At 42.2% G+C, this 140,453-nt stretch overlaps 4 protein-coding genes and 1 long non-coding RNA gene across 9 annotated transcripts; 3 read left to right on the top strand and 2 right to left on the bottom strand.

Moving 5' to 3' along the window:
- The first annotated feature begins 62,451 nt into the window (after positions 1 to 62,451).
- On the top strand, positions 62,452 to 113,102 carry srrm4 (serine/arginine repetitive matrix 4). Of its 4 annotated transcripts, none has more exons than XR_007385442.1 (14): positions 62,452 to 63,017; positions 91,333 to 91,473; positions 96,904 to 96,993; positions 97,093 to 97,167; positions 98,457 to 98,483; positions 98,573 to 98,623; positions 102,382 to 102,471; positions 103,474 to 103,633; positions 106,247 to 106,575; positions 106,734 to 106,931; positions 107,019 to 107,123; positions 107,383 to 107,508; positions 108,837 to 110,487; positions 110,771 to 113,102. XR_007385442.1 is itself a non-coding variant. In XM_048995803.1 (13 exons), exons 1-13 carry the CDS (start codon positions 62,884 to 62,886, stop codon positions 109,060 to 109,062), a joined length of 1,752 nt encoding a protein of 583 aa, XP_048851760.1. In that variant the 5' UTR covers positions 62,452 to 62,883; the 3' UTR covers positions 109,063 to 113,102. The 4 variants fall into 4 exon arrangements, 1 of the variants encoding a protein (XP_048851760.1); XR_007385440.1 differs by having other exon boundaries at positions 108,837 to 110,610; XR_007385439.1 differs by having other exon boundaries at positions 108,837 to 110,770; positions 110,809 to 113,102.
- On the bottom strand, positions 69,719 to 91,997 carry LOC125720521 (uncharacterized). Of its 2 annotated transcripts, none has more exons than XR_007385488.1 (3): positions 91,781 to 91,997; positions 87,520 to 87,657; positions 69,719 to 69,907 (listed from the first exon to the last, which is right to left on the bottom strand). It is a non-coding gene; the product is annotated as an uncharacterized LOC125720521 (long non-coding RNA). The 2 variants fall into 2 exon arrangements; XR_007385487.1 differs by lacking the exon at positions 69,719 to 69,907 and adding an exon at positions 86,771 to 86,992 and having other exon boundaries at positions 91,781 to 91,995.
- LOC125718860 (uncharacterized) lies at positions 109,098 to 113,102 on the top strand. Its single transcript, XM_048993083.1, has 3 exons — positions 109,098 to 109,121; positions 110,297 to 110,764; positions 110,922 to 113,102. The coding sequence occupies exons 1-3, from the start codon at positions 109,098 to 109,100 to the stop codon at positions 111,390 to 111,392; spliced, it is 963 nt and encodes a 320-aa protein (XP_048849040.1). The 3' UTR covers positions 111,393 to 113,102.
- Positions 113,103 to 113,453: 351 nt separating this feature from the next.
- On the top strand, positions 113,454 to 129,085 carry hspb8 (heat shock protein b8). The gene is made up of 3 exons (XM_048995990.1): positions 113,454 to 114,112; positions 122,615 to 122,678; positions 128,229 to 129,085. Exons 1-3 carry the CDS (start codon positions 113,740 to 113,742, stop codon positions 128,395 to 128,397), a joined length of 606 nt encoding a protein of 201 aa, XP_048851947.1. The 5' UTR covers positions 113,454 to 113,739; the 3' UTR covers positions 128,398 to 129,085.
- Positions 129,086 to 129,500: 415 nt separating this feature from the next.
- On the bottom strand, positions 129,501 to 132,124 carry si:dkey-1k23.3 (heat shock protein 67B1). Its single transcript, XM_048995878.1, has 4 exons — positions 131,622 to 132,124; positions 131,156 to 131,219; positions 130,903 to 131,029; positions 129,501 to 130,346 (listed from the first exon to the last, which is right to left on the bottom strand). Exons 1-4 carry the CDS (start codon positions 131,998 to 132,000, stop codon positions 129,750 to 129,752), a joined length of 1,167 nt encoding a protein of 388 aa, XP_048851835.1. The 5' UTR covers positions 132,001 to 132,124; the 3' UTR covers positions 129,501 to 129,749.
- Between the last annotated feature and the right edge of the window lie 8,329 nt (positions 132,125 to 140,453).

The following is a 140,453-nucleotide window of genomic DNA, read 5'->3' as shown; positions in this document are numbered from 1 at the left end:
CTGTCGGAGAGTGAGGGGAGAGCTAAAAATAGCACACCAAGAAACAACAGTCATCAATTCCCTGTTGAGAATAACAGAGCGGTGTTAAGCAGATTACAAGGTGTGCAGCTCCATTTAAGCATTTTGGAGGAGGTGGAGGGGCGGCATGGTGGTGCAGTGGTTAGCACTGTTGCCTCACACCTCTGGGACTCGGGTTCGAGTCTCCGCCTGGGTTACATGTGTGTGGAGTTTGCATGTTCTCCCCATGTCGTCGTGGGGTTTCCTCCAGCTACTCCGGTTTCCCCCCACCACCCAAAAACATGCTGAGGCTAAATTGCCCGTAGGAGTGCATGTGACAGTGAATGGTGTGTGAGTGAATGGTGTGTGAGTGTGCCCTGCGATGGGCTGGCCCCCCATCCTGGGTTGTTCCCTGCCTCGTGCCCATTGCTTCTGGGATATTCTCTGGACCCCCCGCGACCCAGTAGGATAAGCGGTTTGGAAAATGGATGGAGGAGGTGGGTTGGTAACCACTGAGCAGTTGAGTACAGTCAATCAATAAGCTCTTAAAACAGATGCTCAACAGAGGTGAGAAATCACCACAGCTGTTGCTAGACTTAACAAGATTTGTGCTTAACTCAGCTTAACTTAGTTTTTAAGGTTCTGCAGTTGTCAGAAGATGAAATCACCAATAGGCAAACGGGCAGTGGGTTTAACTAACCTGTGGTTGGCAGAGTGTGGTAATTCCACTTACTCTTAGCTGTGAGGCCAATGCTGTCCTTAGCCTTTTTTGTCTGTAGATCTGGCAGGCAGTTGAACTTGAATTGGCTGGACATTAGATGAGAGGCAGGTGTTTGGAGCCAATAGTATCACTTTCAAATCTGATGATTTTGACAGTCTCAAACTTCCTCCATTTGCTTGTCAAGGGCCGTAAAAACCTGCATCTGAGGCCTGTACCAACACTTCATCGTTTGATCTGGGAAACGCATTTGTTTTAAACAAGAGTAAGAAAGGCACTACCACCTCACATTATTCTTCTGGACTTTATCTGTTTTTGTAATGGAGCCTATTTTGGTTCCTACGGAAACAACCATGAACCACTGTCTTTGTGGAGTATAGGGCACATATACTCACATGCTCAAACCCAAGGTCATTTGGTAAGAACAGAGTTCACTGAATTAAACTCCACCTGGGGTGAGGATAAGATGCTATTTTGAACAGAATATGATTTCCTTTTGCTTTATTTAATAACCCAGAACAGGTAACACCTTGTAAATGAAATTGCAATGAAAGTGGGAAATGGAATCATACAGTAATTACATTCAGTTAAAAAGTAACAGGAATCCAGCACTATAATTGTTAATAATTATACAGTATTCTTATATCAAGTATTGTAGGCTAATTTTAGTCAAGTTTTTGAGCAGGGATTGTCTAGTCACTGAACAACTTAAAACAATTGCCGTGTGCATTTAATGATATTTCGTGGTTCCGACAACTCATTTGCATCCTGCATTGCATATTCATCTGAGAGATCTTGTGAAGTTGTTTGTGTTCTACAAGCAAATGTTTTTCCCTGGGGGTAGACCAGGCGGGTGCTGTGATCACAGCCAGCCTCGTATGGTGTGACACGGTGTCACCCAGGTAGGACACGCAGTCCTGGAGCCAATGTGCTTCTTATGTTGTTTTTATAAGTGTGGAGATGATTTGTGCTAATTGTTTTTGCAATACATGTTTAATATGGTAAATGTAATCAATTTCATACTATTTATATTATATACTGCATTTTCTATTTTTATATTTCCTGTCCTTTTCATACTATACATACTTGTCAAGTAAACAGAGATGAAAAACACCAGGGCAGATATTTTGGTGACGTGAAAGTGGATTTATTGAAATCCAAAGAACAATGATTGGAAATAAACAAGATAGCGAGGGATCAAAACAAAAGGAATGAAGCAAGGAAGGGCACATGCAACACGAGGGTTCGACATCATTGACTGGACTGGAGAACAAACAGGTGAGGTAATGAGAGGCAGGACGTGACAATAATATCCAAACCCATTTTGTATTCTGCATGCTATAAAGTCAGCCCTTGACTTGCTTGGGTATTTGGTTCCCGTACCTCCTGTGCTATCCAAAATCTGTGCATTCGCAAGTCCTATCTATAAAATGGTGTTGTATTTGCGTATAACCTATGTCATCCCCGCATATACTTTAAATCATGACTAGATTATGTCAGGGTCAGCTCCTGTTGTCCCACTCTGTGTCCCTTCCTCACTTGGCCAACAGGTGTCGCTGGTCATCCTGTCCCTCCTGTTGTCAGTCTTTGTGTTTCCCCTGCTCCCTCTTGGCCGCATGGCTCAACTAATTGAGCATGTGGTTGTCTGTGAACCTCCTCTCACATGTTTGAATCCTGCCCTCTCTGTTTTTGTATTACTTTTCATTGTATGAGTTTTTCTAGTTTCAGTATTTGGTTTTGGTTTTAGTTTCGTTCTTTGTGCCCGTGCTTGTGTTTCTTCCTGTCTGTTATTCCCTCAGTGTTAGATTGTTTTCCGTTTCTTGGTTAGTTCTTAGTTTTAGTTCCTTGAGTTAATTATTAGTTCCACCTGTGACCTGTTTTCCCAACCTTGTTGATTCTCACCTTGTTAATCTTGTTACCCCTTAGTATTTACGTCCCTGCCTCTGTTTAGTTTGCTAGTGGTTTGCTGATTGTTTGTGAAGTTTGTATGTTGGATATCTCTGCCTGCTTCACGGTGTAATTTATCTTTGTTTATCCCCATATACTTTTGACCCTTTGTGGTCCTTTGTTTTATAGGTGTTTCTTGTGGATTTTTTAGTTCAGTTAATAAACCTTGTTTGTCCTTTGAGTCGCCAGTGAGGAGTCCACCTCCTTCCTACCTGCCTGCACCATGCCTCGCCATCACCCCAAATCCGCCCGGATCCTTAACAGATTATTCATAACCGTAGTAGAATATAAATGCTATGTGAATAGTATTTATTGTTGTGAACACAAGAACGCGACACAAATAGCTAGCACATGATAAGTGATGTATGACCAACCTGAGATGCAGCAAAACTGAGAGACCCTGAGGATGTTTGAGCAGTCATGGTATGGATGCACAGTACATACTCGCATACATTTTGCACTAATTTCAAATTTGGCATTTTTAGAGCTTTCTTAAATTTTTTAAAATATTTTTTATCTGATGATTGAATCTGCACTATTGAAATCCAAGTCAATTGAGAGTTAGTTGTATACTTTTTTAGCATAGTAATGTGCAGTCTACACACACCCTGTCATATACTGAGCTTAGAGCCCTTACATGCAGGAGTCTGCAGATGTGAGACTACTTCCAGCCTGGCTGTGTGTGTGTGTGTGTTTTGTGTGTGTGTGTGTGTGTGTGCTGTGTGTGCATGTTCAAGCGTACTCACCAGGACAGGCTCCAGGCTCGCTGTAACCCAGCACTGCCAAATAAGCACTTCTGGCCAGAGGTCTGAGTTCTGGCCTTATTAAGATTCAGTTTAACCTTCCATACTGCCTTAGACCCCAGCTGTTACACTGTCTCTCTACAGTATTTCTCTCTCTTGCAAATTGATCGACTTTAAGTGAGCATTTTTATACCCCATTCAGGGTAGCTTGAAAGCATGTTTGACAAAGCATTTCTCCACTCCTACACCTCTGACCCAATGTAGGAAGTTGTTGATGCAGATGAAGCGCTGATTTACATGTATTATGGGTTAAAATATGGCCTCAAACCATGTGTTTGGAGTTTGTGCTCTGGGATTGTGTGAGTTCGCTTTGGCCTGTCAGTTTCATCAAACATTTCAAAAGCAGTGACTCTGAATGGCAGGCTGGCATCCCATTCAGACCATCTATTGCCTTAGGCCCTGTGTTTCCTGGGATAGTCCCCAGGATCAGCACTCTGCACCGGGCAGTGCTTATGGATGGATGGATGGATGGATGGATGGAGGGAGGGACAGATGAATGGATGGATTGATTTCTATATCAAGCCCATACCAATGATGACTAATGGAAATAACCATTCAATCATGAACAGAATAATTTAGAGAGTATGTGCTAGATGGGAATTTGGAATTGAAAACAGCTTCCCTCATCTTATAGTTAATCCAGGGAAATAACACTTTTAATAAACACTCATAGGTGTGTAAACCAGGTTATCACTTTAATCACATAGAACTACACTGTTATTTCAGAAAGTATAATGTCAGTACTTGTGTGAGTGTGGTGTAGAGTCCTGTGCGGGACTGTTTATCGAATCCCGCTCTCGTTCTCTGTCCCTGTCACTCCTGCTCGCAGACCCATTAACGGAGATACTGTATGATGTGATAAGTTTATATGCATTAAATGTTTTATTCCAGTAGAACAAGAACTAAATAAATAAAAGAAATTCAACAAAAATCTCTGAACTTTGAATCCCAAATAAATATAAACTGAGCCCAAAAACTAACCAGATGTGCAAATATCTGCACAGTTGTTAAACAAAAGATCCCAATCTATACAACAATTGTTTAAATATCACATTATTATAAACAAACAAGAGCAGCTTAAAAACAGAAGAGAACCCAAAACCCTATTTCGAAGAAATACATTTAAACTAGCTGAACATCATAATTTAATACAATAGCTCAGAACAAACACGAATATACAGGACTGTCGTAAAATCTTAGGTAGGCAAAGAAAATGGTGTTTAGATTATCCTCATGTTGGTGTAAAACTATGATATGATGCCTGTCAAAGTGTGTCAGCTTCGCCGTTTCAGAACCTCAGCTAAAATCATCCTAGTATTTGCAGCGACCGTCCTGTGCAGCCATGTATTTTTTGACTTGGCCACAGGGACGGATTATGGGTTGTGTGGGCCCCTGGGCAAAACGTTCGCGAGGGCCCCCCCCCGCCCCCCCACCACCACCAACACAACCACCACAATTCAAGGGCCCTTGGCAGCCAAACGCCCTCCCTATAGGGTCAGGGGCCCTTGTAGGCAGAGGATCAAAGAATGTAGGCCCTCTAAAATAGACAAACGAAAATACATTGTTGATAAGCGTTGCAAATTGTTTTGGGCTAAGGGCCCCACGGGCCCCCTGCACCCCAAGGGCCCCTGGGCAGCGGCCCCGCTGGCCCGGTCCGTAATCCGTCCCTGCTTGGCCACTAGTACACCTCATACAGCTAGTCAATCTGTCACTGACTTTTTAAACCAATATATTTCATTATTTGATTGAGCTGTTGGTGAAATTTAACAAAATCATGGAACGGCTGAGGTGCCCCTGAGGAGAAGTTTGGGAACTGAAGCCGTGTTCATCTAGCCATACAACTAGATATCAGTAACTTTTTAGAAAACAGAAGAAATTATTACTAGTTTTTATTGTGTTACTCTTAATTTGCACATGTTCTAATGTTAAATTGTGTTTTTTCTTCTAAACCAAAGTACACTTGCTTCCCAGATAAACAGCTTTAAACATTTCTTTGGACTGCCTAAGACTTTTGCACAGTACTGTATAACACAAAATAAATTACATCAGTTACTGTACATTCTCCATTCTGCCAAAAATCTTGGGACCCGCTGTCTATTTTTAGGCTCCTGCTCCCACCCGCGGCAACCTGAAACCCGCCTGCTCCCGCGAGATTTCCGTTGGGGCCCGCGGGATCCCAGTGCCAATGCAGGGCTCTAGTGTAATGAATACCCGGTTATTTCAGTCACTATGCATTTCACCTCCTTGTGATTGGCTGTCATCACATTCATATCCTGTCCTATGACATCCTTCTCTCTACAATTACATGATCCTGATTGGGTGGGTGGCTATTGGCTGAATGGAAGGGATGGAAGAGACATGAGATGAAATAGCACTTTCTTGATCCCTAGAGGTAAGTTAAAAATATGGATGGATGGTCTTTGAGTTTTCTTCTACAGTCATTATTGGTATGACAGTTAGTACTCTTGTCTTCTACGGAGTCCACATGAGACATGACTTTCATTATTGTTAAGTATTACACTAGGCCCGTGGTTTGCATGCCATCGTCTGATGTTTTTCAGATTGATGTTCATTACACCTCTATATTTATGCATGATGTTTTCTGTTACACTCCGGCTACCTTGTCGTTTAGTTTCCACGTGATGCGCGGCGCACTAATCGATATAATTTCTGTTACTTCCAGACCCTTACAAACACAAATATGACACATTCCATTGGCCTGTGAAATTTCCCTTTCAGAGAAAAATGTCCTCTTAATATTTTTGATTTTCTCCTTTCACTTTGCATTAATTTCACCAATTTTACTTTTCCCAGGGGCATATTGCCCGTCTGTCTGAGAACTCATTTTTTATCTCACTGCTCTTACCGGAATGTTCCCTATGGACACTCATTTTAAGCAGTGTGACCAGACAAGCACTGACCACCCCCGACAGACACTGCACAGGGTTGTTTGTTGACTGCTGGACTAAAGTTTTATGATTCCAGATCTTAGCCCACATTCCCTGCTGTCCCAGCCGCAGGCACCTAAGCACTTTGCAATGCCTCCAATGACCTTTCAGTAGTTCTATACATGTATTAAAAATGTTCCACCATATATGACACATGTGTATCTCATGGAATGCAAACTAAAATGTCAGAGGTTATTCGTGGGGGCTGGAGGATGGGGGGGGGAGAGAGGAATCGGCAACGGAATTTTGGAATTTTGCTAATTCGAATATCATTCAGTGCACTGAATCAGGAATAATTAATCATGTTCTGACTTTTATTAAATTACTCTTTAGCCCTTCAGTGTGTTAAAGTATGTTTTAATGTTAGCAAATCAATCAGGCTATACAATTAAAGCACTGAAAAGGCTGGTTACATTGCAAGGGAACCGAACACGTCACTAAAAGCCTATTGATCAAATGATGTTTAAGTTTCTTTGCCCTTTGAAAAGAGAGCTATGTTTGGCTCATGTGATGTATAGCTATAAAGGACTAGCCTATCAACACAGACAATGGCAAAGCATAAATACTCCTGTAAGATGCACAGTCAGTAAACATGTGCAGGGTCAAGAGAAATCATTTAATAAAATCAGTTCAGCATTTCCCCTAACAAATACATTTAAAATATTTTATTAAGTGATACCCCGCGACCCAGTAGGATAAGCTGTTTGGAAAATGGATGGATGGATGGATGGATGGATGGATGGATATTAAGTAATATTTGTAACGATCACATCCAGGGAAGCAGAAGCAGGGAGACGGATAATCAGGAACGGGATTTATTCTGGGGAAAACGGGGAAGCACAGGGCAGCAACGAACGAACATTAATGACGTATCTGGGGAAACTAACTCGGATGCAGACTTAAATACACAGGACAAGCAGACAACAGGTGATCACAATCGGGAATAAGCACAAGGTAACGAGGGGGGCGTGGCACACAGGAGGATCGGACAAGCAGGTCCTGACAGTATTATAGTTACACTGCACAGTGGCATAAATATAAATTGCATGTATGCTTAATGGTCACATACAAAAGTGTATGTGCAGAAGGTGATGTTACTCCGTGTTGCGAAGGAGACATGTCTGTAATACTGGAGTGTTAGAAAATGAGACATCCTCAGACAGTTTGTCATGAAAAAGTCATTGTGCGTGAACTGAGGCATACCTTATTTCTTGCTTATCAAAGGAGTGTCATGAATGAATGAATTTAATAAGGCACAGGATGAAATCATGTTAATATTCAAACAAGCTATGCAAAGCTTTACCTCAGTTTTGTGTTTGTGACGCATACTGTAACCATTTTGTGTTAGTAACAGAAGCATAATTAATAAATTCTACCAGTTTCTATAAACTTATTTAAGTCACTGGCAATTGGGATTGATTGGGTAGCTTCATACCACCCCAATGTTGTAATCTAATCCTTTATCCTGAAGTGAATGTGTCATAGTCAGTAAAGTTAGTTATTTACATACAGTACACTATATGGACAAAATTCACCTGGCCATTACAATTAAAAGAACGTTTATGGCATCCCATTCTAAATCCATAGGCATGCATATGCAGTTGGTCCCCACTTTGTAGCTACTGTATAACAGCTTCCCTTCCCTTCTGGGAAGGCTTTCCACAAGATTCTGGAATGTGTCTCTGTGCCTTTGCCCATTCATCCTGAAGAACATTTGTGAGGTCAGGCACTGATGTTGGATGTGAAGCTCTGGCTTGCAGTATCTATTCTAGTTCATCCCAAAGGTGTTTGATGGGATTCAGGTCAGGGCTCTGTGTGGGCCAGTCAAGTTATTCCACACCAAATTCACCCAACCATAACTTTATGGACCTTGTTTTGTGCAATGGGGCACAGTAATGCTGGAACAGAAAGGGGCTTTCCTCAAACTGTTCTCACAAGTTGGAAGCATGGAATTGTCCAAAATGTCTTGGTATGCAGAACCATTAAGAGTTCCCTTAACTGGAACTAAGGGGCCCCTGAAAAACAACCCCACAGCATAATTCCTCCTACACCAAACTTTATAGATGGCACAATGCAGTCAGGCAGGTAATATTCTCCTGGCATCTGCCAAACCAAGCCTCGTTCATCAGGCTGCCAGATAGACGCCTGATTCATCACACCACAGAACACGTTTCCACTGCTCTAGAGTCCAGTGGCGGCGTGCTTTAGACCACTCCATCTGACACTTTGCACTTGGTGATGTGAAGCTTACATGCAGCTGCTCAGCCAAGGAAGCCCATTCCATGAAGCTCCTGCTGCACAGTTTTTGTGCTGGAATTAATGCCAGAGGAAGTTTGGAACTGTGCAGTGCGTTAGTGACTTTTACACACTATGCACCTCAGCACTCAGTGACTCCACTCTGGTACTTTATATGGCCTGCCACTTCGTGGCTGGGTTTCTGTTGTTCCTAAATGCTTCCACTTTGCAATAATACCACTTACAGTTGACTGTGGAATATCTAGCAAGGTAGAAAATTGTTTTTCTGTCTGTTCTAGGCCACAGCTAACAGCATACTGGATTTACATTAAACCACCAAAACAAGTTCCCCTCTCATTACCTGTGTTATCTAACTAGAATCACAATCCATTCCTTCCCTAGCATGTTTTGGGACAGTGAAGGATAACTGAAGCAGCTGAAGGAAACCCTACAATGACACATGGAGCCAGGCTGGGGACTCAAACCCAGGCCCTAGAAGTGTCCAGCAACAACCCTAACCACTGCACCTCCATTAAATACATAAATAATACAGTTATATTGTTTTATATAAATACATTTAAGTAAGCATTTAATATAGGGAATATATTTAAAATTCTTTAAAATATACTCATTTCAAAAGTTTTTTGCTAAAAGTTCATTTGGCTTGGCAGGAATCCATCTGGCAATATCTGGACATATTAAAACCGGAGAAAAGTGCTCTAAAGTTCAACCCTAGCAGAAAACAGCCAAACAAAATATCTTTTGTTTTATTTCTCCAAAATAGTTGTTAATGGGCCTTTGAAACCGGTGGGGTGGAAGCCAGTATCTCTCTGATTACAGCGTCTGGGTGTTCCTGCGATTTACTGTGTGTTTCTTTTCCTTTTGTTGGCTTCAGCCCCCACCACCATTCTCCGCTCTATGATTGCCAACCTGCCGTGTGCCCCTCTCAGCCACCAAAGGCGACAGAATTATTTCTGAGTATTTCTCAGTAATTTGCCTCAACTCTGGCTTGTACAAATGATAATTTGCTTTCCAAGTTCCCCACAGGGAATTTTCCAGCGAGAAGGTTTGATTTCTCAAGAGGAGCTTCTTAAGCATGAACATACACTCCAATGCAGTCAAGTGCCAGACACCTTATTGGCGTACCTTGGATTTTTAGACAGGCAGTTTCTAAAAACATTCTGAATATGTGTGTGTGCTCATTGTACAGGCGTAATATGGCTCCTTTCCTCTCTCCTGGAGCAATTACAGACTGTTTCATTTCCCATGGTTCTCGTCCCCTCAATATATAACATACAAATGAAAAAATAAAAGCATTGTCTATGAGTCTCAGCCTTGTTGAAAAAGTCACTAATAGGAATGAAATGGCACCTTGTATGTTTACAGTGCACTTTGAAATACTGTGGGGAGCTGAGACTTTTTACACCGTGTAATGCAGCAGAGAGGGGAAAGAGGGTCAGGCAAAGTGACCATTCGTTTTAATTTTCAGATGCCAGCACACAAGGGACAGCCCTAGATGATAGAAATTGATTTATTTTGTCTGGCTCTGGATCTGGAGCTTCAGTCTGAAAAAAGAAACTGTAACAGACCTTTTGAATTTTCAGTTAAAAAACACTCACAGCGCAAGGTAAAAATGGGCACGTCGTTGTCCAGCATTCATTAAAAAGCTTCTGTAGAGGGACTCTATTTTTTGAAAGCCTGCAATGTTGAACCAAACCTTTGTTGAACATTAATGAGAGCATAAACCATAATTATAAATATATATGAGTGTTTCACAGTCATAGAAATGAGGTCTTAGCTCTCAGTCACCTCTTGGTGAGTGTCTTTCCACCATACACAGTACAGTAGCTAGAGAGCTGCATGGGAATGGGGATAGCAGTAATACCACGGATATCTGTGGTAATCCGTAGGAATGGGGATAGCGATAATACTGCAAATATTTGTGGGAATCTGCAGGAATGGGGATAGTGGTAATACCACGGATTTGTCGGGTAATCTGCGGTAATGGGGATAGCGGTAATACCATGGATTTCTGTGGTAATCTGCGGGAATGGGGATAGTGGTAATACCATGGATTTCTGCAGTAATCCGCAGTAATGGGGATAGTGGTAATACCATGGATTTCTGTGGTAATCTGCAGGCATGGGGATAGCGGTAATACCATGGATTTGTCGGTTAATCTGCAGTAATGGGGATAGCGGTAATACCATGGATTTCTGTGGTAATCTGTGGGAATGGGGATAGCGGTAATACCATGGATTTGTCGGTTAATCTGTGGTAATGGGGATAGCGGTAATACCATGGATTTCTGTGGTAATCTGCGGGAATGGGGATAGCGGTAATACCATGGATTTGTCGGTTAATCTGCGGTAATGGGGATAGCGGTAATACCATGGATTTCTGCGGTAATCTGCGGTAATGGGGATAGCGGTAATACCATGGATTTCTGTGGCAATCTGCAGGCATGGGGATAGCGGTAATACCGTGGATTTCTGTGGTAATCTGCCGGAATGGGGAAATATGGGCACGTTTAATTTGACACTGTACTGTTGGTGTGTTAGTGAATGTGGGGACAGGGTAGGGATGGTTTAGACGGTTTGTGAGGATGGATGGGAATGGAGATAGATATCATTTCCAGCTGCTCTCTAATAGTAACCCTAATTTGTAACCCCTAACCATGTATAACTACTGTACCTGACCTGTTGCTCTGTGTCATATTCTGTGTTTGGTGTTTTCCACCATGTTGACCTTGCAATACACTGCTGAGTTCTAACTGCGTTTTGGGATTTGGTTTTTCTTCTGTGTTGACCATGCAATACAGTGACTGTATTCTTGCTACATTTTGGGATTATGCCAAGGATTTGGTGTTTTCCTCTGTGTTCACCCTGCAATAGGGCTGTTTATATTGATATACTTTTATTGTGCATTAAAAAAGCATGAGTGAAAATTTTAATACAGACAGAAAGTATTTCTTGGCTGTAAACAATACGAGAGTTTTTGTAGTGATCTTGCACTGGATCCCAGAATTCACAGCTAAAATCCAAGCAGTCATTTAATGTCTCACGGGGATGCTGTTGGTGGGGGCAGGTAGGGGGTGATTGTTACAGTACTTGGTTCATTTTGTTTTGAACCTATGCAACCTAAAATATCTCTATAATTTTCTTTCTATAAACTTGTACTATCAATTTTCATTTTTACACGAAGCAGTGTAATTTTAATTTACAATAATACTCCTGTAGATGTTGTCAATCAAACATTATAATGAATGGAATCTTGCATGCTTTTAATGCAATCAGCATGTTCCTACCAATAAATAAATAAGATTTAAAAAATAATTATGTTGACTTGATTAAATCCATGTAATAGATGCTCTTGGAACCGTAATCAGTGATTTAATCAGTTCATCAGACGGATCGAGGTGTTGGACAAAGTAAACCCTCATCCAGAAGCTCAGGTAACGCTAATCCAGTGTGGATCTGCTGACATTCCTTTCACATTAAATATGAACTTGCTTTGGCAAAGCCGTCTGAAGTCACTCCTGTTTAGTGTATTTATTTAAATCCTCCTTTGATTGTCTGGTATACTACATACTGGACAGTCAAGTGCAACACATAAAAAAACCAACAGACTATAAATTTAGGCAGCTATCCCCCCATGCCTGACACAATTAGTGGAGATTCCATAGTGAATTAGCATTCTGTAGAATTCAGTACCAAACCACCACAGCACTGACTGTGAAGAGGCACTGAACTTCTGTTAATTTCTTTGTATCACGGTGCAATTTGCATTTGACTCTGTGTTATAACCTCTGTTGGGCAAAGGTTAATAAGGACTCTGAGTGCAATAGATTTGGAGAGAGAGACAATGTCTTATTATTCAGCCAAGCCCCCTTGCTGCTTACAGTGACATATTAAACACTGCAGTCGGTTGCATAACAACCACACTGGCAAATCTAAAACTTAGACAGCTTGGAGTTCTAGCATTAACAAGACATTTTAGACACGTGAATTAATTAAAAATGCAGCCCAGTGGCTCTGTGAGCACTGTTTCCTCACACCTCCAGGGATGAAGGCTGGAATTTTGCCCTGCATGTGGAGTTTGCATCTCCCCTTGTCCTCAGGGTATTTTAGTTTCCTCCTGCAGTCCAAAGACATACGATTAGCTTAATTTGTGTCTCTAAATGGCCGGTTGCATGTGAGAGTGCGAGGCCTCTGTTGGACTGGTAACCCATCCAGAGTGTACACCTCTCTTGCGCCCTGTGGTGCCTGTGATAGGTTCCAGGTTCTCCTGTGACCCTGATAAGTGAAATAAAAACTAAATAAACTGTGATCATCCACATCTGATAATTTCTAATAGATAACCTAAACAAGTCATGAAATATAGGTCATAAATTCTCAGTTTGCATTACGTGTTTACGTTACGTAGTCACGTTTACTTCATTGATATTCCATCCATCTGCAAACATAAAGTGGCACTAGAATATGTACCTCCATGATCATGGTGCGATTTACAAAAAAGGACAGCGGTGATGTATACATGGGACCTGTTACACCCTGCATTCCTTTCCCCTCGTTCTCTCCATTCTGTGGCTCTAATGAGTCAGACCTGTTACTTGTTTATTCCTTCCTCTCATTACAGTCCTCACGTGGATCACCCCAGATGCCTCTCGTCTGCTCCCTCGTCAGTGATGTATATAGCGCCTCCCTGTCTCCAGCTCCCCAGTCCAGTCATTGATGTTGCTGCCTGCATGTGCTCCCCAGTGTGCCTTGTGTCTTGTTCTCTCGCTAATCCTCCCTACCCTGTTTCACCTCCGTCCTTGCCTGTGACGTGACAGGACCACACACGGTAGTCATAACATGACTGTGTCATGAACCGAAAGTACAGATAGTTCGAAGTAAATCACAAGGATACCACACTAAACATCGCCTACAATTGCCTGATGAGCATGCTCTTGAACAGGGTCATGCAGAAACCTGTTTTGTCTTTCCAGTTTCTGAAACAATGTGTCCTAAAGTGATATCTGAAGTAAAACCATGTAAAAGTTTATATTTTCCTTTGTAATTATGCTATAATATGTGATGAGATTAACTGGGGCAGGCAATGAAAGTACAAAAATGAGAAGTAGAAAATACTCTTTGTGAAAAACTAAAGCTTGAAGGTAAACCTTTGACATTCTTGGCCTTAACATGATTTATACCTCTGAGTTAGTATGTTCTCTGCAGGAGTGTCTACAACACTTTCAGGATTCCTCTGCAAACCTGAAGACATGCTGTCCAGTGACTTTGGGCCTCTGATCTGCCTTGTGCTCCTGGGATCTTCTTGCTCGTAATTTGTTTGTCGGCCCTCTTCTCATGCTCTCCATCAAACTCATCTCCACACACATCTACAAATAAAGTCCAAGCTTCTTCTTCCCATCCCTGTATAACATCTTGCCACGAGCAAGTTTTCCATACAACATACTTCAGTTCATTATCTTTTACTTATAATTTGTTACAATTATCTACTCTTACTATATGCATGAACCTCATATAAGCACAAAACAAACTATGCATTTGGTTTGTACTATATAGTATTCTCTATGACTTGTGTGTGTTTGAATATGTGTTTCTAACAGAATGGATATTAAATACCTCTCAAACTAGTGCACAACAGTATTTTGATGCTACCATACTGAACCACTTAAGTTACGGTCATGCAATGGGTTGCATGCAGATGCTGCAGCACTTACTAACAGCCTTCATAAACTGCACCACAATTTCTAGCAGCTGTCCTGCCTGCCAGGATTTTTAAATTAACATGTAAGAAAGCTACTGTATGCATTTAAATGTTTGTTCATTAAGTGCAGGTTTTATATTCGTCAAGTGGGTTTGTTACATGAAACATTGTTTGATTAACCTCGGTGCCCTCGCTCATACCATATTCCCGCAACTAATTATCATAGCAAGATAAAATGAAGAGAGTACCATTAATGAGGAAGGATTGCTCTGTAGTCTGATGTAGACCATCAGCAATCACCAGACCTCACAAGCAAAGGAGGTAATATTATGCTGTTTGACCCGGCTGTGTTGAACTAAAGCCTTTAAAAATGGAACGTCTTTTACCTATAATGCATATATATATATATATATATATATATATATATATATATATATATATATATATGTACTATATATCCCCCTACATATCTGCCTAATCTGTTCCTAATAATTGGGTTGTAAGCTGGAATCACTACATTTTGAAGAGCCAGAATCATTGAGATGACATCACAAGGTCGCATATGAGAACCACCATGCACAACTTAGGAGGAGGATGTGGATATTCCGTCTGTGGACAGGAACCGGTGCAGATTCCACTAGGGAATATGATGTGGCTGCCAACAGGACCTTCTGCATATTTTCTTCAGGAGCACCCATTTTGCTACAGATCAGCACACAACTTAAGTGAGCTGCAAGAAAGTCATCCTGGCAATTCGAGGCAACAGCCTTCATGTTACAAGTTAATGACCCTGAACATGCTTGCTGTTAATCTATCAATCTGTCAGACTGTTTGAGTTTAGTGATTACTTTGCTTAGTTTGTTGACATATACTCTTGGATGTCTGTAGCCTTAAGCTAGTTCCTGGTTCCTCCTAATTAGTGACTTGGACTAGACCTGTCTTTTGGGTTGTTCACTGATTTAGCCCAACGTTCTGGATACTGGATTTGCTACCGTCTTGACCGAGCTCCAAAGTTGCCTATGGCTATTGTTGTTTCGGCTCACTGAGTGGTAGTCAGTAGTCCTACAGTAGGTCTTTCACCACAGTATCCTTGGAGACCAGCCTGTCAAAGAAGGAAAGGTCTGATAGGCTGAAGTCCTGGTATCACGCGTCTGTGCAGTTTGGCGTGTATCTGTCCACCAGTTTTTGTGTTCTTTGTTTGAACTTTATAAAGTTATACAATATTTGTATTTTATGATCCTGACCAGGATAAGGAGATGAAACATGTTCCACTATACATTTTCTTCTTCAAGTAATGATAAACAGTGACCCTCTCTAAGTGGAGAACTTTCACTGTAGCCTGAGGCTTGGCTTTTAGAAAGAGCAGAATAAACTGGATACCAAAGATCAGGCTCATTAATTTCACTCTAGCTGGGTGAGGAGACTCTCTGGGGTGTCCTCATCCAGAATCACCTCCCCTTCTCATTTGCAAAGCCACTGGGAGGGAAAAAAACATTACTTAATGATCAAGCCAATTCTAATGAGGCAAAAATGTTTACGGAGGACAGCACTGGTCTTCAGCTCTCCCATGGGCAAAAACGGATGAAGCGTTGAGAAGTTGAATCATTTTTACCCTCGGAAATGATACCAGCAAAGGCCCAGTCTGAGACGACAGCTTGGTATGTTACATCACACCAGTATGTTATGTGCTGGTCCCCTGAAGCTTAATTAATCCATTTAACTGTTGTTAAATGTTCAAGTCACCATTTGGGCAGAACTTTTGTACATAAGCCTGTCTCCTGCCCAAAGGAACATTCATTCATTCATTCGTTTGTGTGTTTGTTTAAAATCGGGGTGAAGTGGGTAGCATTTGTAGCCTCGAATCTCCAGCATTGTTTGACTTCCTCCTAGTTCTATGTGTATGAGGAGTTCCCACATTGTTAGGAGTTCCCACACTGGCCCAACAACGGAATCCTATGGGACACTGGAAGTCATTGTGTTTCTGGATGCTCAAATTGCAAATTAAACTGAATTAAATCTGACTTCAGATTATTTGAAAAATAATTTTAGAGCACTTTTTTAGAGTCATGATCTCTAATTTATGATCATCTGACTTTTGGTACAGTACATTTGGTACTTTCGCTATGCCATTGACTTACAGTTGAATACCAGTACCAAAAGTTCCAGTACCGAAAGTACCAAACCAGCTGGGGTACTGCTTTGTTACTTCAGTACTTTGGGTGGGACTCTCTTTGTCGATTGGTTACGCAAATAGCCTGCCGCCGAAGACACAATACAACGCCGCCTTAAAAACAGAACAAACTCAGAAAATAACGATAAGCAAAATGTGACTTGGTCGTAAGAACATATACAACAAAAAGATCCAGATGGCAAGACAAGAAATCAAAAAACATTTTGCTGAATATACTAATAGAGCACGCATATAAAATCGGGTCCTAGCGATGTGATTTTGTTATAAATATAGTGATGTGATTTTGTTGTAATAAATTTTGGGGTATTTATAAAGCAAAAAAGGAGTTCATGAATTTCTCACAAACCCGTCTTCAAGTGATTTGAACAGCAAAGATGAAAATGATTATGATTATCTCAGAGATCACATGCAGCACACATGAAAAGCAGCAGCAGTAAAACTTTAAACAGATTTTTAAACATACAAGAATCTATAAAAGGAATAATAATTAAAATTGCAAAGCCCAGTTTTATCAGAGTATAAGAGTAGAAATATTTTAGCAAAACTTTAACCCCCTGCGCTGTAATGTCCATACAGAATTGAAAGTAAGAAAAAGCCTTATTTTAATATAGATGACTAACGATGTAAGAATTGTATGCAATGTTGGAATTGATATTGCACGTCGTCAAGCCGTTTAGTATACTACAACTATTTTTGTAATTCATTACAAAATAACCCGCCTCACACTGTGCTATCATTCAGCACCAGTACGTTTTGACGCCAGTGGAAAACCAGCACATTGAAGTCCCATACTTTAAGTACTTTCTTGAAGTACCAAAAGTACTGCATGTGGTGCAGTGGAAAAACATCCTAATGCAGAAACATCTACAACCACACTAATGACCAAGCTGGGGAATCAAGTGAGGGCAGATACATATAGGCATAGCTAATGAAGACCAAACTAAAGACAGGTGTGGACAGTTAGCACATTAGGCTGAAAACCATGAGGTGATTCTGGGATGGCCAGCGACCTCTGTTGGCCAAACGGGAACATGATGGGCTGACAGGGCAGGTCCTGACACTAAATTTGTTCATCCTGTGTGATATGATGTCACACAGGATTAATAGATATCCATGACTGCAATGCATAACCAGTTTCATCTTGGTTCAGGGACTGCAGGGCAACTACTGGCTGGCACAATGTCAGTGTGTTTGGTCAATTCAGCTCAGGGACTTACACCTGCTCAGTGTGTCTGCTTGATTCAATTTAGAGTCTGCAAGCCAAGAGACAGAATGTTTGATCAATGCAGCTCAGGGACTGATGTAATTGCAGTATGTCTGATAGACTCAGACTGCAAAGCAGTTAATCGCTGTATCATATAATATAGCCACTCACATCCAGCTTACCCAACCCAAGTCAATAGAAAGCTAGAGCCTGTAAACTGATGCACAATTCGCTTACGCTACCATTCAAGTGTGTAATAATCCTGCCCAAAAATTGTGGTAACACCACAATTTAGGAATTTTCAATAGTTAGCAATTTTACACAAACAAGAATTGCTCAAAACATAATTTTCACTGGGTAGGAACAACACACATCAATTGAAATTCCATCAGAAATACAGAGATCAACCTAAGTAGCCACTAAGCTATAACACAACTGCATTTCAAAAGAAAAAAAAAACAATGCAAAGTAATACATACAGTACCTAGTGGAACATACAAAGAGTAAGTGTAAGAGAGACCTGGCTAAGGATGCTAATCACACAGTAGCATGTGGGAGCTCTGGCTACAGAGTGTCTCCTCAGTAAAGGCTACACATGGCGAATGTGCTAATCACACCTACAGTACCATGTGAGAGCAGCTACAAAGTATTTCTCTGCACCCTTCTTTAAATCTCAAACAGAGTGATTGGTATTCCCACTGAATGATGTAATAAACCAATCATTGATCAGATATTACAACTGTTATTCCACATATGACAATGCATCTATGAACAATCAGCGGTGAGTCTCCCGAAACCTTCTATACGCTACATCGTTCGCTTTTTTTCGCACTGGAAATTGGGCATTAAAATTTCATTGTATCTACAATGACAATAAAGATATTATTCTATTCTATTCTATTCTATTCTAAGTCTTATGTTAAAAAATAGAACTTACAAATGACCTTTTCAGAAAACTCACCCCAGAACCCAAGACAGCCAACTGATAGTCACATTGAAACAGTTCACATTAGACCATACTGGACCGTATGACCACTCACATTCACATTAAACAGTGTTTCTCACGTATAAGCAGTCTGTGTGGTCCTTTTGTGACCTAAGTCAGGGGGGAAAGGACGAGGGTGGTGGAGAGGAAAGGATACATTTATCATCAGGAAGTATATGACAGCTTGACTGTGGCCCACCTTTCATTCAGTGGGGTTGAGATGGGTCTGACATGCCACAGTGTGTGTGTGAGTCCCTCCTCATCAGAGAAACTTGACAGTCTCCCCCCCCCCCAGGGTGAAAAATAGCACAGTCCCAAAGGAGTCAACAGTTTCCTGTGGAGCCAACAGCCTTACAATGTTCTGTCCATGTATGTGTTAGTTTCCTTCCATAGTCCAAAGTCATGGGATTTAACAGAAGTAGTCTCTAAATACTGATTATTGTGACTATTTCTGTGTGTCCGTCCTGTGACGGACTGGCATCCCCTCCAGGTCCCCTTTGCCTCGTGCCCTGTGCTTCCTGGGTCGGGCTCCCATCTCACGCTGCATTTGTGTAAGCGGTCATGGAAAATGTATGGGGGCGTAAAGGAGTAATTTTACGTCTTATTCGATTTATAGACTGTAGCTAAAAGCCTTGTTCCTCAGCTCACAAGCAGTGTTGTTAAATCAGGTGCTATGTTCTCAGGATAGATACTTATGGCACACTGACACTTTCCAGATACTGGGATTCAGTCGCTAAATAATTTATTTCGTAGAAACAAAAAAGGTGTGACTTTGCTGTTTTGGGCTGAGGTTGTATTAATAGCTACATAAACACAGAATGAGCCGCCCTGTCACCGCCGCTTTATTTTACGACTTAAAACGGTACTTTGCAGCTTCCTGGCTGGCTTCAGAAGCTGCTGCATCATAAAGAACATTCTACATAACTCGGTCCCTCTCTTAACATTTGCTATGCTCCTGAATTTATTGAGAAATGAGAAATCACTGGCTTCCTTTGCGTTGTGCCTCTTTATTTTTCAAGGTTACTCTGGGTTAGTGTCTCTCTGGGTTGCTGCTTTGTCTCTGTTTATGTGGAATTTGCATGTTTATCCCTTTTGTTCCAGGTTTCCTCTGGGTACATTATGTATGTATTTTTGTCCCTCTGATCTATGATGGACCGCCATCCTTTCCTGAGTGTCCCCTGCTCTTTGATTTCAGGGATAGGGTCCATGCTGTCTGTGCTCTGTGTTGGATGAATAGTTTTTGAGGGCCTTACCATACTAAGTGAGCTTGATAAAACTTGTTTTGCTTACTCCAACATCTCACACAAAATGACCATTGAGTCCACTAGATCAAACGTCGTAGGAAGAAAGTACTGTAACCAACAGTACTTAAATGTTAAATAGACGGTTGACTCCAGACTGATGTGTGTAAGAGGAAGACATACGCACAGAGGGTTGACGAACACAGGACACTGGAACAAAATTTTCAACCAGAATATGGAAATTAACCAGAATAGAAGAACCAGGAATCCAAATAAGGTATAGGAACCATGGAACAAGAACTAGGACATTGGAACTAGTCAGGATATTGGACCCCAGTGAATTAAGGACTGGGAAATATACTCCAGAAGATTTTAAACTGGAAACTAAAAATCTCACTGTCAAGGTGCTGGTAGCTCCTCAGGAGGTAAACAGGGCAGCCTGCTCCATCTTGTCCAGTGAACACCGATTTGGTCACAAAAGTAAGAAATAAACGGAGGCATTTATTTTAATCTCATCAGCATCATGTATCAGTAATTTTCTGATTTAATCTAGACACAGTGAACATTTTCAATAAGAAACAAACCCAGGTCACACTTTGAGGAGAATGTGGACAGCTTGAGCCCAAGCCTAAAAATTAGGTAGCGTCACTTATCATCTTTTATATTTGGGTGGAGATGGAGTATTCTGCTACAAACAGTCTGACTATTAGATATGGGTGAGCAGCTACACTTACAGGATTAACATCAGATAATTGCATACAATTAATCTCACAGAACTTATTATACATGATTAATGTAATACACATAATTCATAGTACATTAGTGTATGCGGAGGACATAAAAACTTCACTGACAGAGTTACCAACTCAAAGAGGTACTCATCCTATCTTTCACATTTTGTTGTGTTGCAACAAATTCATTAAAATGCCAGTTTACTATGCCAATCACCTTCAGAAGGGAAATACAATGCATGTTATATTATCCATCCATTTTCCAAACCACTTATCTTACGGGGTCACGGGGGGTCCGGAGCCTATCCCGGAAGCAATGGGCATGAGGCAGGGAACAAACCAGGATGGGGGGCCAGCCCATCGCAGGGCACACTCACACACCATTCACGCATACACCATTCACGCACTCCTATGGGCAATTTAGCAAGTCCAAATAGCCTCAGCATGTTTTTGGACTGTGGGGGGGAAACCGGAGTACCCAGAGGAAACCCCATGACGAGAACATGCAAACTCCGCACACATGTGACCCAGACGGAGACTCGAACCCGGGTCCCAGAGGTGTGAGGCAACAGTGCTAACCACTGCACCACCATGCCGCCCCGCCCCATGTTATATTACATTGAATTATATTATGTATATTGGATGAAGCAAGATATTTTTTCCTGAAACAAAACATTTACATTGCCTGAATGGTCTTCTGTAACTAATCTCTTAGTTAGAAAAGTCAGCCTCCCCAAAACTCTTCTAAGTACTTGCTAATGACCAGCTTTATTGTTGCCATTAAATACCTTTCTGTTTGCCTTCCACAATCTGTCCTCTTTCCACAGCTTAATGCCAACATTGCTAAATGCACCCGTGGGCCTCACAGTTCTGTCTTTGCTTCGAGTTCAACACCCAGCCGTGAGACTTTTTAGAGACCTTCATTTAACCTGAAGCCATGTGAGAGATATTATGTGGTACATTGGGCGGAGCTTAATTCTCCGCTTCTGACGTCATAAGAGGAAGTGGCTTATCCTTGATTCTGATTGGTCGAGAGTTTATGCCCATATATGGTATCAATACATGCTTATGCCACGTTTTGCCGATAGGGGGCGATATGGTTTTGGGAGATTGCCGTTATGTCCATATATGGTAACAATACATGCTTATGCCACGTGTTGCCGATAGGGGGGTTTGGGAGATTAAACTTTAATAGAATAAAAATACATCACATGTATTTTATTAATGTGCTTTTTTGATTACGTTTTTAAGGTATAATAAAACATAGAGCAGGATAATGGCAAGCTAGCGCATACACGTTCAGCGGGGGCGTCCGTCCGGCCCCGTGTTGTTAGTAAGCGCCGCGGCGTATTTTAAAAGAAAGCACCCAAATGTTTTAAAGAAGAAAGCACCAAAAGAAGAAAACCCTTAGTGTTATTTTAAAAGAAAAGCAGTGTGAATTTAAACAAACATGCCCGAAAGAAGCAGCAGAAGAACAAATTTAAACAAGCGCAAACGATAGCAGCACAACCAAACCAATAAACATACAGCCCGTCGTTTTAAAAGAAGCGATCACTCATTACATTTAACCAACACGAAAGACTTTAGTTATATTTACCAGGTTTGAGAAAGCATGTAAGCGGCAAACTTTTAGAAAAAATAGGACGAAACGATCCCGGAGACCCGCCACATGCGACTACTCTGTTTGAACAACGCGGGTCGGAATGGACTATCGCTAGTCCGGTGTTTGGCGCATGCGCACCCACGCCGACGCCCCTTTAAAAATGGCTACGCCGGCGGAGCGCCTGTTTTAGCAAATAAAACCCCTATAACCGTAATGTTTTTAAGTAATGAAGCACATTTCTGTCAATGTGAATAATAAAGTAAAGCGCTCTGAGCATTTTCGATAGCAATAATCAGGAAATAACGCGGTTAATTCTTGTTTAAACGAATGCATGCTCTCACTCTCGTGTGGCGCACGCGCGTAGATCCACACAGCATTTCCTTTATTGAGCCAGCTCGTTGCGTGAAGCTGCTGTCAAATGGCTACCAGGTGAAATTGTTGTCGTGAGGCGAGCCGTTGGCCTGGATTGTGAGAAGCATGCCGCCATTCTGGCAGAATGCACACCAATTCTATATTTTATATGCTTATTTGTAAATAGTGTAAAATAATCTATTTCTAATTTAAATAAAAGTCGATCTCTAACCCCCCCCCCCCCCCCCCCCCCCCCGGATTGCTTAGCTACAATTAGCTAAATTTATCTACGTATGGTTAATCAAAAGGTATAACCAGAACTTGAAAAGATGTATGACAACACATGCTGATCTTTTATTTCAAATAAGCCTCTTTAACCTCATCGTTTTTAAGCAATGAAACTCTTTTCGGCTAATGTGTTATTTAAAATAAAACATCTTAAGCATCTCCACAACAAGAATCAGGGAATAACGCTGGAGATCCTTGTTAAAATAACTCAATGTCGCGCTTGTGCGTGCAGCCACGATATACACACACCACTGTCTTTTATTGAAAACAGCTGAGGCAAGTCGTTTTCGGAACTTTAAAGTGTGTATACAATAAGTAAACGTGTGTAAAGGAAGTATAAAACGTGTTATAAAGCACATAGCCAACATTAATTAATAAAGAATTTAAGCATAATAGCCCAGACGTACCACGGCCTATAAGCCGGCAGAAAGAGAGCTATCCTACGGCCTACAAGATAAAAGTATATGGCACCAAATTGGAATCAGTAGTCGTTAAAAGAATAAAATACATTATATGAATTTATCAATGCGACATTTTAAATACGTTTTAAGGGGTCATCGGACGCGTCGAGCTTTTCTAGCTAGAAAGGAAAGAGAGTCGGGGCAGTTTTGAATGGTAAAAGCAGTAGTTGTGTATTGTTAACGGTTTATTTTTAACAAAATGTCCTATTTTATAACCGTAAAAACACAGCAATCCTGTTTTTAGGGGGGATTTATGCGTATTGCATGTCTAGACATGTCGATCAGCTAATGTCCGCGGCAGTGGGAAACGGGTCGTAAGCGCGAGAGCTTATGGAGCCGTGAGTGATACGCCTATGAGAAGGAAGCGTCAATTGACAAATTGACAAATTGTTGCAGAGTGCGTGTAACTTCTCGTTTAACCGCTGGTCCTGAGTGTGACAAGCAGACAGACAGCATTCACGCCCCGGCAGAATGCACATTACGTCTATTTGTTAATCTGTTTTATTCGTAAATAGTATAAAATAATATATGTCTAATGGAAATAAAAGTCGATGTCTAACACCACAGCTCTGGGACTCTAGCATAGCCCCGGGCGCCCCGCTGCGGGCCTGTGGGGCTGGATGAAGGATCTAACTTCAATTGCTTAATCAGCAGGGTAAAGTGCCGTAACTTAAACGGGGGTATGACAAATTAGTATAAAGTTTTAAGCCAATAAGATTTAATTAATAAAATAATTTAGTTGTATTTTGTTAGTTTTATTTTCAATAAAACACACCCAGCGCATTATTAATTTAATAGATGCAGGAACTAGTGAGCGGTATTTAGCTACGTACTTCAAAAACATTTTAAAAACTTTGTTAGACTAATACCTTAGTTATTTTAATAATTTAAGGGATAAAAACATTTGTTGTGTTTGTCAATGTGTTATTTTAAGTAAATGCGTTATTTTCCAACGCCAAAAGCCCTGTCATGTTTTAAGTGAGAAATGATATGGACTAGCAACTCTCTCTGGGGGAGCAACCCCGGTTAGGTACTATTAAGCAGCATTTAGTGACATGCATCAAAACACATTTTTAAAAACTTTGAAAGAATAAAGTCTTAGTTATTTTAAGAAATACGTTTTTCAGTAAATGTTTATTCACGCGCATGCACACAAACACACACACACCCCGGAGGTCGGGGGGGGGGCTTTAGAGTTTAACTTTAGGTTGCTGATCGCAATGTGTGACCAAACCCCAAAGCACCCTAACTTAGTCGTTTACTAACTTATCGCGAAAAACAGACAGAAATAGACTTGTAAATTCTAAAGAAAAGACATTAACTGTTTTTTGTTAATGTTTAAAGGTATACAAACTACAGTTGTATCGGACACGCACACAAAAACACTAAAAGAGTTTGCTCAGTCAAAAAAAAACACCAAACATATATTGTTCACGTTTTTTATTAAAATGTATAAGGATTGTTTTGTTATAGGGAAATTTTTAATTAATATGAGTGTGATATAAGTCATTTAGTCAACAAGATTTAAGGCAGAACCTAAATGGCGGCTTGAAATGACCGACCAGGCAGGTAGAAGTGTGCTTTCCTTATCTCACAAGTCATGGAAGGCTGGGATGGGGGACACATAAGTGGGGGGTAGGAACTGTGGAATCAGGCAAGGGGGCAAGAATTTAGGATATAGTCTTGTTATTTTAAAGAAGATGTACATGATTATTTAATTACTTTTAATAGGGACCAGTAAGATGCATTTAGCACCATGTTGCAAATACACATTAAAAACTTTAAAGAATAAGGTCATAGTTATTTTAATAAAGACATCCTACAAGGTGCCCACGGCCCTAACTTATATAATCTACAAGCTTGATCCGAGATGCTTGCTGAAGTACAATGCTAAGTTGACATCGGTAACGGAGCTGCAGCCTGTTTGATAGTTAATGAAACATAGTTCAAATTCAACAGTGTCAGCAGTCATCCACGATGCAGGGAGACTACAGATTGACTATAACGACCCCGTTTATCAGCTGGCATTATTTACATTTTTTTTGACAGAATAAAGCCTTAGTTATTTTAATGAATATGTTTTTCAGTAAATGTATACTCATGCTCATGTGCACAAACACACACACACACACACACACACACCGGTGGTCAGGGGCTTTAGAGTTTAACTTTAGGTCTGTGAAAGTATAGGACTGCAATGTGTATACAGACCCCAAAGCACCCTAACTTAGTCGTTTACTAACTTATCACGAAAAAACAGACAGAAATAGACTTGTAAATTTTAAAGAAAAGACATTAACTGTTTTTTGTTAATGTTTAAAGGTATACAAACTACAGTTGTATCGGACACGCACACAAAAACACTAAAAGAGTTTGCTCAGTCAAAAAAAAACACCAAACATATATTGTTCACGTTTTTTTATTAAAATGTATAAGGATTGTTTTGTTATAGCGAAATTTTAAATTAATATGAGTGTGATATAAGTCATTTAGTCAACAAGATTTGAGGAAGAACCTAAATAGTGGCTGGAAATGACCGACCAGGCAGGCAGAAGTGTCCTTTCCTTATCTCACAAGTCATGGAAGGGTGGGGGGATGTAGGAACTGTGGAATCAGGCAAGAGTGTAAGAATTTAGGATATAGTCTTGTTATTTTAAAGAATGTGTACATGATTATTTAATTGCATTTAATAGGAACCAGTAAGATGCATTTAGCACCATGCTGCAAATACACATTAAAAACTTTAAAGAATAAGGTCTTAGTTTTTTAAATAAAGACATCCTACAAGGTGCCCAAGGCCCCAGCTTATATAATCTACAAGCTTGAGCTGAGATGCTTGCTGGAGTACAATGCTAAGTTGACAACGGTAACGGTGCTGCAGACTGTTTGATAGTTAATGAAACATAGTTCAAATTCAGCAGTGTCAGCAGTCATCCACGATGCAGGGAGACTACAGATTGACTATAACGACCCGTTTATCCGCTGGCATTATTTAAATTTTTTTGACAGAATAAAGCCTTAGTTATTTTAATAAATATGTTTTTTCAGTAAATGTGTATTCATGCTCATGTGCACAAACACACACACACACACCGATGGTCAGGGGCTTTAGAGTTTAACTTTAGGTCTGTGAAAGTATAGGACCGCGATGTGTATACAGGCCCCAAAACATATTAACTTAGTCGTTCATGAGTCTTATTGTGAAAAACCACGCAAAATAGACTTGTAAATTTTAAAGAAAAGACATTAATGGCTTTTGTTAATGTTTAATTGCATAAAAATTTTAGATGTATTTGTTAAACAGTCAAATAAAAATGTGTTATTTTAAAGTAGTATAAAATATAACCTTAACTTTGGACGCAAGATGGACAATCTACACACACAGACACACACACACACACACACACACAGCAAAGCCCCAAGCATGCGCACAAGCGCACAACCAAAGGTGGGCTTTTAGAGTTTGCTCAATCAAAAAAAACATCAGACATATATAGTTTACGTTTTTTATTAAAATGTGTAAGGATCGATCTGTTAGAGCGCAATTTTAAATTAGTATGATTGTGATATAAGTCATTTAGGCAACAAGATTTGAGGAAGAACCTAAGTAGCGGCTAGAAATGATCGACCAGGCAGACAGAAGTCTGCTTTTCTTATCTCACAAGTCATGGAAGTGTAGGGGGATGTAGGAACTGTGGAATCAGGCAAGGGTGTAAGAATTTAGAATACATTTTTGTTATTTTAAAGAAGATGGCCATGATTATTTAATTATATTTAATAGGAACTAGTAAGCTTTAATAGGAACTAGTAAGTATTTAGCATCATGCATCAAATACACATTTAAAACTTTGAAGAATAAGGTCTTAGTTATTTTAATAAAGACATCATACAAGGTACCCCACGGCCCCAGCTTATAGCGTCTACAAGAATGATTTGAGATGCTAGATGGAATACCATGTTAAGTTGACAATGGTAACTGAGATGCAGCCTGCTTGATAGTTAATGAAACATAGTCCAGATTCAACAGGGACAGCGGTCATCCAATATGCCGGGAGACTAGAGAGTGACTATAGTGCCCCATTTAACCGTTGGTCCGTATTTTTTAAGAATTTTGAAAGAATAAAGTCTTAGTTATTTTAATAAATATGTTTTTTTTTCCAGTACATGGTTGTTCATGCTCATGTGCACAAACACACACACATCGGGGGTCAGGGGCTTTAGAGTTTAACTTTAGGTCAGTGAAAGTATAGGATCGTTATGTGTATTCAGACCCCAAAACATATTAACTTAGTCGTTCATGAGTCTTATTGTGAAAAAAACCGACAAAATAGACTTGTAAATTTTAAAGAAAAGACATTAACAGCTTTTGTTAATGTTGAAATGTATAAAAACTTTAGCTGCTTTTCTTAAATGGCCAGAAAAATTGGCTCAACACTATTAGTTTATATGAGGATGGGGTCTGAATACACATAACGATCCTATACTTTCACTGACCTAAAGTTAAACTCTAAAGCCCCTGACCCCCGATGTGTGTGTGTTTGTGCACATGAGCATGAACAACCATGTACTGGAAAAAAAAACATATTTATTAAAATAACTAAGACTTTATTCTTTCAAAATTCTTAAAAAATACGGACCAACGGTTAAATGGGGCACTATAGTCACTCTCTAGTCTCCCGGCATATTGGATGACCGCTGTCCCTGTTGAATCTGGACTATGTTTCATTAACTATCAAGCAGGCTGCATCTCAGTTACCATTGTCAACTTAACATGGTATTCCATCTAGCATCTCAAATCATTCTTGTAGACGCTATAAGCTGGGGCCGTGGGGTACCTTGTAGGATGTCTTTATTAAAATAACTAAGACCTTATTCTTCAAAGTTTTAAATGTGTATTTGATGCATGATGCTAAATACTTACTAGTTCCTATTAAAGCTTACTAGTTCCTATTAAATATAATTAAATAATCATGGCCATCTTCTTTAAAATAACAAAAATGTATTCTAAATTCTTACACCCTTGCCTGATTCCACAGTTCCTACATCCCCCTACACTTCCATGACTTGTGAGATAAGAAAAGCAGACTTCTGTCTGCCTGGTCGATCATTTCTAGCCGCTACTTAGGTTCTTCCTCAAATCTTGTTGCCTAAATGACTTATATCACAATCATACTAATTTAAAATTGCGCTCTAACAGATCGATCCTTACACATTTTAATAAAAAACGTAAACTATATATGTCTGATGTTTTTTTTGATTGAGCAAACTCTAAAAGCCCACCTTTGGTTGTGCGCTTGTGCGCATGCTTGGGGCTTTGCTGTGTGTGTGTGTGTGTGTGTGTGTCTGTGTGTGTAGATTGTCCATCTTGCGTCCAAAGTTAAGGTTATATTTTATACTACTTTAAAATAACACATTTTTATTTGACTGTTTAACAAATACATCTAAAATTTTTATGCAATTAAACATTAACAAAAGCCATTAATGTCTTTTCTTTAAAATTTACAAGTCTATTTTGCGTGGTTTTTCACAATAAGACTCATGAACGACTAAGTTAATATGTTTTGGGGCCTGTATACACATCGCGGTCCTATACTTTCACAGACCTAAAGTTAAACTCTAAAGCCCCTGACCATCGGTGTGTGTGTGTGTGTTTGTGCACATGAGCATGAATACACATTTACTGAAAAAACATATTTATTAAAATAACTAAGGCTTTATTCTGTCAAAAAAATTTAAATAATGCCAGCGGATAAACGGGTCGTTATAGTCAATCTGTAGTCTCCCTGCATCGTGGATGACTGCTGACACTGCTGAATTTGAACTATGTTTCATTAACTATCAAACAGTCTGCAGCACCGTTACCGTTGTCAACTTAGCATTGTACTCCAGCAAGCATCTCAGCTCAAGCTTGTAGATTATATAAGCTGGGGCCTTGGGCACCTTGTAGGATGTCTTTATTTAAAAAACTAAGACCTTATTCTTTAAAGTTTTTAATGTGTATTTGCAGCATGGTGCTAAATGCATCTTACTGGTTCCTATTAAATGCAATTAAATAATCATGTACACATTCTTTAAAATAACAAGACTATATCCTAAATTCTTACACTCTTGCCTGATTCCACAGTTCCTACATCCCCCCACCCTTCCATGACTTGTGAGATAAGGAAAGGACACTTCTGCCTGCCTGGTCGGTCATTTCCAGCCACTATTTAGGTTCTTCCTCAAATCTTGTTGACTAAATGACTTATATCACACTCATATTAATTTAAAATTTCGCTATAACAAAACAATCCTTATACATTTTAATAAAAAAACGTGAACAATATATGTTTGGTGTTTTTTTTTGACTGAGCAAACTCTTTTAGTGTTTTTGTGTGCGTGTCCGATACAACTGTAGTTTGTATACCTTTAAACATTAACAAAAAACAGTTAATGTCTTTTCTTTAAAATTTACAAGTCTATTTCTGTCTGTTTTTTCGTGATAAGTTAGTAAACGACTAAGTTAGGGTGCTTTGGGGTCTGTATACACATTGCAGTCCTATACTTTCACAGACCTAAAGTTAAACTCTAAAGCCCCTGACCACCGGTGTGTGTGTGTGTGTGTGTGTGTGTTTGTGCACATGAGCATGAGTATACATTTACTGAAAAACATATTCATTAAAATAACTAAGGCTTTATTCTGTCAAAAAAAATGTAAATAATGCCAGCTGATAAACGGGGTCGTTATAGTCAATCTGTAGTCTCCCTGCATCGTGGATGACTGCTGACACTGTTGAATTTGAACTATGTTTCATTAACTATCAAACAGGCTGCAGCTCCGTTACCGATGTCAACTTAGCATTGTACTTCAGCAAGCATCTCGGATCAAGCTTGTAGATTATATAAGTTAGGGCCGTGGGCACCTTGTAGGATGTCTTTATTAAAATAACTATGACCTTATTCTTTAAAGTTTTTAATGTGTATTTGCAACATGGTGCTAAATGCATCTTACTGGTCCCTATTAAAAGTAATTAAATAATCATGTACATCTTCTTTAAAATAACAAGACTATATCCTAAATTCTTGCCCCCTTGCCTGATTCCACAGTTCCTACCCCCCACTTATGTGTCCCCCATCCCAGCCTTCCATGACTTGTGAGATAAGGAAAGCACACTTCTACCTGCCTGGTCGGTCATTTCAAGCCGCCATTTAGGTTCTGCCTTAAATCTTGTTGACTAAATGACTTATATCACACTCATATTAATTAAAAATTTCCCTATAACAAAACAATCCTTATACATTTTAATAAAAAACGTGAACAATATATGTTTGGTGTTTTTTTTTTTGACTGAGCAAACTCTTTTAGTGTTTTTGTGTGCGTGTCCGATACAACTGTAGTTTGTATACCTTTAAACATTAACAAAAAACAGTTAATGTCTTTTCTTTAGAATTTACAAGTCTATTTCTGTCTGTTTTTCGCGATAAGTTAGTAAACGACTAAGTTAGGGTGCTTTGGGGTTTGGTCACACATTGCGATCAGCAACCTAAAGTTAAACTCTAAAGCCCCCCCCCCGACCTCCGGGGTGTGTGTGTGTTTGTGTGCATGCGCGTGAATAAACATTTACTGAAAAACGTATTTCTTAAAATAACTAAGACTTTATTCTTTCAAAGTTTTTAAAAATGTGTTTTGATGCATGTCACTAAATGCTGCTTAATAGTACCTAACCGGGGTTGCTCCCCCAGAGAGAGTTGCTAGTCCATATCATTTCTCACTTAAAACATGACAGGGCTTTTGGCGTTGGAAAATAACGCATTTACTTAAAATAACACATTGACAAACACAACAAATGTTTTTATCCCTTAAATTATTAAAATAACTAAGGTATTAGTCTAACAAAGTTTTTAAAATGTTTTTGAAGTACGTAGCTAAATACCGCTCACTAGTTCCTGCATCTATTAAATTAATAATGCGCTGGGTGTGTTTTATTGAAAATAAAACTAACAAAATACAACTAAATTATTTTATTAATTAAATCTTATTGGCTTAAAACTTTATACTAATTTGTCATACCCCCGTTTAAGTTACGGCACTTTACCCTGCTGATTAAGCAATTGAAGTTAGATCCTTCATCCAGCCCCACAGGCCCGCAGCGGGGCGCCCGGGGCTATGCTAGAGTCCCAGAGCTGTGGTGTTAGACATCGACTTTTATTTCCATTAGACATATATTATTTTATACTATTTACGAATAAAACAGATTAACAAATAGACGTAATGTGCATTCTGCCGGGGCGTGAATGCTGTCTGTCTGCTTGTCACACTCAGGACCAGCGGTTAAACGAGAAGTTACACGCACTCTGCAACAATTTGTCAATTTGTCAATTGACGCTTCCTTCTCATAGGCGTATCACTCACGGCTCCATAAGCTCTCGCGCTTACGACCCGTTTCCCACTGCCGCGGACATTAGCTGATCGACATGTCTAGACATGCAATACGCATAAATCCCCCCTAAAAACAGGATTGCTGTGTTTTTACGGTTATAAAATAGGACATTTTGTTAAAAATAAACCGTTAACAATACACAACTACTGCTTTTACCATTCAAAACTGCCCCGACTCTCTTTCCTTTCTAGCTAGAAAAGCTCGACGCGTCCGATGACCCCTTAAAACGTATTTAAAATGTCGCATTGATAAATTCATATAATGTATTTTATTCTTTTAACGACTACTGATTCCAATTTGGTGCCATATACTTTTATCTTGTAGGCCGTAGGATAGCTCTCTTTCTGCCGGCTTATAGGCCGTGGTACGTCTGGGCTATTATGCTTAAATTCTTTATTAATTAATGTTGGCTATGTGCTTTATAACACGTTTTATACTTCCTTTACACACGTTTACTTATTGTATACACACTTTAAAGTTCCGAAAACGACTTGCCTCAGCTGTTTTCAATAAAAGACAGTGGTGTGTGTATATCGTGGCTGCACGCACAAGCGCGACATTGAGTTATTTTAACAAGGATCTCCAGCGTTATTCCCTGATTCTTGTTGTGGAGATGCTTAAGATGTTTTATTTTAAATAACACATTAGCCGAAAAGAGTTTCATTGCTTAAAAACGATGAGGTTAAAGAGGCTTATTTGAAATAAAAGATCAGCATGTGTTGTCATACATCTTTTCAAGTTCTGGTTATACCTTTTGATTAACCATACGTAGATAAATTTAGCTAATTGTAGCTAAGCAATCCGGGGGGGGGGGGGGGGGGGGGGTTAGAGATCGACTTTTATTTAAATTAGAAATAGATTATTTTACACTATTTACAAATAAGCATATAAAATATAGAATTGGTGTGCATTCTGCCAGAATGGCGGCATGCTTCTCACAATCCAGGCCAACGGCTCGCCTCACGACAACAATTTCACCTGGTAGCCATTTGACAGCAGCTTCACGCAACGAGCTGGCTCAATAAAGGAAATGCTGTGTGGATCTACGCGCGTGCGCCACACGAGAGTGAGAGCATGCATTCGTTTAAACAAGAATTAACCGCGTTATTTCCTGATTATTGCTATCGAAAATGCTCAGAGCGCTTTACTTTATTATTCACATTGACAGAAATGTGCTTCATTACTTAAAAACATTACGGTTATAGGGGTTTTATTTGCTAAAACAGGCGCTCCGCCGGCGTAGCCATTTTTAAAGGGGCGTCGGCGTGGGTGCGCATGCGCCAAACACCGGACTAGCGATAGTCCATTCCGACCCGCGTTGTTCAAACAGAGTAGTCGCATGTGGCGGGTCTCCGGGATCGTTTCGTCCTATTTTTTCTAAAAGTTTGCCGCTTACATGCTTTCTCAAACCTGGTAAATATAACTAAAGTCTTTCGTGTTGGTTAAATGTAATGAGTGATCGCTTCTTTTAAAACGACGGGCTGTATGTTTATTGGTTTGGTTGTGCTGCTATCGTTTGCGCTTGTTTAAATTTGTTCTTCTGCTGCTTCTTTCGGGCATGTTTGTTTAAATTCACACTGCTTTTCTTTTAAAATAACACTAAGGGTTTTCTTCTTTTGGTGCTTTCTTCTTTAAAACATTTGGGTGCTTTCTTTTAAAATACGCCGCGGCGCTTACTAACAACACGGGGCCGGACGGACGCCCCCGCTGAACGTGTATGCGCTAGCTTGCCATTATCCTGCTCTATGTTTTATTATACCTTAAAAACGTAATCAAAAAAGCACATTAATAAAATACATGTGATGTATTTTTATTCTATTAAAGTTTAATCTCCCAAACCCCCCTATCGGCAACACGTGGCATAAGCATGTATTGTTACCATATATGGACATAACGGCAATCTCCCAAAACCATATCGCCCCCTATCGGCAAAACGTGGCATAAGCATGTATTGATACCATATATGGGCATAAACTCTCGACCAATCAGAATCAAGGATAAGCCACTTCCTCTTATGACGTCAGAAGCGGAGAATTAAGCTCCGCCCAATGTACCACATAATATCTCTCATGTGCATTTGTAGTAAAATTGTTAACATAACTCCATTTAGCCTATCGTGTTCTGGAGACCTGGTTTTGCCTAGGAGTTTTGCGGCACAGCAGGTGACGACATTTTTCTTTGGCTTTGTTTTCAATACACTCCTCATGATTGTGCACACAGAGAATGTACAGTTAGACATGAGGGCCACACATAAAAAATGAAAGCGCCGAGGTTTCTGTACACAGCGCGAAAGGCCAAGGATGATGAATGATCTCAGACCTCACATCTTAAGAAGCGGCAGCAGGGTTGGGTTGCTTACTTACTCTGGGGCTTTTCTGCGTCCGAGCTTCATCGCCCCATAAACATCATCCAGAATCATAAAGGTCAGACATATCAATAATATCAACAAGTTGGTTGAATGTCAGCTAAAGATTCAGCAGTGTGCCTACCTCTCTACTCCACCTCTCTACTCCACCTCTCTGCTTCTACCTCCACCACCTCTACACTTAGCTAACATATTACAGTCTATTGATGCTGAAACTGATCCATGGAAAACTTGATGTTGAGTCACTCAATACGTTTCCTAAGAAAATCTCAGTATTATGTTAGTCCAACTTAAACCAGACTTTTAAAGTACATGTTTGTCCGACTGATACTAAATTGAATTTTTCTTATTTGGACAAAGACACCCAGATAATGTGATTGGGAGTCAATTTACTCCTGCATGTAGTTCAGTTCAAGATCAGGCTTTTTCTTACTTTTAATTTGGTAGGAATATTATATCGAAGGGAATTAAAGTCTCGCTAAAACATTTTTATTCTGTCATAGGAAAAAAATAGCTTTTTTTGCAATTTTAATTATTAATTTTCAAGATTATCTAGTATATGTTTAAAAATCAGTTTAAAGTTTACCTCCACTGCTTTTGCACGAGTGCTGCATGTGTTCTCTGAGGCAATCATAATCGTTTTCATCCTAAATTGCTGTTTAAATCTCCTAGACTGGTTAGTGAGAAATTTATGTTAATTGCTTTTTTGTTTCAAAAATACCACAATATTTATTACACCAAAATCACATTGCAATATTTGAAAAATTTCCAGTAACGTACTACCATAGTATCCATCCATCCAGCCATCCATTTTCCAATACAACTCTAATTAGCCTCAGCATGTCTTTGGACTGTGGTGGGAAACTGGAGTACCTGGAGGAAACCCCACAACGATATGGGGAGAACATGCAAACTCCCCACACATGTGACCCAGGCGGAGACTCAAACCCAGGTCCCAGAGGTGTGAGGCAACAGTGCTAACCACTGCACCACCAAGCCACCCCCTACCACAGTATATTATACAAAATACTTTATTTCTTGTCATGCTATCCTGATAATGTTCTTCTGACCAGATCGCAATTAAAGTTTGTGCCACTTCATTTGTCCGCAAACCCATTATTATTAATTTTATTATTTTTTTACATATGTGACATAATAGGTCATCCGGAAAAAGTCCCATACTAACAAGCTGAAAGGAGCCTTATTGCCACCTATTGTAGTGGAGTCGGACATACTTCAGTCAATAAATCGATTCCCCTGCCATGCATGTATACTGGGAGAAGGACAGTAGTCCGATTAAATGGCATAGTCAAGCTATAACCGTAGCTCAACTTAGCTGTGCATGTAAACGTAATGAGTTTCCCAGCACAGGATAGTGATTATAATGTAAATTGTACAGGAGAATCTTACTGGGTGACCTTCAGGACACATCAGCATCAGCCCATTCTCTCCCATTTGCGAAGGCCACTCCTGGGGTCAGCCATGGGGAAATGTAATTTTTGTGTGCGCGAAGAAATGACTTGAGAAGTGTGAGACAAGCTGCCCTCGTCCAGCACTTCAGGATCCTTTAAATTAGCGGGGGCGAGCTGACACAGAGTATTTCTCCACTGTGAAGAGTTACGTGAGCGTCGGTGGAAAGAAAATGTCACGGCACTCTATCTTGAGTGATGGTGGTACGGAGGAGTCTGTGGATTGCAGGAAGTTTGACAGACAACTTTTATGCAGCCGGAAATGTGGCTATGGTGAACACAACACTGCTACCAATTCTACCATATAGCCACACATGCAATAGGAAATTTACTAACCATCCATCCATTTTCCACGCAGCTTATGCAGTACAGAGTTGTAGTGAGTGGGAGCCTGTCCCTGGAAAGACAGGGCATGAGGCAAGGGGCTCCAATCCATCACAGAATACACACAGAGACTAGCGCCATCTTAGAGAAAGCTCAGCTATCCACATGCTAACATAACACAAGGAGGACTTGCAAATTCTACACACATAGGGTGGGTGCAGGGCTCAATCCCACAGCCGGGAAGCTGTCCGCTGAGCACAGTGTCACCCTCAAAAGGCTTTTTACAGATGTAATGTTTTAAAGAAACACTATTTATTACAGTTGGGGATTTTTACTAATGTAAAGTGTACTTTTGAATGAATCCGTAGTCTGGCTATTTAACAACTTTAACAAGAAACTAAAACTGTGGTTAAAACTCGAACAATGATGCAGTCGCCAGTGACCTTTACAATGATGCACATTTTTTTTCCTGATGTCGTAGGTGTATGTGGGTTGTACTCAAATTTTCTTTTTTTATTTTTAAGCAGCATTGGAGATATTAAGGTGTCATTAAGCTTCAGTGACATGAAATTACATACAAATGGAAACCGAGGGTTTATTTCTGGTCTTCCACTAAGGCGATGTTGTGTGATAAGGTAAGCATGTCAAAAGTCCCAGGGTATCATCACACTGAAAATATGAATTTGGGTTCTGTAACACAGTAGGACGCCTTATAATCAGACGCTAACCACATACTGTACTTACATATTTATACATACATGCAAGAACATACTTTGCCTCCCCAGCTTCCCACCCTGCTTATGTTTGCCATTTCTCTGGTCAGTCATTCTTTCCGCCCAATAACAGCTTCACATTCTTCCGCCAGAGCACCCCTCCAATTCTGTGCTTCCATAATTGGAAATGTACAAGGAGATCCCAGCGATCAATGCCGGAGCGATATGCATTAGGTCTGCTTTCACTTCTTATATTAGGATTGGGACACTTGGCTCAGACTCTGACTGTAATTCATTCAGCTCAGCAAAGCCAGAAATCAACTCAGAAGAAGCTTATTTTCATCTGATCTCCCAGTTAAACTGAAGCCCATTATTGCTTTGGGAATAAGAACAGGAACTTGGAAACAGGTCACAGTGAAAAGCACATAGTGTGCTTTGATTCGGTTCTTACTGATTAATTTGTAATAATTCTCTAATAAGCTGCTAATATGTTTCCCCAACACTTACTGGGTGCATACATACTCCCATAGCTCACTGTGGTCATCCTGTGCTTCTGAATGAAGATGTCCATGATGTTAAATGAAGTACTGCTTTAAAATAGAGTGAGAGGTGCCCTTCGTTGCTGTGGGTCATGTGGCGAGGAGTAACTATGGTAATTTTCCACACCTTGGGTGCGTTTGTGGTGGCTCACGCAGTTTAAGTGATTTATTCCTTCGCATATGTGAGAACCTCACGGTGTGACAAGAAGAGCTACAGGACAATTTACTTAGCATATAAAAAAATGAATCCTTGCTTTGTTGTTGTGTTTATTGTCGACTGCTTCTGACCATTCCTCAAATCTGTTGCATTCAGCCAAGCTGAAATTGGTCAAAAAAGCAGTCATCCTGCGTGTTAAATTGTCAAAAATGTTCCCCTCCCTAACAGTACATTCATTCTAATGCACAAAGCTTTCTGTCAAACCTGTGTCAATGCATTTCTCTTCAAATTGCCCAAAATGATGCCTGTCATAGTAATGCACACAGAGAGTCTCTCCTCCATTTTGAGCAAAGAACAATATCCATTACCATGGTCGGCAGAACACCAAACAACTTAATTAGTTTGACAAAAAATGCCATCCTTGGCCATCAAGGGGAGGCGAGCAGATGCTTTTAACATCCAAGCATCAAACCTGGAGTCATCAGTGCAATTTTGAAGTTAGAGTCATCAAAGCTGACTGACGTATGCATAACAAACGTAGCAGACAGGTACAGACACAGACGTTTAATACCGGGAAACAGAACTGTGGTTGTAGGTCCCTGACGGGGTCCTTAGCACATACGTCTCTGTTTCATGCTCCATTTGGTGTTTTGAGGAACATTTTCCAATCAGCATTACAATTACAGAGAGGATACAGCAGTACATAATGTAGGGAACTCAATAATTGAGTCATACCTGCACCTTTTGATGCCATTACAGTAGAGCTGTACAGCTGTCTTTCTCCAGCGTCCTAAAATCAGTTAGGTTAATGTCATGACATGCATATTTTTGTGTCTAATTCCATTATAAATAATAAATACATACCTAATGTTATTGTATGAAAACCTATTTAATGCAAATATTTTTTAAATACATTCAAATAATATAGTTTATGCATTTCTGTGTCTCAAAGTGCAACCACCTGAACAAATGAGAAGAGTAATTAGTTTCTTGAAATTGGTATTTAAGCAATTTAAAAAGTTAATTAGTTAGTTAGCCATAATTCTTTGTTTGAAACTTTAAACCTCATAAAAAAAGTTACAAAACATTATGGTTTTAAAATCATTAAAATGATTGAAAACGTTTTTTTAATAAATTTACATGATCCAAAATGTCAGGCGGCACAACTGGGAAAAGTGGGGTTTTATTTAAAAGTCATTTTAGAAAATAGTGGACCAGATGTTACATCTTAAATACCCCAAGCGATCTTCATAGTGCAGAGAAAGAGTTAGTAGATCTAACGGAAATATTGACAAAAATAACAATTTTCACTTACAGTATAGCTAGGCTTCTGCAGCTTCCATGTCATGTGGACCAACCCATGGAAAACCATAAAAGTATTCTAATATGATAAACCTCTTTATTTTTGTTAAATTGAGTGTTTAAACTTGATATCAAGGACAAAAGTTTGTTCAGGTGTTCAATTAGTTGCTTGTTTAATTTGATATGAACTTGAAAAGTCATGTGGAGCAATTGCAATTGATATGACCACTAATAAATGTGAAAAACATAAGAATTAATGTCTGATGCATTGTAGATGCATGGTTTTTATTTCAGAGAAATAACTGCAAAATATTCTCGGTGGCATTTTTCATTTTGTGGAAATCCTTTTTGTCATTCACCCAGCCGCCGCTCATTTTCTGTTACTCACGTTATGAAAAGGGTCTGTTTATCCTGCCAAAGAGCGTGACACTCTTAATAGTGCGGTGGGGGAGGGGTGACTGCCATCTGTCCTACAGGAAGTCATGTGACAGGTATTACGTGCAGCCGTGAGTTGATGGGTTCTACCTGTCGTTCCTTTTCTGTATTTAGTTTAAAGACCTACCCTAATGTTTCCTGTTTTCCTGCTTCCAGGAACTAGAACGCTGTTCTCACCCACGCTGACAAACCTCATACCTTATTGCTCCCACACCTCCCACTGAAAGACGGCAGTTGTTGCTTTTTTCCCTGTTTGAACCAGACACTCTGTTTGAAACACTCATTATCGGTACCTGATGTCTCCATCCTTTGTGGACTTTTAAAATAATTGTTGTAATGGTGTTTTTTAATGTATTTCCCTTAAAACATCCACCTCCGTCATTTACTGATGCTTCTGTTCCTGGTGGGCTTCTTCTAACATCTGCTCCTCAGACTTATCGGCGAATCCCACCTTCTGTTCCCGAGGAAAGCTTTGATGAAGGGACTCATTAGGACCCTCCCACACGTTCATCCGCAGCCCAGCCCTGCCATAATTCAGTGGTGGTGCAGAATTGATGGAACATGCTTTTATTAAGAACCGCTGTCATTTGGCACAGTAGAGGTTTATAAATAACCTCGTCTTGTGGAGGGATCTGCGTTACTGCTGGGAGTCGTCAGGTGCCGGGTTAGGATCCCAGGAGGGGCCTGACACACTAACTGGCTGTCCTCAGGGAGCCAGGACTTCCTTAGTGAAGGTTGGCCCTGCTTTCAGGAATACAGTACGTGTCACATTTGCACCTCAGCATTTTGTTCCTCTGAAGCACCACCTTCAAACTGCGTTGTCAATGCATGTCAGCGAAGATATTACTGCAATCTTCTTACAGCATCTTTCACAGACATTCCTTGGCTCTGCCCTTTATCAACAGTGAACCCCCCATGCCCCCATTCCCCCAAGGGTATAGAAATATGAGGAAGGCCTAGAGGATACTGCAGCAATTCTCACATCAACCTTTACGGCGATGGGAATCTTTGGGGACACAGTTATAATGAGAGCATGTAACTGCATTGTTTTTCTTCTGGCTAGATTATTATTAATCCCATAGCAACCGGAGTGTGATAACAGTGTTACTAAGCTCAGCACAACAGTACCGTGAGCTGTAGAGTGATAGAGGAGCTGTATACTGCATATTGCCTACCATGGCAGCAGTATTATTTGTATCGTGTATTTCATTGTCAATGAGATTGATTGTCATAATTGGCTTAATTGCTTAATAAATTGATTAGGATCACCATGTAAAATGTCCCGAGGCAGCAGCATAGATGTTGATTTCCTATAAAGTCATCTCTTTCAACATAGCACCTCTGCAGTAATGTAGCTCGCAACAGACTCTGGCTGTGTGAAAACTGGTCTTTTTGTAGTAAGATTGTACAAGACACAAAAGCCAAGCATCCTCGTCCAAACCCGTACGGCCAGCTTTTCTGCCTGACAGCCCTTGAATCCATTGAACAGGACACTGCAGGAAACAGGCAGCCGCTAACTGGGCGGATGGTTCCGGAATGAGCTGTGCTCGAGAAGAACTCCAGGGCAGATGCTTAGTGAGGACACAAGGAGGACATAGTGCCTAACAGGCAAGCAAAATAATAAACTGAACCGCTGACACTGATAGATAAGACTGGAACACAAAGCCTCACAGCTCAGTATGTATGAGCCTGGGACTTAATTAAGCTTTTAATTAAGTTGTGGGTGACACAGGTATAACCAACTAAATCCCAATGTAATCCAGAGGCTCCTGGGTGAGTGAAATCTCAACAAATAAAGTCACACTATCCAACTATAAAATGAAAATCTACATTTTTCTGTACTGCATTCTGTGTCTACATTCTGCAAAGGAAATCTTTTTGCCACCACATTTTCTATAGAGCTTTTTCTCCTTGGGTGATAGGTACAGGAATGTCACACACTTTATACAAAAAGCTCCATTCTTTATGAATGAATTTTGAAATATGCCACACATGTTGAAAAGATACATACACGACGCATATAAAACAACATTGTTGTTGTGCCATACGTGGGAAGTGGAGACAGGAGCGGCAGTCAGGAAATCGGGGAACACGGGGTTTAATCCAAAGGGCAGGCAAGAAAACACGCAGTGACATTACAATGACCGGACTGGGGAAACAAACTGAAATGCGGACTAGATACTAATGAGAGCTACAGGAAGCAGCTGGTGTACATGGGGAATCCACACGAGGTAGATGAGGGGGCGGGGCCACACGGGAGGATCGGACGAGCGGAGCATGACAGTTGTTTTAAAATAATGCACAAAAAGTGTAATCTAGTTATTTCTAATTATTTTCTTTTTCAACTCACTTTAAGCTCTGAGAACAGCGTTTAACTAGGATCAACAACCACAATGACATATTAATATATAACCAGGATTTTAGTAAAAATATATTAACAGGATTTTAGTAAAAATGAATGAGAATTAAAACACTTTAGACCTCGAAGTGTACATTTATTTGGGGGGAATTAAATTGCTATAAGCAGCCATAAACATTTTACATAAAGTAATACAGTACAATATTTAAACCAATGTAAATTGTAAAGTCTGTATAGTTTTTGCTCACTAAAATTGAAGTGCTTTAACTCAGAACTCATTATGTCTTAGCAAAGTCCAGGATGCTCCATCGATTGCTCTTGTTTTCCGGTATACAATCTGAAAGCAATGTCATATTACATAAAAAATATCACGCAAGTCCAACTTCTGTTTACCTACTATAAAATATAAATGAGACCATGTACACAAGTGCAGAATTTATAGGGAGTTAATTCTATTTTTAATTACTACAGCATGTAGTATAAGCTGATAGACATAAAATACAAAATATAACCTGGATGTGATCATCTGTGATTAATTTTGTGTTTATATATTAACATTACCAAGAAAGCATTTTGAAAGCTGCTAATTTGCAGTAGCGCTCGATAAGATTTATACGTGTGATGTAAGTGGGTATTTTGACCCGACTTGACGAGAGGCTAAGTTACATAACCTTCTTCATGCTCCATTTGTCCTCACATCACTGCATTGTCGGCTTTTACCCCTGGGTGTAATTCGGTATTCATGGGGTGAACTTTGATGTCGGCATTTTGGCTCCAGCTCGCAAAGCGCACGCCAGCAAGAACGCGAAGCTGAACGCAGACCTCCAGTGAGCACTGGGCACTGGGTGTACAGTAAGTCTAACTGTGTGCTGCGAGTTCATCACCGATGTAGCGTGTGCCGTGTTATTGCCCTGAGTTACAATCTCCACTGCGCGTAGAAGCGTGTCAGGCCCTGTTAGGGAGACAGAAATCAATATGGGCTTCGAATGCAAATTAGAAAACTCTCATAGAAAAAGTACAATGAAGGCTGTAAATTCATATCCTCCCGACAACTGACGGCAAGTTTGTGCGAGCTTGCCAAGGAAGTTCAACCTACTGTACCCCTGAGCACTGATACCATTGTAGGAAAGAGTTAGGAAAGTTATATTACACTTTCAGACTTGCTATGGTCAGACAGCAACGTGATTCAGGGGTTGGACAATGGGGGTCGGGAAGTTTAACAAACTGGTAAGGAAAGGAGGAGAATGGGAATGAGACTGCCTATCGGGCTTTAACCAGAGAGATTTGGGCAGAGAATGAGGCCAGGAAACTGGGCAGGTGTTGCATTTGTAGGTGGGTAGAAAATTGGGTGCCTAGAGTAAAGAAATAGAGGAGTTCGCTTCTTATAGTTTGGAATTGCTGCATGTCAATGAAGGAGCTTGTAAGCTGGCTTTGCCCCATCTATGTTTTGCCCCATCTATGCCTGGTAGTTGGGGCAGGAGTGCTGTAAAGAGAGGGAAAGTTTGGTGCGTGTGTCACACCGGGAAGAAGGAACAATCCACATTGGGGCTTGTAAATCAGAAAGGGGTTTTCATTGAAAACTGGAGACTAGAACTAACAAAGGTCTGTAACTAACAAAGGGAGCACAAGCATGAGTACAAACTATGAACAACACCTACTTCATCTACAATGTCCAACAGAGGAGCCAGGGCAAGGTCAGGCACCTATATACATTACAATGACAAGGGTTTGATGAGGAACAGGTGAACTATTAATTACAAAGGCACTAAGGATACAAATACTGAGATGAGAAACATAGAAAACAGGGCCTAACTATGAAACTAGACAAAGGCAAGGATAAGTGAGAACAAGGGTTCAAAACTAGAAATCACAGGGATACAACCACAGAAACCATCTTTGTGTTCCTTCCCTGTTCTGACTAGCAGGTGGCCGGTCATTCTGTCCTCTCCCGGCATCTAGTCCCTTGGCCCTAGTTCTCCCTGCCCCCTGACAACTGCATAGCTTCATTGAGGCTGGGTTGAGCGTGTGCCTCACTTATTAACTCTCCAGTTGTGGGTTCAGAAATCAGCCTGACTTCTTTTGTTTGTTTATTGGTTTTCTGATGTCCCTTGTGTTTCCTATCAGTTCTTTACTTCCATGTTTTCATTTGCTCTGCTCGTGTCCTGCTTGTTTTTGATCTTTTTCTTCTTGGTCTTTCCTAGTGTAGTCAGCCCTCTCATGTTCCCTTCTTTCTAGCGCTTCCCTGTCTTGTTGGTTGTTATTTAGTGTTTCCATTCCACCTGTTTCTCGCTATCCCTGTGCCTCTCTTGATTGGTTAATTGATTATTAATTACAGCTGTTCCTTGTTTGCTCTGGTGTTCCTATGTATTTAAGTGCTTGCCTTTGTTTTACTCCATAGTGAGTCATTGTGTTAATTATTGTGCTTATCACACTGTGTGTTGTATTTTGACTGTTTGTCTAGTCCTGTTCCCGTGATTGCCCAGTTCCTTTAGCTGGTGTATGTATGGTTCTGTTACGGTGATTTTCTACTACACCAAGTACGGTACTTTTGCCATGGTATTTTCAGTACCTTTGTTTTTCCATTGACTCCTGACGAGTACCAAAAGTGCCAAGCCAACTGGGGTACTTCAGTACTTTTGGGTGGGACTTGAAACACTTTCTTTGCTGATTGGTTATGCAAATAGAGTGCCACAAACACAAAACAAACAGCGCCTTGAAAAGAATTGATATGATAAAGAGTAAAAAAACTAATTTGGTCATAAGAACATATACAACAAAAGGATCCGGATGGCATGACATGAAATTGAAAAGTACTTTCTTGGCTATACCTATGTGATTTTGTTATAAATATAGCGATGTGATTTTGTTGTAATAAATATTGGACTATTTATAAAACAAAAAAGAAATTCATACATTTCTCACAAACCCGTCTGTCATGACCGCAGGCGAGCAGTGGAATCAGGATCAGGGAGATGGAGAGTTAAGAATAAGGGGTTTATTCCGTAGAACAGCAAGACAATGTACAAAACAGGAAAAGACGTCAATGACAGAACTCATTGTACATCATACATACACTGATGCGGACTTAAATACACAAGACTTAATGGAAACAACAAGAAACAGCTGGTAACAATCGGGATTTCACACAAGGTTAACGGGGGGGGGGGGGGTGTGGCAAACAGGAAGATCGGACATGACTGTCTTCAAGTCATTCAAATGGCAAGGAAGGATTTAAATGACCACGATTGTCTCAGAGAACATACTACTCATGAAAAAGCAGGGGAGATAAACTTTAAACAGATTTCTAAACATACTGTATGAGAATCTATAAAATGAATAACAATTAAAATTGCAAAACTTGCTTTTTTTTCTATGACAGAGTAACAGAGTAAAAATATTTTAGCAAATCTTTAACCCCCGTACAGAATTAAAAGTAAAAAAAAAACCTTCATATAGCTGACTAGCAATACAAGAATTGTATGTGCATACATGCAATGTTTATATTAATATTGCACATCGTCAAGCCGTATAATATATTACAACCATTTTTCGAATTCAGTACGAAATACCCCAGCTCGGGTTTTCATTATACAATTACAATATCATTTGGTGCCAGTACCAATTTTCACGCCAGTGGAAAACCGACACCTATACCATACTTTTGGTTTCTCGAAGAACTAATAGTTCGGTACCTACGTGAGTGTGGTTACCAGGGAGATTACACCCAGAACCTGAGGATGACAGGCCGCTATCTCAGGAAAATAACCAAGCTGGAGACACTCTGATTGAGGTGGACCGAGAGTGATGGGATCCCACTTCAGATCCTCTGTCGGGGTGCTCTTCGGCTCTGACGAGGTCAAGTTTGCTGGTGAGGTGGCCAGGCAGACGGACTCTAGACAGAAAGCTAGATGCTAGTGGACCAAGCAGGAAAAGACACTTGGGACACAGGATCTGGTTAGACTGGCTCTGAGGACACTGGGTCTGGAGATTGCCTTGTTTGGTCAGTCATTGTGTCACGGTGGGAAGTAGGAATGATCCTCAATGCGACTTGGAAAACAGAAGGGTTAGGGTTAGGGTTATTGAAAACTGGATTAAACACACAACAAACAAAAAAGCCCACAATGGATCAAAACAAAGGGAGGAAGGTGCACCAAGGACAAACAAGAGCTAGAACTAACACAAAGGGATGACAAACGGGAGCCATGAACAACACCTACTACATCCCCAATGACTGACAAAGGAACAGGGCAAGGGCAGGCACATACATACAGTGATTATGTGGGTAAAGTGAGGGACAGGTGTGCACTGTTAACAATAACAAAGTAATAAGGATACAAACACTGAGAAGAGGAACAAAGGTAACAAGGCATAACTACAAACTAGACACAGGCAAAGATACGTCAGAACAAAGGCACACAACTAGATAGCACAGATAGAGGGCCTCAACCCACAAAGGTGAAGGATGCTTATTTACTTAGCCACACACTCACATGGGATTCAGTCACATGGGATAGTGAAGGTGCTAAACAGAGGAACAAATGGAATGGTTAGCGGCCCCTGCTGGCCAAATCGGGAAAGAGGGAAGGGACTAATCTTGACAGAGTGACAGGGGCCCTTAAAAACTTGGATCATAATTGGATTCGTCTGGGTTGGGGGCCGACTATGATATGCTTTCACGGGGCCAAAAATCTGTAGGAGCACTAGGGCATGCGTATGTCTCAGGTACTTCATGTTTCCTTGTTGCTTTTTTCATATTCCAGAAAAAAGTATTGGGACACCTGGCCATTACACCCACAGGAACGTTTATGACCTGCCATTCTACACCTATAGGCATCCATATGGAGCTGCTTCTGCTTCCTCAGTCCGTGCTCCACGCAAACCATGACACCCAACCATGTCTTTATTGACCTTGCTTTGTGAACTAGGTCACAGTCATACTGGAACAGAAAAGGGCTTTCCCTAAAGTGTTCCCGCAAAATTGGAAGCATAAAATTGTCCAAAATGTCTTGGTATGCTGAAGCATTAAAGAGTTCCCTTTACTGGGATTAAGGGGACTTTCCCAACCTCTAAAAAACAATCCCATACTATTATCCCTCCCCCACCATACTTTAGTTGGCACAATGCAGTCACGCAGGTAAGGTTCTCCTGCATCTGGTAAACCCAGACTCATCCATCAGACTGCTAGACAGAGAAATGTGATTCGTCACTCCACAGAACACATTTCAACTGCGCTAGAGTACAGTGGCGGCGTGCTTCACACCACTCCATCTGACGCTTGGTGTTGTGCTAGGTGATGTGAGGCTTGCATGCAGCTGCTCAGCCAAGGAAGCCCATTCCATGAAGCTCCTGCTGCACAGTTTTTGTGCTGGAATTAATGCCAGAGGAAGTTTGGAACTGTGCAGTGCGTTAGTGACTTTTACTCACTTTGCACCTCAGCACTCAGTGACCCCGCTCTGTTACTTTACGTGGTCCTGCCACTTCTTGGCTGAGTTTCTTCCACTTCGCAATAACACCACTTTGGAATATTTAGCAGAAAAGAAATTTCACAAACTGACTTATTGGTAAGTCACTAAGGTAGCATCGTATGACAGTACCACAGTTGAATTCACTGAGCTCTTCAGAATGAGCCATTCTTTCACAAATGTAAAATGGAAACCTGATTGCATGGCTTGGTGCTTGATTTTATACACCTGTGGTAATGGGTCTGAATGAAACACATGAAATCAACGATTTAGAGGTGTGTCCCTGTGTCCCAGTGCTTTTGTCCATGTAATGGATGAAATGGATGAAAAGGAAAAATTGCAATGAAATGCAATGGAAAAAAAGAAAAAAATGCAAATGAGTACACAGAATACTTAATGCGTTTCTTCCGTCCTGTACGCAGGAGCCTTAATTATGTTTGTGCAATTAGTGCAAGATATCAAAAAAGAAAAGAAAGACAGTGCTGTGAAACTGCACTGTGGCAAGCCATTGGTGAACTGCATTCAACTGCATGATCACTGGCTGATGAATATCGACAGTGCTGTCACACCTGTTTGTTAAGCTTTCCTGATAGTGCTGATTAATTATCAAAGCTGTGAACAAAACACAATGAAGCTACAAGGATACAAGAAAAGGTGTCACTCTTGTTGGTATTATGAAATATTTCCCACTGGTACTTTAAGGGTAATTTTGTTTCTTAAATCAGCAGCATGATCATGGTTGTAGAGTACAGAAGTGGTCTGAAGTCCTTTCTGTTGCCAGATATGAGGATTGTTGAGTGGCACTTAAAATAATTTCATACACTTTTTTTTTAGTTTGCTTTATATCAGGATCAGTTGAACCCTGAAATAAACCAAAAAAATCCCCTTGAGTGCTTTTAGCCTTTGGCGAAATTCTATTCTCTATTCTTGGAAGAACTGGTATCATGGTCAGGGTGAGGTTCCAGGCTTGGTAACCCAGCATACATAAAGGATTCCTAAACTATTAGTTCTACAGCTTACCAGAAACAAATGGTGGACAGTAAGAATGATCCAGAAGTAAATAGAAATGGACAAGTAGGTCTTGTATGTTTTGCCTTTAATAATCTGCTAATCTTTGCTCTACTAATTTGATAGTGTAATATCAGACAGTTTTGGTAAATACTGCATACGTTCTGGAAACTGGTATATGCAAGGTTTCATTTGTGGCGCTGTTATAATCCGCTGGTTAAGGCAGTGTTTTAATTAATCTTAGACAAAAAATCTAAAGAATTTACCTTAAGCCCTTTTCCATGCAATGGCAAAGAAAGTTTTCACCATTCTTTCATGCTTAGTATGAAGGGTGCAATATGGTACACAAAATTCATGCTTCAAAATTCAGTGGAGAAACTCAGAATTTGTTCTGAGATTATTAATAAAACCGCAACCACAATTAAGAAAAGTTGTAAACCAAAAGGCAAAGCATCCCTCTGCATAGCTGAATAACAAAAGACACTTAATGTAAAATAAAATAAAGAGATGAATAACAAGTGATGCATGTTGTAAAATTTAAAAATCGAAAATAACATGACAATCAATGAACTAAATCCCACGTTTTGTACGAGAATGATCTGTAGCTGGATTTCCGTAAATGCTTTACTCCAGTCTTACACACACTTAGAGCTGATTTATAATTGACGCTCACAACACATACGCGTACACATCATAGCCACTACACATTTTCTGCGTTCATTCCATGTGTCGTAGGTGCAACTATGCGAGGAGTTAATGCAACGTGTGCAGTACCACCAAAAATCGGGGTGGCAGTACGCTCACTTTTTGCCACGGGACTATGTGTGTGTATATGGTAGTAGTATTAGTGACGTCTGATTTTTTAAGAATGAATGGCAGTTTGAGTTTCTAAGAAAGCAGTATCATGTGTACAAAGTACAATGAAACTCTAACTCGAAATTCTGACTTGCCTACTTTCATAAGCAACGTTATTTTTCAATATAGTTCCAATTTTTATAGACCCTGGTTACAAAATTTGCTGAGAGTGTGGGGTTTACGTTTCGCGAGAACATTTATATTGTAAGAAACCATAACAAGCTATGCAATTTTAATGAACACTCCTTTTCAGGATTATCTGGTATATGTTTAGCATCAGTTTCAAGTTTACCGCTGCTACTTTTGCATGTGCTCTACATGTGCTCTACATGTGCTCTACATGTGCTCTACATGTGCTCTTCAAGCCATTCCTCATCATTCTCTTCCTTGCTGTTGAATAGACAATTGTGGGAAATTGCTTTATTTTGAACAATTTTTTCTTTACAAATACTGCGATACTTATTGCATAAATTGATATTTTCCAGTGTCATGCAGCTTAATTACGAAATACGAACTACTTTGAGATATCTAACAACACACAATGCAACATTCAGCATGGGTAGTAAAGTGATATGTGGCAGAGCAAAGTACAATGTGGATCAGTGCTTAGAATGTAGAGAATATTGCAGCAGTATTTACAAATTAACAGCTTGATCACTGTGGAGGCTGCGAGTGTACATCATTTCATGTCACAACTTCATATAAAACAAGTGAAACTGGAAAAGACGGAGCCGACCAAGATGGTTTTCTCACACTGCCCCCTGGTGGACATGACCTTTAGTCCTCCAGATAGATGTTAACTATGTGTGCAAGTACAGTCAGTACACTGGTTGCGTTGTGCACACGTCGCCACAGCTCAGGTCAGGACAGGTTGGAGAGCATGCACTGATGCAGCGCGTTGCCACACCAACCGCATGGTGAAACTCCTCGGGATCCCAGTTGGCGACCCGCGCAGACAGACACATGGTCCAGTCCCACCCTCCGGAAGTGACCATCCATCTGCCGCCAGGTATTACGTGGGTGTCCCATCGGCCTGGTCTAGTCCTTCAGGCCCACAGCAATGAGGATCCTGCAGGAATCCTCCCGTCGCCAGATATGAAGCATATGTCGTCTCAAACTGGTTAGCACGTTGAATGTGTTTTCAGTATCATAACTGAGTTCGGTATAACAGAGCTGACAGACAGTCTTGAGTTTATCAACTCTCTATCCAGTGTTGGTGTAATTCATTGGCAGACCAGAATATCAAACCGCTGTCTGACGGTTCCCCATTATGGTTAGTTTGCCCCCCGGAATCAGTTTTACACCTTGTGTTACGTCAGACTTAACAAGCGGATTGAAAGTTTGGATAGCATTTCATGAAAGTCACCATTTAGTTCAAATTTATAGCGTTCATTGAATCGTAATGAACAGATTATTTTTATGGCACTGAGCGTGCTTCAGTCAGTGCTGAAGGTGTGCAGGTTTGGACTCTGCACCTGTGATCGGAAGGTTGCTGGCTCAAATCATGTAGCTGACAAAGTCAATTCACCATTGGGATCTTGAGAAAGAACCCTTAAATCCAACTGCTCAAGGGGCTGACTGACCCTGCAATCTCATTTGTACATCACTCTGGATAAAAGTGTTTGAAAAAACAAATGCAATGTAATAGGTAACCATATGGTATTCCTATTTTAAATGTATGGCACTACTGTGCTAATATTAATACATTAAATTTCACTCGGGACTCCAGATGGGAGCAGTGAATAGCTGCTGGTATTTCGGAAGAAACTGAAAACCATTTTCTCAGCTGAGAGCTTCCCTTCAGAAGCGACGTATGAAAAGCTCAGGACAATAGGAGCTGCTTCAGCCTGGGGAGGGGGTGTCATCAAATTAGAGCACTCCTTTGAATCTCTTCAGTCTTCCGGGTCTTAAGCGCCACTGAGAAGGAAGGAAACCAAGTCAGAGCAGCCTTTTGGATCAGAGGGAAACAGAGCCCTTCTGGAAGCTTCTGTCATGTGGAGTTAAAGTCACCGCCGGAGAGGAAAAGGACATAATTATTATTATTTTTTAGACTGTGAGATATTTTTCTGGTCTGTATAATTTTCAGAATACATTTTGATACCTTTGCTAGGCGTTGGAGAGATTGTTATGGTTGTACAAGACAAAGGGGTGCAGTGGTTAGCACTGTTGCCTCACACCGCTGGGACCCGGGTTCGAGTCTCCGCCTGGGTCACATGTGTGTGGAGTTTGCATGTTCTCTCCATGTCGTCGTGGGGTTTCCTCCCACAGTCCAAAAACATGCTGAGGCTAATTGGAGTTGCTAAATTGCCCGTAGGTGTGAATGGTGTGTGAGTGTGCCCTGTGATGGGCTGGCCCCCCATCCTGGGTTGTTCCCTGCCTCGTGCCCATTGCTTCCAGGATAGGCTCCGGACCCCCCACAACCCAGTAGGATAAGCGGTTTGGAAAATGGATGGATGGAAGACAAAGGGGACAATTAGTGTGAAATAACATTTTACATCAGTCTGTCACCAGGGTACAGCCTGATTTTCAGGGTATAATTTTCTCAAAAGACATTAAATGCAAATCTGGATGTTTTATGGTTTAGGCAGTGGCAGACTGCAAACTGGGTAGTCTAATAGTCAAGGCTTTTGCCTGGAATCCTGAAGGTTGTTGTGTTAAATCCTAAAAAATCTCCAATATAGGTATAAAATGAAAAAAAAGTTACTGTAGAGGGGATGGAGAAAATGTATGCATTTATCCATCCTTTTTAAATATATTTGTGGGACAGTGTCACAAAGTGCTTCTGTTGTAACATGGAGTGGCTTAGCGGCTCACTGGATAGCACTGACGCCTCACACCTCCAGGGTTGGGGGTGTAATTTGAGTGTTCTGCCCGTGTTGTGTGGGTTACCTGCAAGGACTTCAGTTTCCTGGAGAAGACACATGGATTTAGGTGACTGTGAACCAACCTTATTATGTGTGGGTGCATGTATTTGTGCATGTGCATGTGTGTGCGTGTGTGTGTGTGTGGGTGGATTTGCACAGACCACATTTGGGGAGCAAAATGTCCCCAAAGTATGGTGAAACCTGAAACTTACTTACTTTTGGGGACATGATTTACGTCACCATTTAGAAAACCTCAATTTTATAAAAATCTGTGAATCAAGAAAGTAAAAATTCTAAAGGTCTTGTATTTGTTTGGTTACTTAAGCTTAAGGGGTTAAGGGTGTCATGATTGGAATTAGGGTTTTTCCAATAGAAATGAATGGAAGATCCCCATTGTGTGTGTATGTGTGTGTGTGTGTGTGTGTGTGTGTGTGTGTGTGTGTGAGAGAGAGAGAGAGAGAGAGAGAGATAGAGAGAGAGATGTGCCATGTGATAGACTGGCATCCTGTCCAGGGTGAACCACTGCCTTGCAGTTGTGTCCTCATGGTCTTGAAAAGCAGTAAACTATTAACCTAAGCACACTCTGAGTCCCCTGAACAGAATGTGTTCTGGTCATTGTTGAACATGAAGACTCTTATACAGGCCCTGTTATGTGTAACTACGAAGCAAATAAGATTCTTTGCAAAAGGTCCAGCAGAAACTGACTTCATGGGAAGTCTGTCATGGATACTGTAGATATGCACTGAGTAGTTTTAATCTGCCAAACATATCAGAGCAGAGGGTGTAACGTGGCAGCATGCCGCATACGAAGGCGGCGTCTCACGTTGTCCTGACTTGCTCTTTCCGTTCCTCTCGGCCAGCGCCCAAGGGCAGCGATGGCCGCTTCCTGAGGCCCAGTGAGCGGAGCGGAGGGCAGCTGGAGTTTCAGGTCACAGTCTCCACATTGATTTTCTTGTCACAATAACAAATGCTGTCTTTTTGGCTCACGGCCGGCCTACCCTTAAGCGATTAAGGACACTCGTCTTTAGTTGTTAGAGGACTGGTGGAGTAACTTTTGGAGAAATGAGGACTGAGTTTTAGTGGTTTGATTTCGGACGTCCTGTCTTTGGTATTAAGAATGCAGTTGTTTATGTGTATTTTACACTAGCAGCTTTGGCTCCGACCCCATGATTTCTGGTCATTTTTTATGGGCAAATTAAATTAATTTCTTTTGGGTCTAACACATATTAATGTTTTAAGTATTTTCTGGGTTTTTAAAACATGATTGTGCTTTGTCATATGACAATATTAATCCTAGAATGACCATTTATATTCTTAATTGGAGATAGCTTGTCTTCTGGTTAGTACGTTTTTTTTCTTGTCTTTTGCAGTGCCTTAGTGCCCTACATTCAGTAATTGCTATTCCACTTTGAGAATACAGAACAATTATGGAGGAGGATGGGGGAGACTCTCCTGCGATGTTATGAAAGGAGAAGGAACAAGTCAAGGTCAAAAGTACGAGAGCAGAAGTCATACTGCCGCCACCCAACAAGCTCCTTCGCATTCTGCCAACAACTAGGCCTCAACACTTTGTTGACATCAGAGAATGTAAATAAAGAAGCAGGTGTTTTGAGCAGAAAATCATGTGACTGTTTCAAGATTAACATTTTAAGTGTAAGATATGAATGTGACTGTCATGAAGAACGATCTATGTTCTTCTGCAGCGTATGGCCCTCGCTTGGACAAAGACTCCATTTGCATCCCTGTCATTACAAGCTCTGCTGGCTTAGGGTGAACTTTCTTGATGCCGGATTTCAGTACCATCTGCCGTCCTTGGCAGCTTCGCCGAATAAGATTTTGAATTGATATAGCATGAGATGGAAGATGCAGGTGAACTATGCACTAGGTCTTGGTGCTGTCAGTCATATGGTGGTTTTACGCGTGATTCGATAAAACACAGAGAACTGTGTTAACTTGAAATATTTCCCTGGGGATAATGCATTTTTTTGCTACTTTAACATGACAAAAACTGACAACATCTACCTATTGTTTATCGAGTCTTTCAGAAGTAAGAGCTGATTCCAAATTCTCTTTGAGGAAACCATGCTGTTTGCAGTGGAATAAGCCATAAATATGTAACTCTGTGTCTTTAAACTTAAAGAAATATGTAATTCATTCCACCTAAAGCACCAAGCACATTTGAATATATAAATTACAACGGAGGTGCATTGTTGGTATATTTGCGCTGCTGATACCACAGGTTGTTGTGAGGCAGGTGAACAGTGGCCTCACCTCAGATATTGTGTTTGGTATGTGATCTATGTTCACTGGTGCATTTTTATACCAATTCTGGAGCTCTTTACAAGTTTGTTATCTGTCCTCTTTTTGTCCTATTTCAGATTGCAGTTGGTAACCAGGCAACAGGAGATAAGCAAAAACCTTATCTGGCTACGAAGGGGGAAAATATCATTTGTACCTAAGACTTAAATGCAGGATACCATCTGAAATAAGAAATTAATTTTCTCCTCAATTTTTACTTGAGTCTAGCTAATTGATTTACTTATGGAAGCCAACCAAGGTTTTGAGTTAATTCATTTTTGTAAAATGCTTCCCAGCAATTCTAGAACAGTGACCCAGTGAAATAAAATATCACAATTTAAAATCTCTGATAATTGGTTTGTATAATGAGTCAATAATGTATTCCAATTAGTAAAGTACTGTTGTTGGATGTATCTATAGTAGGGAATTCTGGGAAATCCAGAATACTATCTTTTCTTATTTCTACTGATTTAAGCCATTTCCTCAGCTGCAGGTCAGTGGTGATTTGTTCTATGTTGTACTTTATGACAGCCAGTTAGAGACAGATTAACAGTAACCGACATAACGGAAGTGGTTTGGTCTGTGTAAGACTTGTTGCCGTGGCGCAGGGTAGGGGGAGGGGTGCATGCAGATGGGAGGAGGAGGGGTTATACTTAGGGACAGGAGTGCAGGGGGTGTGAAAGGAGCCACTGGGAAATGAAAGAATGAAAAACGCCGATGTCTTAGTCAGCACACTGGAGAATAAACAATACAGACCTACACTGTCCTGGTGTTATTCACCAACATGACTAATCTCACTCTTCTTTCCATTTTTTAAATCCTAATAAATGCATTGAAGTCTATACAAGTGTTCAGCCGTTTACTGAAAATAGAGGGTTATGTTGAACATCTCAGTACGCAGTAAACACAGACAAAGGCCACACAGAGTCAGACTTCATTTTGTGCTCGGGGATCAAATCCGAGTAAAACCCACAGGGCTGAAAAGAAGACAAACAGCACTGTGCTTATTCTCCAATTTTAAATGAAGAAAATGGTGGCGTTATTCTGCCTTTTATATCTCCTGTAATTTTCTATATGGTGTTTTTAAGTAATTGTGTTGAGACTGATGGAGTCTGGTATGAATCCCTGTGTTTTTATCACACTACTGTAAAGTTTCAGTACACAGAACAGAAAATTGTAAGTTCAAAATCATTCCCTTCGACATTTTAACAATATATGAAATCCATCAGGGTCTAACTGTCCTGCTTTCTATACGTTATTTCTGTCAGTTCGGATGAGTCAGTGTTCCATTTAGTATTCAAAGGTACAACAGCACAAGTCATTTATGGCTTTTTCTTAACTGCCTGGCCAGTATGATTGAATATCCCGCATTACGTAGCAAGTCAGCACAGTGGCTAAGGGTAATTTCTCGAAGACATAGCGCATTTTAATGCGATGCATGTGTTTCAGACTCTTTGGGGAAAGATAACCTTCTGCTGCTATTGTTGGTGTCACAAAAAATGAGCAAATAACACCTTAGCACTCAAAAATTGAAAAATCATGAGACGTAATTTTTGACATTTCACAGCCAGATTTTCAGTTGCTCAAAAAACGCGAATGCAAAATGTCACAACTGATTGCCAGTTGGGAGCAAAAATAAATTGCATATCCAAAGAATACATCAAATCTGAATAAATCAAAGCTGATGAATAAATAAAATAATGCAACAATTATTTGAATTAATGATTATAGTCAGGTGCACTCATCTCCATTAGCCAAAGCATCTATTTTCCATAACTTCTTTATCCGGTACAGGGCTGATGTAAGTCTGGCACCTACCTACAGAAGCAGAGTATACAGGACAGGGGACAACCAGTGTGGAAGGCCAGTGTGTTATCTCCTCTGATTATCCCTGATTGGTTATAATATTTTCATTTTATTTACTAGCCTCACTACTATTATATATTTAATTTTATATATATGGACTATCAACCACTGAGGCCAATCTGGAAGTCAAAGCAAAGCTATTTAGGAACAAATAATGAATTGTGCAGTGACTAGGAAATCAATTCAACCATTGAAAGTAAACAGTAATGAATATTATCGACAAATACAGCAAATTATGCACAAGGCTTTGATAATCCTGGTGTCAACTCGAAGAAGAAGAGGGTCTGTTAGTCTAAGGTGGAGACGTCCGACCCAGTCAGGGACACAAACCAGCGATGGAGGTGGATGGGAGAGAGAGGGTCAGAACTTCAACAGCAGGAGAAGTGTGGATGTTCAGGAATAAGCCTGGTGGGATTTTCCATCAATGAATAAAAACCTAAATAAGTTTTTTCAGCTGTCAGTGTTGGAAGACATATTTGACCATTTTTCTTAGCTAAATGTCCCCAGTTTTGTCAAGCTGGGCAGAGATCATTGGTGGATCTTGCCATGCAAAATTTCTCTAGATGAGTCCAGATTCTTCAAAATCCCTTTTCTCCTTTTTGGACAAGGATTTTTATGTTCACCTGCTGGATATGGGTTCCATGTTGCTGCTAGAGGCCAGATTTGTGCAGTATATTAACGCAAGAGGCAATTTTTTCCAGTCACTGAACGCAGTGGGTCTTTCAGGTTTGCCGTTGGCTGCTCAGTGGTTTCTCTGACTAATGAGGCCACAGAGGTCTCCCCTTTGTTTTGGAGAAAGACCTGCCCTAAGCAGATTACAGGTGGTACCATCCACTTCCTCATTAACTTCACTATGCTCTATTGGGCCCTTGGTCTCTTTGAAACCTTTTTGTACAGCATGTGGTATGTGGTCTCCTGTAATGTGATGTTTTCAGAGCATTCTCCAGCCCTCTGTTGTGGTTCTCTCTGCTTTGAATCCAGCAGGCAGCTGTGACACCTTTTAGGGACAGAGGCAATAGAAGCTGAGCCCAGGTGATTCGTCCCCATTCAGCATCCTGTCTGATATCTGCAGGCAGCTAGTTGCACCTTAACCTTACTAGAGTTTTCAGGGCGAAGGGAGGTAAATATGTTCACAACTATGTCTGTGCAGATGCTTGTTTGTCGAGTAATTCTTGCCTGACGATGAGAACCTGTCTTCTGGAAAGTTATTACCAGTTTTTAGAGAAAATGTGACGTATTAATAAATCAAACTTTTCGACAAAACACAAGTACAGAGGGACGGACATTTCCAAGAGCTTCAGTTTTTAGGGAGAGGCAGTGTGTCCATTAGAGGTTCATCCCGTGTTAAATATTTGCTTTGAGGAGTTGCCTTTGTTCCTTGGTCCCCATTCACGTATCCCAGTCCAACATAAGCGGCCTGCCACAAAGCACAAAGAAATCGGCAGGTGCCATGACAGACAGAGTCAATTTAGCCTAAATAAATAGAGTGTCCAGGGTCAATTATTCCTCTTCCCTCTGTCCTCCCGGGAGAAACTCTCGTGTCTCTCATGTTCAATAAAGCAATTTGTACAGAGACGGAAGTTTACAAATGAACTATCATGCAGGTGCTCGTCTTTCACCATTTTCTTAATTGCCAACTGTATTTATGAATGCGAAGGAGAGCATAATTGCAGACGCAGGTGACGTGGGGGGGTTGTAGCCGTCAGTTGTGTGATCTGAGTAAACAGGTCCATCACTAGATTGCAATAAACGGTACTCTGCAATGTTATGAAACTATATGTGGCCATTACAGGGGAAAGTGAAAATCAAGAACAATCCCACATATGGGTGGATTTTAAATTATATTTCTCCTTGAGGGAAACTGTTTCATTCTGTCTTGTTTTGGGGGAAGGATGACAGCTACCCGCCTTTAAAGCTGGAGTTCCTGCCTTCTAGGTAACGTAGATCAGCAGTGCTCAGGTTCGTAATTCACCCAGCATCTCCCAAGTGCTGCACCTGCACTGATCCAGAATCCGAACAATACTCCTGTCTCCCGTGCCCAGGAATCCCATAAGCTGCACAGCTGACACGATGAGCAGGTTGGGGGGGGGGGGTTGGGGGGTATTGCAAAATCAACTCACTACGAATCCCAGCTCAAGGTCAGGTAGAGACATGATCAATTTAATATTCCTGTGATGGTTTTTGCTTAATAAGCTTTGGCCCCTGCTTAATTGGATCACGTTGGCAATAATCATTATTTGTCGGGAGGGGATAAGGCGCATTGATTTCAGATACTGTCCCAAAATGCCTGGGATGCTGGCAGAATGTTGTAGTGCATGCGCGATTCCCTGCAGCTGCAGGAAGCCACACACATACTGATGATGTCACAGCAGATTTATGGTCATGTGACTAGTGAGCTGTCGCCTGTTTTAAGAAAAACAGCTGGTCTTTACCTGCTGCATAATATTAAATGATACTTGCCTTTCACAGTCTGGTGGTTCTGTCTGGATTGTCGTGGAGATGAGCTGTGAAATTTTATCCTCTGATGCCAGCAGGAGACAAATCTGTGGTAATTTCTGTTGGAAGAGTTATGCCCTCTGAAATGCAATATTAGCCCTACCCGCTCCTAGCCCGTAAGTGCCCTGAAAAGGAAAATCCCATCCCAGGAAAAATCCCACATCCTTATATAACACAGATGTATTTGACATCTGCGCTAGAGCAAGTCTTACAAACCCAATTTCCCATGAATCCATGGGACTCTGAAAACTGCTGAGGTGACTTTGAGGGATAGTGTGAGATTACCTACATACCTGCAGTGATTCAGAAACAGGGAGATTAAACATGAGAAAGCCCATCTTTCAGTCAGAATGTTACTGCACATTGAATCCATCTGTTATTCCCTTGACAATTACTGATTATCCAATTAGGATCACACGGCTACCGAAGTCCATCCCAGAAGCAGGATTGACTACATCCTGGACATGAAGCTGGTCACGATCACATAAGTCACCCAGAATTGCTGTCGACTGAGCTGAGTGTTAGGTGTCTTCCCAGCTGCGAGCACAGAATGCCTCCGTTGACAGTGCGAGAGCCTATTCTAAGGGGAGGCATCTTTCCCATATTTCAGCACATGCGGATTGCGGGGCTCTACAGCCTGAGCCGTAATTAGGCTTCTCCACATCCGCTCAGCAGTGTTCCCTCTGAGACACCCCCATGTGTCTTTGAAGGCCATCTTTCCTCTCTGAGTTCCTGTCATGGCCCCAGAGCTCACCTGTACTCACCTACTCAGATGCAGTTTAACTGACGTGGAAAGATGAAGATTTTGAACCAAAAATCTACTGGATAATGTACATTGTTCATTCCCCAGACTGTTAGATAATGCAGAAAGACTCACATTCTCGTATTATCTCTGAGCTCCCAAAGCACAGATGACTCAGCACATCTGTTTGGTTTTGTAGTTTGAAAGTCTTGTGAATTTTCGCTTTATCTTGATTAACTGACTAATTAAGCAAAGTGTAGAATCCGCCCTTCTTTTTCGCAATCTGGCTTTTGATATTAGTTGACTTCACAGCTTGTCACTCATGGGTACGGAATTTTTTTTAGCTATTGATGTGCTATTATGGAACTGATATCTTTTCCTTTATTTTGGGACGAGAAAGGAGGCTTATCGCTATCCCATCCAGTTACTCAACAACCCTTCCGTAGTAGGATGCTTCCCGCTTTTGCCCACGGAGCAGCTGATTGGATCCCATAACACCATTTCTACAGATTGAATTGTGGCACTGGGATGCAATTCCGAAACTGCAAATGGGAACAGAACATTTTATCAGCGTAGCACAGAGTCACTGTCCGCTACAAGCTGGCATCCCAGTGAAAGGGTCACAGTGAAACACTCAAGCCGCTTGCAAGTCAAAGCCTTTACTCTGGATCGCGGCCTCTTGATTGATTGAGAACGCAAGTCGGAGACGGAGATAATTCAGATTACGAAGTCGCTGTAAATTCACTGATGGCGAACCCCCTGCCTGCCTGCCTGACACACTCCACGCACGCATCCATCAAAATATGCAAATGTTTCAGAAGGTCAGGGGTGCCTGTGGGATTGCTGAGGCCGGTCTGGATGCGTAGCATCTGTTAAGACAAGAGAAACTGGGATTTCGTACCATCAGCAAGACTCTCAGTGATGAAGAACAGCGACCCACTGTCAGATGTCCTTTAATCTTCAAACTCACTAAACTCATAAAAAGACAGTATTACCATTTTACTTTCTTAATCTCATAGAGGTCGCTCCCTACATAGGCTTCCCATGTTAGATTTAAATGCCCCAATTCTGCAAATTCACAGCTATCCCTCTGGGTAGCAACGCTGCATTGGGACCGAACAGCCCCCCCCCCCCCCCGTCCTCCACCTTCCACTCATCCCTGGCTACTCTGTGATGCAATGAGCTCCCAGTCACAGCGAATTCCTTTCCCATCCCGGGACTCAAATTGAAGACGCATCTCTTCAGAAACGCTCAAGGTCTTCCTGAACCCAAACCTGTCCTTCAGCTTCCGCAGGCGCCTCGCAGCACAGGAGTCACTGCTGCTTATCCTGAATTATCCCAAATCACGCCTCTCTAGTCTGAAATGTCACCAACTTGGAAAAGCCCTCAGTACTCTTGTACATCTGTAAAGGCATTCCACGCGATTCTATTTCTGTTCTCTATTCTCTGTACTGTCCATACTTATTGTTCATATCCATTAGCTTCCACAGCTTACTTTAAGGAAACAAATTCTGTTAATTTATATTACAGTCCTTTGTAGGACATGTTTAGTTGAATCACTGCATTTTTTTTCGACACTGATTAAAAATAAACACGTGGAAAATTCTAGTTTTAGATGTTAGTGGCTTTTTTGTAATTATGTCTAGTTCTTAAACCGTTTTAGACAAAGCCATTGTTAAGATCTCGTTTCATTTTAATTATCTCCAAATTCTCATATTGAGTGATAATGTTTGCTCAGATAATTATCTAATTGTATTCAGACATGAAAAGGAAGGTAATCCTTCTTGGATTCCGAATAGATCTTTTGCTTAATTTGACATAATGGGCCATCTCCGTATAAAACGCTGGAGAAGGTTCACATACCCAGATTTGCAGGTAAAAAGACTTGTTGCCACCAATAAGCCCCTAGTTTCCTGTCTAGTTTCCCCACCGGTGTGGTGAGCTCACTGCTAAGAGATTTTCTCTCTGCATGCAGCCCTGATGGTACATCAATGCTTAAATAAATACATTTAACCTGTACTGATGTGGAGTTCTGACGTATTGTTACATCTCCGTTGCATCATTACCTAATCCATTAAACCCGGCCATTATCATTTGTAATTAATGCCGCTCGTATTGTGAGGAACAGCAGAGTGCTGAGCTACTTTCCAAGCTAGCCCAGTGTGCTTAGTCCTTGTACAGAAACAGCAGGCGGTCAGTCATGAGGCTTTGAATGGACTGTACTCCGGGCTGAGTGTCATGGAGGTTAAGGAGGGTTACGAGTGATGGAGAGGGAGGAGGAACTAATTTAGCTGGAAAAGAGACAGAGATATGGAGCTGAAACCTGTATGGATGCATTCGAATCTACAGGCAATCCGGTCGATATGGGTGTTATCAAGGGAACAAATCCTGTGAGTGAGGACCGGTTCTGTTTCAGGGATGAAATATGTGCCTCTTAATGACAATAAAACAGGGGTCCGTGTGATCAGCAGAACCACAGCTGTGCGCCTGTGTACTTCCGCAGGGGCGATACGACGTTCCAGCCGTTCTGTGCGTCTCACACGTATCTCGCCACCTTCTGGCCAAGCCCTTGCACTCCGCCTGCCTGCCTGCCAAACTCGTGATGCCTCCGCCGCAGCTCCTAGCCGGTAAAATACTCACAGCTAATCAGGGAGACTGGAGTCGTCTCTCTTCGCCCGTAGGACCATTAGCCCCCTGGAAGAGAGTGGGATTAAAAAAATCACTGAACTCGATTTTAAAGTGCTTTTCACGTTTAGCTTGTGGTGGCAACAGCATCCATGGAAAATTCATGAAAACATTTCCAGTATTCATGATCAGTTATTAAAAATTGCCGAAATTATTCATCAGTGCATATTAAAACTGATTCATGGGCATATATAAATGCATAATTTTGAGCGTGTATACATATAATGGCAAGATCTTACTGAGATATGTAATTTAAACCAGCCCTCATTAAACCTAGCCTGATTTTAAGATAAGACCATAGCTCATAACCTCCTGTTCATGTCGGATAAGAAAAGCTCATATTATCAGTGTTTGAGGTTGATGGAAAGTGACCGGCGGTTTGACAGGAATCCTGACGCACTGGACTGATCTGGTGCTCTGAGATCGATTCGGGTTTGGGAGCCGTGGGCAGGTTGGTGCAGAGACAGGACAGGAAGCAGAGCTTACTTAGTGGGGGGGGGGGGGGGGGGGGGGCATTGTGTCCCACTCACACTCTGGCCACACCTCACAATCAGGACACTCCACCTCCTCCTTTTATTATGCTGATATTGCTAGCAGGGTGTGCCTTTGTGACACGAGTGGGGGAGCATGACAGCGAGAGAGAGAGAGAGAGAGAAAGAGAGAGAGATGGGAGGGGTGACTCCTTAGAGCCAGCCCGGCTTCCGACGTCACTGCCTGAAAGAGACAAAACAAGCTGTCTCCAGCCGGCCTCCCACTCGCGCACGCCTGCACCTGCCAGCGTGTAGGACACGCCAGCCAAGAGCCTCACACACACACCGCTCACATTACCCCCGGAACCAGCAGCGTCCCCCTCTCTGCGCTCACCTGGCCAGCAGGAGGAGGGTGGAGGAGGAAGGGGAGGACGGCGGCGAATCGCACGGGAGGAGCGCAAACGGCGGCTGACGATACGGAAAGAGCGGAAAAGCCGCACCTGTCCGTGTCGAAGAGCTTTTCAGGACCCGGACAGCTCCCTGGCACGAGAGTGCGCGTGCGTGTGTGTGTGTGTGTGCGGCAGCAGTTTGAGGAAGAAAGGACAAGCCGTGGGGGAGCCGAGCCAAGCCCCCGCCATGGCCGGCGTGCAGCAGGGTGAGAAGCTGCTCTTTGAAAAGTTCTGGAGAGGGACCTTCAAAGCTGTGGCCAGCCCGAGACCAGAGAGCATCATCGTCACCAGCATCACGGCATGCCGGAGGCCAGTGACACAGTGAGTTTGTCTCGCATGCAGCCCCCGCTCCGCGCCTCTCGCCACCGTGTCCCACCACGGTCCCACTGCCTTGACGCCCCATCTCCACAGACGGGCCAAACGTGAGCAAGAGCTGGACCACACATAGGTTCCTCCGGTTCCCACTCAGCTGTTGTTTAGTTTGCTTTCTCTCTTCATGACTGACAAACATCATGTAGATTGGAACCCAGCGCCCTGTAAGAATGCATAAGTGATCATGCTCTGCCTCTTTCCTACAATTTGTATCTTTTCCTTTAGTTTTCAAACAGATGCTTCTTAATGAGATACTTTTCACTTGTGATACTTTTGCACTTTCATATACACATATTTTCCGGATGCATCTCTGCTTAACCACTCTGCGTAAAAACGGATGTCGCCTCGATTGCGAGCAGATTAGATGAATGAAGGAAAAGACTGCAGGTGAGAGATTGGCTACGAGGCAGCCGGGCGAAGCACTGGGGGAGTCAGGGCTTCCCGATTCACCCCTGCAGCTCACCGGCCCGTGCCGATGATTGCTTAGAGACAAAGTCGCCTTATGCCTGTTGCTGTTAGCGTGCTAGCGCTATCACCTGTCTGTCTCGGCTCCCTTTCTGTTTCCCAGCTGCTCAATGCTCACTTCTGTGCTTTATCGGGGCTCTTACTGCATTTGCGATGGATGGCGATTCCCTACTTAATCTTCCTGCGTGCGGGCCTCCTGCAGGTGGTTTTACAGGTATCGGTAACTGGCTACAAACTAAATACGGCTTAAACTCGCACAGCGGAAAGCACTCAAACCGTAGCACGCTCCTTTTTGATAAGGGAATCAGAATCGGACCCACTACGCATCGTCCAAGCAGACACTGTATCTGAAAGACGCTGCCGTCAGCCGTGTAATTCTGATAATCGTCATAAAAATTAGCAAATCGATTTAAAAAGTACATCAAATGAAACATTTCACTTCAGCAGGACCGTAGTGGGCTTAAGGTTAAAAAACGACGTCAAGCTAATTTCAGTGCCTGAGAAATGGTCTAATTTTGGAAGGGGCTTTTGCGCATAGAAACCTGTATCAGTAAATAAGTAAACAGAACGACAGAAGAAACCCACTATTTTCATAGTGCAGTGAATTAGCAGCTCTGCCTGTTAGGATTTTTTAAATTGACTTGTTTTTAAAATGTCCCAGAGAAATATTTCTTCACAGAATTCAGCTTATTTCATTCGTTGTTCCGCCTCGAGGGACAGGATGACATTGACGGCGGCACGAAGTGCATGGGTGCGACTGTGCCATTTACTTAGCACCCGCGAAATCCACTACGCATCTGCCGGCAACCGGGCGGGGAAGGGGACAGGCTGCCCCCCCCCGTGGACGTGATAGGCAGCGGCAGACAAAACAGGGACAAAGAGCCCCCTCCGCTGCCTGTCCCCGGGTCTGTGTGCAGTGTCACTGCTCAACCAATAACTCCACCACAGTGACGTTAAATCCGCTGGGAGATGGCAGTCTTGGACTGGAAGGAGCAGCTCTGCGGGGCTGTGCCATAGTCTTTATTGTCGCCCCCCTGCCTTCGTAGGAGCCTTCTGCCCACAGCAGGGTAATTAGAGACACCCCCCTCCCCACCCCTACATCCCCCTGTCCGTGAGTAAAGAGAATAAGGGCGAGTCCTGCTGCTGGAGGGCCTCAATGCAGACTATTATATACCCTGCAAGCTGTTCCCTTCCACAGCGTGCCTCATTAAAAATGCTGCCGGTTTTCAAGGGGGGGGGGGGGGGGTGTAGTGGGGGGTGGGGGATTTGACCAGAAATGGAGCAGATGGTAAGCAGAGAAGTGCGGTCTGGAGGGGGGGTGGGTGGGGGGATGGGGGGGGGGGTGTATGTGTGGAAAGGGGCATGGTAAAGGATGTATGGGGGGGGGGGGGGCTCCTGAACATGGCCGTAGCCCAGCAGATGCTGCCTAACAAGGAGGAGAGTAAAAGGATTAGGGCCATAGCATCAAAGGCAGCCCAGATTATACACTCACGGAGATGGATACCGTGCATGGAAGTAGGTCACCCGTGTCTGCCTGTCGTAGAAGAGGAGAAGCTTGCTGGCAGCCTCAGAACCGATAAGAGGCCGGCAGCCTCGGGACCGATCAGAGGCCGGCGGACTGGGACCGATCAGAGGCCGGCGGACTGGGATCGATCAGAGGCCGGTGGCCTCAGGACTGATAAGAGGACTGATCAGAGGTCGGCAGCCTCGGGAATGTGTTGATTGAGTCGATTTTCACACACAGTGACCTGGATCAGTCCCATCAGTCCCTAGATCTAGGCGTGCCCTTTGGTTTATTTCTTCCCCAACACACCCTGGATCAGTCCTAGTTTGTTTCTGTGTTTTCTTAAACCAAAATGCCTCTTTATTTTCTCCGTTTGGGTTACTCCGTTACCAGACTCCGTTATGAGCTTCTCACAATCCTGACGCCTTCTGATGTGTATTCGGGAGGTATGTCATTCCACATAACACTTATACGGTTTTGCTGCGAATTTCCGATGAGCACCTGACCTCTGGCCTGGAGTATCAATGGCCGCAGAGGACATAAAACCCCAACCCATTTTCTAATCAATCGTTGCCGCTGTGTTGTTGACAATCACAACTGATTGCTTACTTTCAGAATGTTTTTTTACCCGGATCACAAAGACAATCCACCTGTCCTCACATTGCATGCTGTCTGGTAACACAGCTGTTTAAATAGAAGCGATAAGATGAGCGTCCTTCATTCCTAATTTATTTGCTCCGTGTGATTTTGGTCCACCCACCACGCTCTTATAAAGCTGCAATATGAAAGCTGACACATGTTCGTTACATAAAGTATGAAAATATGTATTGGAGGAAAACAACATTTAGCCTTTTATCCTACACCCCGGCACTGTAATTATCTTTTCATCACCGAAATCAAGCAGGAACGCGTAATTTTACTTTGTATCTTTGTGAAAGCTCTGAATTCATGTTTGTGAACATTAAGGACATCCTTTGGCTGGTTCGACACCCTAACTGCGAACGCAAATTGAACTTTGCTGCAGGAGGCTGGCCACGGCAAGCCAGTGTGCTGAATGAGTGCTCCCGAGAGCCGAGAGTTCTCCTGTAATGCTGGAGGGGGGGCTGTTTGCGGCCGGGGTGTGCTCTGCTCTGCCCTTTAAAAACCTCTTTCTTCTCATGATGCTTCAACAGAGTGTCTGCCAGAGTGCCGTGAGGCTGATCTCATCCTCGGCCTGGGAGAGGGGGGTGGGGGATGCCACAGAGTGGCCCCGCATGCACTCCCTGGTGTTCTCGCTTGACAGGAAATCCTCAGTCCTCCTGGACCGCGGTCCAGACGATACTGTGTACTGCTTCCAAAAAATCATCTTCTCTTAATTAGAGGCAAAAGCAGTTTTAGGTGTAACCACAGATGTTAGTTATGAATATTATCAAATATATAATGCGTCCAGGACTTAATGATCTATGTGGAATGTGGGCTCATGCAATCAGAGAATTATTAATTTAGTCAATCGATAAAGCCTTGTTGTTTTGAAGATGTAGTTTTCAGCAGAATTATTTTTACGAAGTTAATTTTGAAATGAAGAGTCTTATCCAGAAAGAGCCGTTGTGTATGCGGGTTTTTGTAGCAACTCCAAAATTACGTAAGTTACTAATTAGAGGACTGATTGGCTGATTAGCTTTCTTACTTTCATTTATTCGTCCTCTTCTTTTCTGCTTTTTGTACTATTCTGTTTTAATGATGCTGTGATGTATCACAACACACCCATGTAAAATGCCTTGGGGTGACTATCTTGTGAAAGGCGTTGTGTAAAAATAACTTGAACTGAATAGTTTTCACATCTGGGTTTGAACAGCTGCCCTAAAGGTTACCCCAAAAACCTGCACACACACCAGTCCTTTGCAAATAAGATTGGCCACCCCTGCCTTACTGTTTTAGGCACCATCCCTGTGACTCGGGGTGTGGTGGTGAGTGAGAGCTGCTCGGAGGAGAGTCATGTTGACGGTTGAGTGGGTTGCTTGGCATCTAGCTGACAGCACGGTCATTGGTCACATTGGTCATTCTCAGCAGTGTGTACAAATCATATGTGCTGGCAGTTAAACAGTCCTTTGCCATTTTAGGCCGGGTGCATAAACAAAATAGATTAATTTCTGGTAGCTGAATTAGTGCATAATTTAGTGTATAGTGTGTTAAAATTAAGAAGGAACCCACCCATTCTCTAACCGCTCGCTCCTGCACAGTGTGACCTGGAGGCTATTGCAGATAAGCCCTGAATGGATTGTCAGTCCATCATAGAGAATGTACGCACTCATAATCAACCTCCATGCAAACGCCTGGCACACAGATGGGAAAGCATGAAAAACCCAGTTGTGTAGGTGTGATGTCTCTCTTCAGAAAGCCCCGTGTCTTTTTGATAAACTTATGTAGTGTAAAATATGTTGTGTTTGCCTATGTATGCATGTCTTGCTGAGAATTATAGAGTAATAAAGTAATTATTTATTTATCATCGTTATGACACGGTTACGAATACGAATGTAGGCTTTTTTGATCACCAGGCTTTTACAGAAGAGACAGACACTGAGAGTCCATGTGCTGATTCTTTTTCCTGAAATGTGACCGGTCACCACGAAATGAGTCTTATGGGTGCAGTTGTACCAGTGCGACTTAAGACTCATTTCGTGGTGATGAGTCACAAATAAAGCAGACTGTGGCATTAGTTAATACACAGTAACAAAATGAGGTTTTTTTTTTCAAATGTCACCGTCAAGGCCATGTCATTTTTACCGAGGGCTGAGGTCCCTTAAAAGCCTCGGAGCTTTCACAGTATATCCTTAGCAGAGCAGCATGAAAGCCCTTATTAGTACTGCCATTTGTTTTTTTCTTCTTTTGCTTTCCACCCCTAGTGTTGATTGCTAATTAAGATCTTATCTGTGGGTTTGTTTCCGGTCCTTGATGTGAGATTGTTTCCTCACTGATGCAAGTCTTTCTTCTGTGAACTTTTGAGAGCTGAAAATGTCTGGTTTTCGAGTGAACGCCCGACAAGGGCACGATGATGGATGACGCCAGCACATCTTGGATGTCAGCTGTGCGATTCAAGTGGAAATGATGTCTACAAGCACTGGAACCAGTCCTCACCTGGGGTGTTTATAATCCAGGGCAGCAGTCCCATGATTCACCTTTGATGACAGGACACTTCAGAGAGGCGAAAAGCTTCATATCACAGCTACATCTACTCTCTTGTGGTCTTAGCTGCAAATGTCAACATTAAGCAGCTCCAATTATGTCCTCTGATGCATTTTTAATTGGAATCTGATGCACAGTGAGCACTCTCTAAGCTCCCTGCGTAATATGTCAGTGAATTCATTGGGAAGGTTAAACAGCAACACAAATGTGAACATCATTGTTCTGATGTCAGAGGTGACTTGGGTCACTTGCAGGACCATCTTCCTGTTAAAAGTGAAGGTGGCACAGTGAGCTCTAGGAGGGCGATACTGGAGGGGACTTTTAATGTGAAATGGAAGACAGGGAGTGTCTTCCAGAGAGGGTGGTAGGGTCTCAGTTACTCCAAGTGAAACGGGTCTTCTAGAGCAGATGTCTTCTTTTCTCTTTCTTTCTACACAAAGGATCATCAACTGAATGGGAAGGCAGTGCTTGGTTGAAGCACTCTGCACCTTCCCAGACCTTTAAACTCTTGACCTCTGAGTTTTCTCTCATTCTTTACCCCCAACTCCAGACTAACATTTCCAGATCTTTGTTATTTCTTAGAGGAAGCACTTCCCAGATGTATTCCAGGATATCAAAGAAACTGTCGATCTCCTATTGTCTGCATAACATCAACTTCACTGAAAAACACAAACATACACCAGGGATAAAACAAACATTATCATTACCCCCTTATATTTATACAGTAGAATTTGTGTATTTGTTCAATCTAATTTTGTGCTATCCCATTTGTGTGATCCCATTTGTGCTATCCCAATATGTGATCACATTTTTGCTATTCCATTTGTGTGATCCCATTTCTGCTATCCCAATATGTGATCACATTTTTTGCTATCCTGTTTGTGCAATCCCATATGTGCTATCTCATTTTTGCTGTTCCATTTGTGAAGTCCCATTTGTGCTATCCCATCCATGCTATCCCATTCATGCTGTCCTATATGTGCTATCCCATTCATGCTATCCCATTCATGTTATCCCATCCATGCTATTCCATTCCTGCTTTACCATTTGTGCTATCCCATTCATGCTATCCCATCCATGCTATCCCGTTCATGCTGTCCCATATGTGCTATCCCATTCATGCTATCCCATTCATGTTATCACATCCATGCTATTCCATTCCTGCTTTACCATTTGTGCTATCCCATCCATGCTATCCCATCCATGCTATCCCATTCATGCTATCCCATTCATGCTATCACATTCATACTATCCCATTTGTGCTATTCCATTTATGCGATCCCATTTGTGCGATCCCATTCATGTGATCCTATTTGTGCTATCCCGTTTGTGCTATCCCCAGGCTATTAAAAATCCCCAGTACCTTCTTTGATTACGAACAAAGTACAGAATATGTAATCAGTTTAATAAAAATCTAAGGTAGTAATTTGAAGTGTGGGGATATTATTCTGCTTTGAGTGCAGTTAGATTAAGCTCAAATGAAAAAACTGTGGATGACTGAAAGGAGAATCACAGCTGATTTCGGCCTGGTTTGAGAATCAATGTCTTTAATGTCAACCTTATAGAGTACCAAAGGCTTCAGGAGAATGATGTGATGAAGCCCGAAACAAAGTCTTCTCAGGGATGAAATCCTGCATTTAGATTAACCTAATGCTTGTTAGCACATCATCAGGGTTTTTGTCTGAGCTGTGTCCTCTGTCGCTGTCCCCTGGAGACCAAAACAAAACATTGTCTTGTAGAAAGGACACCAGCGGCCACTGTTAATTAAAAAACCAAACGTCTGAGGATGAAAGGCATTCCACAAAAACTTTAACAATTAAAAAAAAAGAGAAAACAAGATTAAATAGTTTCCCTTCCTCTAATGATAATTGTGGTGGAGGTAACTAATCTTTCTGATGGGGCCATGATATTGCTGTCTCTGTGCACCCCTTCGTCTTTAAGCCCTTGGAGTAAATAGGGCCCTTTGCAGGGGGGTGACAGCCAAATACTGGAAGACTGCTACCCAGGATGCTTGAAACTGAAAAGGTGTATGCAAATGAGGAAGTATACAAATGAGGCAACAAGCATACAAATTACACTGAAGCCACTTGCTGCATGGGAGAATGGGGAATGGGCTTCATTTCGGGCCTTTAATGGAGCTGGTCTTCTGAAAACAGAGAGGAACAACAGGAGCAAAAGGACACAAGAACACAAAAAAATAAACAAAAGCAGGGGCCTCAAGCTATGGGAAACGTTAGAAAAAGACCTTCTGCTAGGAACTGAAGTAAGAACCTACTGAACACGCGCAGGGTAGCTAATGGCTATTTCCCTGTACGTACAAATAAAAATAATGTGATATAAATGTAATATGAATTTGAAGGTGATTCTATGATTGGTTACCAACATATTGAGAGTGAACTGGCTTCTTTAAGTATCACCTCACAAGTTTGAGATGAGACACTGTTAAATCAGCCGGAGGGAAGTACAAGGAGACTGAATCGCCCCAATTTCGGTGTGGAGGGAAGGGCAGACTCCCCGATCAACACGCGAAGAGACATACTCATTACGAGAAGGATTAGCACTGCTTTGGCGGTGAGGAGTAGTGGAGACTCGTTGACCTGTCAGATTTCAGAGGTCTGTGGAGAACAACAATCATACATACAGGTCAAGAAGTCACAAGGGCTGCTGCAAGACCTGTGCCTCATTAAACATGCATGGTCCTCTCGGGGGCATTCTGGGAAAATGAACCGAGTGTAATGGAGGAGGGCTGAGAGACATCTTACCAGAGTTAAACAGCTTCCCACCAAAAGCATATCGCTTATATTTTAAGAGACATGGCAAATAATCTGTCTTCGCTAACGATCATGTATATGTAGTCATTTAGTCCATGTGATAAAGTTGCCCCCCAGGCTTGTTTTCTGGGTTCATGCTACATTGTTGGGGTGGCTGAGCCCACAAAGTGACACCGCTGCATTGTCAAAATGCAAACGTATCAAAGTCAGCCTCTCGTCACTGAAATTAAATCATTTCAAGCCTGAATGACCTTCCTCATCTTAATCTCCCCTTCGTTTTTCATTTCTCTCAATCCCCCCCCAGCCCTGCCCTGCCCTCCCCTCTCACCACTCAAGCAGAATGACCCCCGTTCTCATAACTGAAGTCCCAGCATTCACAGAGTAACTCTGCTGGCTCACATTTTTGGATAAGGGGCCGTAATGCGCTGATCACCACACTGATCATCACTCTCCCCTGTCTTCTTGTACTCTAGCCATATGATGGGCAGATGCCACCTGTTAGAGTTCGCAGGGTAGCGACGGGCAGGCTGGCAGGAGGGAGGCAGGGAAGGACGAGGCAGGCAGGCAAAAGGCGGGGAAGACTGGGGATTTATTAAGGGGGAGACGGCTACGGGGAGAACAGGACATCATCTAACATTAGGTAACATCAATGACCAACACTGGAAAGGACAAGATGTGGACTGATATAGAGAAGACAAGTCAAAATAACCAGGAACAGCTGGGCACAATTGAGGAAGCACACATGGATAATCAGGGGGCGTGGCACACATGAGGATTGGACGAACCCGGCTTCAATATGCCCACAATAACCTTGAACATTCGTATAAGAGCCCCTGATGTTTATTAACTGGGTTTCATGGGTGCACACGGGTAGCAAAGTTAGCCGTCCCTCGTCATTTCTTAAAGTTTTTTTTTCGATTTTAAAATATTCCTTTTTTTTCCATTTTTTTGCACCCTTTCACAGTGTGGGCGTATCGTAAATAAATTCACAAACTTTAATGTTCTCTTGCAGCAGAGTCAGATTTTTTTGTGTTGCTACATATTGACTACCTCAATAGCACCCCCAGGACAAACATTAAAGCCTTTAAAGAAATACATTATTTTATTTCCTGATGTGATTATTTCTATTTTGGCCAGAAAATAAAATATTTCTTTTGGAAGTGGATGGGATGTTTCTCATGGCTAACTCTGCTAAGTTCTAACATCTGTAATGTGCCCCGGCAGTCACAGTTCAGTCCGAGCATATCCCCCATCCAGCCCTGCGCAGCCTGCTTCTCATCCAAATGCCTTAAACATAAATATTTCCCACACTTACCAGCTTGGCTGCTATTCAGACCAGGAGCTGGTCATTCATACCAGCATTCTGCATCCCCATTTTATTTATAAATGTTTCAGTTCTCAAACATCAGCCACTTGCTTAACGTATTTGTCAGTAGCGGATTGTTGTTGCAATATCTCATAGAAAACCATGCTTTTTTCCTAAATTAAAAGTCCCCTGAGATTTAGAGAGCAACTATTAAACTCTATTACCACAGTTAGATGTTACAATTTATTCAAGCAAATTCAAGCAAAGAATTACTCTACCTCATTCATTCTGATCACTTGACATCCCAATATGGCTGCCCTTTTGGATCGTGTTTAAATTCCCGCAGTTTCGCTGCCAGGTTGAAGATAATTGCTTCATTTTTGTTTAATGCTTGTTATATTGGAAAAAATTTGCAGGTGGAGATGTTAAATGAATTTACTGTGCCGTGTGAGTCTCTTCTGTTTTTCACTGCTTCACGACAGACGTTAAGAGACATGGATGTTACACAAGAGCCCGAGATATTCAAACAAAAGTGATACTAAAATCGTTAGTTTAATGAAAGAGTGATTGCATTTTGTCATTATCAATTACAATAAGCTTAGGATGCCAGTCAGTAAGATACTCTGTCTGTATGCCCTTTCCCTGCATCCAGAGTTAATTAGTTTGGATTTTTGAGTTGCTCTGAAGCTCTGAATGAAAATAAAAATGAAACAAATTTTACCAATGTTCAGTATCTGTTTCATACACTGTATATTAAAGGATCATTTATCAGTTTTCATCCTTTTTGGGCTGTCTGAAGCATTTCAGTATAGCCGTTTAATCAAACAGTTCAATTAAAGTGTTAATTAAATCATCTTAGAAGAAGCTTCATTACAGAAGTTTTTCAAAACAGTTTTGTTTTTTTTTAATCTTGCATGAGATGTTTGGGTCTGAAACTCAGCCCCTATAACACTGTGGATTTGGGTTGAAGGGGCAGCTTAGGATGAATTATGGCGGCTTTGATCTGAGCACAGTAGGTTCATGCCATCTTTGTCCCGGTTTAATGAGTTTCGACGCCCAAGCCTTGGAGCAGTTAAGCTTTCTCCGCCGTGCTGAATATTCAGTCTTCCCTCTACTTACCACTCCTTATCACTGACAGCCGTCGGTGCTGGAATTTTACTTTCCTCCATCACAGTCGTTGCCATCGCTGATTCTTTCTGTAAGCATTCATTGATATACATTTGTGTGCCAGGTTTTTCGTCAAGCGTGACGATTGCTTGTGTCGGAAGGGCAGTAGCTTCCTGCCAAGAAAGCTGAGATGTTTATGCTCCAAAGATATTCCGATTCTTGTTACACCTGAATCGTTCCTCCAGACCTGAGCTCGTGTGAGCAGCCTGCTCGATATCCAGCGAAACTCCTCTCACGAGTGATCGCCTGCTCTGTAGTCGTACATCGAAAAGCTTCGCAACTGGTCTGTAGCCAAAACTGGCAGTAAAATAACCGCTGGTCACATACGATGTGGGATTACTATTACATGCTTTTTTAAAGATCCCTTTGGATTCGGTCTGAATATATATTGAACGAATGTTTCTCTCTTTTTTCCCATGCCTGACTGACATCTGGGGATGCAGCAGCACTGGTGCCTCTCCATGCTGTTGTGCTTCATGTTAAGTTGGTGGATTTTGTGTTTGATGTGGTGCTTTGCACCACAGACCTGCATGGACGGGAGGCCACTTGTTTGCTCGCGCTAAAATCCGTCAACATGCAGGTGGCGACCTCAAGGTCACCGAGCGCCAGAGGAGACTGAGGAGAATAGTGTGGAGGAGGAATGTTTCCTCAGATATCATCTTCCCGCCCACATGCAGGATCCCTGGAGGGACGTTGCCTCAGAAACCAGCATCACCTCCACGCTCCCCTTGTTTACTACCTGCATGAAAACGACTCCCACCGAGACGCTTCCCCCTTTCTGTCTGGGCGGCCTTTTTCTCAGGCCCGCCATCACGGGCGCTTATAGCCCAGCCGCTGACGCTTTCCGAATGAGGATTCTGGCTCGTTTTCAGGGGTCAAGGCGCCCCGCGATGTTTCCGGAAGACTTCTTGTGACACCGTAATTATTTAAATTCGAGGGAATCGCTGCAAGTCCCGCTCTCGATCGAAGTGTCACCCCAGTGAATCCGCTTTAGTTCCTGACCCTCAGCGGAGGAGGAGAGAAGATCAGCTTCATTAGCTGAGGCTGAGTAGTGGCAGGTATAAAGCGGAGCGTGAATGTGCCTGTGTTTAAGGCCATTAATCAAGACAGAACCACCTCTGCCAGCTAAACGGATTAGCGGATTATCAGGTTTAAGCTCTGCTTAGATGACAGTTTAACTTGGGAAATTATTTTAACTTGAGTTTCTTATAGTGTGCCCTGGTCTCATTGGCATTTTAACATTGGCCTTGCGTGGCCTGTGATTGGCACATAACCAACCCCTTCAAACGCACCCTGAATGACATCATCACCCGCCTACATCGCGCCTATCCCTGTGGATACAATATTAAAAACGTCTTTGAAAATTCTTCACTGCAATTGACAGGAATCCTATGAGGAGTTTGTAGGGTCCCCCGCAATAACCTGTACAATGTCATTGAATTCCCTACGGAAACACACGATAGGGCTTATAGCAGTAAATCGAACGATTATAAGGGAACGAAGGAAGATCCCAGAAGCTGATATATTCTTCTCGGTGTTTAGGTTCATGGGGAATATATTAATAAATAACAAATAATACAATTGACCTTGAGTGTGTAGCACATCTCTGGAGAACATGGGGCTCTCTGACCAGTTCAATAAACCCTCCCTTCCTATAAAAAGGTAATGGGATTTTCTTTGATAGGGCATTAAATATCATGGAAGGTAGTTTGGAGGGAGTGGTTGTCATTTTATTAGGCATGGTAAAGGCTTTGTTCTCAATGACTTTGAGGACAGTCACTGTTTCTCTTGACGGGGGGAAAACGATACAAACATGGGTGAGCTTTGACCTTGGTCATCCTCTACTGCAGCAAACATTGTGTCCAAAGAAACTAGTGACACGGGGATCTCACGGATGATTTGACCCTTTGGGATGAAGGAGGAGAGACTCTCTTAGCTTTAAAGCAGGAATGATGATCTCTGGAGGAAATGATTTCTCCAAATCCCTTGGAGGCAGTGGGATTTCTGATCCAGAGAGTACTATACTTGGTCTTCACTTCAGCTTTTCATATCAGATGTGGGTTTACTTTTGTAAAACCTGCCATCAAAACTACCCCCAATCCCCTTTTGTTCCCCTGAAATTGCTCCACACTCGGCTTCTTTCAGCCTGTCAAGGCATTTCATCAGGCACTCGTGTCTAATCTACTTTTGCCACCTGGTGTGGAGGGAGCTTGCTGCTTCCAGGACTGGTATTTAAAGTCACACATGTGGAGGTTGATACTGGTCATCACATCTGTCACTCAGGGTCACCTTAGGCCACGCCCACCAGCAGCGATCTTGGACTTCCACGGTTACCCTGGAGCTCCCTTGTGGGCCGCTCAGGTGTGGCCCAGAACACAAAGTTACGTCTTCTTCTGGCACTTACATGGGACAGGTGGTCAGAAGGGATTGAGGGTGGGGGGGGGGGGGGGGGGGGGGGTGGGGGTGTGCAGGATTATCAACAGCCTGAGAGGCAGTAGATGAAAGACCCCGGAGATGTTTCACCTGTTCATCCAGGCTGTTCTGAAATCACGCTGCCAGGATCCCTTTAAAGGAAGAGCTGCTTCCTGGCTTTAGTGCTTACAGCCGGGGCAGATACCAATGGAAAACAGAACTTGGCAAAAGAAGATTGTACTCGTCCTTTGGGGGATGTCGGCTTTACCGGCATTACTGCCTCTTTCTCCATTTCTCCGCATGAAGATATGAAGAGGCGCACGCACACACACACACACACACACACACACACACAGACACACACACACACACACACACAGACGACAAATACATTTTTGTATTTCATCTCCTGCATCTAAAGGGAATGTGGTGGTCATGAGTTTATAATGAATAATTTAACGAGCTGTTTTTAATAGCAAAGTGTCTCTGTACGCTGAGTGGGTGAGAAGCGGGTGAGAAGCGGGTGAGTTTCGGTGGGGGGGGGGGTGTTGACATTGCTGCCTTTCTCTCCGAGCTGCTCTTAAGCTACAGCTATTACACAAACCATCTTTTTTTTTTTTAAAGTACGGACAGTCGATGGTAGAATTCCAGCTCATTAGTCCAGTTTGAGACCCAACCCAGAAACCAGAGCTCAGCAATTAACTTTTCAGGCACTTTATTTTATTCACTTTCACGCTCCTTATGCATGCACATGTAAGAGTGTTGCTACTATTTGCCTTTTAATTTTAATCTTGCTTAAATTGTATGTCCTGAGATGTCCATGGCAATGCACGTTTGTTAAATTAATTTAGATCTTTAATGTCAGAGATAACCATAGAGGGCGATGGCCTTTGCGGGGGGGGGGGGCTAACAGAAGGTTGAAGATGGTGGTGCGGAAGTCCTGTTCCTATCCTGCTAGCCGGGCGCCCCACTCACTGCCCGGAGGTGGCTTTGTTGATCCACCTCAGCCATCTGTCTCCACCTGGGGACATGCAGCCATACCTTAAGGCATGCGGGCAGCACCCGCTGGGAGGGCAGACGGGCGCTGAGCTGGCAGTGCCCGCTCGCGTGGGCGTGCCGATGACCGCACCCGCCTGTTATAACACGCTGGAATTTTCTGGCAAATTCAACATTAGCATCCTGTTCATCAGTAAGAGCGATGGCAGGGTGAGCCAGCAGGAAGGAAACTAGCCAGCTGATTCAATACAACCAACCCCAGACTCCGGACCTTCCCTCCCGAGATGGCCGTGCCCCTCCCCTCTCATAATTACCATAATCATGGATACCCATGAATGTATAATCCAGTTTCCCCCATGAGACTATGCTTTAATTTATGAGCTCTTCTTCAGAGCCACGGCAAATGATCTTGGAGCAGGTAGGGAACTTGGGAGTTTACCTCCTCTGACTTCCAGTGCTCTGTCGATTCTCCCCAGTTCCATTCCAGACACGACAGCTTAATCCTTCACCCCATGGCAATCATAACGTGGAACTCCCTGTCCAATACCAGTCTTCCACTGATAATGAGCTCTGCTCTGCACGTGACAAAAACAGCCTGACATTTCATGTGAGAGCAGCTAATAGAGAAGCAAAAACACTTGATTCGTAAAATCTGCTGATTAGCTCTTAATAACTCATCATCTTGCTACAGAGAAAGTCCTAGGTGACATCAGGTTGCAGGTTTCAGTATCATCTTTGTCCTCAGCTTGCGTTGACTGAAAAATGTATCCTCGGCCGGCCTGGGATTGTAAACGTCCTATTCCATCCTTAACTGCTCTCACGAAGGGTACGATAATGAGCATAAGAATATCAGCCCCGTCTCTCTCGGGAAGATTTTTTCCAACCAACGTTAGAATGGGAATCCAAACCATTGAGAATGTTACAAAAGAAGGAGAACAGGAAACCCGGAGCTCGCTAAAAGACAAATCGCTGTTAACCAGGTAGCTGCGGGAACCAGAACGAGTCTCTTCTCTGTCAGATCTCCATCAATCCCAGCCAAGCCTCTGCCGTGCTCCCAAGGAATCGTGAATAATACCTTCCATTTCCCAAGGCTCTTTTTAAATCTCTCCAGCAGGCCGCGGTGTCCAAAAAAATGCCCCATTTATCCTCACCTATCATGCCAGGAAGTTCCTGGCCGCCCCAAAATAGTTCCTGGTCCATTTCATGTGGAAATACAGCAGGCAGTCCTATTTCAAAAAAGCTTTGCATAGGAGGAGCATCATACGCCGAAAAACATGGGCTTAGTGTAGCGCACGCCACCTCTTCATGTGTCTTTGATGGTGTTATGGGGGGAATAATCAGTCACACACATTCATCCACAAGACGACCCCCACCCCGGGGCTTCACTAATATCCCACAGTGTCACTGCCGATATCGAGCGGGGACAAACGAAAGACCAAACCATCACATTTCACATTTATTGCAAGGCGTATATTGGCCGCCTTTGGTCAGCCTAGCAGATTAATAGTTGACATTTCTCCGCACCCCACTCGTCAAGTCGAGCTGTCCTATTCCCATGATACAGTCCCCTAAATGTAAACTGGGGGCAGGAATAGCAGACAGTGTAGCTCTCTTCATAAAAATGTCATTTTTTCGAATCACCCTTCGGAATTCTATTTTATCTGAAATGAAAATGAATTCCGTCACGATGGAATGTGTTGGTAGCAGGAGCCAAACAGAAAAGCATAATAAACTATTTCATTTAAACGGCTATGGATGCGACCATGCAGAGTGTTCCAGAGGACCACAAGCCCACGCTGAAATTTTTCACCTGATACAGTGTTGATTCATTTGTGCAAATCAGGGCTGATTCTCTTAAAGTAGTAAGTGACTGTTTTTCTTCCTCCTAGGAACTGTCTCCTTCTGGCTGACTCTGTCCATGTTTTCAACCTTGCGATTAGCGTGTGGGTGTACACTGATTGGATCTCGTTATTCCTGACATATATTACCATAAGCACTGAGCAAAGTGCCACAAGGAAATGCATATTAATACCAGCTCATAAATGGATAGTATTTTACTGCTGGGGTACAAAGAGCAGTTAATTAGTTTAAACTAGACTTATAACGAAATTTGACTTGTATGCAGATTAAGTTTGCAGTCAAAGAAAATGATGTCATGGATTAGATAATGAATAATTACAAATGATAATGCAGCTGAATATACTGGGAATAAATTAAGGATGTTGAGACTGTTGTCACTATGTAAGCAAACACCATAAACGTTTTAAACTATCATAAAATCGAGTTGAGTAGAAAATGGAAGGCTGTGCATTTTTTTATAGGTTGTTGAATCTTAACTATTAATGCATTCAGGAACCACGTTTTCTTTAAAGCGGCTGTTTTGTCAGAAAGTAGCTCATGTGAGAATAGCCTTGTGTTTTGGTGAACTTGGGCCTAGTCAGCGCTGAACCTAGTAGCAGCTGATTAGGAGCTGACTTTGACTGTAAACCTGCTCATAAGTTATGGCTATGATCTTATGTACCACTGAGGACACCAAGATCACGTCCTCAGTATTTTTGCTGATTCTCCGATACCCACAGTCCATTGCGAAACATACCTAGAAAGGACTAACACTTTGACCTCAGTATTTAAAAAATTCTGGCAATGGCCCTGGCTCATGGCAGCATGTAGCTGTAACGGGCTTGACAGAACCTCTCCATTTTACTAGGAAGGGCCTGTGAGATCCGTCTCAGCCAGGCTTTGGGAACAAAGGAAGCCTGTGAACTCAGGGTGTCGGCCTGAGGATTCTGGGTAATTCAAGGCTCAGTGGATGAAGTACGTCCTTGCCCTCGATGCCCCGGGCTCCCTGTCTCGCTCCTGCAGAATTTCCTCATCACCAGGCGTTGTATAATTACACTGGCCTATCTGAGAAGTGTTGGCAGTTATTTCAAAGATAATCTGATGAAACATCCACAGAAAAATTGTATGAAAAACAGGGACAAACATAAACATGTACCAAGCCAATTAAATTTACCTCTCTTGGGATGCACAAAGTCACAATAACACATCTTGGCACTCGTAAAGGCATTTTTACATTACCCTTCATGAAGAACGAATCTGCTGCTCTTAAGAACAAAATGAAAAATTAGAATACAAGATAAGATTAACATATATGATGACTATTCAATAAACTCAAATGCAGTGTTTGCATTTATTAATCTCACAAAATGGGTAACTTTAAAACAACATAGAGCTTATCAGCCTTTAATCTGATTTGAATTTATTTGTGTTATGTTGTTTCCTGCTAGTCCATATTGTAATGGTTCTCAAAGGGGGATACGTACCTGGCAAAGCATGACTTTTAGCTATACCTGTTTTGGTGGCTACAAATTGGGGGGATGGGGGAGGGGGCAGTACCCAGTCGTGCCTCGATCTGCCATGGAGACCTCCGAAAAAAACCAACCCGAGCCATCTGTTCTGGCTTCATGTTGTCATCCCAAGAACATCTCCAGAGTAGGGGGGGGGGTGGGGGTGTTAAATGTGTGATGGCCGTATTGGGGTGAGATTCTCCCCCAACTCCTAGCATTGTGTTAGTCCTTCTTCTGCGTAATTCAATAAGAGTGAACCAAACTTATTTTGGCCAGGGAAGCCTGAAAGATAATTAATTTGAATTTAGTGCGTTCATATGGCAGCTTTAAGCATATGCTATGGAACGCCCTGTTTTTAGTGCACAAGTTTGGGTATTAATATTCATGAGCTCCTTCTGCAGTGACGGGGGACAGGGGCACACTGTTCTGGAACCGAAGGGCGTCGCGTGTCATAGGGTATATTCTGTTCCCCTTACTTTTGCAATGGCTTTTGTTTTATGTACTTAATCCAACATTTTATGAAGATGTTTCAGACCATTTTATGAAGATAGTGATTCAGACCATCAAAGCAGAGGCAGGATAGGGGTGGCTGTGATCTACAGGAGACTGTTGAGAGAGACAGTCAGACTCTCTGCTGTTCCCTGAATCCACCCAGCTGACCCTGTTACCCACAGCAAAGTAATTAGTCCAACCCAGATCAGCTGCATTTCATAACCTGAATAATCTGCTGGCACAGGGTTCGTGATCCATCACCATGGTAACACAAGAGCTCACCCAAACCTGTGCTGTGGTGTTGCAGTGTCTCACCCTGACAGTTCATGTGCTACATGAAACCCAGCGTCTCGCGTAACCATTGTGCTATAACTGTCACTTTATATATTGACTTATAGTCTCATATACAGTATGTTACAATGAACCGTTCTCTAATGAGACCGTGCTTCTCCAAAATGATTTTAACCATAAGAATTCTGCCAGGTTTTCCTCCCTAATGTCTCAGACAGAGCACTACAGTTAATGTGACAGAGAGCAGGGCTATGACAGCCCCAGTGATGCTGAGCGGATTTAACGAATGACGCTCGGTTCCAGCCCTGCTAGGCGGTGAATCATCAGCAGACTGTAACGTACCGCTGAAGAAGGCGGCCAAGAGAGATTACACATGCAATCACGTCCCACACCAAAGGACTCCTGCAGGGCAGCCTATTTACCTGCCCAGACTGCTCTTTGAGTCCTGCAAGTATTCATGCCTTTTGCAGAGCAGATAGGCTAAAGTCCCTAAACATCGCAAGCTTTCATTATGGCTGCATTTGAATAAAACCGAGACCATACTGATGGTTACCATGCAGTGAATCTTAGAGTGAATGTTGATGGGCGAGTTCTGATAATCAGAATGTGGGGAGAGTCTCGCACAGGTCAGAGGAGACTCACCAAGCATATCCTCAGCCCATTGATTTCTTTAATGGCAAAGAGTACTGCTGTTGTGGTGCTCGTCTAATATCTTAGACCACAGTTTTTGGAGAGTCAGGTAGTCTGTTAGATCAGGTCCTTCATTTGAAAGCAGGAGGTTTCTGATTCGGGTCAAAGGGAACCACTATGCTTGAATAACGTATGTAACCAAATTCACCTAATGGGCAATAACACAAAGTAGTTTTCAGAAAAATGTGTTAAGTGACTAAACCCAAAGGAAAGGAAGTGTGTTGCATCACCATCTGCAGTCGAATGTCAGTGTGCTGCCATAGCATGGAATGTTCTAGATTCATTTTTAGGATCCCTGAGGTTTTACAGCAACTGGGAAAAATGGTGCGTTATGGGCAAGACTCTCTAACAAGGTTTGGTGGTTGCTATGAAACTAGTAGCAAGTCAAGTGTTGCCATCGATCCTGCATTTATTCTCCCCAAATTGCAATAAAAAGTGAAACGTCACATCAGGCCTTAACAGGGCAGAATGGAGACACAAACAATCCCACACAGAAGTGGTTTTAGGATGCGGAGGCGTCCAGCTGAGCTTGAGGGCAAGGCAGCAAATATGCTGCACGTTCCATGATAAAGAAATGAATCCTGACATTAGATATTAATCTGTTTTATCCTCACACTTCCATAATTATGAAAACCATCCTCAAACATGTTCTAAAGCCATTTTCCCCCAGATTTCTCTCTAATTTTTACATGAAAGCTCTTTGACATTCCCTTATTCAGCTTAACAGATGTGAGAACAGACAGGTGGGTATTAATTCGCTTAAAAGGAGAACTTGCACCAGAATTTAAACAAGCTGCTTTTCCTTTTTTGAAGGAACAGACATTGAATCTAAAGTATCCTGGTTTTGTTCTTCATTTTACGAGTTTTAACAGCCCTGGCGAGCAGCACGGTTGACAAAGCCAATTAATAGTGCGATGGAGTTAATGAGTTTGCGATGTCCACTGTGTGTTTTTACTTAACCTTTTCTTTTTACACCCCAATGCCCTTTATTTCCTTCAGCTGGGAGTATTTTAAAGCTGTATTCTTTCATCTCTTTCTCTGGGAGAAGCAGCCTTCCACCTCGCCGGCTTGCATTACTGTCCCTGTTTCGTGCTCGCATTTGTCCCGGGGCTTCGCCTAAGGGAATAGCGTGCAATTTCACCTTGTCAATTTCAGCATTTGCATCCTCTTGGATGATTTACTTTGGGGGATGTGTCACTGAAAAAGTCAGTTAGCATGACAGCAGATGTATTCTGCTGGGTTTTCCCAGGAACTATATATCACCACCTGGTCCCCTGGGTCCGGTATCCATGTGGTCACCCCTAGCAGATGATCACTGTGATTATAATGGACCACAGAGCTGGGGGTTTGTGCTTAACTTTCATCGTCTAAACCCCGAAAAAGACACGACCGTCGTGCTCAGCGATGGCGTGAGACTGAGATTGCAGAGCTGTGTGGCGGCACATTAATTCAGACAGGAGTCAGACATGCAGGGGGCTGATTTTTATGTTTTTCTTTTTGCCTCTCGGTCTAGACATCTAATGAACCTCATATCGTCGGTGTTCTCCCAACACATGTTTGTAATTTCCTCTGAGGTGATTGTCGGCAGATTGGTAATTATTATTGATCAGTCTGAAGCACTACCAGGCCGGGATGGAGTCAGGGAGACAAGCCGATTTCCTCCTCCATCCTGGGAGCTTCAGGTCTGACGGGCTGATGGGTGAACAGCGACAGGATCCCCTTATAATGATACAAACACACATCTAATATATTCACCACATTCAGTTGCATTTCAAGATTTTCCCCCATTTCATTTAATCTCAAATCCATTATTTGTATCTCATTTTACTAGTAAGAACCGAAAGTTAACAAGCACTTCGTTACATTTGAATTAAAAATTATATTAATCAGAACCGGCCAAAACTTTCCAAGAGTAAAAAAATATTATCCGTTGCCAGAAACAGATTCCAAAATCAGCCAGGCAGAGGTAAAATAACCTTCTCTGTTCATTTTGGATACTCCTATATTTTGATGGTTTAGGTAAATTGGTGTGAAATTTAAAGAGAAATACCTTTGCAAGTTTACTAGCTGGCTTCAAAGTATTGCCCTTGCCAATACTTGTAAAGTACGAGTATTGTAAAGCGAATCAGTTAAAATAGTAAATTATAATAATGATTATACTTTTATGTGCCACCTGAACAAATATGAGTTCAGCTATGTAGGAATTCTTTTGATTTCACCTGTCCCTTTTGCTCTCCTATGGGAGAGACACGCATACAGGTGAACGCCAAGTTTGTGGTCAAAGCGCAGGGTCAGCCATTTAATCCCCAGAGCTGTGTTTGGGGTTAAGGGCTTTGCTCAGCTGGCTAGGGGATATGAACCAGCAACCTTCCGGTCCAGGCTCATGAAAATCAATAGTTTGCAACATGTCGGCAGTGACAGTAGTCTCTCCTGGTAGCACGGTGCAAGGAACAAAATCCCAGCGGCCTCATTACTGCCACTTCATGCCAGCAGCGTTCCACCACCATGACATTAGCCGCCTCTCATACTCAACTGTGATTCTCACTGTGGGCTTTGTGCATCTGCAGTGTTTCCTCACCATGTTAATGCACAGAACACTTCCCCACATCCCCAAGTGTGGCGAGCGCTCCTCTCCGCCACGGGCAACGTGTGTCGACTAATTAGCACACCAAGGCTCCCGAAAGCCGCATCCCTCCTTCCCTGGCTTAATTGCGGCTCCTCCCTTCTGTTAATGACTGTAGGTGACTCAAATCGCAAAGGACATATAGAGACATAACAGGTGCCCTAAACTGTTAGCGCTGGCTAATTGTTCAGTACTTTGGGGGCTTTGGAACAAGAGACCCAAGACAGAAAGTGCTTACAACAGAAATGAAGGCTCTCCATTAGGGCTGGAATCACACTTTAACACCCCAGAATATATCACATCTTATACAATCAGATGGAGCTGTTGTTCAGAACAGAGCCCCAGAAGCAGTTTGGGTTAAGTCCCAATGTACCCCCTTTTGTAATGGAGTAGGGGCAGTTTTTTGGGACGGGAGTGGACTGGGAGTGACCCCATCCCCTATCACACCTCATTCACAGGGCCGGTTCTGATTAAATGACTCCGATCCAGAGATAATGGGGTGTGGTCCAGTCCTCATGCAGTGACTCCATTTCCCGCACATTCCAGAGAGTCATGTGGGTGCTTGGCCCTTCGTTCCCTGATGCGGAATGCCGCTTCCCACATTATGACCGGAGGATCCGTCTCCTCTCCCCCATCCTCCCAATTTCTCTCAGAGATACTGGATTTCCCATCTTCAGTGGTTACCATGGCATCTAAAACTGTCCCCCATTATGCAGTGACAGATAGATTATTTTAATTACGGTGCAAAGTGGTCGCGAATAATGAAAAATCACACACATTTCAAAAATCACATCAAGGGAAAATTACTCCCCCCCCTCTCCCCCAAGCAAGCATCCCGTTGATGCTCTACATAGTAACAAAAGAATTAAGAGACAATCAACTTTTCGCATTGAAAGAAAACGCACTGCGATCAGCAAATTAAAAATGGAGGAGATTAGCTCTGAATGCCCTGTCGAATTTATCGATTGTGCATCTGCAGTTTATGACAGGCCCCTCAAAGGGAAGGCTTTATTGGTGTTTACCAGCAATATCCTGTCCCCTTATCCCTGATTAGCTTTATTAGACACGGCACAGGGAGACACCTGAAACGAGTATAAATAAACCGTCTCACGTGCTGCTGGCATGGCAACCGAAATTAGTCGTCTCCCAGCAGCCTCAGCACCCTCCCTCCCGTTCTGTTTGCCCCGGGGGGTGAGAAGGAGATTGTAAATGCCTCATGGGCTTGTGTGAGGCACAGGGCAGGAGGGAAAAAGCATTCATGTAAATCACTGTTAATTGTCAGTTTATTTGATGACTCTTTTAGTCGAAAATGTCATTAAAATAATTATTTTACCTCATAGGCGAGAACTGAAGGCATTTCTGGTAAGGAGACTATGGTAGCTTTGTCTATTTCATCTATTTACTCTGCTATGTCCTATGTAAGTGTCTTTGAGTTTTTGAAAAGCGCTATATAAATAAAATTTATTATTATTATTATTATTTATGAAGGTGGACAGCTAGCTTTTCCCCTCTCGTTCCTTATCTGGTCTTTTAAGAGACCCCCCCATGCTCCTGTGACTTGCTATTATCTGAAAGCACATCCAGAATCATATGGTCTGTAATGTTGTGTGTGGATAGAACATGTTCATTAGCTTGGTTATTTCTGTGGTATATAATCAGAGCTATCCTTTGACCATCCCTTTCAACATCAGCCCAGTGTATGACGGTCTTTCACCATGTCCACTAAGAGAGACTCCTGTGTTCATGTGTGAGCCATAGCCTTCACTAGACGATACACCATCCCTTTTGGGAAAGCACTGTTTGCTGAGAAGCACTCAGCTGACAGTGGGTGTCACTGTAGAGCAGTGAACTCTTACAGAATATAGGTAAAACCCACATTTTTATCACCTGACCAGTGACAATGAGAACATTTTGGAATTCAGGAAAAGAAAGATCTTTGTCCAGCTTCTGCAGAGGTAAAATGAATCTTGTAAGATTGCTGATTTGAAGGAGAGTTGACTCATTTGATCACTTACGTATGGGTTACCTCCCCCTCAAAAGGCTCTCTGTGCAAACAAACCCCATCTCTGGATATTTTGTCAAACAGAATGGGTAATTCACAGGGTAAGCAGGCCATTTGGAAGGCAGCAGATGGAGGAAACCACGCACAGGGCCAGCAATTACTTCATCCGAATCCAGATCAAAACCGAAACAAGAAAATCTTCATTTTATCTTGCACCATCGCTTGTATGATCTAATATTTACAAGTTCGCTTTGTCAGGATGAATTCAGGAAGTGGATGATAGCCTCACACCTCCCACTGCTCTGCTCCTGGGTGTGTGTCTGTGCGTGTGCGTGTCTCATTCTACAACCATACAAATAGAAGTTTGGAGTATAGAACAGATATTGTTGAATCAATCCATTAATGTTGGCTTAATAAGTTATCTTACATAGTTCTGTCATATTGTATGATTACAGAAGTGATTGGCATAATCGATACATACAGTCTCATTTTATTATGACCAACATCACCGATGTTTGTTCTTCTTTATTACTAGCTTAATTCTCACAAGCCCTTTCCCAGTGTCTTCCCAACAATCCCAGTGGGCCGAAATCTTTCACAGGCACAGGAGATACGGACGGCCGAGAGATAAATCCAGGCCGCCATGGCCTGAAAATTTCCGCCGTAAATTCCCGGTTTGATCCGAGGAAAGTGCATCTGTGATGGAGAAATCGATTTCATTCAGAGCTCTCATCAAGGAAGCTCTCAAGCTGCCAAACACTCACAAAGAGCTGGGAGGTATCTGCTGAGTGGACAGACGGCCCAAAGCAGCGAGCAAGGGAGGCTGCTCCCAAAAACACCACAGAGACTCAAAACAAAACATGAACAACCCCCCCCCCCCAAAAAAAAAAAAAATAAATAAAATAAAAATCCACATGCTGTGTATGTATGGTTTTAGGCTGGAGAGAGTCACACACAGATAGTCAACTACAACAGAACTGTGCTGTGAATGAGATTGTTTGGCTTTTAATTAATCGATAGTGCTGTTTCGAGTAGTATACATGGATGTATATAACACGGGAAAGCATGGTACTGTTCACCCTTCGTGATGCATTCACTTTTCGAAAGTCTGGACTTTTGTGTTTATTTATTTGTGTGTCTGTCAGTGTTCTTCTACTAGTAATGGTGTAAATGTCAGCAGAGTAAGCATCTTCAGACTGCATGCTCCCAAATAACACACAGACCCTCCATGGGTGATCCCCACGTCTGCTTCCCTGATGGCCTCCCACTGCCTGCTCATCACTGTGTCGACATTCTCGTGGTGGGATGGGGTCACTCTTGGCCTGTTGTGACTGGCACATGCCCTCCAGGACACTAGAGACCTACTCTCCACCAACAAGAAACACACAAACCCATCACCATCGAAATCATTTTAAATCGTAGATTGTACTATATGAAGGACATTCTATTTGTGGATATAGAAATAAACATTTAATAATAGAGCTAAATGAAACAGAGATACATCCACGATAAGTGCAGATTCTAATGTTCAGATTATCATGCTCTTTTCACACAATGTGAAAATATTGTCACGATGATCAGTAATTTGCCAAGACGACCTGTCTGCTTTTATATCAGGATGCTTAGCACTTCATGCAAATTACATACTCGGACTGCAGCATCTAAACATATCTCGAGAATCGGAATGTCTCAAAAGTCTCAGATGGAGTTCACAAAAGCGGTTAGAGATCATGGAGATGTGCAGCGGGATATTAACGGATCGTGTGGAGCATTGTCAATGAGAATTAGCCGCCGCTGGAGAGGACCCCTCTGATGTCACCCAGAGCCCTCTCGTCTATGTAAACAACCTTAATGCATATGCAAATGTAGGTGTAACATAGGCGAGGTCACAAGGTACTTAATTAGGAGAGAAAAGGCTAATTATGACACAAGGGTGATGCTTGCAGTTGTTTTGACATGTTTGCATTTGAAAAGCAAACAGACTGAAAAGATTGCGCTCGTGAACAAAGAAAACGGGATTCCAGAATGATGGGAACACCATTAAAGGGTGTCTTCACCTATGACAGATGTGAGATGTGAACTCATTCCCCACGGTGAGAATGTAATCCAGCAAATGGGTTTTCAAATTAGCAATCGGTGCCCTGGTTGGCTTCCTACATACCTTGGTTTGATCCAGCAGTAACTCATAAACATTTCTGGTACAACAGGCTCTGGGAGGCAGGATGCAAGGCAGGTATAAAAAAAAAACAACAGCATGCCAGAATCTGAAGTTCCATGGGAAAGCCTGAGGCCTTTTTTAGGTGTGAATGTGTGTCTATGAATGATGTGTGTGCCCTGGTTGGTGTCCCATGCTGAGCTGTTCCCTGTATTGTGCCCATAGCATCTGGGATAGGCTCTAGGCCCGCTGTGGTCCTGAATAGGATAAGTGGATCACAAAATGAATGAATTAAAGGATGGATATATTCTTTGTTGCTTAATGAATACTGCTGCCACTGATGCTATTGCACATCCAGGATTTCACCAGCAATCTGCACAATACTAACATTGTTACACAGACAGATCTCTCAGTTCCTCAACCCAAACAGCCACATCTGTCCACACTCCAAATCACAGCTGAATACGGGGGTCCCAACGGTCAATGGACCCATGAAATTGCCAATATATAATCAACCAATTAAAATAAGATGAATGATGTTTCAGGTATAGCTCTTGAGATCTTTTCTCCAACTTTCTCACCTGTGACCCCTAACCCTTAACAATGTCACACCTGACTCATATGAAAATGGTGTGGACATATCCATCCATCTTCTGAAACCACTTGTCATATTCAGGGTTGGGGGGAGAGGGGGTGGGGTGGATCCTATGGGCACAAGGCAGGAAACAACACAGGATGGGGCACCAACCCATCACAGGGCACACTCACACACCATTTACTCACACACCTATGGGCAATTTAGCACCTCCAATCAACCTCAGCGTGTTTCTGGATTGTGCGGGAAATCCAAAGTACCTGGAGGAAATCCCATGATGACACGGGGAGAACATGCGAACTCCACACACAAAATCCTGGTGGAGGTGCAAAGCCAAGTTCCAGAGGTGTCAGACAACAGTGCTAACCACTGTACCACCATGCCGCCCCAGTGTGGGTATATCCATCCATCCATCCATTTTCCAAACCGCTTATCCTATTGGGTCGCGGGGGGTCCGGAGCCTATCCCGGAATCGTGTGGGTATATATCATTAAAAAATATAAGGGTCTCTAATATATTACAAAGATATTTACCCAACCTAATAACCCCCTAAGAACTAAACCAAAAACGTCATTATTAAATGAGAGCTGCAATACCCATATTTACTATATGTCAATCAAAATCTGCACAGAGAACCCTGAAGATCAGCAAGCATGATATTATGGACATTGCTTACAATTAGTTAATATCCTTCAGCCCTCAACTGAAAGTAATTCATTGGTACCTTGGCTGTTGATATATTTATTTTGACAGTTTGATAAGCAAGGCTGCATTTTATTCATGTTCTAAATATGGCCAATGTTTATGTCCGACTGTAAATAATGCAACCATCATGATGATTAGCAGTTTTCTCAAACAGAAGACCTAATTATTTAGTTGGCTAACTCTTACGGAATGAGAAATTCAGCCTTGTGATTTCAGTATTTCTGGTCATTCCTGTAGTAGCTTTTGAATTGAGACCAATACTAAGGTATACAAGTGCACAGACATGATACTGTACAATAAATGTAGTGTATATGTCCACAAAACAGTCATAAGTTCAGCTCTGATCTGGCCACAAGAGGGGGTTTCCTTCACTGCTTCTGAACACTCGGGCTGCCCTTGCCAAGCTACCATGATATATCTGACAACCCAGAGCTGCAAAAATCATTCTGGAAATGTCAGAGGAACTCAGCCATGTAAACAGATGCTTTTCAATTGACAGCTCATTTCAATGGCTGCTGTATTTGACCTCCAAATTTATGGAGGTCTGCAAGGGATTATGGGAAAAACAAACTGTTTATGAGCAGTGTGGGTATGTGGGTATACTCCCTGCTTAGAACGTCAAACAAATAACTTATTATGGAAACGCTATGGTAATGTTGCTCCTGTCAAAGTCTTGTATTACTGAACTAATAATGTTCAGTTATTTTAAGACTCAATTGCTATAGTAAAAATAGCATAACATCATTTGACATACTTGGGTGGTTTTATAAATAAAACTGTTTATCAGTGGAAAATTAAAGGCTTGGTTTGAAAAACAGTTGGCTTTGTGTTGTGATGTATCTTTAAATTTAACTCATTTTTGGGGGTGGTTATTTCTGATTAAGTACTTTCTGTACCGGATCTACGGAAACCATCTTTGACATGTCCTCCAGCAGTGTTGCTGCTACCAGCTTAAATAATACAAAAATATCTAGCTTCTGATATCTGAGTGAAATGTTCCACGTGTTTGTCATTTAATAGCATTTTTTCCCACTGAGGTAAATTAATGCTAAAGCAAGCTGTACCCATTTCATACAACTTTGTGGATTTCTTCCAGTTGACATTTTTTCGATAAACACACAGATCCCCATTTTGGTATGGCATGGCCTCCCTCTGCAACTTCCCTCATATCATATATAGCAGGTTACTCTTGAGGATTCGGCTGACTATGGTTATTTGTTTCACTTTGTTATCATGCAGCTGCTAGCTGTAACTAGCCCTTAAAAAGTTGCTAATTGCACCTCTAGGTGTCCTTCGGGACTCCTTATGACTTGCAATCCTGCTTCATTTCTCCGTACATGTCGAACTGGCTCACTAAAGTAAATGAATGATTTTGTTTTCCACTATTACATTCTTGCAAGATGAGGACAATACCCAGGGTGCCTTTCTCTCCCGCTGGAATATTTCAGCAGACTTTTGTCATTTTGAGATATTCTTCTATACAAAGGCTGTATTTTTTTTTAAATCTGTGAGAGGGGAGATGCATTGTGAGGGATACTTTGGCACTGCAGGCAAATAAATGGCTGTTTTATCTCCCTTCAGCTCTGAACCGTCGACCTGCCAAGCGGACAATGCAGTCGAAAAGAAGGGGAGGCCAGCAGATGTGGAGGTGGATGTCGTGGAGAAGAATGGACACGTCAAAGGCAGGGAGACCAAGCACCGGGGTCACCGGCGGGTGCGCAGGTAAGTAAGCCCCTCACGCCACAATCAGCCCCCGCCCCCCTCCCCACTTCACAGAAGGCAGCTTCAATTTGTTATTCTGTCACCCACAATGGTCGGCTGCTCCACAGCTATTGATGTTTATCTGGGATCCACGTACATACACCTTCAGCCGAATGCACCAGTTTACCCTCAGTTACATTGGCGGGCTTGGAGAGTCACGTAAAAGACATAGTGATGTGTTAGAGCCAAACCTTAAGAGCCCCATTTTAAGTGTGGAAATTAGGCCCAGTGCCAGATCGCTTCCCCTTTGTGAAAAGTGTCCACTTACCTGCTCTAAAATGTCTCAAAATGGGTGCTGACAGCTGGCAAACATCCCTGATTTCCCTGATACCATCAAAGCCGCAGTGGAGCTGAGGAAGAAGTCCCTGGTCGGCACTCTCAACAAAAGATACGCCCTTCAAAGGTTTTTCCAAGCATGAGCAGGACGTAGCTTTCTGCCTGAGCTGTTGACAAACTTTGGTTTTTGTGTGGGAATGCTAGCCGCACCCTGCTCCGTTTAATGCCACCGCAAATAGCGAAATGACGGAAACCCCACACCCGCAGCCAATCTGTCGTCAAGATGCCAACAGCGGCCATTAATTCCCTTGACCACGCGTCAACAGCTGACAGCTAAAGTGATGGCGGCCATTAGATTCGCTTGCCAAAGTGTCACACTGAAGGTCAAAGTGGAGAGCGGCAGCCAGAGCTGGTCATGACACAAAGCCCTTGCAGTAACAGAGTTAATGTGTGGGGAGTGCCGACGGGATTTTACGGCATGTAACAGCCAGCAAGCAACACAACCAAATTTTCTGCAATATAAGTATTTCACGCCAGATGTGTGCGGAAACGCTAGCATTACGCTAAGAGGGTTCTACACAAATTTACCTTAGAACTGTGCTAAATTGCACCTGCAAGCAATAAATTACAGGTTTCCTGAGTCAACAGAATGTTACAAACGGCAGATTAAGCAAATCCGTCACAGTCACCAGAAGAGTGAACTGGGTATTTATTTCTCTATGAAATTAATTCCACCACCATATATTTTTTTCTGTTTTTGTAATGCATGACTGAAAAAGACACAATTCCCCTTTTATATGTATAAATATATATATAGGAATGTGTTATGAATAGATGAAATTTGGAGATTTGTGATAGTGAACAAGATCATGTGATACTGGCATTGCTCATGTGATACCAACATTGATCATGTGATATTGGCATTGCTCATGTGATACCAACATTGATCATGTGATATTGGCATTGCTCAAGGAAGGATAAGATCAGCAGGGGTGCCCATCTCAGGAGCATTTGGACCTGGCAGGGAAGGAGTCAGCACAAGATGCACTAAGGGTCAGCTGGTAGAAAAACACCACACGAGTGCAATGCCCGATGCTCCCGCGGATGTATCTAATATGGGTCATTTTCAAAAAACATCCATATATCAGATTGACATGTTTTAACCTTGTACTCTGCAGCTGAAAGTTACAAGCGGAGAAATTATTTTCTCCTCTCACAGATTTAAAATGCAGACATGCACAACTGGTATAGGGGGAGTTAATGAGATGTGAAGCCTTTCTATCGGCATGGAGGGCAGCCACTGCAGTGCTCTTCCATTGCCGAAGCTCATGTCTGACACAGTTGTCATTAATTAAGCTGCAAAGGCCATGTTCAATCCTGATCAATGTTCATTTCAGACTGCGGAAAAATGAAAGGTGCAGCTCTCTGTAATGAATGCATGTGAATAGTAGCTATCAGCATGCCTTTCATTCCAGCTGTGGTAAATCCACACATGGTATCTTGAAAAATTTATTGACGAAGGTAACACCAACTCTTCAGGAATGGTGAGATGGCTGTGATACAAGGAACAAGCCCACCAACATTCACAAGATAAAAACCTTCCAAACAGTAGTTTACAGGAGTTCCACTCAAATGATAAAAAAAATCCTTCTTCCTGTAATTGTAGGGAAATTAAGATATAGAGTGTCATGGTCGTCAGTGCTGTAGCTTCATATCTCCATGGTAACACAGGACTTCATTAGCTCCTTGACTCTTTGTGAATTGACCTCTTCCTATGTTTAGTGACCAGCTGTCATGCGCATATGCTATCAAGCCACATTCCAACATACAGAAATTTTGGTACTCAAGAAAGCCCCCACAGGGGCGTGAACCTGCAACGTTCCGGAAACAAATCCACAGGTTTAAAGTGAATTTAAACTCCATACTGGGCTATGAGTGGAGCCACAAGCATCCACTTAAAATTCTGGTATCACATATATACTGGCATGACAGGATAAGGATGACATAATGCATCTGAAGGTCAACAGGTGCAGCATCAAGGGTAGAGCCTTTGTCATCGGGGGGTTGGAGGTTTCATTTTCTGTGTAAGGGTCTCCTTTTTGTTATTTTTATTTCAATATTTTGTTTTATTTTCTGGTTCCAGTTTCAGTAACTCAGATAGTGCATGGATAGCATGACCTTTCCTACTGTAGAGACGTTCTGACACATTCCCGTAATCCAAAAGATTAGATGATTAGCTTGTTCCCCACATCGATCTGGTTGCAGCAAGTGGTGGAGGTGATAAATTGGATTCTACAGGGGTGGAAATTATGAGCTGCATTTTTCTCAGACTTAAACATGCCCTGCGACGGATTGGTTGGCACGGCATGTAAGACGGTGAAGCAGAGAAACATCACGTCAGCCGTGAAAACAAGATTTCAAAGATAACGATTTATTTGTAAAATGGGGCAAGACAAAATTTGTATGACACAAGCCTCAGTGATTGGGGGGGTGTACGACCTGGTCTGCCTGTAGGGCTGATCTAATCGTTTACTGACACATTCGATCTTCTCTTAGGGCCAGATTCTGTGGCATGGCCAAGTAGGGATACTCTTCCCCACAGTTTCACAGTGTCTCCTCGGGAACATGGTTTACTTGGAGTTTTCAGCTGCCAGTTGACATTTACAGACTGGTTTTGGCATTTGTGGTTAATTCGGGATTAAAACTAAGAAATCTGGAACTACAATTCAGAACGAAGGCGGCAGGGCCATGGAAACGGCTTACAGAGTCATTGGGGCTCTTTGATATCCGTCCATCTTCTCATACCGATTATCCATTGCGGTGAACCTAAGGCCTAGGTCAGGAAGTCCAGAGCGTGAGGCAGGATACATACTGGATGGGATGCCAGTCAGCAATCCGTTATTTATACATTTTATACATTTAAGGCCAAGTTTAAAGAAAGTGATCCAACAGAATCACATATATATCATGCAGCCAGTGAAAATTCACGCCAGCGCACACAGCCAGAGCAGGGATCAAACCCAAAACCCTGGAGGCAGGAGAGTGGAGGGGTGATTCTGCTTTGCTGCTCCCCATCCACCTCCCTCACATATGACATCTGTCATCTTCTATTTGGTTCATCCTAACCCCCTCCACAAAGCCTTCAGTTTTTTTTTTGTCCTGGTTTGAAAATGCACACATCTTCTGTGTTTTTTAACTTTGCTAAACAAGCTTTGACAAAACCATGGGTGATTCCCAAAGCAGGTCTCTGCTACAACTGTAGGAAATGACTCTCCTACTGCTTGTCGGACACTATAAAGGTTGCATGAAGGTGAGGCAGGAACACTGCGGTTCTGATAGCTGGTAAGATTTGAGAGATTAAGGGAGATAAAGTCCTTTTTTGAACAAGCTTAACAAAGAAAAAAAAAATCTGTGGATTGCCTTTTTTTCCCCATGGGAACTATATTTTTTAATCTAAATCCATCTTCATTCCTGCCTCAAATTGCTACGTGGATCGTACCAACTCCCTTAGTTCTGGGCGAAAATGTATTAAGCAGTAATACCTTAAGTAGCATTAATAAAATTCCTATGTATAAATACACTTACTGAAGCTTCAAGAATTCTCTAGCAAAACTTCCATGAAAATCTCTTCAAGACCTCTAGCACTTACCTTGGTATTTCCCAAACAGTGATAAGTATGTGAAATTGGAGAAGAAAAACGGAAGCTATCCAATATTCATGCTAAACCTAAAGTTACATAAGGAATACTTAAATTAATTTGGTATACACACACAGGATATCTGAGCCCTACACAGAAAGGTATCTGAGCTTTACACGGCAGGGCGTCTGAGCCCTATACAGTAGTGCATCTGAGCCCTACATGGCAGGGTACTGAGCCTTACACAGTAGTGTAACCGAGCCATATACAGTAGGGTATCTGAGCCCTACATGTCAGGGTATCTGAGTTCTACATGTCAGGGTATCTGAGCCCTACATGTCACGGTATCTGAGCCCTACATGTCAGGGTATCTGAGCCCTACATTTCAGGGTATCTGAGCCCTTCATGGCAAAGTATCTGAATCTTTCACAGCAGACAGTTTGAAGCCTAGACATAGCCCAGTATCTGAGGGCCACATACCTGTCAACCACACACTTCGCTATGGCTTACTCAGTGACAGAATTGACACGGCATGTGAGTACATCTTTCCCCCACGGTCAAAACACATCATTTACCAATCTCCCTGCTCGAACATGTCTTTCTGAGCATCCGACAACTGCATCCTGCCTAATTCCTGACATCTAATTTAATCTCCTTCACACTCTCTCCAGCCTCCATAATTCTCATTTCCTCATTATTGCTATAGTGATGCTGGCCAAATAAACATCATTAAAAGGCCCCTCCACACTCTTTACCTGAAAGCCCGGTTTAGTAAACTGGGATGGATTTCAAGTCCGCTATGTAGTTGAAAGACGCTGTGATCTGGCCAAGTCAACAAGAGTCTCTTTTCAATATTGATGTATTTAAGCAAACAGCAGGAAGTTATATTACTTGAGCAATTCGGCGGTGGCTGGCTGTACACCACTCACCTTAGCTAACAGTAAGGCACCAGCATCTATCGCATAGTCACCCCCCCTTTCCAAGCTTCCCACTGCGACAGACATTCAGGCAATGCGAATCCCAAGGTTTACATCTGTCCTTTCATACCGTGTGAGAACATCAGTCTACAAAGAGCATTAACTAGCTCTAATCCCAGATTAACTCCCATTTTGCTATCTAAAAACGACAGCTTTCTCTATTTCTCCTAATGCAGAAATGACTTCAAATTGACATCTTCTTTTGTTCGGACTTTTAAAGTGGCTGTCATCTTTATCTTTCAAATGCACTTTAAACAACTCGAATTTGGACTTCTCTCGTTTCAATAAACCTGCACCACTGCACGTTATATTGCTGCATCAATACGAGCTCAGGCGAGTGAATGTGAATGGCTGACTGAATAAGGGATCCTCCATCTGAACCGTATCAGTCATTAATATTTCATGCCAGTTCATTCGCTGAAAGACACGAAGACGCAGCGGCATTAGTGAAAGATAATCTCCGGTAAACTTTTTGCTTTTTTCTCTCTCTCTCGTTCGCAGTTTGTCTTTTGATAACGATCTGTCCCCTCGACCTACACCGAAGGGAAAGAAGAAGAGGAAGAAGTCACAGCGAAAGCGTAGGAGGAAAAGGTCAGCGCGCGGGAAAACGGGACGCGTTTGTGCGCGTGTCGCTGCCTGTCTTATGACGTTTGTTTTTTTTTTTTTAAAGTCACCTCATTTCTTCCACAGGTCTCCCTCATATAGCATCTCGCCTGTCCGAAAAAAGAAAAAGAAGAAGAGCTCGAAAAAGAGAAAGCGACACAGGTATCATGCCTGACAATACGGGGGAGGGAGACTGTTTAATGTGGGAGCATTACGGGCATTCGCTCTCTCCATGTCTATTAATGTTAGGATAAAGCCTCTGATTTATTTAGTACTATTTTCATGTACAGGTTGTTCCCGACTTATGACAGCTCTCACATATGACCGAAATAAAAATAAACAATAAGTGTATGCATGTTAAAATAAATTTCGAGCGGCCGTAGACTGAATGAGAGACTGGCTTTTGGTCGCTTTACGCTACTTTGATTTTGGTGTAATACTGAAATACAACATGTTTTTCACAGTTTTAATTACAAAATTCTTAAATATATGTTACATATAACATAAATAATAACATTTTGAAGCCTGAGAGGCTATGGTTTATTCTTAAAGTTGGTACACTATACTGCAAGTCTATATAACAATTACTAGCGTCCATTTCTCGTGTGTCGATCATAGCGGAACCCTCTGGTAAATACGCATGTCGAGTACTTCCGTAATCCCCCGAACATTCATTATGTGTCTGTGTCGATCCTTTCTTAAATGTTCATATTCTGGTATAAGAATCTTTGTGAAAGGCGTCAACCATACAACCCCCCCCCCCCCCCCAAAAAAAAAAAAAAAAAACTTGGTATTTCAGCGAAGTATTTCTACTAGGTATTGCGATAGTTTGCGACAGGTGTCAGCGCTTGTATTTATATCACTGGACAAGTAGTCATGCAAGATGTGATTAGACCGATGGATATTGAAAATAGGGGGTGGCTTGGTGGTGCAGTGTTTAGCACTGCCTCACACCGCTGGGACCCGGGTTCGAGTCTCCGCCTGGGTCACATGTGTGTTGCATGTTCTCCTCATGTCGTCGTGCGGTTTCCTCCAGGTACTCTGGTTCCCCCCCACAGTCCAAAAACATGCTGAGGCTATTTGGACTAAATTGCCCATAGGAGTGCATGCATGAGTGAATGGTGTGTGAGTGTGCCCTGCGATTGGCTGGCCCCCCATCTTGGGTTGTTCCCTGCCTCGTGCCCATTGCTTCCGGCCCCCCCGCGACCCAGTAGGATAAGCGATTTGAAAAATGGAAGGATGGATGGATATTGAAAATAGCAAAATGATATGATAAAAAGAATGATAAAATCTAACAAATCTAGCCATAATGCAGTGTATTTGAATGTTACAATGAATTATATATTTTACTGGTGCATCCCAACTGTTTAAAATATTCTCAAATGCTCGTGTCATTTCTGGCCTTTATAAATTACCATGAGTAAATGAGTGACACTCCTCATCTTTTCCAGGTCAGCCTCCAAGAAGCGAAGGCACAGGTATGCAGGACAGCTTTGCTAAGCTAAACAAGTCCGAGCCAGGCAATAGGCTGTGGGTTTAATCACTGCGTTTACTTTCCACCCAACAGCTCATCAAGCCTGAAAAGCAAACGAAAGGATGACAAAAAGCACAAGAAAAGGTAATAGTCCATATATCTATCTCAGAGATGACTCCCCCTGTGGGCTAGACTGTAGTAGTGTAATGGTTCTGAAACCTAGACCAAAACCGCAATGCAAATGTTCACGATCTGTCTCAGTTCTCAAAGACAGAACCACGATAACACCCCCCCCAACCCCAACTCCAGCCTGCTGCTACAGGTCCTGCCTGTTGAACTCTCAATCGCATTACTGATGTTATAAACGTTATTTTTCATTGCACAAATAACCCTATAGCACGTGTAAATCACAAAAATATTATTCTATTTAAAGATAGGGCAAGCTGTACATTTTGTAAGTGTTGCACAAACTTCCAAATGCGTGTGTTGCATGACTACTTTGCTCCCGTCATGATCGAGTGATCACGCCTAAAGCTCGACTAGCTCAAGATGGATAATAAACCTCAAACTGTAGAGCACCCAGGGACATTCAAGTCAGCGGTGAGGGAACTTTTTGGTTATCTAGTAGGGTATAGTGTTTTTTGTTTGATAGTTAGAGTATGCTTTTTATTATATATTTCTCTTTACATAGTCATTTTGCGTAGCGTTAAGTTAATCCAGCCTGTTCTTTTGTGTTTCTTCGTTTAGTGTTCCCAATTGTTGGTGAATTTTTACACCCCCCCCCCCCCGCCCCAACACAAAAACACTGAGATATGACCCGGGCCGCGGATTTGAAAAATCAATACACCGCTAGACAGGAAGTGTCTACCTGCCTCAAAGCTGAAAGTTGGGCCGGTTTTAGATTGTGTTCCAAGGTGCTTCATGGCAGGTGTGTGTAATGCAGAGAGAAAGGGAGAAGGGTGGGGGGGGAAGGATAGAGAGAGCGAGAGAAAGCAATTTTACACTGGGTAGCTGGTACATTTATAATCCCTTTAGGTGAGCTAAAGTGTATTGGTGACCTTGTAGAGGCTGTGTTAGGGTGTGCCCCCCCCCCCCCCTCCGGTTTTAAAGCTACCTTCGCCTCTCGGACCTCAGACAGGCTTGTGGGCCATTGTACAGTGTGTCATCTGATATCTTTCACCTCTTAATATCTTACTTTGCTCCACAGTGGGAACGAGAACAAAGTAAACTTCGTCCATTTCTGTCACCTTGCCAATTTACTTTATTTTCAGCCACTATGGTGGCTGCTTTGCAGTTAATCAATGCAGCCCATTTGGAGGCGTGTAATTGCATCTGTGATAAAAATGTTTTCTGTGTTCATGTCATGGTGACAAAGTAGTTGATCAGCAACATAACATCAGCTGCTCGATGCCTCAGCCCAAAAATCCTGGTGTGTGATAACGGGGTGAAAAACATCTTTCCTGCTGGATCAACCCCAAAAGCCAAAGTGATGTAGGAGTTTGCCTCATATGATGGGGATCTGGAAACAAGGAAGCAACTCTCTCCAAACTCCATCACTGACATTCAAAATAAAACATCTCTATTCAAATGGCATTGTGGCTCCTCAGGGAAAATAACGCAAACCTTAATTGCAAAAAAGCTTCAGTGTAATGCCTGATGTGAGTTATCAGAACACAGTAATAACAACATTATTTTTCCAAACACTCAACTGAAAATATTGGTACCACTTAGAGGTCTTATTTCTTTCGTATCTTAGTTTCTTGTGTCCCTGAACTTTATTTTTAATAAAGTCATAATGTATGTTAGCTTTCCATCCTGAAATTGTAAACTTCCCCGGCCTGTACATCTGATTTGAATGCATTAATATTCTTAGCATATTAAGCTCCAGGGTTTTTAAATATTTATCTTGCATTCAGCTTGCATGCTTCTTTCGTACTGTATATGATTCACAGCCCCCTGTTCCTTCAGCTTCCTCCTGTGAAACAGGAAGCTCCTCTTTCACGTTATGTCAGGGAAAAATGGCTCTGCCTTTCTTGGGTGTGAAAACTGTTAGATCTCATGCTGTATATTTACCTCTGTGACATTCAGCACTCTTCAAACTTTAGGGTAGATAGAGATAGTGTGATTATGACTCCTTTAACAGACTACAATTAAGACTCCATTATGAGTCTGATTATGAGTCATTTATATGCATATGATTAAGACTCAATTATCTGAGTCTGATTATGTCTCACTTACCTGCATATAATTAAGATTCAATTATCTGAGTGCGATTATGACTCCTTTATCTGAATTGGATTAAGACCCCATTATCTGAGTGTGATGATGACTCCTTTAGCAGAGAATGGTTAAGACTGCATTATCTGAGTATGGCTATAACTCCTTTAGCAGAGTATTGTTAAGATTCTATAATTTGAGTATGGTTATAACTCCTGTAGTAGAATATGGTTAGGACTCCATTAACTGAGTAAACTTCCTCCATTTCTGTCACCTTGCCACCATAGAGTACATAATCAATTTATTTTATTTTCAGCCACTGCGGTGGCTGTTTAGTAGCTAATAAATGCAGCTCATTTGGAGACATGTAATTACATTGCTCCATTATCTGAATATGACTATAACTCCTTTAGCAGAGTATGATTAAGATTCCATTATTTGAGTATGATTTTGCCTCCTTTAGCAGAGTATGGTTAAGACTCCATTATCTAAGTGCGACGATGACTCCTTTAACAAAATATGATAAGGTTAGGTATGCTTATGGCTTCATTATCCGAGGATGATTAAGACTTCTCTATCTGGACGTGATTTCCTGTTATCAGAGTGCTTGCAAGATATCCTCATTGTGATGCCCAGCACCTAATTATGCTATTTATTCATTGGGTTCTTCATATTGGCACAGGCGGATGATGGTTTCAGTCTTTTCTAGAACACCTTTGTTCTCTGGTAATTGCAGACTGATATACTAGTGGCTTCATGGCAGAGCAAGAGGTTCAGTCTAACCCTTCAGGTTCCTGTTCCTGTCCTTAGCCCGGGTCTGAGTGCCCTGTAGGGAAGCAGGTGAAGCCAAGGCTCTCTCACAAATATGCATGAGTAGCTGCTTGCTGGCAGCCATTCTTCTCTGCCCTGGCAGCCGGGATTATGGAGCCTTGCCCTTATATTTTTGCTGGGTTCTGGGTGTCCTCACCTCATCTCAGCCACTAATGAGCATTGCGATAGCTGTCGAATGTCTAGCAGATATCACGTTCCTGCTGTACATTTTGATTTCCTCATCCCCATTCCATTCCAAAGCCAGTATCTTGCACTCTATACATGGATGCCATCGTCAGGCAGCCTAAGCTGACTGATTTTTTCCAAGGTTCATTTCACCGTAAGCTGTCAAGCAGAGGGGGATATGGTTACGTTTCTGTGCACTGGGGGATAGGAGATTAAATTCAAGGTGGGACTCACAGCCTCCTGCCAACAAACTGTGCTTCAGAAAATCCATTTTCCCCAGTTATGACATTGACTGCTAAGAATCTCTGAGTCACTGGGGTTCAAGGACATGTTTAGGGGTCCACAGGTGTCCAGGACCTTGTGTCCATTAACAGGAGACTCCCTTTACTGTACTTATACAAATCAATGATTATATCCTCAATGCAGAACAATATATTGTAAGGTGAAATTTAGTCCTTCTTTCTCAAAACTTTTGAGGCAATATTTTGTGCAATTCCAGCAGACGTTTATTTCTAACATACTGGAACATTCTTCGGTATTACACTTGCCGTTTGGCAAATAAGAAATTATTTCCTGTGCCCAAGTTAATCTGACTGTGACAAAGTTTTCTGAGACTCCATAAAGAGGGAATTGGGGGGTGGGGGTGCTAGTGGCTGAGATTTTTATCACCTTCCTGTTTCACTGTGCAGATCTCGGAGCCGCTTACACAGGAGACGCCAGCGCCCCCGTAAGTCAGACTCAGAGAGTTCTGCTTGCCGGTCCTCCAGCCCTGATGTCAGGTAAGGGGACAGCCTCCTCCCACCCAATCCTATTTGTCCATCTGTGTGTCCAGCAGTGGCCTATGCCCAGATCAGCTTGATGTCCTGGAAGCCACTTTGTCTGTGTTGTTTGACTGTGAGTTGGACCATATCACCACTTTCTTACGGGCACCAGGATATTTCTGAGCATTCATCTGTCCCTTCAAACCTGTGTATTTTCTGTATATGTCCAGCCACATGATGTGTCCTCAATCTAGGTGGTTTTCAGGAACGCAGTACAGGGGGTCACAGCACATGCAATTTCACCCGCTTTCTGATTCAATCATAAACGATCTAGAACAACTGTTTGTCAGGCCTCGCAAGGCGGACCCCTCTTACCATATGAAAAAATAGCCAGGGTTTAGATTTGAAATAGTCTGGATCTGAAGATGATTGCTTTTAAATCCCTCTTGATCTCTCTATTATGTGGAATTTCTGTGGGACATTCAATAGCCCAAATCATAAAAGTTGAACCTTTACAGTGTGTTCCACTGAAACGAGAGAAGCGAGAACAAGCAGAATTACCTTTCGGCTGGCTCCATATTCCATTATTACTGTGATAAAGTAATTCCGCACTATAATAAACAGTGTGCAGTCATTGCTGGAATCATTCTGGGAGCAGATGCCCCTTATCCAAGTGCATTGCAGCTCTTGAGTGTAGCTTTGTTGAAGATACAGTATATTGGTTTTTGTCTGCGTGAGTGAAGACAGGATTTGTCACGTAGATGCAAATTCTGGTATTTGCCAAAACTAATTTGTAATATGTAAAATTAATGCTAACCCTGACTCTCACCTTGTGTACTGTTATCCTAACCCTAACCCTGACTCTCACACTGTGTACCATTACACTGTGTACTGTTACTTTAATGCTAACCCTGACTCTTACCCTGTGCACTGTTACCCTAATGCTAACACTGACTCTTACCCTGTATACTGTTATTCTATTGCTAACCCTGACTCTCACCCTGTGTACCGTTACCCCAGGCGTCTGCACAGGTCTCGGTCGGAAAGTCCTGCCAGGCAGCCGGGCCGTAAAGGGAAGGATCGCACATCCACCCAGCAAATGGTGCTCAAGCTGGGGCCGCCGACCGCTCCAGCCTGTAATACCCCACCCATGCACCGCCCAGCCCCCTCCGACGGCACCGTAAGTGCTCTCTGGGTCCCTCAGATGATCCTGTTCCTCATGATGCCCCCCAGGCCATGTAAAGTCCCCCCAAGGTTTAAAGCTGTAATGAAATTGATGGTGATGCACCCACTTACAGGTCAGGCTGGGTGCACTCTCTGCCTGCACCTGTAAGGCTCAAATCAAATACATGCTTAAAGGAAATAAGTAATTAATTAATATCACAAACATCTCAATTCCTATGAGAATAAAAAAATCTATTTTTTTTATTGAAATATTTGGATTGTATAGGTAATATATGTGCATATACAAGTTTTATTTATGAAATACATGTATTTTTTGTTTTACTTTAATTATAACATCAAATATGTAAAATATTTCTGCTTTTCTCAAAAGGCAAAAATTAAGTTATCTCACTTTAAACTACTTTTACATGGCCTGCCTCACATTTCCTGACCTTTGATTGTTTTTATTGCTTTAAGTTATCCGTTTGTGTGCTTCAGTTGGTATATTCAGTCACTAAATTATCACAGAACTATCAAACGGAACATTTTCCTATTAACACTAGGACATACTCGTAATATACTTCCTCCCCATGCTAAGATAATTCTAAAATGCACATATTTACACTTTATATCAATATGAAATAAATTATCATTATTGTCTACTTACACTGTCTTTGGTACAAAAAAAGGTTAAGTACTCTTTATAGTAGATTTTATTAAATTAATAATACTTTTAAACTATTAAATAGTTTAAATATCCATTTAAAGTACACAAACAAAAGATTATATAAATAGAATTTTCTTTTTATTGATTTTAAACACCAACTGTTCACTAAATGCCACTGAATTAACTGCAGGGTATCATTACGCTGACTTGAGGTGAGTTTTATGATGTCCAAAGATCTTAATGTATTTTTATTTTTTGTAGCCATGTATCACATTGTTTCCTAGCAGTGGTGACAGTTAATCTGCTTTTTTGTTCACTGAATCCAAACTGGATATTTTCTTTGCACTTCTTTTCTAAGAAAGCATCTCACACAAATACAGGAAAGGTAGGTATTGGTGAGATAAGTAAGGATTCTTGATCAAGAGGGTAGTTTCTGAGTGACAGTATATCTCAGAGGAGCATGTGAGCAGTTGTAATATGTACTGTTGTTTGCGGTTCATTTTAGGACAGCGTTTAATAGGATCTTCTCAGTCTGCACATGAACTTCATGACTTGCTTTCATGTGATAGGTTAGGTTTCTGCCTGAAGTCTCTGTCCCCATGGGGGGCCACTGTGTTCCTGACTTAGAGAGGATGCTATAGGCTGCCCAGTTCAGGACAGGAAATTGAAGGGTGGTGGATATATTTTAAAGCAAAATGGCATTTTATATCATTAACAAATGTTTATTGAGTTATGGCGATGAAGAGTAGGACAACAACTATTCTTGATGATCATGGTTCTAGGTTTTATTTAAAGCATTAGGGACATGATACCTTGTCAGAGTTATTTTACATACTGGAATGATTGAACTAAAAATCCCAGAATGCAGTGCGGGCAAACGGTACAATCAGAGCGATCGATAAGATGCTGAGCATAATATCGATGCAAGGGCTCAAACAAACATGCTAATGTTGACAGTGCCTTTGACCTCCCATTTAAGTGTCTGAAATGACCCTTCCTGCTACTGGTAATTAGGCATGTGGATAAACCTAAAGCTGTATAACGAATACTATAAGTGACCTTAGCTTGTATCTTTGGGGCTGAGACACTTGGCATCACCGGTCTCAGGCATTTACAGAACTCTGCTAGCTCGTGGTTGGGCTCAGGCCATGAAACGCACCCACAAAGCACATCGTCATAAAGTAAGACACAGAAGTAGGGAGTGTGCCAGCCAGCCAGCCGGCACAGGGACTGAAGACAGGGTAATTGTCTTTTCTTGTAATTTACATCTCTAATGATGCACTTATGTTGCCCGCTCTCCCTCTTTTCTTACACCTTACCTACTTAAGGAGGAAATCTTGATTGGTAAGTCGATGCTACTTGTAGACACAGGGATTTATTTTAGGTCGCTGGAGGCAGATTAATTTCTTCTTTCAGGAAATAAGAAAAGAATTACAAAAACTCTGTACTTTTCTGAGGGTTTTTCTTAGTTAAGAGTGATGGAATATCTCTGTCTGCAATACTGTTCATTTGTTACATAATACCCATTTTGTGATGTTCGTTTGCTGTTCCTTTAAGACGACTTTTTAATTGGGACTTATTCTCTTTGTTTTATTTCTTTCTCAACTTTCTCAAGACAGTCAATAGTTTAACCTGCATATTTTATCTCTTCCTTTTAAGATCCCATTTGGTTGTTCCTTTTATATGTTCTTTAGTTCACTATTTATTTAGCTAAATAAGTTTATTCATTAATTAATATTTTTTGGTTTATTTTTTGTTTTAGTTTTTCTTTTGCATGCTATAAATTTGCATGACCTCCTAATCTCTCTGATTCTCCTGTCCCAAAACGATTCTCTTCTCTTTGTCCTGTAAGGAAGTGTGTGCCTTTTATAGAGTATTAACAGTGGCTCATGCAGGCTGATGCTCTTACTTGGTGAAACCATCTTCTGTAGTAAAGCGACAGACCCCTCTGTCTGCTTCCAGATTGTGCACTCAGGCTCTGCAGTTGGAGTTTTTACCCAAAAGGGGATCGGCCGCAATGTTCTGTCCACTCAAAACAAAGGACAGCAAGACTATGACTCCGGCAACGACACATCCTCTCCCCCGTCAACCAAAACCAGCCTGTTGAGGTCAAAGGTCAGCGAGGAGAAAAGCAGCCTTTGTCAAATAGGGTCACGTTCCCCAGAGAAGTCGAGGTTCACAGGTGGTGATAACTCCTCTGATTCGGGACACTCGATGACCAGTTACTCCTCCTCGTGCAAACCTCTGCCACTGGACAGTGGTACGACATTCATTAATGGGAGCAGCAGAGGGTGAGTCACTAATTTGAAACTAAAATCATGAGCACCGTAAGCATCTGAAGCACATGCATAACTCTGTTTGTTCTGAGCAGATATATAGCTAAACATTCAGCCGACACATTAGCCTATGGATCATTAATAGTGTTCATAAGTCATTCTTCTTTCCTTAGCATGTTGACTCCTGCAGTTTGTGGGGGAGGTTGTGGGAGGCCCAAGGCATCCAGAGTCACTCCTGGTCAGAATGTGACTCCTCCACGCAGGCGGTCTGAGACTCGATCCCGAAGCAGCCGGAGCCGGAGCAGGTCCTCGCGGAGCTCCCGCTTCTCATCCCGCTATTCCCGCAGTCGGTCACCATCTTCAGAAAGGAGGTGCGTCCATGACGTGGCCATTTCAGTCTCCAGAGGGCGACCGAATTCTCGCCTGGGTACCCATTGCATGTCTTTGCCTCTCTGAAGGTCATACTCTCGGACGCCCAGTTCTTCGGGAAGATCCAGACACAGCAGTGTGGAGAGTGGAAGTTTCCGTCGAAGTCCCAGTTACTCCAGATACAGTCCAAGGAGGTCTGTGGATCTGTGAATATCAGCAAACCCTGCGTATGCTGCTATCCATCAATGGCAATGACTTGGAAAGCGATATTGTGCAGTATATGAAATATATTTTAAAAGGCTTGGCAGAGATGTCAGAAAAAAGTCTTTGTTGTTTTAAACCCCAGGTCTTCATGCACATAATAATGAGGATGAGATCTTGATAACATATATGTCAGAAAACATGATGAACAGTAGGCCATGTTTTGAAACCTGATTCTCAATTCAATGAAAGGGCTCAAGAGTCACAGAGAGATCACAAGAGGTCAAAACGGGAACGGCGGAGAAAGAGGTCGTACTCTCCCATGAGGAAGCGAAGGAGGGACTCGCCGAGTCACCTGGAGGCCCGGAGGATCACCAGGTGGGGAGACGTGCCCAGGAGGCAGGGAGAAGCCTGCTGGCTGTTTGTCAGCCACAGAGAGTTTAAGTGAACTCCTGTATTGCGGTGCCGATCAGCAGACCCTGACTGGCCTGCTTGTTATTTTTTCCATCAGGACTGGACAGTTATTTTCTGTGGTGCACCAGATCTGAGCTTCACTGTTTCAGCAGTGGGCATTTCCGCATGCCAGCATTTGCAATTATTCATGAGATTGTAAAATAAATCTGTACCAGTATTTATTATTATTATTGTTGTTGTTATTATTATTATTTTTTTCATTTTAATGATTGCAGGGGCCACTAAAAATAACTCTGCTGGCCAGATATGACCCACAGGCAGCTTTTGCCCAGGTCTGGTGTACATGGTTCAGTAAGTTTGACTATGGAGAGATTGGGAGTTTGAGATGTGCTCTCAGAGAACAGGAAGGAATGTTCATTTCCTGTTTCTTCGAGTTTAGGCCTTTTTTCTGAAACTTTTTCAGTGTTTTTTGTTAGCCTGTTGACTAACGGCGCCAACAGTATCATTTAGGTCTGGCTATCTTAAATTGTCTGTCTTGTGGAACCTTGGTTCCACTCTTGTGGCAAACCTCTTCCCCACGGTCTGGCACTAGCAGGGCCAAAAGCATGACTAAACCGAGCTGGTTGCATCACCACCATCTGATTGATCAATATGCATGGAGATTCCGGTGTTCTGTGCATGGATTATCTGAAGGAAAAAGCGTATATATTTTATATATTATACACTATTAGCTGTATATCATGATGCATTCCGAAAAACTTGAAAATTTCCAACCACCTACTTAAAAAAGTACCATAAAACAGAATGGATTAGTAATGTAAATTTAGCGTTTGATATTTGCATAACATGCCGATTCTCACAGACGTACTAGTGGAAATCAGCACACAGTAAAAATAAATAAATACTAGTAATTGCACATAGTAAATCATGATGTAGACTGTGTGAACAGTAAATCTCTTCAGTTCTACGTCACCGTCGCTCTCCAGCAACACCTTTACTGAGCCAGCCCTTCTGTAGTGGAAAACCGAGGCCAACTTGAACCGCACCTTCATTGGTCTCTCTTTGAGGTACGGCTTGGGTACGGGTCAGTCCCTACATGCCAGTGCAAAAACGCCTTGAGCCTTCTAGGTGAATGAGAAAGTACATTGGCAGGGACCTCAATCAGTCAGTGACTGGTGAAGTTAGGGGGGAGATTCGAGATCATTGATGGGGAAGGGTGGGGGGCATTTTACAAATGAGTACAGACAGCAGTGCTGTTTTGAGACTTAAGGATCTCTTGTGGTGTCACGCAGCGCCAGAAAGAGGCCAATCCCCTACTACCGGCCCAGCCCCTCCTCCAGCAGCCGCTCCACCAGCTACTCGTCCTGGAGCAGCATCTTCACACGCAGCCGGAGCAGGAGTGCCAGTCGGAGCTGCTCCACCTACAGGAGCTACAGCCGCAGCCCGTCCTGGAGCTCCATCAGTGTGCGGAGCAGCAGCTATGACTCTGTGGGCATCTACAGCCGGGCTCACCGCTAGCCAGGCCCACACCCACAGCCTAATGAGCAGTGTTAATGGCACCGGCCGAATCAGAACTGGTACCAAACTTTTGACTCTCCTGCTTGTATGCTTCGGATGTAGAAGATATCAGCCAGTGTTCTCTGGTACCTTGTTTTAACCGTCATTGTGTCTCGTATTAGGACAGTGGTGTTTGTTTTGGCTGTTGATGAAGAAGCAAGGATGTACAGTTGGTCTTTTGTCCCCCTTAAAATGACACCGTGAGAAAACGGCCTGGGTCCCATCTGGGATGTTGATCCAGACCCGAGTGGCTTTAAGCATGGAGTCTGTAGCAGTTATAGAGGGTTCACAGAGACATTTCGTTAGATGAGTGGCTGTATTAAGAATTGGCAAATACATTGCAAAAAATATTAAGAAATATTAAAGCCATCCTTATTTCTTAGTTACTTATGGGATTGCACATTAATAATAGCGGCTCAAAGTCACCTTTGTTTTCATTATGCAGATGCACAACAAAATCAGGCTTGCTGCTTTAAGGAAGGTTGAAAACCTTGGTTATGGCTCATAACTCCAAATTTAGTGCGACCCCTTAAATTATGAGCTAGGCAGTTCATGCTGAATTTCTTTGTGTAGTTTTGATGCCTAACACTACCCATAGCCAGACTGATACCGATATCATACCAAACTGATACTGAATATATTTGCTCAAAGGGGAAACTGGAAAACAGGCTCTTTTGAAGACTGGAGACACAGTGGAGGGTGAGACGTTATAAACGTGTGGATGATTTCATTACGATCTTAGAACACTGATATTGTTTTTTTTCCAGGCCAAAATATTTAGCGTTTTGATACTTCTTGTGCTGTGAATTTGTCAGAGTTCCCCAGCTTTGACCATTGTTTGAGATGCCTTGGGCCTCATATATATTTTATTTCCAGTTTTATATTTTTATATATATTTTTATTTTAATTAAGTTTATTAGTATTTACATTACAGCACATTCTGGTTTGTAAAAGAAAAATGAACTACTATGGTCATCCAAGCCAGAATTAAAGCTTTAAAACACTGCTCTATAGTCACAAGAACCAAAATATCACTCTACACAGCTCTGGCTAAATGTGAAAAGGACTGGTTAGGGTGTAAAGGCTAGGTGCCCGACAGCTGTAGGTGGTGGAGAATCCCCATCCAGACATCCTAAAGCAGTGTATGGAAAGTCCATATGGACTCTGGGGCAGGATTGGCAAACGGAAGCTATAGGGAAGAGAGCAATTCTTAGGGTGCTGCTCTGTGGTGTCAGACAGCGAGGCTGTAAGCCATTGCCTGAGCCTGGAGGTGTTCATCAGCCAAATTACAGTGCATTATCACCTGGAGGTGTTGTCAGACAGATTACAGTGCATTATCACCTGGAGGGGTTCATCAGCCAAATTACAGTGCATTATCACCTGGAGGTGTTGTCAGACAGATTACAGTGCATTATCATCTGGGGGGGGGAGGGGTCCATCAGACAGATTACAGTGCATTATCACCTGGAGGGGTTCATCAGCCAAATTACAGTGCATTATCACCTGGAGGTGTTGTCAGACAGATTACAGTGCATTATCATCTGGGGGGGGGGGGGTCCATCAGACAGATTACAGTGCATTATCACCTAGAGGTGTTCATCAGCCAAATTACAGTGCATTATCACCTGGAGGTGTTGTCAGACAGATTACAGTGCATTATCACCTGGAGGTGTTGTCAGACAGATTACAGTGCATTATCACCTGGAGGGGTTCATCAGCCAAATTACAGTGCATTATCACCTGGAGGTGTTGTCAGACAGATTACAGTGCATTATCATCTGGGGGGGGGGTCCATCAGACAGATTACAGTGCATTATCACCTAGAGGTGTTCATCAACCATATTACAGTGCATTATCACCTGGAGGGGTTCATCAGACAGATTACAGTGCATTATCACCTAGAGGTGTTCATCAACCATATTACAGTGCATTATCACCTGGAGGGGTTCATCAGACAGATTACAGTGAATTATCACCTGGAGGTGTTCATTAACCAGATTACAGTGCATTATCACCTGTATAGGTTCATCAACCAGATCACGGTGCATTATCACCTGGAGGTGTTCATTAACCAGATTACAGTGCATTATCACCTGGAGGGGTTCATCAGACAGATTACAGTGTATTATCACCTGAAGGTTTTCATCAGACAGATTACAGAGCATTATCACCTGGAGGTGTTCATCAAACAGATTACAGTGCATTATCACCTGGAGGTGTTGTCAGACAGATTACAGTGCATTATCATCTGGAGGGGTCCATCACACAGATTACAGTGCATTATCACCTAGAGGTGTTCATTAACCAGATTACAGTGCATTACCACATGGAGGTGTTCATCAGCCAGATTACAGTGCATTATCACCTGGAGGTGACTAATTGGTGTCTAAGATAATGTGTTCTTCAATAGTACACTAGACTGTAGTTTAGACTGAGCATTAAATAATTGAGATGAGTTTTTATTTCATATTTATTTTATTTATGGTTCTATTTATTTATTTATTTATTTATTTATTTATTTATAGGACGGAAGTTATTGGTCGCTTAAAGATGAAAACCACTTGTTTTGTAGCGTTTTTCAATGTTTCATTTAGTTATTGCTGAATTAATTCTATTTGTATAATCCTATCAGCCTATTCTGGAACTGATAAAACAAAGAAACTTGGCCCATACAGTTTCAAGCTGCTGAGTTTATCTGATGTGTATCTTGCCCTGAACATACTTATATACTTTATTTATTCAGACCTTCCGTTGATTGCCAGGCAAATGAGGGTCAAATTTATTTATGGGAGGAAGTTATTCAATGCACATTAATTTTTTTATGGTTCACATGTATTTTCCGTAATTTATTCAGGCTTTTTATATGTGATGGAATGCAGTCGTGTTTTTTTTTATATATATCTCGATATTTATTTTTGAAAAAAAGTCGTGTTTCAAAGAACCGTCACAAACTGCAGACTGAACGAAGACTTGCAGCACGTGAGAGTGATTTTACAGCTTTTTCAGGGTTTTGTGAAAATGCATTAAGAGTCATATCGGTGGGGGTGATGGCAATCGATGTCAAGTGGCGATCTGTTGTTGAAAGTACGTATTAGACTGTTCTTTTTCGAAGCTTTTAAACACGAACTTACCTGGTCCTCATACCGGGCAAGTGATCCTGAATGTTCTCAAACAGTATACTTTGCCCAGAGCGTGTAATTTCTTCATATATGGCAAATTTCAACTAAACCAAGTTGATGAGGAAAAAAGTGCACTCCCTATGCATTGTATATAGGAGGATTGCTACCTTATGTGTAAGATATTGACTAACGGTCTGTCCAGTAATTCATTCTGAGGTTAAAAAGATAAAATATTTCATGGCACAATACAGCGATGCTTTCAAAGTGGACTACGTTATATGCTTTTTTAGATATGAGGTATACAATGAAGGAAATATTAATAACTTTTTTGTTGTGTAAATACACATCTGTGAAAATGGAGAGGGGGATTTTAATATCCCTTCCACGTCACGCGCACTACAGAATTAATGTGAAAGTTTCTTTTTTCCCTGTGTCAATAACGTCTGCCCAGTGATAGTGACTCCATAGACCTGCTTTGCGACTCTAATGCAATAACCCTGAAAATTGTGAACTTACGCCAGCGATTATGCTTAATTAAAACCATAAGATACTGTCTAGGTCCAAGGAACCGCTGGTAGATACTTTGTTTTGGAAGAAAGTGCTACACTGCATACAAACTCTCTGAAAAATTAAGTGCATAATTCAATTAGATACATATTTTGTCACTTACTGTACGAATAGGCTGAAGCAACCTACCAAGATGGTAAAAACTGGGATGAATATGAATTTAAACTAATTACTGGTGCATTTGAAGTGTGTCAAATCGGCTTTAACGTTACTCAGCTCATGTTTATAACATGCCCGTCAGATCCCCTTTAATAGTCTTCCTCTTCAATTTTGTGAACTTGTACAATTTCCAAAATAAAAGCTATTTCAACATCACCACAGTCTGCAATTGCTTATTTATGTGCTAAAAATAAGCAGATTATGCTGAAAAGACGTTTCCTTTTAAAAAGACATATGTGCATATTCCTTAAAGGTAATACGCATTGCTTTTTCAGCAAGCACAACGTCAGAAAACGTGCGTCCGGGACATGAGAGAGCCTGATTTATCTGGACGGTGATGTCATTTCTCCGTCTTTCCCTCGTTGCCTCACGGGTGGCCTTGAAGCCTTGAGCTAGTTTCTATTAAAAAGCTAATGAGTTATCGGGGTGGGGTGGATCCCAAAGAGACTGGAGAGCGGAGGGGCTGTCCCGGACCGCCACGGAGAAGATTGCTAAAATTGGTCAGGGGCTGTCCTGACTCACCTATCAGCTGTTGCGCACATTCAGCTTCCAAGTTTATATATTCCGGAAAACTGCCGGGGAGAGTGCATTATATTCGTGGAAGAAACTCCCCAAAGTGTCCAGAGAGTATATAGAAGTTGGTGAGCCTTTCTATTGCGTTTATGAGAGTTGACTATTGACTATTAATTGAAATATCCGACAATAGAATATTTATAACTCAATCCACGGGGTCTATTTGGAAGAAAAAATAAATAAAAGGTTACAAGTCTGACTCAAACACCAGCGCTGAAAAATGGAAGAAGGAGGTTTTTATCCAATGGGCAGCAGGCAGCGTGTACCGAGAGATCCATTTAGGGATCAGACCCAATTCATGGGAGACGATTTCGGCATGTCACCTTTTCCCGACGACTTCTCGCTGGACTGGCCCGACTGGGCTCGTCCCCGGCATGGCAACCGCCTGGGCTCTCCCTGGTCGAGCTCCTTCCGCTCCGGCTTTCCCCGCGCGTACGCGGAACACTCTCCCGTGTACAGCGCCACGCACAGCGAGCCCCGCGGCGCGGCGCTCGCCCTTCCTAGCGACCCCTGGAAAGTGTGCGTGAATGTACATAGCTTCAAACCGGAGGAGCTTAACGTCAAAACTAAGGATGGTTTTGTGGAAGTTTCTGGTAAGTGAATTAAATTCCTAAATACTCTTAAATTGGTTATATTATATTTAAAAAAATGTATATTCTTCCTCTTCCTAGTCCTCCTCATCTTATTATTATTATTATTATTATTATTATTATTATTATTATTCACACTCTATTCGAACGGATTTGGACAGTGAATCGTCTGTAGGTTTAAAATGTCAGTGTTTCATTTAAGAACATGTAAAGTAATGTAGCCACACACACAAACATTTATATGTTTTATAGGGCACAATTCCTGTACAGAGGCACAGTAATATCACTGTCTGATTTGTCAGAAACCAAACGGGGGGGAGGATCCCAGGCCCTCTCTTCCCAAAGCCCCCCCCCCCCCCTTTAATAATTAATCTCAATGAATAACTTGCATCTCAGAGGCATTGTATGCTTGTAATGGTTTTATTTGTTTTTGTTGGAGCCCATTTTAGGTAACTGTCTAATCATCAGCCCCATACTGCATAAGCATTAGAAAACTTCACACCAGTAGTTAGCGGTGTGTGTTACTTACAGTTATATGTGATTATATATAAGTTTATATTTTCTGATGAATCCGTAATGCTTTGGATTTTGTCCAGCGGGTTTTTCGATTTGAATAAAAAGGTTGTTGCAGTTCAGCAGTGAGAGCGAGAGCCCCATGCTGTGCTTTTAATATACACCAGGAGCCCCCAGGTCTTTACAGAGCCTGGCCGGCTGCCGATTAACTCAGCCTTATATTACACATGTAAATCCAGTGCGCCCTTTACACAGAGTGCACTTCTCAAGTGAGACATAAAGGGAACAGTCTAGAAGCTCAGAATATTATACAAACTTGGAGGCTTAAAGCCAAGTAGACGTACCTCTTTGGATCAGTATTGTTGTGCTATAACTACCGTGGGAGAGTTCGGGTCCTGCTCTAACTTATAATACTATATAACTGAAATGACAGGTACGTCTGTCTGATGCCGTTCTTCTAAGTATTTGTTACAGTACGTGCTGCTGGGTGGGACTCTGTTATTCGAAGGGTACTATCTAAAGCTGAACCGAATTCAGACAGGCAGGCAGGCAGACAGACAGACAGACAGACAGACAGACAGACAGACAGACAGACAGATAGATAGATAGATAGATAGATAGATAGATAGATAGATAGATAGATAGATAGATAGATAGATAGATAGATAGATTCAACTAGCAATATGGATAATTAGATGATGTACCTATTTCAACCCTCACAGTACAATATATGTAGTACATTTTAATACTCTCAATATTTTCATGGGCTGATATCACCTCTTTGTTTGGAATCTACCAAACCTGGAAATGGAGGTGGAAATGGGATGCTTTTACATAAGACCATTAAGTTTTTTTTGGATGTTTATACAATCAGATTGAATTCAGTGAGATGTGTCCTGAATGTGCAAACATGTGTGACAGTGCCTATTTTTAGAATGCTTATTATCTGAAAATATCCACAGTACAAAATGTTTAGGTGAACATTGCAGCTGGGAAGTCATGTTTTGCAACCGCAAGGAAGTGTAAGACGTTAGATATGCAGTCTGGAATTTGAAACCTGCATTCTGAATGACTAAGGAGACAGACCTTATTTGCTCCTCGCCTGTGGATCTACTTTCTAGGACCTTCTCCAAGAAGTCACATGGTGAGTTAGTATTGCAAATCACATGCCAGCAGAGGGCTGGGACTTTCTGACATTTAGAAGCAACAGGTGGGGGGTGGGGGGTGGCGTGAGCAGCTGAGGTATGAAGATGTGTAGCTGAGCTTAAGCCCCTGTCAAAGAAGAGAAACCTGAACCTGCACTTTCTGTAACGTTGACCTTAAAGGCTTCGGTACCTCAACTGGTAGCCAAAATTGTGGAAACACTTCCGGTTTTTAGAGATTGCAGAACCTTATTCAGCTGTTGCTCCAGTAACTTATTTAATCGTTCAATGTATGATTTTACAAACATCACATACATTAGACGATTAAATAAGTAACTGGAGCAACAGTTCAACAGAGAACTGAAATCTCTAAAGCTTATGAGCGTTTCCACAATTTTGTCCACTGGTGTAAGTATGAAAACAGCAGATCAGCTGGCACTATAAGAGGGGTAACATTTGAGTACTGTGATTAGGGTGACCACTCGTCTGGATTTCATCTGGACAGTCCTGTCTTCCAGCCCTGTGTCCGGGGTGTTGTTGGGCATCCTCCTTTCAGTCTCTTTCTCCTACTTTTTACTAGACATGACAGGCAAGTCTAATTAGGCTCAAAACCCGCGTATATACAAACCATGTGTGCATATGCTCTCATGAACAGAGAGCCCATCCTCTCTACGCACTGGTGCCTGCATAACACTCTTTTGCTCAGTGTTAAATTAGCTTGAATCTCAATACCAAGAATGCAAAGACCGTACTTGTGGTCTTGTCGAGGCTGGTCTTGCGAACTTGTCTTCGAAGAACTAACTTGGGGTGCAGTGAATCATTGGATTGGTCTCATTTGGTGAGGATGCAGTCAATGCATCCTTGATATCTGGAGTGGAGCAAGACCAACATCCAGGGATTTTTACCTTCCTCTGTACTTCTGTTCTCAGTACTGGAACTGGTCTTCGGCAATGGAAGGTGACGTTAAATGGGTACATGAGAACACAAATAAGGTCAAATACGCATATTGAGATTCAGCCTTAATCCAAAAACGGAACCACCGTGTATGTGCTCGTGAGCAGAAATCACTTCCTCTCTACATGTTCACGCTCTAAACACCCACTTAGCTAACATCTTTCAGAGATCCTATTTTAATATTGCATGTTTGAGGTGGTAATTGGAATCATACATATATGATTCGGAATGTAATAATTAACGATTTGGAGATACCGGCCAATTAACACACCAGTATAAATAAGGGGAGTACCGGCACTATTTTTCCCACTTCAAGCACTGTGTATATAAATGCACATTTGAAGAAATAAATAGCCTTTCAAAACAGGCACTTGACAAAACAAAAACATTAGGAGATATTACTGATGTTCACAACATAAATTTATTGAGTCAAAGGGACAACTAGTTGCCAAACTATTCATTATCATATACTTTAATAATGTAATATCTGTATGATAATATACAGTATATCTGTGCAGTTACGTGTGTATATATTTTGCATTTTTATACTTATAGTTATTATCCCTTTAAGTCTGCCTGCCGCATTCAGACGTAACCACGCTAAGAATATGATTGTGTTGCCACTGTATACACAATAACGAACTTGATTTCAATTATTAGACTAATAGAAGTCATCAGGCCTGCAATAGAGAACTGTACAATGGACAATGAAAAATGTTGGAAAGATAGCACTTATCTGTGAATACTTAGCATCTTACAACATGCTTAATCCTATTAATATTCCATTTCCATGTCCTGCGCATATATTCCATACTCCAAACAAAAATTAATACATAATAATACTGTACATTTGGGATAATTTTACCCTGTGAATATGCACTGAATGTGCGGTATTAACCCAACTTGCCAGTTCTAACAATAGCCCAAGATATAACTAGTATCAGGGGATCCCAGGATTTAAACTGGTTCTGTGATGTTGTAAGAAGAAAGATTCTGCGTTGTTGTTCATAATGCAGTTTACTATACAATGGCCCGTTCTGCAGTGACTTTTACATACAGTAAGATGAAGCTGGAAATTCCAGCAATCCTGCACCAACTTTCAAGTGCTGCTTAAAGTACACGCACGTATGATTCCGATTACCACCTTGAATGTGCAATATTAAAATAGGATCTCTGAAAGATGTTAACTTACCGTAAGGCTTCCTTGTTCCAACATCATGACAGAGCATGAAACCAGTCAGTTATCATCTTCTTCTTCAGCCAATCATAAGATTCAAAGGGCCCAATCCAAGAAGTGGAGATATCAGCCACTGTTCCCACCTCCAAAGTGAGCTTCGGTTCTTTGCTCGTGAGCGTATATGCACGCGTGGTTTTGAAACGCCCTTCAGCTGTAAGCCAATGGATGTAGAGCTTGATGTCACCAAGCTACTTCACCCATTGTTTGTATGTGTAACAATATAAGTGACACACAATTTTCTTGCAAATATCATGCAAATGATACTACCTAATAATTTTTAATTGATAACATTAGGGATTTTGCTTTACCCATATGCATTTAACTGGTGCCAGGGGTCTGGGGCCTGGGGCCACGCAGTGCACACACCACCCTGCCCTCTGCCCCTGTTTTACCAAGCCTTCACCGTCGTGTCTGGCCCCCCTGCGGGTGACAGCTTCCCTGCTGTCTGATGGCTTCCCTGCTGTCTTGTGCCCCGACACACAATATAGTTGCCCCACTCAAAATCACGGACTTTCCCAAGGTCTCGTGCATTCACCTAATTCACGTAATAGGTCACTTAGGTCTCCACTCAGACCGCACCCTTTCCCTATCACAGTTGGATAAGTGCTCTCCCAATGGCCTTCCTAACCGTAGTTAGCGCTTCCACATGCTTAGATTTCCACAGTCACGGCGGACTTTCAAATAACACACTCAAACACTACCAAAAACATAACCTTCAGCAACAAGCAAAGCAGCAGCAAAAATGAATAAACAGAGAAGCCTTTACCTCACCAACACAGGTCCGGCTAAATCAGTCTCAGGAATGCTCAGGTCTGGGACAGCATGATCTCCGTTGTTCCTGGACGAGGGACTGGGCCAATCCTCAATCTCATCTGGATCTGGTCCCGTCTGGCTCTAAGCTATGCTACGCCATACCCGCTTCTCTTGCAGGATCCCTCCGTCTGGAACAAGCAGAGAACGCAGCTGCCCCACGTTGGGCGCCAAACTGTGGTAGAAAAATTATAAATCAACCTCTCTGATAACACAGAGAGTCACTTAGAATAAAAGTCTGGACCTCTCAGTTTGTTGAGTAAAGAAAATCTCTTTTATTCCAGCAATTTCAGCAAAGCGCTCCCGTCACACTCTGGCACTTGGTACCAAGTCACATGGAGCACACAGAGCAACCAGTTGATAAACCATAATTCTCAATAACGACTTCTAAGTCCTGATTGGTCACAAAACACCAACAAACTGAGCTCAAACGTATAACAAACACAATTCTCCTGCTCTATTGGTTCACCTTGATAGCAAGGTAAAATCCACCCATCTTGCTCAATTTACCGGAATCTGTCTCAGTTTCTAGAGTGTACCTGAGATATGTATATAGATATTGATCATATGATATTGAATCACTATTAATGTTTGGGTGTTCCATTGATTAATAGAATTAATGGAATAATTAGTTGATTGACGTATTGTCATTGAATCACTGCAAATACATGGTTAACATATGATTTTTATGATTAACATGATTACTTAAACATTTGCACTACTATGTAACATAATAAATAGCCCCTAGTCCTTGTCAAATAAATAGCTGTACTGAGGACCCGATTGTCACGTGTGCCTGTTTGTACTTGGTCCTTGTCTGATCGTCACATGTTTTCTATAATGTCTAGTTGCTCATCGCGTGTGCGACTTACTCCCTGTGTTTCACTGTTATGTGTGCCGGTGTAGTAGTTGCTGGTTGTTGGGCTGGTCCATTTAAGAAGTCCAATTAAAGACTCGTCTCTTCTCGTTCCCGCCTCTGCGATGCCTGGGTCTGCCAAGTGCAGCATTATGTTTGGGAATATCACACAACCATCAATACAGAAATGCATGATGATCAGTAAACAGCAGAAGGTTATAAGTTTATATCACCGGAGCAGGATCCTTACGTGTTTTTGCACCCAAGAGCTGCACAGTGTGAAGGCATTGCCTCAGCTTCTTCAATATGCCAGTCGATTCGATGCACTTGCAGTAACGTGATAGCAGGTCTAGTAAATATACGTCATTGCCTGTGCACACACACACTCAGCTGCTGGAGTTAGTGTATAATATGACCCCCCCCGCTCAACAACTTTTCATAGCCTCCTTTTTTGAGTCCATAGAGTCATGCCAACGGTCATCCTACCTGCGAAATAAATCTTCATCTTACTAATGTTATGAAATCCATTTTTCATTTCACAATTAACATTATAACACATGAAAATCACGGAATTGTTGTAGTTAAAGATAAGACCAGTTGGGTATTTTGTAAATATTACATATTACGTCAATTTTGTTCCAAATGACGCGTGAGTATTTCGGTAATGATCGATTGCGCCTGCGGTAAAAGCTATGCTAGTTTCAATAGCTCAAGATAGATAATAACCTTGAGCAGGGACGGATTATGGGTTGTGTGGGCCCCTGGGCAAAATGTTCGCGAGCCCCCCCCCACCACCAGCACCACCACCACAACCACCACAATTCAAGGGCCCTTGGCAGCCAAACGCCCTCCCTATAGGGTCAAGGGCCCTTGTAGGTAGAGGATCAAAGAATGTAGGCCCTCTAAAATAGACAAACGAAAATACATTGTTGATAAGTAATGCAAATTGTTTTGGGCTAGGGGCCCCACGGGTCCCCTGCACCCCAAGGGCCCCTGGGCAGCGGCCCCGCTGGCCCGGTCCGTAATCCGTCCCTGCCTTGAGGCACATGCAAGTCAGCTGTGTGGGAACATCTCGGTTATCCAATGCAGTATAGGAATCTATATCATGATAATAATACACATATAATGTCACAAACAATCCAGCGCCAAGTATCTGATTCACATACCAGTATAGTATGTGGCTATGGGACGCCGTTTGTAAAGGTAGCAAACATTTTTCAACTTTTTGAACATTTTGTGCAATTTTTTGACATTTAGCTAGAAGCCAATAGTGTTGTGGATCATCAGGTTTTTTTGCTGTGTAGATTATGTTCAGAATTGTTTATCATATGTATGGTATGTCTATATATAAATATTAAATGTAAATGTTAAATATAAATGTTAAATGTAAATATAAATGTTAAATATAAAACAAATGTAAATATAAATATAAATTTTAACTTAAATTTTTATACTTAAAATTAAAGTAAATAATTATTTCGTGATTATCGTCGTAATTCAGAGTATGCTGCATTAATGACATGTTAAAGAAACTATTGGAAGTCTAAATTTAAAGAAACTATTGGAATCGCCATGGATTAAATTAAACAATAAATTAAATTTGATTTGGATTCTAACAGATGTGCTGCTCTCATCCATAATAAGCTGTTGATTGCGAAAACACGCAATGCAGTATTTTCATCTAAATTTCATCTAAAAAGTGGCCAAAAAATGGATTTATCAAATAAAAAGTCAAATAAGCGAAACATGCAATAAAAATATCCCGCCATTTAATGGTAAACTACATTGTAAAAAACATTTACAACAAATTCGATGGGTCCCTTTATTGTTTAGCGACAACTGGTGTTAATGATTCCGTTGACTGAAAAAGATTTTTTGTTTCTTTGTTATTTTAAATGCTCACCCTAGTTGCTCACCCTATCCAGTTTTGGATAAACACTATTAGTTAAAAATCGCTTATCAAAAATATTAGTTTATATTTCCATTGGTTTAAATTGCTGTCCGGGGACAGGGTATTTTGGCATGCTTTCAGCTTTGGTTCACTCTGAACAAAATATTAAGCTTGGTGTATTTTGTTAGAGATATATTTATATCACTCCAAATCAGTGTGATCTGAAATAAGTGGTACAAAAAATAAATAACATACATAAATCTAGTTTTTTGTCCTATTGGCATAATGTTCTCAGCGTAATACTGGCAGTCATCTCGGACATATGCAGTCGCCCCACCATAACTGTGGTACCGAACGAGACCCATATACAAACGCTCAGATTAAAGTGCTATGCAAAACTTTTATGCAATTTTATTTGTAATTTTTTAACTTTTAACAGACAGAGAACACTAAGAATCCAAATTCAAAATATCTGGTGGGATATCCCACTATGGGCTGGTGGAGATCTCTTACATGCCGTCCATGAAATTAACCTGATGTTAAAATAAATATCAGTGGTGTTACTACAGGATAAAAAGGGTGAGGTGATAAAGACCCCTGTCTGCAGAAAGTGCCGGTCAACAGTAAGCGCAAATGGAGGCTCTAGCCTGGTTGTTCTTTCACTATCCATTAAGTGGTGTTATTTTCCTATGCTTTTATACATTTACTGTTGCAGAATTTCCATCTCACTACACTAGTATTTTGAGGATAATTCATTTCCTGAAAAAGACTCACAAAGCACACTAAACAAAGGTAAAGAAGAATTTAATCGGTGTCAGGATTAGAATTATTTTGTTCAGATTTTCTAGAGATATCACGATAATACCGTCATCGTAACTCCTTTTGCCCATAATCGTACCACGACAATGAACTTGACATCATGACAGCCCTAATGTGAAATGAAGCTTATGTTTAGTGTTTTTCCAAATTTTTCCTTATTCACCCCCCCCCCCACGCACACACACACACACACACACACAAAATGAGGTAGGAACCGAATAAATAGGGAGACTGAATATTTCGATTTCTGTTCACATTCCTTTCTTTTCTGACTTCTGTGCAGGAAAACATGAAGAAAAGCAAGACGAGGGAAGCATTGTAACCAAGAACTTCACCAAAAAAATTCAGTAAGTATGATTCATTTCTAGAATGAAAGATCAAAGACACTAATTATCCCCAGCTCATTCACTGTAATATCTGGTTAGTGGTTGTTTACTTATCAGAAGAGGAAGTGATTTCTGCTCATGAGCACATACACAGTGGTTCAGTTTTTGGACTAAGAGTGAATCTCAATATGCATGCTTGACCGTACTTGTGTTCTCATGCACCTATTTGACATCATCTTCCATTGCCGAAGACCAGTTCCAATGCTCAACAACAGAAGTACAGAGGATGGTAAAAATTCCCAGATGTCGTTCTTACTCCATCTCAATTAAAAATACATCAGTTGCATACTCACCAGAGCACACCAGTCCCATGATTCAGTGAGCCACAAGTTTCCTCTTGGAAGGCAAGTTAACAAGACTGGTCTTGCCAGTACTGCGAACAGGATCTCTGTGTTCTTGGTATTGAGAAACATCCCATGATTTATTTATGTGCTAATTTCCACTAGCAGATCTGTGAAAATCGCCATTTTATGTTACCTTCAAATGCTAATAGAATTAGCATCCGTTTGCATAAAGTTGCATTAGGAATCCTTTCAGTTCAGCTGTTCTATAGTACTTCTTTAAGTTTTGAGCTATCGGGAATGAATAAATACGTTGCGAATTATGATACTACTAATAATGAATAATATATAGAATAGGCCCTTTTTCCCTTCAGATAATATATGCATATCAACCGATTACTCCGTGTATTTCAACTAATCAGATGGCGGTGATGCAATCAGGTGGGTTTATGGCACTTTCCTACTGCTAACCATGAACTGGCGGTTTTCCATTGTAGAGCATCCACCCCATACCATACCTGCGCTGACATGGCCCGAAAGCACGGCCGATACCAATGATGTTATGTCATATATATATATATATATATAATACATTACTCGCAGTATGACACATCACGATGTATTGATGCATTCCAATTTGCAACCTACATAAACTAAGTACTGCAGGACAGCAAAACAGAATGGATTCGTAATGCAAATTTACGCTAGCAAATGGTAATTTCACTACTGTTTGATGGCAACGCAAGAAAACAAGGTGATTCTCAGAGACTTGCTAGTGGAGATTAGCACATAGTACATCGTAATGATGTACATCGTGTGAACAGTAAATGAGCTTCCATTCGCTTTTATGTAACTGTTGCTCTCCAAACCCGGCAACCCGTTTACCAAGCTGACTCTTCTGCAACGGAAAGCTGAAGGGATCTGGAACCGCGCTGTAACTTGTGTCATTGCGGAACGGCTCGGGTACAGCTCAGTTCCTGCATGTCAGTGAGAAAAGCTATTAGTCACGATTTTGGCCCTACTAGTAAAACGCAAATGGCGTACGCCATCGTGAGCATTTATACTTGTGTGTCAGTGTGTGTTGCTCTGCAGTTACACTGGCAAAACACTAGATGATACAGTTAGATTTGGATGTTGCATTTATTGCCTTGCCACCCTGCGATATATGCAACTTTTGAATCACGCAATTGAAACAGAATAAACCAAACATTTAACAAAGTATAAATTTATCTGGTTACATTTGTGCTGCTCCAAACTTCTCATACACAAATTTGGATATTTAATGCTAGATCACGGATGTACACTTTGTTTGCTCCCATAAAAAAAATGAATGCTACCAAGCGGACCAGTCACAGTTCTTGTGGTCTGTGTCGTTGCAACATGTATTGCATTTCTGGGGAGGTGCATGTCAGGGTACGGGGTTGGGTCCATGGATACGCAGTACTTACGGCAACGACTCTCACTCAGAAGTATAAAGGATTAATCAGGCCTATGTCGAGATGGTTACGGCGCAGATACACCTCACATAATTCACAGTGGAAAACCATCAGTTCGTATTTTGCCTCGAGTACAGCTGGGTTCTTGATAGCAGAGGCAAAGCACCATTAGACGGAAAACCTACTTGCATTATAATATGACAGACACATCAGGTTCTCCTGCTCAGCCTGGCTGACCAGCATTTGGACTCTTGTGCTGTAGCCTGAAATATATTTCATGTGGGGTCCTGCAAATCTAGCAATAAGTCACAACTCATATATTATTTGTACTTATATTAAAATAGTCCATTTGGATATAATTCATTTGAACTCTGATAGTCTGATAAACATTATGAAGAGTCATACTGCATAACAGTAGTTGTATTCATCTTGTTTTTTGTGACTGATATTTCATGTTTTGTTTAATTTGCAAAAGTTTGATTTTGGCCCAAGCACACTAACGTGAATTCGTGCTTTCAGTCAAACCTGCTGAGACTGACACTTCATCCAATCAAAGATGTGAAAATTGTTTGGGGAAAATTCTAAATTAGTTGACAGGGGTGGCATTTAACAGTCAGGAGTAAACAAATTTTCAGGTCCACACCCACAATTTTCCCAATGCGTGGACGCGGGACTCTGGGCTCTTTTCAAGTTTTTCTTTCCTCTCCTTTGACGTCTTTTAGCCTTTTTTGTTTATGCTAAATGCCATGTAATTTGTTTCCCTAAGACAACCAATCTTTTTTGTTGAGAGCAATGGGGTGTCTGAGTTGGAAAGATGCTATATGTAAATGAATGGAGTGGAGCTGAAGGATAGTGTGATGATCTAATTATGTACAACATCTTGTAGCCCAGCAGTGAGATTTCTGTGTCTCTCCCAGTCGATCACAGACACAGGCTCGTTTCCACGTGGCCGGTTTTTAAATTTTAATCGCACTGGAACAGCAAACAGTGCTGTTAATCCTCACTGTAGGTGGTGTCATCTCGAGCCCATCTCTCCCACTTTGGTAATTTCCTGTTTGATCATTATAGAGCATCTGCTCCACACCACCTGGACTATGCTCATCTAAACTGATACAGTCTTCTTCCAGGTACTGTCACAAAAAAAAACATCCAGAGGGAAAGAAATAATTTACTGGCCTCTCAAAATGAGTTTGTCTCTGGGGGGTTGTCTGTGTTTCATGTGGTGCACTGAACGGGGACCTTAAATCCCAGATCAGTACAAGGGACCCGGCCCCTCCTTTCAAAGTGAAAGCACTGGGACAGTCGTTTGTTGTCAGAACATCAGCAGACTGGCAAGAACATTTAGCAGAAAACCAAAATGTTGCCAGCTGAAACGCCTGGAAGTACCCAGTTAACCACACATTTCAGTTGAGAAGGAATAGCATGTAAACTGGTATGAGGTGTAGTAAGAACTGGTTTAAAGAATCTGCTTGGTAAATGATTTACCTGATAATTCATATCTGTTTTTCTGCAGTGACTTACAATTTCACCCTTTTAGTCAGGTTGAACCACTGGAGTGACTTAAGGGCCTAATTCAATGGTACAACAGCAGTGTCCCAATGCTTCCCCCAGCAGCAATTGCAGTTACAGTATCGACATTGCTGTTGCATTTTTGGAGGGAATCACGTGCATTAAACTGTTTTGTCCGGCAAGTGAGCGTGCCGCCTGCTTTGCGGTCTGGAGCGAGTGGCCGTAGCGGCCCCAACCACTGAGTCCACATGTGCCAGTGGGCCTCTTCTCTCTCTGGGCAGGACTGCTCCCCCTGTCTGTCAAGCAGCATAATGGTACAGAATCAATGTGAGTGATTAAAAAAAAATATTAGCCAGAGGTAAACAAAATCCCGCAGCAGGCAGATAAGGTCACTGCCTCCTGCCGCATAATAAGGAAGATGAGTGATGTCACTTTGCCATCTGAGGTTGACTTTCTCAAACCTTATTTAGGTGAGATTGTAGCACATACCTTTCATTTCCAGATGATCCCGAAAATAATGCCATCCTTCCCCTGGGATAATACCTCCTTGCGGCCTTCGACTCCGCGTGCGAATTCTAAAGGGCTTGTGGTAATTAGACAGGCAGAGCATCAATTCTAAAACTGCTCCTGAGTTTATTTAAGCGCCCTGGTAACTTGGCCTCTTCCAGGGAGGCACAGCCAGACCTTATTAGGGCTTACTAGGCCTTATTAGGTGCCTGACGAAGTCTCACACACCCCCCGCTCTACAGGTCTGTCACAAACTGAGGCCTTTATTCCGAAGAATAATGCATTTAAAGGAATATTCCAATGCCAGGGGTGTCTGGGCTTGGCGATCCGAGATACGGATTTATGTGAATCTTCAAAAAAATGCTATGTTGAGCAATAAAGTTTTAGAAGATAATACTTAGATGTATGTATTTGTGGGAGTTAAATCTCAGGAATAGTAATTAGCTTCTCTGTGTTTTTAATTTGTACTAATATTAGTATTTCATGTTAACATTATTGATTAAAAATTTTACTTTAGAGAAAGATAAAGCTGTCGCAATTTGTTTAAATCCTGTGATGTGACTTATCTCTGAAGGTAACGTAAGCTTTATGTAAATATAAGACATATTACACTCCCCCCCCCAGCCCTCACCCAAACACAGAAGATATATGCTCACAAAAAAGTCAATAAGACTGCCACCACAATGACATTTCTCACCTGCCTCCCCCCCATTATGTGCAGCTGGCATTAAAATACATTAGCGCTGCCAGCAGCCAGCTGAGTTGCAGGGCCTGTTAGCGGTAAGCTAACGGCTGGTATTCGCTCTGCTTGGCAGCACAGGTGCCCTCCCAGCACCCTCTTTGGGCTCCGACTCGGCCTTCGCTGGAGCCTCCTCAGCTGGAGAAGCAGGAAAAATGCTCGACATGTTATGGCTGCAATTAAAACTATTATATATGTCAGAGTTCAGTGCTTATCAAATTAATAAATTTAGTCCTTGGTGGCTTTCTGCATTGGAATGTAATTATTCCTTATTGTAAAAGAAAAATAGGTAAATAGGACTGTTCTCTCAGTTCCTGTTAGTTGAAGCAACTGTGCAGTAGCAAACAGAACCATCACTGGCTTTGTTATTCCGAAGACCACCTGTATAAATGTCTTTTTGTAAGTGCTTTATCATAAGGTGAAAATCTTTGCTGTGAACATAATATGCTACGTTAATAACCTATTTATGTAAGCAATTAATATGGGGGGACGTGATGTGAATTAGCCTGCCTGGCTCTCACCTTGCCTCCTGAGAGAGCATACAGGCCAATTAGGAAAGAAATGTGAGAATATGCTAGAAAAACCCCTAGTGATAAACCTCACGGAAGGAAGTAGTTTGTACCTGCAGTCTGACTTTATTCCAACATCCTTCACCCAAAGTGAGGCCTCTTCCCCAGCAGCTGATGTTTTTGGGGTGTCTCAGTGAAATGCAAACCAGAGCGTACATTTTAAATGTACGCCAAAGCTCTGGAGATATATATATAGAGGAAGTTTTTTTAGATTACAGACCCAGACACTGTACGTGGAGAAACACTATTGAGTCATGTATCATTCCGTCTCCTTTACTTTTTCCGGGTTTGTCCGGCTATCAGTCAAAGTCACTGACTAATGGGAATGTCCCGGAAGACTGTCATGTCCCAGGAATAATGTGCCTTCCTGCACGCAGCCTAATAACATGTTATTTGCTTTCCTGCGCATTTGCAGACGTCCTGCCTCTGCACTGTCAGGCACTCTCACGCCTTCTCCTCCATCCTTCCAGAATTCCCAGTGATGTGGATCCTCTGACGGTTTTCGCCTCCCTGTCCCCTGAAGGCGTCCTTATCATCGAGGCTCACCAGACTCCCCCGTATTACTGCTTCAATGACGAGTATCCCAGTGACGGAGGAGCAGAGGCCAATTTCAAAAGCAAGGAGACGACAGTGGCTTGATTCCGGGATGGGGGGCCAGTCTGGGCCCCCTAGTGGGGCCTGCGGGCTAGCAGGAGGGGCACTGCCCCCACTTCGACTCCCAGCTGAGTAGATGAGTACATATCTGTCTGGACTTCACCACAGTCTCGCTCGCGGCTCCTCGGTTTTCTGTACCAGCAATCGATGCGCCCCCTACTGGCAGGACGGCATGCTGGGGGGTCCTACGCTCAATCCACGCAGGCATAGAGACGGACACCTTCCCTTTACAGCAACCCTGTGAAATCTGCCAAGGCTTCATTTGCTTGAGACTCCTCTTCAGGCCTCTGCCTCTGGGTTATTATCCTTGTTTTATAAAATTTCATGCAACATTCACACAGTTCAGCACTTCCAACGTATAAGCTCATATTTTAGTGGCGTTTATTATGACTTATTATGGTATTTCTTACTTATGGTAATGGTTGCAATTCTGCCTTATTTCTGTGTGTGATCTGAGTTTACCAGCTGAGGTTATTGCACACTGTATATTCTAGATCAGATTGGTGCACCATTTGGTTCAGGTTACTGTGGAGGTCTTACAATTGGATTTTAGGCTTTGTTTTTTTTTACTGGACTGTGATTATGTTGTTTTCTGTGCAGGGTGAACGATTGTTTTTCATGAGAGATATCGTTGTATAGTTCGTGCAATAAAATGTTTTTCACTTGCACACCATCACATTTGCAGCTTTTCTCCTCTGTTCAGTGGCATCTGGAAGCAGTTCCTGGGCAGCAGATCACGTGATACGGGCTGCATCACCATTCTAATGTGCGACAGTAGAAAGGAACCTACATGACCGACATGTAATGTGACAAAAAACAGATGCTTTTCCTAAAACTGAATTTTCAGAAATATGTAACATTTGCAGTTATAATAAACTTGTACATGATTTTGTTTTAATTTTTAAATGTGTAAATGATTGCCCACAATATCTTAAGTAACGTCCCTCTATATAGGATTTGTACAGGATCCTGGAATACTTTTATTAAAGTGAGCCCAGGGCTGTATCACATATCAAAAGTGAATCGCTGCGCTATGCTGTCATATGAAGAAAGCCGAGTTGGGAGACAATGAATCACAAAGCACAAACTTCTAATGGGAGAAGTCAAGTTTAATTGTCTGTTCTGCAGGAATCTGAAGCTGACAAGCCAAAGAGATCACAGCAGGAAATGAATGACGCTTCAGTAGCTGCATTGTGATGCGCATCAGTTTATTAGTGCTCCAGGGAAGCATAGGAGCTCCATGCTTTTAACCTACGGGGCTGTTTAGTCTAAGACATCGGGCTGTAGCAGACCATAGTGGTAGAGGCAGCAGGTGGATTGGCGAGCCCTGGGTGCAGTTACGACTTTGTGAATTGCTCCACCACTGGCACAGTGTCGTGTTTTTCCAGGACGTCCAGCTCAGGGTGCTGGGCTGCATCTGATTGGCTGGGAACTGGCTTCACACCCTCAGCTGGAGGTTCCTCGGAGGCCTGTAGAGCAGCCTCCTTCTGGATTATCCCCTCCTGCTCTCTCTGGGCTAAACCTGGTTGCTCCGGGCTCTCCGGTTGTCCCCAGGCCTCCTGCTGGGTGTCATCCTTCTCCACACCAAAGGGCCCCTGCTCCTCTTCTCTCTGGATCGAACCCCCCGCATCCTGGTCCCCAGCTGCCTGCTCTAAGGGGACCTTCTGGTCACTGGGCCCTGCTGCACCCTCGCCAGTGCCAGCTGGCTGTTCGCCCTGCTGCCCCTCAGGAGATCCGGCTGAGATAATGCCAGGAATCTGAGGCTGGGGGTCCTCGACTCCTGGCTCCTCTCCGGACGCCTGTGTGGCTGCAGTGGGTGAGTCTGTGACCTCACTGTTTTTGTCCTCACTGGAACTTCCCTCTACTCTCCCCTCCACCATCTTCTCCACTTTTTCTTCATCCTCCTCTTTCAGAGACACAGGCCTCTCTCCTACCTGCAGATAAACGAGATGCATATCTCATTAGCCCTAACGAGCAGGAACACGTGAAGGAGGCCTGAAGGCATCGTTTTAGATCATTCATCTTGTTCCGCCTTGAAGACGACTGTGAAAAGGGCCTAATCCCTCCACAAGTATTTCTCTGAAGCCAATTATATGCACATTTCGAAGGTAAATAAATAAATGACAGAGATAAAAATGTGGCTTTTAAAACTAGACTAATGAACCTGAACATAAACAACTGGATAACACAACAGATCTGAAGGCAATATCTGTATCTATAATTACAAATCCCCTAAAGACTATTAAGAGTTTATAAAAATTATACACTGCGACACAAATAACTCCAAACCTGTTAGAGAACTGATGATAAACAGATTTCTCAACAGCAAGTGCTTATAAAAAATACTCAAAGTGAAACAGAAATCTAAAACGGGGAATTTGCTGATTATTTTAAAAGGGCGATTTTTCACCTATTTGTGATATTTAAAAAGCAAGCAGCATCCAGAGCGATGGGGAATGTGATTGCTTCCCGGGCCATTTATTCCTTCACCTGGACAGGTATGACAGTCTTCTGCTGGCCCAGGTCTCCTGAAGCGGCCAGAGGGATCTCCACAGACAGCACGCCATCTCCAGACAGATAGGACCTCATCTTCTCAAGGTCGGTGCTGTCTGGAAGGCTGCAGTTAGCAAACGTTCAATGGAAGTGTGAGTATGAATGGAAAAGCGCCACAGAAGACAAAGGGTTAAGGTTATCTGGTCATCCATGCGCTATAGTGAATGGCGGTGCACACGTAAAAACATACTTGTACTTCCTGGTGAAACACCTGGTCACAGACCCATGCTCGTCCCGCCTTTCGTCGTGGCTCCCTGCAAACAATCGAGTGTCGATATCAGGGAGGTGTTCCACGAAGCTAGGTTGCTCAGTTAGCCGGGTTAACTTAAGCTAGAAGCAATGACTGTCCATTAGGATCATGGTTGTGCTATAGGAATGCTCCTTAACTAAACCTTTATTGCATGATCATGACTTCCAGCCCAAATTATAGCAGCTGCGTGGGAAATCTTGGTTTGTGGAATCCCCCCCAGAAAGCGAAAAAAGCAAACACCATGCCTCGTTTAATTAAGAGATGTTTGTGCTTTAATCCTTCGCCTGGCTCGATAACCTTGGCCCATCTGTCTCGTCCCATAAACAGAGCAAAAAAAGCCTGAGCAGGTGTGCAAAAGGTTTTAATAAAGAGAGAATAGTAAAGCAGGTGTGTAAATGAATTGTACCTGTAATCTCCAAGTAGCCCTCTTTCATCCTGACCGTAATCTCCTCCGGCGAGAACTGGTTGACGTCCAGGCTGATCGTCCACATTCCTTGGCTGCTCCTAACCTCGGACAATCCGGCCCAGGACTGCTTCAGAAGTCTGAAGCTTGGGTAGAGCGTGGCCTGAGTGGGCGGGGCGAGAAAGTGTGAGGGTGTGTATCCAGGCCAGGAGGAACTGCCCAGGCACCGGCGGGTCCAGGTGTGGTCACCGGTGTCGGAGAGTGGGGCTGAAGTGAATTCCTGGCCGAAAATGAGGCTCGGGGAGACCCAGTCCCGAAAGGGATCCCACCTCACATCCCGGCAAAACTGAGGGCTGGTGAGAACCTCTTCACGGCCACTCATGGTCTACAGATCGTCAGACAAGGAGATAAAAGGAGGTTCTTCGAGGAAAGAACACCTCTCAGTGTTCTTTAACAGAAAACTAAAAACTAATATGGGAGAGTAATGACAGTAAAAGAAGAAATGCTGAACTCAGCTAGGATAACCCTGCTCTCCCATTTATATAGCCTGTCCATCCAGGCTCACACTCCTGCAACACAAATTGTTATCCAATGAGATGAGAATTTCGAAAGCGGATGACGATACCAAGACACACGGTCCAACTTCTCAGCTGCCTGGTCCATAGAGAAGGAGATACTAATTATCTGTATTTATAGCTCTGGAGGAGAAATGGCAAATAGCTGGTGGATGACTCTGGACTTGCTCTGCGTATTCTCCCCAGAAGCAGCACTACGTCAGCCAGCCCCAGAAGTGCGCCCCCTCATGGTTTTCTGTTGAAATAGGTAAGGCCTGTATTTTTTGGTTCTGCGCAAACAGTATTAAAATGCAATTGAGAGGTGCAACATGGTCACAAAGGAGAAGTATCAAAATATACACACGTATTTAAAAGTATAGCTAATTAAATCCACTGTTTTAAATGGGGGTGTATGGGGAGTCTCCCATGGAAAGAGGTTTCAGTTTATGTCTTACTTAACTCTGAAATCACATGGTGTCATTAGTTCTGAGAACAAATGTGTTATATCATTTCTTTCAATGGGACACAGACAAAACAGATTATGAAGGTCTACTGTGTTTCTTTCCAAGCCGCAATGTGCAGGTATACTTATCATCCCGAAACACAGCGCTGACAGGTGTTTGGCTAAGTACTCTGCCCCCCCCCCCTTCAGAAAACACACTGCAAAACAGATTAAACAACTCTTTCAGTCATTCATCATGACGGACTCGTCCTTGGTATGGGACGCGACAGAAGTGATATCGGCGGTGACAGATGAACAGCGTGACCGGATAAGTCGAGATCCACTGCAAGCAGTGACATTGCAGTAGTAAAAATAAATAAATAAATCCAGATTTCTCATAGCATCCCATATGCATCAAGAACTATTTTCGAAAGTCGTAATTAATTTGCAGCACCGTACAGAATGTGACCCTTCTGCAAGATGACGCTGAAGGGATGGTAATTTTATATAAGTGTTGAAGTTCTGTATAACCCACCCAAGCAGAGCTCTGTCCTAATTAAACCTAAAGATCCACTTCGGTGGATGCGAGGATTTCAGATGGAATTCTTCCACCTTTTCTCCCTCTAATTAGTTTCAGGGTATTAATGGCGTAGAGCTGCGCTGGCAGATTCCGGAGGCCCCTCTATAGCCCCGACACCACGCTGCAATGCCGGCCCACCAAATTAAGGGTGATTAAGTGATGGATCCTCGCACCCTAAGAAGCTGGCTGTCCCATGTTTGAGGAAACTAGTGAAATGTATGGGTAAATATGGTCTTAATGATCACTTCATAGTGAAACTACATAAACAGAAATATAGACTCAGATCATTCAAACAGGCTACAAAACCTAATAAGTTTGGGTTATATAAATAATACTCAGACACAGCTCTGGAAAAATTAAAAGACCACTCCGTATTTTTAAAAAATCAGCATTTTTAAATCCCGGTTTAATCCTGGTTCTGCTGGCAGAAGGCTACACGGCAGGTTGCTTCCAGGCTTAAAATCTCTAAGACAGCAGTAAACAAGAACAAGACGAAGCAGGACACACAGGGAAAGACAAAATACCAGCCAGGCTGAGCGCAGAAGCGACATTCCAAACCGTCATCTTACCCAGCAGTGCCTAATAAATCAGAGGGTGACCTCAAGTGACCTTCAAAAGGAAAGGGAAGCATTAAGTGCAGGTGTGAAGTGCACTGCTTGGACAGTTCATATCAGGCTCTGAGAAGCAGGACTGAAGTCCCATAAAGCAAGGAAGAAACCCTTCATTTTACTATATTTTTTAAGTTTCTCCAGCATGATATAAAAATGCACGTAGGATGCTAGTAATTGCTGGAAATCAGTGGTTAACTTCTTTAAATTCCTTCCATATTGAAAGCCTTGTCATGTCCTTTTAAGTGTAAATTACAGTATTTGTTATGATGCAACTTTAGGGTTAATGAATTCCCATATATTTGCTCTGTTACCGGGGAGACATAACTGGGTTTTTCCAGGCCGCTACAGCCTGCTGTACAATGTCTCACCCCCCTTCCCGGACCCTGCTAATCGCTGGCACCTTATACGGCGCACTTAAAGACCTTCATTTCATCGTTGGCTCTTTATCTTCAGCTAATCGCAGATCAGTCTTCTTCTTGCGGTGGTGCTAGATTTACTTTTAATGGTCCCGGAACTATGATGCTGAAATGATGAACAACACGTCGAAAATCAAATTTCCGCCACCCTGCAGTGCGGATGTGACACTGATAGCCGCTACTGCGGTGGAAACACGTGTGCTGGAGGGTAGCTTTTGCTCCAATACATTTACTCATTTCGCTGATTGAATTTCATGTCATTTATTCATACGCAACTTGTAGTGTTTTTAATCAGCTTCGGCCATTGCGAGGTACCGGACAGAGTGGTGCCAGGTGGCCGTTTGCCAAAATTACCAGGGTTCAGTACCAGGTTAAAAAATCACTGTTATTACACAGAGGTGTCTTAGTTGCACTGACTGCTCAAACAGCATAGATATGCACCTAAAATAATGGTTAGTGTGTGGTTTTTTATTAGCTTTCTGTCAGTCACAAAGCTTACTGTAATTGAATATAATGAAGAAGATGACTTATGCTTTGCATCTTTTTGTTAAAGCAGTTGATGTGTGCGTTTGTAACATTAAGTGTATTTAGCAGACACATCTATTGTCTGTCCAGTTCTATTTATATTTACATAACACCTTTTACAATATAGTCATCGCAAAGCACTTGACAGGAATGTGTGGCTAACCATCACTACGTCATTCGTACAAAGTGGGGTATGAAACATAGAAAAGGGGAAGAATGTTTGAGGACGACAGAGGAGTGGAGCTAAGAACAATCTGTTGGGGTCCAAGGTCGACCCCGCCCCCCGGCTATGCTATAGGATACAGGGATATGAGCCTCATTTAATAAAAGCAAGGTGTAAACTTTGGTCATACTCAGAGTCCATCCAGGAGCCAGCTCTCCAAGCAGGTCTGCAAGCCAGAAGATCGTAGAGCGCATCCATGATGTCATGCTTCCAAGGGACTATTATTGAGTTGGCTTGATTGAAAAAAAAACTTCTTAGACCATTTTCTGTCAGGGACCAGCCCAGAAGATCCCTGCCAACATCACGCAGACCCTCTGCATCTCAACGAGCACCCCCCCCAGGGAATTCCCGTCCGCAATACCCACCCACTAAGGGTAGCCTCATCCTCCCTGCACCCTAATTAAACGGTGGATCTTATTTGCCCCTTCCTAGCTGTGATCGGGAGTCTCTAGTAGACTGCTCTACATCACAGAGATTTTCTAGCTTGCTGCGAGTGTGAGCAGTTTCCTTGTGATTTCTATCCTGCTTGTCTGGTCTTTCTCATTTCATTTTTGCTCCTTTAGACACTGGGTTTTGCTTCTCTCTCAGATAACCAGACATACATCCCCCAACCTTTGATCTGCCAATCAATACGTAGTAGCACCTAACCCTCTGAACGCCAGCGCGCATTTCCTGACCCTCGCCAGCCCACCAACCACCGTCTTTGCCTACCGATTTGGATTCTGTTTTGATCCACCTGGTTCCGACTCAGACTTCGATTTGCGCTTGCCCTAAAAAAACCTTGTTCCCTTGCATCTGACCTGCACAAGTGTCCCTAACATGCACCCTTCCAATGTACTACAACTCAGCTGATGAAAATAATTATTCCAGCAGTTCTTAAATTTCAAGGCAAACTTACTGAAAATAGAATCTGCTATTCCAGGGAAAATCCCTCAGGCTGTGCTGAAGTCCAGGTAGCTGGGTAGTGGAAACGTGGGCTGCTGCAGATATTTGACATGTTAATTTGGTTTGATTCCATCAGACGATAAACTCTGTGATCTACCTTCTGGGTAACAGACCCAAATAAAAGTGTTAAATGCAAGAACTTCTACAGAAGAATTTTCTCAGTCATTGTTAATTTTATACCTAAAATCCAAACTTTAAAACTTCTTATACAATAAGAAAAACACCTCACTTTTCTAAAAGTGCTCATAACCTGTCAAAAATCTTTTGTAAAAACAAACAGGGGTAGATTTTCCAGCCTGCTTATGATTCTTTTGTCCATTGAACCCGTGGAGAGACTCATTGGAGATATTTATATCGAACTGAACGCTCCATTTACCACATATCTTTACCTCATTCTCCTTTAAAAATGATGAATTTCAAGCCTAGCTGATTCATCGCAGCCGCAGGTGTTTGTAAGGTTTCGCTGGAGTCACTGCAGAGATTCATTATTTTGCATTTTGACTGCGATGGAGCGGCACGGTGGCTCAGCAGGTGGAGCCGTCACTAGCGATGGGGGAAAAATGAGGCTTCAGAGCCCGTGCTGGGAAGGATTACTGTGCACTGTGGGCTGATTGGCTTAGCTGAGTGCAAGCCGGCAAAGCCAGCAATGAGAAGTTGCCTAACTCCGTGACAGCATAGACAAACTGTACCCATCTTGGGTTTTGAAGCACTTATTTCTGTCATTACTCTGGGTTTCTAGTGTTAAGCCCAACCACGGTTTATTTGGGTTCACCTGGCGCACTTATTTATTGGGGGCGTTTCCGCTTGGTACTCTGGCTTTCCTCCATTGGCCGAAAATCCCTGGTCACATCAGTGACCCTAGAATTAATGTGTGGCTGCTGCAAACTGACATCCTATCCTGGGTCTAACCCCAGACTGTGTCCTGTGATCTGTGCATATCCTGCGCCCCTAAGATCTTGGATCCCTGTGCACATAACAGTCCAGAGGACAAAACAAATACGTCAAGGACGTGGTTTTGAGGTATTACGCAGTGGGGGCAGCCTCTGAGGTGCCAACAGGCCTCAATGACTGGGTTTAACAACGGAAAGATTTACTGCAAATGAGATCATCCATCAGCCATGTGTAAAAGAAGGCACAGGGCAGGGAGGCCTGATTCAGGGCTGAGAGTGTGCCACAGGCCGCCATGAAAAATCAGCTCTGTCACTGCTATGCTTCTTCATATTCTGATCTTATTTTCTCTGGTGGATCTCAACAGCCATTTGTCATCCTCATTCTCGTAACAGATGCTTAGGGCAGTATGTTTCATGCCTCTGAAATATATATTTTTAAAGCCCTTGTAATATTAAAAAAGTAAACTCACGCTATATGTTTAGTCAGCCTCTTTGGAAGCAGATTTTTATTTCTCCAGTCTTTTGGAGATTGAAACTTTTGTCATGTTTATTACTTGTTAGATGTTGGTCAACCCCTGTGGCTCCATACAAGTTTACCCAGAATGCACCTGCACCCAGTCCAGCAGATACAAGCCTCTAGTGTACATCAGTTTAAGGCCTTTTAGTGTGGTAGTACTTCTCTGTGCAACAGATAGTAGATTGCGTACTGGGAGAGAAGAATTTTATTAAGTTTCTCCATCTTTACTTGGGGAGCGCCCTTTAATCTGCTTAGCCTCCAAACAAGATGTAGTAGTTCCAAGGAGACATCAGTACTGTATATGGGGAGAGACATAACTGGCTGAGAACAGCTGCTGACATCACCATTCGGTCAGCTGGTCAGTCAGAACCAGTCGGAGTTGGTTTACTCTTGTTTCGTACTGGGATGTTAACATGAACCCTGCCTGGCTGGGGATTAATAAGGATGACTTTGCTGTGGCCTTTATTACTCGTAAGTCTTCTCAGATCCCTCTGATATGAACTGTAGCCTTTACCATCCTGGGGGGAAAAAAAATGTCATTTCAATTTATTTTTGTTTCCATGGAGTAATGACAGAGTAACAATGTGCACAGGACAATCATAACAAGGTACAATGAGTCTAACCTCCATTCCTGCTACTGCTGTAATTATTATTTGGTTTTTTTTAATAGAAAAACAAATGAAACCCTGGGAGAAGCCCCCCTCCCCTGTCTGATTTGCTGTGGGGAAGCTACGAAAGCACAGACAGGAACCCGGGGCACAACTCACGAAGAAGTCTACCGTTACTCTGTTTTACGGTGGGTTTTTTTTTGGAACATCATTGCGGTGTAATTGATTTCCCGGGCCAGGGTTTTATAGCATAGATTTTATTACCTGAGAGAATTTAGCATGGAAATGATTATTATTCAGTACACAACATTTCTCCATATGGTGTGTGTTTGTGTATCTGTTTAAATGTTTCAAGTAAAAACATGCATCAGAATGTATGTGCTCATCATGCAGGAAAGTTGCCTGAGTACGGTGTGTGGGGGGGGGGGGGGGGGAGTCTGATCCCCCCCCCACGCATCCACCCCCCATATTGTGTGTTTAGTAGCTAATACATTCATCAGAAGTAACCTACATGCATTTCCCAGTAAAGCTTCTGGGTATTTTACAGGTATTGAATACATAAAGGTACAACAGCGGTGCCCCGTCTGAGACTGCCAGCCAGTCTTTAGCTACAGGTGCACATTTATTTAGAGTTCATTGTATGGAGCCCCTATTTAAAAATGAAGCCACAGTATTTGTTTGAGGTATTGACTGACGAACATCGAGGAGACTGACCAGAAGACCATGTATCCAAGTCTAAAACTAGTCTCCAGTTGTACCCTTCAGCCACATATTTGACCTGAAATAGCTGAAAACATCGGGCTTTATAAATAGCGTGTAAAATTGCCGTATTTGCATGCTATTATGCACAAACCCACCTGCTAAGTGATTTAATAATATAGCAAATCCTGAAGGATGTTGTGTCACATTTAATACAAAAATAAAAATAATTCATCTTTTTCCAACTTGATGTGAAAGCTCACTTCACATGTTGAGCTCCTCATTTAATATCTGCCGCTGTGAAGACATGTATCCCAAATTTTCACAATTTGTTATTTGTTTACATGACTACAGGAAATAAGTTTTGAAGTCAATTCTCTGGCAACAAAAACATATCCAGTCAGTGCCTGTATTTCTTACCATACTCATACCCAGAACAATTTTCACGCAGTGATAAATTACAACTGTCTAAACTCTTTGGAGCTGTAATCCCTTACGGTCAGATCTACAAAAAAAATCTATGAATTATGGCTTTTTCTTGCTGTTTTTTAAAACACAAATGGAGGAATGTTTGGTTAATTTCACCCTCACCTGGCGGATATTCTGCTAACCAGAATTTCCCAGTTAGCTGGATAACTTAAGCCAAATGTGTCCAAGAGGATGAAAGGTAAGAGACATTCCAATTGGACAACCCTCATAATTAGCTTAAGTTATCTGGCTAATGAAGAAATCCTTATTCGTGGGCCCCTCATTACACAAACAGTTATACTTAATTACTACTTTAAAAATTATTATTAGCTAAGTTGAAAGTGGTATGATGAATGAATGGGTTGTGAGTAAACCTAGGTTTTGTGCTGGTGTTCCTAAATTGCCTAAGTTGTATATATGTGTGGCTGCAGAGATAGGACCCCCTGCCCAAGGGTTGCCCTTGGTGATTGTAAAAGATTGGATGGATGATTACAGCACATTTTACTTTATTTTCATGATGTATATAAACAGACTCTATAGTCTGAAAAATACAGGGTTCTGAGAATTTTGTCCTGAAGAGTGATCCTTAACTTATTTGAAGGTATATTTAACATGGACTGATCTGTAGGTAAGACGGCTGACTGCGGTGCTGATCAGGACAGACTGAGGGGGGGTGGGGGGGTGGGTGTACTGAAAGAGGCTACCACATCCCCACCTCTCATTCCTGTGAAGAATAAGGAAACACAGAATCTCACACTGGGGCACGAAATGTAAGAGAGGGTGAAGAGGTGCGACATGTCAGTGGGTGCGTCCAGCTGCCTCTGGCAGAGGAGCTCTGGGGATTATGGATGGGATAGCTTCTGAGCGATAGCTTCTGAGCGATAGCTCCTGGGTAAAGACACGGGTGAAGGAAGGAGGTTTGAGCTCAGGGCGCTGAAAGTCGGAAGTTCTCTTGTATCATTGGGAGTTATCAAGAGTCGACATTTTGGAGAAATAGTCAGAATGTCACCTCTGAACCACTGTGAGATTAATTAATATAACGTTATGTTTTTCTTTGATAAAAACTATAGTCATGGGCACTGCTCAAACAGTATTCTGACACCACATTACCAAAAATATCCAGAGGGGGTACTGAAGCTCCCCATTCTCCAGCACTCCTGGGTGAAGCTGCCTTTCACCTTGACGTGAAAAAAAAACCTGGTTTGCCCTACAGTATAGAAATACGATACAAGGTAGACTGCTGACTCTGGTGAAACGATTCCAGGTGACTACTCATGGGGGATTTCGGCTTTCCACACTTTCAGGTGTGATCTTCATTTTTCTTTTTTTATATATTATGGCGCAAACAAAACAGACA

This window comes from Brienomyrus brachyistius, chromosome 2 (assembly GCF_023856365.1).
Source record: "Brienomyrus brachyistius isolate T26 chromosome 2, BBRACH_0.4, whole genome shotgun sequence".
Lineage (NCBI taxonomy): Eukaryota > Metazoa > Chordata > Actinopteri > Osteoglossiformes > Mormyridae > Brienomyrus > Brienomyrus brachyistius.
This window is presented reverse-complemented; position numbering and strand designations above follow the sequence as displayed.

What these genes read in the sequence shown, in the direction of transcription:
- srrm4 (XM_048995803.1), top strand. Translation starts at nt 62,884, where the DNA reads ATGGCCGGCGTGCAGCAGGGTGAGAAGCTGCTCTTTGAAAAGTTCTGG. An exon ending in CGAAAGCGTAGGAGGAAAAG is followed by an intron (nt 96,994 to 97,092) that starts GTCAGCGCGCGG and finishes TTTCTTCCACAG; the next exon opens with GTCTCCCTCATATAGCATCT. An exon ending in TCCTCCAGCCCTGATGTCAG is followed by an intron (nt 102,472 to 103,473) that starts GTAAGGGGACAG and finishes CCGTTACCCCAG; the next exon opens with GCGTCTGCACAGGTCTCGGT.
- LOC125718860 (XM_048993083.1), top strand. Translation starts at nt 109,098, where the DNA reads ATGGCACCGGCCGAATCAGAACTG. An exon ending in CACCGGCCGAATCAGAACTG is followed by an intron (nt 109,122 to 110,296) that starts GTACCAAACTTT and finishes CGGAAGCTATAG; the next exon opens with GGAAGAGAGCAATTCTTAGG. An exon ending in AGATTACAGTGCATTATCAC is followed by an intron (nt 110,765 to 110,921) that starts CTGGAGGTGTTG and finishes GTGCATTATCAC; the next exon opens with CTAGAGGTGTTCATCAACCA.
- hspb8 (XM_048995990.1), top strand. Translation starts at nt 113,740, where the DNA reads ATGGAAGAAGGAGGTTTTTATCCAATGGGCAGCAGGCAGCGTGTACCG. An exon ending in TGGTTTTGTGGAAGTTTCTG is followed by an intron (nt 114,113 to 122,614) that starts GTAAGTGAATTA and finishes ACTTCTGTGCAG; the next exon opens with GAAAACATGAAGAAAAGCAA. An exon ending in AACTTCACCAAAAAAATTCA is followed by an intron (nt 122,679 to 128,228) that starts GTAAGTATGATT and finishes CCATCCTTCCAG; the next exon opens with AATTCCCAGTGATGTGGATC.
- si:dkey-1k23.3 (XM_048995878.1), bottom strand. Translation starts at nt 132,000, where the DNA reads ATGAGTGGCCGTGAAGAGGTTCTCACCAGCCCTCAGTTTTGCCGGGAT. An exon ending in GGGCTACTTGGAGATTACAG is followed by an intron (nt 131,220 to 131,621) that starts GTACAATTCATT and finishes GATTGTTTGCAG; the next exon opens with GGAGCCACGACGAAAGGCGG. An exon ending in TGTTTCACCAGGAAGTACAA is followed by an intron (nt 131,030 to 131,155) that starts GTATGTTTTTAC and finishes TGCTAACTGCAG; the next exon opens with CCTTCCAGACAGCACCGACC.